The sequence below is a fragment of the Peromyscus leucopus genome, chromosome 5 (genome assembly GCF_004664715.2).
Source record: "Peromyscus leucopus breed LL Stock chromosome 5, UCI_PerLeu_2.1, whole genome shotgun sequence".
Lineage (NCBI taxonomy): Eukaryota > Metazoa > Chordata > Mammalia > Rodentia > Cricetidae > Peromyscus > Peromyscus leucopus.
Genome location: NC_051067.1, coordinates 79,206,717 through 79,311,666, shown reverse-complemented (window position 1 = coordinate 79,311,666; position 104,950 = coordinate 79,206,717). Strand labels below are relative to the sequence as shown.

General features: G+C 44.6%; 1 protein-coding gene across 1 annotated transcript; it reads left to right on the top strand.

Annotated features, from left to right (window-relative positions):
* The first annotated feature begins 16,540 nt into the window (after window positions 1-16,540).
* LOC114708500 (nuclear receptor coactivator 5-like) lies at window positions 16,541-89,467 on the top strand. The gene is made up of 10 exons (XM_037206069.1): window positions 16,541-16,627; window positions 32,161-32,224; window positions 68,842-68,922; window positions 72,060-72,145; window positions 72,278-72,404; window positions 76,504-76,703; window positions 81,038-81,301; window positions 83,974-84,168; window positions 86,183-86,311; window positions 89,157-89,467. The coding sequence occupies exons 2-10, from the start codon at window positions 32,169-32,171 to the stop codon at window positions 89,213-89,215; spliced, it is 1,197 nt and encodes a 398-aa protein (XP_037061964.1). The 5' UTR covers window positions 16,541-16,627; window positions 32,161-32,168; the 3' UTR covers window positions 89,216-89,467.
* The last annotated feature ends 15,483 nt before the right edge of the window (window positions 89,468-104,950 follow it).

The window sequence follows — 104,950 nt, the reverse complement described above, 5'->3', positions numbered from 1 at the left end:
TTATGACCAAGGTAGATAAGACTGCAGTCCTCACAGTGAAAGGTTGCAGGGAGCCGGAAGCATGCAAACAAGCAATTGATTTTGGATGGGAGTGCTTCTGCGGAAGAAAGAGCAGATACTAAGCTGATGGAAAGGAAGGGGCTTAGGGCATTTTGAGGACGTTTGAGCTGAGGGCTCCAAGATGACAGAAAAGATCAGGGCTGAGCAGGTCTGGAGCAGCACTGCCCTGTTTCCAAAATTATATATTGTGTATTTTACTCACCTCAAGCTTCCTCCGACGTCAGAGGCGGGAAGATGTCTGTGAGATGAGGCAGAGGCGGGCAGATCTACACAGGGAGCTCCAAGACAACCAAGGCTGCACAGTGAGACCAACCAACCAAGCAAACAAAAAGCCGCATCACTGGAAATGAGCAGGAAGTCCTGTTTCACAGGCTTTTGCTTCAGGGGTGTGTGTGTGTGTGTGTGTGTGTGTGTGTGTGTGTGTGTGTGTGTGTGTGTGTGTGTGTGTTTACCTGTGCGCATGCCTATAGTACGTTCTTTTTTTTTTTTTTTTTTTTTTTTTTTTTTGGTTTTTCCAGACAGGTTTTCTCTGTGTAGCTTTGCACCTTTCCTGGAACTCACTCTTTAGCCCAGGCTGGCCTCGAACTCACAGAGATCCACCTGCCTCTGCCTCCCAAGTGCTGGGATTAAAGGCGTGCGCCACCACCGCCAGGCGCCTATAGTACGTTCTTATCACAATGGACAGCATTCATACCTAACTGAGGGATCCAGTAAGAAAAAAGATTTAAAACTGTACGAGTTATCAAGGCAGCTGTTTAGAGGTCAATTCTACAAGTGAGAAAAGTAAAAATATGTTTGTGAAAATCTTGGGTTAATGACCATAGCCTGAATGTAAACTCTAGTTCCACCTACCCCCTTCTTCCTGTCTTTCTCCCCACCCCCATCCCCCACCCTGCCCCTGCCTTTGGAAGGAAGGGTTATTTTGGCTCACAATTTTCAAGTTTGTATTTTATTTTATGTGTATGGGTGTTTTGCCTGCATATATGTCGTGGGCCACTTGTGTGCCTGGTGCCAGCAGGGGCCAGAGAGGGCGTCAAATGGCCCGGGGCTGGAGCTACAGGGAGTTGTGAACCGCTGCGGTGTGGATGCTGGGAATCAAACCTGAGTTCTCTAGAAGGATATCCAGTGGCTTTAACCCGTATAAATAGCCATCACAGTTTTCGAAAGAGCATTTTCAAATCTATTTACATGATTATGTCTTTACGTCACATGTGTGTGGATGCCAAAGGAGCCCAAGAGGGCATCGGAGCCCCTGGACCTGAACTTACAGGAGTTATAAGCTGCTGCGTGGATGCTGGGATGAACTCGAATCCTCTGCCAAAGTTGTGAGTGCTCTTAGCACCTGAGCCGTCTCTCCAGCCTAATAGTTCAGAATGCCAGGGTAGCCATTAATCATGGCAAAGAAGGAAGGCATGGACTGGGGGCATGAGGCCGCCGTGGAATCGCATCTTGTAGTTAGCTGCAGAGATAAATGCTGGTGTCCTCAAACTTCTTAGACTTCTTCAATGTTCCAATTCTGTGTCTCCGAGTCTAATTGATCACACTTCGTTTTGATACACAGCAGTGCTTAGAGAATGGCGATTTGTGTTGGGTGACACTCTTCCTGGGGAAGCGAGAACAAGTGTCCACTCCACCCCAGATAAGGAGCTGACAAGAGGGGAAAGCAAGGATAACTCGAGAGTCCAACTCGGTGAACCAGCGAGCTCATTGGGCTTGCTTATAGGAGGAGTATGGTGAGGGTACTCACAGGAGCATGGTGAGGGTATTCACGGGAGTATGGTGAGGGTACTCACGGGAGTATGGTGAGGGTACTCACGAGATGTGAGTACTCACGGGAGTATGGTGAGGGTACTCACAGGAGTATGGTGAGGGTACTCACGGGAGTATGGTGAGGGTACTCACAGAAGTATGGTGAGGGTACTCACAGGAGCATGGTGAGGGTACTCACAGGAGTACAGGTGAGGGTACTCACAGAAGTACAGGTGAGGGTACTCACAGGAGTAAGGCGAGGGTACTCACAGGAGCATGGATGTCTGTGGTGGGTATGTACAGGAGGGTCGATGCACTCAGAGACCAGATCCTCCTATGTCGAGAGCCCGGTTGGTGTGGAGAAGCAGGCTCATGTCCCCTGAAAGACAGTGCACACTCTTCACCGCTGAGCCACGTCTCCATCACTGGTGAGTTGGAAAAACTAGATCCAACCATCTCTTGTCTCTGAAAACCCACAGTTGGTAAACACACCCACAAACAGAGCAGGAAAAGAGAAAGACAGTCCATCAAGCTGGTGTAGCTGTTCTTTCCTTCCTTCCTCCCTTCCTTCCTTATTTATTTATTTATTTATTATTTTATTTATTTATTTATTTATTTATTTATTTATTTTTTATTTTTTGAGACAGGGTTTCTCTGTGTAGTTTTGGAACTCCGCAGACAAGGCTGTCCTCGGACTCACAGAAATCCACCTGCCTCTGCCTTTTGAGTGCTGGGGTTAAAGGCATGTGCTGCCACCGCCCGGCTTTGTAGTTATTCTTTTTTCTTGTATCAAATTTTTAATGTTTCCTACTCATCTAATGTCATTCAATAAACTTAATCAAATATTTTGCTTATGACCGGCTCTTTTTTTTTTTTTTTTTAAGATTTATTTATTATGTATACAGCATGTATGACTGAAGGCCAGAAGAGGGCACCAGATCTCATTATAGATGGTTGTGATTCACCATGTGGTTGCTGAGAATTGAACTCAGGACCTCTGGAAGAACAGTCAATGCTCTTAACCTCTGAGCCATCTCTCCAGCCCCCGACCGGCTCATTTTTAATGGACAATTTTTTTCACATTGAGATGTTCTTCAGCTGTTCCTAAGGAGATGTAAGGTTTCAATCATGTTTATTTTCTTTCTCTTTCATCTTTTCCCCCCTTTTCTATTTTAATAAAAAGAAGAAAGGAAAAAAGTTATAAGAAAAACTATATACAAAAGTACAATAACTATATACCACATATGCAAGCAATAAATACCTAAACAAAATGTCTAGTCCATTTGTATTTGACAAATTCAGAGAAAATAATTCCATTATCTGTCCTATTTTGGTAAGTTCAAAATGTACCTGATTCACTTTCTATCCTAACTTATATTACTAACAGAACTATCTTGTAACGTCTTTCAAATTTATACACTTAAACCTCTTTAGTGAGTTTCTTTTCTGAAATTCTTAACAAAAAAAAACTATAACTATAACTATCTAATCTTCAACTATAACTAACTAATCTTCAACTCCTTCAGAGACCCAAGCAGGAAATAACATTACCTAATAGAAAAATAAAAACAGGAAATGCATGCAAGCAGCTTCCAGAAAAAAATGTGAGTTGAAAGAAACAGCCAGCTGCCATAGCTGTTCTTATATAGGATAAAGTAGACTTCAAGTCAAAATCAATCAGAAGAGATAGAGGGCGGCTGGATGGCTCTGTGGGTGAAGGCACTTGTCACCCAACTCTAGTGACCCGAGTTCTGTTCCTGGGACCTACATAAAGGTAGAGGAGAGAATTGAAATGACTCAGTTGTCCTCCACATTGTTTACACAGATCCATACAGACACACACACAAATATACATACAGATACACACACAGATACACACGTAGACACACATACATATAGACACAAAGACATAGACACACACACATACACACACAGACACACACTGACACACACATATACACACACAGACACACATACAAATATACACACAGATATACACACACAGATACACACATAGACACACATACATATAGACACAAAGACATAGACACACACACATACACACAGACACACACAGACACACTGACATACACATATACACACACAGACACACACACACAAATATACACATACAGACACACACAGATACAGGTACACACACATACACAGACACACACTAATAAGGTATACACACAGACACACACACAAATATACACATATAGACACACAGAGATACAGGTACACACAGACACACACATAGATACAGGTACACACAGATACACACATAGACACACTCACAGACACACACAGATATACACACAGACACACACAGAGGTACTGGTACACACATACACACACACACTTAGAAACAGAGAGACACACACAGATACACACACACACAAATACAGATACACACATACAAACATACACTAAGACAAACATGCACACACATACACACTGGAGCACGCACACATACACACAAAATAACACCAATACTAATACTAATAATTTCAAAGGGAAGTCATGGCCTGGTGAGATGACTTGGCAGGTAATGGAGATTGCAGCCAAGCCTGGGGACTTGAGTTGAACCCCTAGGCATCACGTGGTACACCGAAATAACTAACCCTCGTGCTTGTCTTCTGACTTACATACATGGTATAGCATTCGTTCACTCATACACATATCCAAAAAATGAATTAAAAAATTAAAGGGATTAGAGAGATAACTCAGGGGTTAAGAGCACTGGCTATTCTTGCAGAGGACCCAGGTTCAATTCCCAGCACCCACATGGTGGCTCACAACTGTCTGTAACTTGAGTTCCAAGAGTCTGATGCTCTCTTCTGTTTGCCAAGAGCACCAAGCATGCATGTGGTTTAAAACCTTATGACTGAAACAAACAAACAAACACCTGGAACATCTAGAGGTGGATAAATTCCTAGACACATTGATCTACAAAAATTAAGAGGATAGAAATAATTTAAATAGACATATAACATGCAAGGAGATTGAAGCAGTTATTAAAAGTCTCTCAACACAACCTGGTGGTGGTGCACGTCTTTAACCCTAGCACTTGAGAGGCAGAGGCAGGTGGATCTCTGTGAGTTCTAGGGCAGCTTGATCTACAAAGTGAGTTCTGGGACAGCCAGGACTGTTACACAGAGAAATCCTGTCTCAAAAAAAAAAAAAAAAGTCTCCCAACACCTAAAAGCCCATGAGCAGATGAGCTCACAGTCTATTGTACTGAACCTTTTAAGAAGAGCTAACACCAATGGTCTTCAGACTGTTTCGAAACACACCCAGAAACAGAAGGAACTCCACAAAATCCATCCTAAAGAACAAGCATTATCATAATACTCAGAATGCATACGGTCGTGACAAAAAAAGAATGCTGTGAACTGATTTCCTTGATGAACACAGACATAAAATTTTTAATAAGATCTTGGCAAATTCAAGAAATAGAATTGGTTCTACTCCAGTCATGCAAGGATAGTCTGACATACAAAAAAATCAGTAAGTGTAATTTGGCACATAAGTAGACTTCAGGACAGACAGCGCATGTTCAAGTCAGTCGTGATGGTGCAAACCTATGATCACAAACCAGTAGAGGCAGGAGAATCTGAAGTTTAACGATATCCTCAGCTACATAGCAATCGAGGCCACCTTGGGGTACATAAGATCCTGTCTCAAAGAAAAAAATACTGAAAGAAATCATAGGACCTTTTCAATTGATGCAGGGAAAGCTGTAACAAAGTTCAGATCCCTTCATGATAAAATCTGTGAAGAAACTAGGAATTGAAGGAACATATCAATTGTGTGACAGACCTTTCCTGGAGAGAGGCGACACACGTCCACTCACCCAGGAAAGGGAATGTCAGACCAAAGTAATGTTGGTACCAAAGTCCAACTCGGTAAGCAAGGGGCTTTTACTGGGATTCCTAACAGAAATGTGGGTGAGGGACCCTGATAGGAGTAGGGATGTCTCAGAAAAGCAGCGGCCACCCTGAGAACCCCAGCCCCCCAGTGTGGGTGACAGCTCACAAACCTGAAGACAACTCACAAACCCGAAGTACAGAGCTGTCTGTACAGCTTTTGGAGATGGCCGACAGCTCCAGAGAAGAAATACGAATTGCCAGTAAGTATTTGAAAATGTGTACAACATTCTTATCCATCAGGGAAATGCAAATTAAAACTAGTTTTGGCTGCACCGTGGTGGTGCACACCTTTAATTCTAAGCACTCGTGAGGCAGAGGCAGGTGGATCTTGAGTTTCAGGCCAGCCTGGTCTGCAGAGTGAGTTTCAGAACAGTCAGGGCTACACAGAAAAACCCTGTTTTGAAAAACAAACAGCAACAAAACCCCAACTAATTTGGAATTCAATTTCATTCCAGTCAGAATGGCTATCATTAAGAAAGCAATTGGCAACAAATGTTGGTAGGGTGTGGGGAAAGAAGATTCTGTATTTTTTACTTTTAATTTTATGTTTATGTGTGTGTCTCTGTGTTGATCTGTGCATTTGTGTCCTGGTGCCCCCAGAGGCCAGAGGTGTCCAATTCACTTAGAGCTGGAGTTCTGCGTAGGTGATTGTCAGCCACCTGACTTGGGTACTGGGAACCAAGCGGAGGTCCTCTACAAGAGCAGTACGTGCTGTTAACCACTGAACCATCCATCCCTCTGGCTCTGGATGAGGAATCCTTAATTATTGACTGTGGGAATGTAAACGGGCACAGCCACTACGGAAATGCATGTAAAAGTTTCTCCAAACCTTGTGTCGGAGCTTCTGTATGACCCAGCTCTGCCAACTTTGAGTTTATACCTGAAGGGCTCTGAGTAAACACACCATGGAGATACATGTGCATCCATATTTATTGTTATATTGTTCATAACACCCAGGAAGTAGAATCAGCCCAGAAATCTATCAAAAGATTATTAGGTAAAGAAAATGTGGTACATAATGGAATTTTGTTTTTGTTTTTTGTTTTTGTTGCTTTGTTTTTGGGGCTTTTTTGTTTTTGATTTTCGAGACAGGGTCTCTCTGTGTAACTTTGCACCTTTCCTGGAACTCACTCTGTAGCCCAGGCTGGCCTCGAACTCACAGAGATCCACTTGCTTCTGCCTCCCAAGTGTTGGGATTAAAGACATGTGCCACCACTGCCTGGCTCACATAATGGAATTTAATGTAGGTATAGAGAAATTGAAAACATGATGTTTATGTTTTGGAAAATGGATGCAACTGGAAATCATTATGTTAACCAAAATAAGATAGACCCAGAAAGACTAACTCTGCATGCTTTCCTTACATATAGGGCCTAGATTTAAAACTGTATGTCGGGGGGCTGGAGAGATGGCTCAGCAGTTAAGAGCACTAACTGCTCTTCCAGAGGACTGGGATTCAATTCCCAGCACCCACATGACAGCTCACAACTGTAACTCCAGTTCCAAGGGATCTGACACCTTCACACCAATGCACATAAAATAATTTTTAAAAATAAAAATAAAACATTTGCCGGGCGTTGGTGGCACACGCCTTTAATCCCAGCACTCGGGAGGCAGAGGCAGGCGGATCTCTGTGAGTTCGAGCCAGCCTGGCTACAAGTGAGCCCAGGAAAGGCGCAAAGCTAACAAGAAACCCTGTCTTGAAAAACCAAAAAAAAAAAAATAAAATAAAACATTTACACACACACACACACACACACACACACACACACACACACACACACACCAACTATGACAGGGTTGGGGATTTAGCTCAGTGATAGAGCTTTTGCCTAGCAAGCACAAGGCCTAGGTTCAGTCCTCAGCTCTGGGGAAAAAACAAAACAAAACAAAAAAACTATACTGGGCAGTGGTGGTGCACAGCTTTAATCCCAACACTCAGGAGGCAGAGGCCAGCCTGGTCTACAGAGAGAGATCCAGGACAGGCACCAAAAACAACATAAAGAAACCCTGTCTCCAAAAAACAAACAAAACAAAACAAAACAAACAAACAAAAACTGTATGTGTGTTGTGTATGTGTGCTCTGTGTGTGTGTGTGTGTGTGTGTGTGTCCGTGTGTCCTGAAACTAGAAAGGCAATCATGAGAGTAAAGAGATGTTTTTTAAAAGGGTCTGTTTAGTTTTATTTTGTGTGTATGAGTGTTGTGCCTGCATGTATGTGTGTGCGCACCATGTGTACTGGTGTCTTCAAGGACAAAAAGAGATCAGACTCCCTGGAACTGGCATTAGAGATGGTTGTGAGCCACCACGAGGGGCCTGGGAACTGAACCTAGGTCCTCTGTAAAGTGCAGCAAGTGCTCTTAACCATTACTCATCCCTCCAGCCCAGAAAGAAGGGTTCCTAAGGAAAGGGGTGAGGAAGAGAGGGTGATGTGATAAGGAAGCAGAGGAAGGCAGGAAGAGGGTGCAGGGGAGAGGAAAGATGAGGAACACAGGTTAGGAACATATATGTGTGAAGATGCCATAATACATCCCAGTACATTGTAATATTCACCTACTTTTTGTTTTGTTTTGTTTTGTTTTTCCGAGACAGGCTTTCTCTGTGTAGCTTTGGAGCCTGTCCTGGAACTCGCTCTGCAGACCAGGCTGGCCTCAAACTCACAGAGATCTGCCTGGCTCTGCCTCCCAAGTGTTAATTTTTTTTTAAGATGAAAAAAAAAAAAAAGGCTTTAAATATTATTGAGAGAGCCAGGCAGTGATAGTACACACCTTTAATCCCAGCACTAGGGAGGCAGAGGCAGGTGAATCTCTGTGAGTTTGAGCCCAGCCTGGTCTGCAGAGTGAGTTCCAGGAAAGCCAGGGCTGTTACACAGAGAAACCCTGTCTCAAAAACAAAACAAAACAAAACAAAACAAAAAACCCAAACAACAATAAAAAAAACAATAATTGAGAGAAAGACAGCTTCTTAGAATGATAGCCAAGGGCAGTGGTGGCACACGCCTTTAATCCCAGCACTCGGGAGGCAGAGGCAGGCGGATCTCTGTGAGTTCGAGGCCAGCCTGGGCTACCAAGTGAGCTCCAGGAAAGGCGCAAAACTACGCAGAGAAACCCTGTCTTGAAAAACCAAAAAGAAAAAAAAAAGAACGATAGCCAATAAAATCATGAAAGGCTGTTGTCTCATACCGGAGTGGGGCAATTGCCTTGGATAGTTCTAGCACATTCCATGTCCTTTAAGCCTCACAATGATAAGTATGTGGGCCATTTCAGAAACGAATTTGTAGATTCATGAGTTCATCACCCCCACTTCCTCTTACCCTCTTTCCTTCCTTCCCTCCCCCCGTGTACATCAGGTCAGTTGGTTCTCCCTTCAACACATCAAAAGTCCAGTCGCTTCTCACCTCCTCCACCGCTGCCACTGTGGCCCCTGGCATTGTAGACTCCATTGCTAGAAGGACCTCTTCCTGGTTTCCTGCGTCCCTGCTTTTTTCTTTTTCCTTTATGTGTATGAGTGCTTGCCTGCTGCGTGGATGTCTGGGCACTGTGTGTGTGTGTGTGTGTGTGTGTGTGTGCGTGCGTGCGCGTGCGCGTGCGCGCGCGCGTGCCTGGTGCCCTGGGAAGCCAGAAGAGGGCACTGTGTGTGTGTGTGCCTGGTGCCCCGGGAAGCCAGAAGAGGGCAATGTGTGTGTGTGTGCCTGGTGCCCCGGGAAGCCAGAAGAGGGCAATGTGTGTGTGTGTGTGTGTGTGTGTGTGTGCCTGGTGCCCTGGGAAGCCAGAAGAAGGCACTGTGTGTGTGTGCCTGGTGCCCCGGGAAGCCAGAAGAGGTCAGTGTGTGTGTGTGTGTGTGTGTGTGTGTGTGTGTGTGTGTGTGTGTGCCTGGTGCCCTGGGAAGCCAGAAGAAGGCACTGTGTGTATGTGCCTGGTGCCCCGGGAAGCCAGAAGAGGGCCTTGGATTCCCTCGGAATGACATTAAGGAAGGTTGTGAGCCACCATGAGGGTGCTAGTAGCAGAACCCGGGGCCACCATAAAAAAGAACTAGTGCTCTTTACTGCTCTATCACCTATCCAACCCCTTGCCTCTTCTAACAGCAGTTTGCAGGACTCTCCTAAAGTGACTGCGACATTGTTCTTCATTCTGTTTTCCTTGGTAGCTCTGCAGTAATGCTGATGAACTGCTTGCAGAAGCACTAGTGTGGGCCTACTTACTGGGAAGCTAACCAGTGGCTACATCCTTGAAGAAAATGGACTCTCCTTCCTCCAGCAACCATTAATGGCCGATAGCCCCTCAGCTAGTGAGTCTCAAGAGCTCCACCCTCATCTGCATGGGAAGGTTGACAGACTTGCAATAGGGCAGGTCACAATAGCCACTAGGAATTCATGAGTGTAATGCTATGCCATGTCCAGAAAACAGTTTCATATCCTCTAGCTCTTACATTCTTTCTGCCTCCTGTAGATGGAAGTTTCCTGTCCCAAATAAACACACTGTGGTTTATAATAATTACAAATGCTCTGCCCATAGCTCAGGCTTGTTACTAACTAACTCTTTCAACTTAAATTAACCCATATTTCTTATCTATGCTTTGCCGCAGGGCTCATGGCTTGTTACCTCATTTTCTACACATCCTGCTTTTTCTGCATCTTCTGGCATCTCCCCTGACTCTGTCCTTCTTCTTCCCAACATTCTGAGTTTGGCTTTCCTTCCTAACTTTATCCTGTACAGCTATTGGCCAGTCAGCTTGTTTATTAGAGCAATCATAGTTACATATATTCACACAGTGTAAAGGGATATTCCACAGCCTCCTCTTCTGTGAGGTCCACTGAGCCTTGGCATTTGGGTAAATGTCTCCTTTAGTTCTAAGCACTCACCATTCACTTCTCAGAATTCAGACCAGTGAGCCTCTGAATTAATCACTGCCTGATGCCAATAGAAGCTTCTCTGATCAGAGAGCAGCACTATTCTAGGGGGATCCTCTGGGATTTAACTTTTTTTTTTTTTTTTTTTTTTTTTTTTTTTTTTTTTGGTTTTTTGAGACAGGGTTTCTCGTTGTAGCTTTGTGCCTTTCCTGGAACTCACTTGGTAGCCCAGGCTGGCCTTGAACTCACAGAGATCCACCTGGTTCTGCCTCCCGAGTGCTGGGATTAAAGGCGTGTGCCACCACCGCCCGGCGGGATTTAACTTTTTTTTTTCTTAATTTTTGAGGCAGGGTTTCTCTGTGTAGCCCTGACTGTTCTGGAACTTACTCTGTAGAATAGGCTGGCCTTGAATTCAGAGATCCACCTGCCTCTGCCACCACAGTGCTGGGATCAAGGTGTGTGCCACTACTGCCTGGCTTAACATTTCTTTTTTACATTCATGATATGAAAAGGGTCTTTCTCTTATATGAGTTCTTGAATATGTATGAAGATGAATCTTTTCCCACACCATGAGCATTGATACAGTTTTATTCCATGGTGTGCTGTGAAGTGCTTATTAAGATCGGGGCTGGTGAGATGGCTTATTGGTTAAGAGCACTGGCTGGTTCAGTTCTCTTCCAGAGGTCCTGAGTTCAATTCCCAGCAACCACATGGGGTGACTCACAACCATCTGTAATGAGATCTGGTGCCCTCTTCTGGCCTGCAGGCATACATGCAGGCAGAACACTATATACATAATAAATAAATAAATTAAAAAAAAAAAAGCTTATTAAGATCTACAGGGGCGGTGGTGGTGCATACCTTTAATCCAGGAGGTAGAGGCAGGGGGATAGCTGTGAGTTTGAGATCAGCCTGGTCTGCAATGTGAGCTCCAGGACAGCTGGAGTCTACACAGAGAAACCCTGCCTTGAAAAAAACAAAACAACAACAACAACAAAAAAAAAAGATTATTAAGATCTGACCTCCATCTAGACCTCTTATCATGTTGCTGACATTTATAAGGTTTTCCTTCAGTGTGGATTCTTTGCTATTTAATAAGCTCTCCCAAATTCCTGGTACTTGAGAGGTTTTTCTCATCCATGGTTCCCTAGTGAAGGTATGTGGGTCTCAGTAGCTCTTCCTTCCATTGGGTGATGAAATGTGATTGGCCAACTTCCTGGGGCCATGTCGCTGTTTTGAATTCTCACTCTGAAATCCTAAGTCCAAACAGGATTCTCTTTCTCCTTTCTTTCTCTCTCTCTCTCCCTCCCTCCCTCCCTCCCTCCCTCCTTCCTTCCTTTCTTTCTTTTTTCAAGACAAAGTTTCTCTGTGTAGCAGCCCTGGCTGTTCTGGAACTTTCTATGCCTGGAACTCACAGAGATCCCTCTGCCTCTGCCTCCTAAGTGCTGGGATTAAAGGCACGCACCACCATGCCTGGCTCCAAACAGGATTCTTGAAATTGCCCTGGTCATTATTTTATCACAGTAACTAAAAGTAACTAGTAAATACCCAAGAGAAATGAAAGTATATGTTTTTGCAAATACTTATGAATGAATGTGTGTAGAAGGATTATTTAGCTGGGTGGTGGTGGCACATGCCTATAATCCCAGCACTCAGAAGGCAGAGCCAGGCAGATCTCTGTGAGTTCGAGGCCAGCCTGGTCTACAGAGGGAGATCCAGGACAGGCAACAAAACTACACAGAGAAACCCTGTCTTGAAAAACCAGAAAGAAAAAAAAAAAGAAAAAAGAAGGATTATTTATAAAGATTAAAACTCGGAAGCAACTCAGATGTCTACCAATGAATGAATGAACAAAACATGGCACCAACTCATTCGAAGTAGTCAGAAGGGAGTTCTGATGAATGTACTCAAGTGAGCCAGCCTTGAAAGGGTGTTAAATGAAAGAAGCCTAGACACAAAAGACAACATATTCGATATTTCCATTTACATACAGTAGCCAGAGTAGTTAAATCCATCAGGATGGAAAGTAAAACAGAAGCTCTCAGGAGGCTCAGGAAAGAGACAACAGGGAAGAGCAGATGACAAGTGCAAACTTTTCTCCCAGGACGACACAGGTTCAGGGATCATGTTAAGATGCTAGGTGAGTCGGGCGGTGGTGGTGCACGCCTTTAGTCCCAGCAGGCAGATCTCTGTGAGTTCGAGGCCAGCCTGGTCTACAGAGCGAGATCCAAGAAAGGCGCAAAGTTACACAGAGAAACCCTGTCTCGGAAAAAAAAAAAAGAAAAAAGAAAGAAAAAAAAGATGCTAGGTGAACAATGCTATAGATACTTAGAACCACTGACTTGTACACCTCTAAGGGGCTAATGTTGTGGTCTGGAAATTATATCTTAATATTCAGGAGTGGTGGGAAAATGCCATACATTTACCTCAACGTCTGCAGAAAAAAACATGTTAGACAAAAATCCAACATTTCATGATAAAAACCGAACAAACAAAAAGTACAGGGCCAGCAAGTTGGCTCAGTGAATAAAGTTACCAGCTTTGTAAGCCCGTGCTTCTGGTCACAATGTTTTATCACAGCAACAACAGACAGCTGACACCGAGGAACAGAATGGAAGGGGACGTCCTCAGCATGATCAAGGACATATATAAAACTCCAGTGACCCTCGTATCTGATGGTGGAAGACTGGATGCTTTCCTCTAAGAGGGAAAGAGGTTCCACCCTTTTTTTTTTTTTTTCTGTTTTTCATAGACAGTTAAGTGGGGGAAGGGAATAGTTAAAACAATAGCTTAGCCGCTGTGGCGCACGCCTTTATCAGCACTGGGGCGAGCAGGCGGATCTTGTGAGTTCGAGGCAGCCTGGACTACCAAGTGAGTCCAGGAAGGCACAAAGCTACACAGAGCAATAGCTCTATTGCTTTGTGTGTGTGTGTGTGTGTGTGTGTGTGTGTGTGTGTGTGTGTGTGCTTTTTCCAAGACAGGATTTTTCTGTGTTCCCTTGGCTGTCCTGGAACTTGCTCTGTAGACCAGGCTGGCCTTGAGCTCACAGAGATCCACCTGCCCCTGCTTCCCAAGTGCTGGGATTAAATGTGTGTGTCACTACTGTCCAGTTAGTTAAGTTTCCACTCTTTTTTTTTTTTGTTTGTTTGTTTGTTTGTGTTTTCAAGACTGGTTTTTCTGTGTCTTTGTGCTTCCTGGACTGCCTGGTAGTCCAGGCTGGCCTCGAACTCACAGAGATCCACTGCTCTGCTCCTGAGTGCTGGGATTAAAGGCGTGTGCCACCACTGCCCGGCTAAGTTTCCACTCTTAACCACTTATGTTTACAAGTGTTTTTCTGCATGCATTCTTGTTTTGCATGCCTGGTGCCAAGGGAGGTCAGAAGAGGTCATTACAGACAACTGTGAGCCCCTTGGAGGTGCTGGGACTAGAACAGCTCAGTGTTTAAGCAGCCAGTGGTTTAACTCTGTGTAGCTTTGCCTTTCCTGACTCACTTGTAGCCAGCTCCTCGAACTCACAGAGATCCGCCTGCCTCCTCCGAGTGCTGGATTAAAGCTGTCCACCACCGCCCACAGCATTTAAGATTTATTATGTACACAGTATCCTGTCTGTGCATGTATGACTGCACACCAGAAGAGTGCACCAGATCTCATAAGATGGTTGCGAGCCACCATGTGGTTGCTGGGAATTGAACTCAGGACCTCCGGAAGAGCAGCCAGTGCTCTTAACCTCTGAGCCATCTCTCCTGCCCTCCAGGCCCCATTCTTAGCACTCTTGGTCAACATTGTGCTGGGGGGTCCAGCTGGGGCCATTAGACCAGAAAAAAATAATCAGAGGATTAGGTCAGAAAGCAAAATGTAGCTGACTTGATCCTGTATATAAAATCATAAGAAACACATCAACAAATAGAATGAGCATATAATTTAACAGGATCACAGAATACAAGATCAATAAGAATCATTGTATATCTTCTTCTTTGTTTTGTTTTTTGGAAACTATGTAACTCTGGCTGGCCTGAAGCTAGCAGTATAGACCAGGCTGGCCTCAAACTCATAGAGATCCACCTGTCTCTGCCTCCTGAATGCTGAAATTAAAAGTGTGGGCCACCATTCCTAGCTTATAAATTTGTTTTCTCTTTTAAAGTTTACTTCAATTTTATGTGTATTGGTGTTTTGCCTACATGTATGTCTGTGTGAGGGTGACAGATCCCCTGGAACTGGAGTTACAGACAGTTATGAGCTGCCATGTGGGTGCTGGGAATTGAACCTGGGTCCTCTGGAAGAGCAACCAGTGCTCTTAACTTAAAAACAAAACAAAACAGGGGCTGGAGAGATGGCTCAGAGGTTAAGAGCACTGGCTGATGTTCCAGAGGACTGGGGTTCAATTCCCAGCAACCACATGGCAGCTCACAACTGTCTGTAATTTCTGTTCTAGGAGATCTGACACCCTCACACAGACATATATGTGGACAAACATCAATGTACATAAAATAAATAAATGATTAAAAATAAATAAATAACCAAAAAAACAAAAACAGCCAGGCAGTGGTGGCGCACGCCTTTAATCAGAACACTCGGGAGGCAGAGCCAGGTGAATCTCCGTGAGTTGGAGTCCAGCCTGGTCTACAGAGTGAGATCCAGGACAGGCTCCAAAGCTGCACAGAGAAACCCTGTTTGAAACAAACAAACAAACCAAAACAACAACATCAAAAACCAAACAACAACAACAAAAGACCTTTTTAAAGTTAAAAAAAAATGAGCTGAGTGAGTTGGCTTGTGCCTGTAAACACAGTACATGGAGTCTGAGACAGGAGAATCACAGGTATGAGGCCAGCCTGGGCCAGGTAGTGTCAAAACTACAGCTCTCATCTTAAAGGGAATAAGAGATAGTTTATTCTGGAGCCATTTTGAGTGGCCATGTGGAAGCAGTTTCACGAGGTTATCCTAGTCTTACAGAACACAGAAAGTCATGAATCAAGGCAAGTTTAAAATACATTGCTGGGATAGCCGTGCAGTGGTGGCGCACGCTTTAATGCCAGCAGTTGGGAGGCAGAGGCAGGTGGATTTCTGTGAGTTTAAGGCCAGCCTGGACCACAGGGCTAGTTCTAGGACAGCCAAGGTTGAAAAGGTCCATCAGAAGGGCAGGTAGGGTAAATTTTTCTGTAGGCTCAAGATGCTATCTAATCACATTCTTAGTTTTTGGATTGGTGGAACCTTGTTGCCTGCTTAGTTAATAGGTTCTAAAAGTTTTTTTTTTCCATTGTCACAAGATGTTAGTTCTGACACAGAGGTGGGCAAGGAATGGTTGTCTTGAGGTCCAGAACTTTGCCGAAGATAAGGTTTTAACCTCTGGACCTGTGACATTCCAATCTCTCCACACACTGAAACCAACGAGCAGCTACAGATTCCTTTCGGTTTTCATTCACAGGCGAAACTTTTGTTCCGAAGTTTTTTGTTCACAGTGATGAGACCTCTCTTTGTAGTCCTGTCTGTCCTGGCGCCGCTGCAGGCCTTCAATCCCAGCACTTGGGAGGCAGAGGTAGGCGGATCTCTCTGAGTTCGAGTCCAGTCTGCACTACAAAGCAAGTTCCAGGACAGCTAGGACTGTTACATAAAGAAACTGTGTCTCGAAAAACAAAACCAAAAAACAAAACAAATTAAAGCCTAGGATAGTAAGCTCACTCTCTATTTTTGTTATGTATATCTGCCACAATAAAAATGCACAGGGATATGGCATAATAAATATTCAATGACTCTCCCAATTTCCGAAAATTTAAGTTAAGCCTGAGCCTCTGGGGGGAGGGGTAGGTGTGCAACTTGCTGGGACTTAGTTCACAGTCCTCCCGGACCTCCCTTCTCAAAGGCAGGTGCAACCCCCTGGGGAGGAAGACTGGGGGAGGGGCAGGAAAAAAAATCCCCATGGCCGGAAGTTCCTGGTCAGGTGAGTGTGGCTGGCCAAGGCTGAGACTGCTTGCGTCCCATTCACAGTTGGTGGCTCTCCCAGCCAGACACTTCGTCCCTTACTAGTCGGCGGCGATCCAGGTGGGTGGCTGACCTTTCTCCGTTCTCCCTACAGAGTGGGAAGGGAAGGGAAGGGAAGGGAAGGGAAGCAAGCTGCTCAGGTGTTTGACCGGGAACTGGGAGGGGAGGGATGACGTGAGCCAAGTGTCCAGCCCAGAACCATAGTGCTGTTTCAATAGTAGCTGTTACTGTTATTATCGTGTGTGTATGAGTGTGTGTGTGTGTGTGTGTGTGTGTGTGTGTGTGCACTCTAGGGATTACTCACTGTAGGTAAATACTTTACCACTGAGCTACAAGCTCCACCCTAACTTTTGTTAACAGTTGTTTTGTACAAATGGTATTTATTTATATATTTAAAAATATTTGCAGCATGCCCCAGGAGGCTAGAAGAGGGGGTGGGATCTGGAATTTGAGTTACAGACGGCTGTGTGTTGCCATGTGGGGTGCTAGGAATCGCACTTGGGTCCTCTGGAAGAGCATCCCTCCAGCCTCATCATTTAAGTTCACACATTCATAGTCCTAAGCGACTTTTGGCCGGGCTGTGAACATTCCTGTGAGAATTGTTTTACCTGCCATCACTAATTCTAAAATTCACCGGTATTGATAGCCGGCACCCACTTCACCGCTGCGTGCCTGTAAAACCATCACTGATATGACAGGGTTGTTTTGGTAGAGCTGGTGGCACAAGCGTAGTACCACTGATCTGCATCAATCCTGTCGTTGGATTTTCTTTTACCCTTTTGGGGGCCCCGCCACCCAGCTCCCAAATAGATCACACACGGAGGCTTACTTTTAATTATAAATGTCCCGTCTTAGTTTGGCTTGTTTCTTGCCAGCTTTCCTTAACTTATCCCATCTACCTTTTGCCTCTGGGCTTTTCCTGTTCTCTTACTTCTGTAAATCTTACTTACTCCATGACTTGCTGTATAGCCGGGTGCCTGGCCCCTGATATCCTCCTCCTTCTCTGGCTAGTTCTTTGATCTCTCCTCCCAGGTTTCTCTCTCATATATTCTCTCTGCCTGGCAGCCCTGCCTATCCTTTCTCCTGCCTCGCTATTGGCCAGTTCTTTATTAGACCATCAGGTGTTTTAGACAGGCACAGTAATACAGCTTTACAGAGCAACATAAACAAAAGTAACACATCTTAAAATAATATTCCCCAACACATCCCTTGCCTTCATTACAGATGCATGCACTGTGTTGATTGACATTTGGTTTGTTGGTTTTTCTCTTCTAACTGATTTCTTTCTTGAACCTATGCTGCCTGAACAGGTTTCCCGGAGTGCACATACCAGGGTTTCTCCTGGGTAGTGGCTAAAGGCAGTGGGTATTTTACCTCTCTACTCTGGGCAATAAGTGTGTTTTGTGTTGTGATGAAGTAAAGATAAATGTATCCATCCTGACTTGTGATGCTTCACATTTTTCTACTCTATCCTTTTCTTTTTCTTTTTTTTTTAATATTTTTTAAGATTTATTTTTATTTTCTGTGTATTGATGCTTTGCCTGCAGTGCTCACAGAGACAGAAGAGGGTGTTATATCCCCCAGAACTGGAGTTGTAGAGGTTGTGAATATCATCGTGTGGGTGCTCAGAACTGAAATCCTCAGGTAGAAACTGCTAGTACTTTTAACCACTAAGTCAGTGGTTCTCAGCCTGTGGGTTGTGACCCATTTGGGGGTCTGACCCTTTCACTGGGGTCACCCAACACTACTGGAAAACACAAGAGATTTACATTCTGATTGTTGTGAAGTAGTAACAAAAGTAATTTTCTGGTTGGGAGTCACCACAACATGAGCAACCGTATTGAAGAGTCACGGCATTAGGGAGGTTGAGAACCCCTGCGCTAAGGCATCTCTTTGGCCACTTCCCGTTCCTTTTTAAAGAAAGATGCTGATGCAGATTACAAAATTACTTCATTGCCACCAAATCCATAATGTAAAGAAATCCTACAGTTTAGTTGGGGTGGCTACCCAGTAACCCGTGGTTTAGTACATGTTTAGATCATCTCAAGAGCGCATTTACTGTCTGTTTTTACTTGGCGGTGTGACTCTTTAATTCTTGCAGTTCACATGGGGATGAAATAATACCTCCGTAAATGCCATCTTCAAGGCTAAGGAAGAGAGCACTTCCCTAGGCACAAGGCCCTGAGGTTGAGCTCCAGCGCGGCCCAGACAAAAGTCACCTCCAGAGATGTATCTGCCCCGTCTTCTGCCGTTTCACTTCTGAATATTCCTGTGCGTTAATCTTGGCTCTATTCAGTGAAGGACAAACAGACATTCTTCACTTTAATTTAGACTATTGTGTGACTTCCTCCAGGGAGACAGGGACAAACGTTTGCTTGACACTCTGGGTGGGTGCAGGAATAGGTTCACTTTCTCCATCAGTTAAAGGGTTAAAAGGCAGGAAAGAAGCCTTGGAAAAATCAGGGTTCTTAGTCTCTCTCATTAATAAGAATTTAAGAAGGGGCTCAAATGGAAGTTTGAGGACAATTTATTAGATTCAAACAAAACAACTCCAAAAAGACCCAGGGCAGGTAAGCTATCAATCTTGCAGCTGTTCAGAGAAGACTGGAGAGGAGATTAAACTGGCATGGAGGTCAGCCACATGGCAGTGAAGGGGCTCTAGAGAAAGATTAGGAAAGCCCAAAAAAACATCTGTGAGTTTAAAAGCAGGGTTGTCAGGCTTGCAGGGTAAGAGCCTTTACCAGCTAAGCCATTGACTGGCTCTGCTTACATATTTTTGGTGGATATACTAATGCACATCTGTGTACGTAGAGACTTTATTTTTTTCTTTCTTTTTATTTTATTATTATTACCTTTTTGTTGTTGTTTGTTTGGTTTCTCTGTGTAACAGTCCTGTCTGTCCTGGAACTCACTTTGTAGGCCAGGCTGGCCTTGAACTCATAGAGATCCACCTGCCTCAGCCTCCTGAGTGCTGGGATTAAAGGCGTGCGCCACCACTGCCTGACTTTATCATTATTACTTTTGAGGCAGGGTGCCATGTATCCCAGGCTGACCTCATAATTGCTATGTAGCGGTGTGTGGATCTGAGCTCTTGATTCTCCAGGCCTCTCCTCGGAAGTGCCGGGACTACAGATGTGTGCCAGCTCACCCAGATTATGTACTACAGAGGTCTGAACTCAGAGCTTGTGTGTGCCAGGCAGCACTCTACCAGTTAAACTACATCTGCAGTCCTCTCCTCTTTGGTTTGTGAGACAGCACTCCAAGCTGGCCTGGACCTCACTGTAGCCCAATCTGCTTTGAACTTCTGCTCCTCCTCCTCCTCCTCCTCCTCCTCCTCCTCCTCCTCCTCCCCCTCCTTCTCCTGAGTGCTGGGATTATAGATGTGTATCACCGTTGCTGGCTTTTCTTTCTTTCCTTCTTCTTCTTTTTTTTTTTTTTTTAAAGAACCGTGAATGAAATCATATTTTACTACTGGAGTGTTGCCGCTTTCTTCATTTTTAATAAGGCATGACTATCTTTCCACTTGTGCTCAAGTGGATATTTAATGAGTCCCCAAGTGATAGGCATTAACTTACTAAAATAGTTCACTGTTACAAAAAAGGATGAAAATGAATCGCTTTTTTCTGGGTTCTCCAAAGAATACAATTGTGTGTGTGTGTGTGTGTGTGTGTGTGTGTGTGTGTGTGTGTGTGTAAAAAGAAACTGCTTAAATGATTGTGGAGGCTTGTGTGTTTAGAATCATCAGGGTAGCCCTCAGGCTGCAGACCCATGGAGAAGCCAATCTTGTTGCAGTTTACATCTGAAGGCCTTCTAGAAGCTTCCTTTTGGCTTGGAGAGGGCAGTTGGTCTTGTTTTTGTCAGTCCTTCAACTGACTAAATGAGGTCCATCTATATTATAGCAGACTGTCTACTTTATTCAAAATCTGATTTTTTAAAAAACTTTATTTATTTATATTTTATGTATGAGTGCTTTCTTTGCAGGTAAACCTGCACACCAGAAGAGGGTGCCCGATCTCATTACAGATGGTTGTGAGCCACCATGCGGGTGCTGGGAATTGAACTCAGGACCTCTGGAAAAGCAGCCAGTGTTCTTAACTCCTGAGCCATCTCTCCAGCCCCTCAAAATCTGATTTAATCATTAACGTTTACTCAAAAACACCTTCTTAGAATGGTCTAGACTAGTGTTTGATGAACTAATCCTTGGCATGGCTGAGTTGACATGTAAAATAGTTTTCCCTCAGAATTCTGCATGGGGCACCTACCCTGTCATTCCTGCTTCTATTTTCCATGGTCCTTTCTCACTCTGGTCATACTCCCTGTTTTCTGCTCACTAACTATACTGGGAAGATGGAGAGAGCTGAGTGTGGTGGTACACATTTATAATCTCCAAACTGAAGAGACAAATAAGGGGGCTGGAGAGATGGCTCAGTGGTTAAGAGCACAGACTGTTTTTCCAGAGGTCCTGAGTTCAACTCCCAGCAACAACATGGTGGCTCACAACCACTTCTATGGGATCTGATGCCCTCTTCTGCAGATAGGACATTCATACATAAAATAAGTAAATCTTTAAAAAAAAAAAAAAAACAGAGACAGATAGATAAGGAGCCAAGGACAGCCCATATTAATGACTCCACCAGAGTCCAACTTGGCAAGCCAATGGGTGTATTGGGGTTAGTTACTGGAGTGTCAACGAAGGGTAACTTATTAATTTGTTGGTACATAGCTTGCCTAGGATGTGCAAGAACTTGGACTTAATCCTTAGCACTGCGGGTAGGGATGGACATAATAAATAATTGTTTTTGTGTAACTGTTTTCTTACACTTATGGGTTTTATTGTTTTCTGGATATGATATTAATAGATGCTTACAATGGTTCACTCAGTAACCAGTCTTCAGACATAAACTGATCACTGATTCATCAATATCACAAAGACAAAAGCAAAACAAAACAAAGCACACACACACACACACACACACACACACACACACACAAACAAAACAAAACAACACTCCAGCACCCCCCCAGGAGACACCAGCCAGCAGAATGTCCTTCACTGCCTTGCTGTTCACCTGTTCGTAGGCTACACTATTCCACAGTGAACATCCTCACAGAGATAAACAACATCAGAAAACTTGGATAGGTGTGTATGCGTATTTGTGACCTTTATCGGTGGTCATGTGTGTTGCAACCATGGGTGATGGGATTTTGGATTTTAGTGTCATTGTATTTTGAGACAGGGTGTCACTTGGTAGCCTTAGCTGGCTTGGAATCACTGTGCAGACCAGACTGGCCTTGAACTCACAGAGAGCTGGCCTGCCCCTGCCTTTTGAGTCTAGAATAAAGGTGTGCATCATCGTTATCCCCACCCCCACCCCCACCCCCACCCCACCCCCACCCCGCCCCGGAGCTGAGGACTGAACCCAGGGCCTTGTCCTTGCTAGGCAAGCGCTCTACCACTGAGTTAAATCCCCAGCCCCTATCGTCATCTCTTGTAATAGAACTGAAGCTTTTGGGTGCAGAAATTCTGTCTGTTCTGCCATACACTCAACATTTTGAACAGCAGTGTGTAGTACACAAATACTGAATCAGAGAGGTGATCTTGTTGCCAAAAAAAAAAAAATCCAACAACAAAAGGAAAAGAAAAAAGAAAGACGAAACTGGAGGGAGGAAGGTATTGTAGAGGAGGGACTGAGAAAAAAGAAAAAAGGAAAGGTAAAGAGGGCGGGGAAAAATCAGTGGTAGAGCCAGTTCCAGGCCCCAGTTTCTGGGAGGTGGAGTAGAGGAAAAGTGTTCTGCTATGCACCTCCGCCGCGGCAGGGGGCGCTGTGTGACTCAGCGAGCTTTGTGGGCGTGACACGAGGGGCGTGGCCACAGCCAAGCGAGGCAGGAGTAGAGAGGTTGAGGCAAGGTTCCGCAGCTCCAGGTGAGTGTCGCCTACTGCGCCTTACAATGAGTTCTCCCCGGCCCCGACGTGACACTCCTCTGCTGGGGTGCTGGGGAGGCAGAATCTGGGCCTCGGAGGCTGAGCCGCCTGGCTCCTGCAGGCCTCAGTTTCCCCTGCGGTGAGTGGGGGATGGGCTGGCTGCTTGGGGCGGCTCCTGGTTCCCGCCTGGCGGCCGGGCCTTGCCCTGGAGGCCCGGTTCCTCTTCCAGTGCAGCCTGGCGGCTGGACCAAACCTGGGCGTGAATCTAGAAGGTCAACTGTGGGACCTTGGGCAAGTCACGTCCCCTCTGTGCCTCGGGGCTGAAACAGGCTGGATGGGGCCGAGGGGATGGCGCAGCGGGTCAAGGCGCCTGACGATGGTCGAAGGTTGTCCTCTGACTTCCACACCACTGCTGTGGCACGTGAGCACACCTCTGCCCCAATAAGTAAATGTAAAAAAAGAAAGAAAGAAAGAAAGAAAGATTGCTTTGAAATAGGCAGCGTGCACCCTGCCTGATATTCTGATGGTTTTTAAGAGACCGGTATAGGTTCAGAGCACACCAAACCACTGTTTCTTCGTGTTACCGTCCTGTAGTTGTGCTCCTGTGATGATGTGATTATCATTTGGACTGCCTGAGGTTTGTATTTGTTTGTTTTTGTCGTGTTGGGATGGAATCCGGGAGCTTCTGCGATATAGGGTGTACCACTGAGCCACACTCTCAGTTTAATATTCTGTGAATTCCGTCCCGGTAAAGGAGGGCGGGCGGGGTAGAAATCGCTTTCCTCACATCTTTTAGCCCGGCGTTGATTGAGTGGGGAAGTCTGAGGCTTAGTTTTGGCCTGCTTGGGGGTCAGCGGTTGATTGTGAGGTTTCTGCTCTGTCTGAAAGAAGCATTTTACTAATTAGAATGTTTGATGAGCATGGTGGTGGAGGCCTTTAATCATACAGGGGCAGGCAGATCTTCCGTGTTCAAAGCCAGCTTGGTTTACATTGGGAGTTCCAGGACAGCCAGGGCTACGGCGTGAGACCTTAGTGCCTGGGAGGGTCTTTGACTCTAGAATGTGCCTTGCAGCAGCAGCCCTTCCTTCTTCGGCGCCCCCCTCCCGCGCTTAGCTGTTTTTGATCTGTAGTCTGGCTCTGACAGTGGAAGCGAAGGCTTTTTGCTGAGTCAGCACCTTCTGCCCAGGCTTCCCGGGCAGCCGGCAGTTCAGTGCTGATTTCAACGCTGCCCTCTGTTGAGAATGTGCAGAAGTCTGCTGCTTCTAAGAGAGGTCTCATTTTGCCAGTTCTGGGGACAGTGAACTGGCTGGTGGGGTGACCCTGTTTCCAGATTTTTTTTTTTAGAAAGACATTTCTTTTTTTCACATATATAACCGGACAGCTACAGTATTTTTCCTTTTTAACTTATAAAGAACTGTAGAGAAGATCGTTACTATTTTGTCTATTCAATTTTTTTTTCTTTCGGTTTTTCGAGACAGGTTTCTCTGTGTAGTTTTGGTGCCTGTCCGGATCTTGCTCTGTAGACCAGGCTGGCCTCAAACTCACAGAGATCTGCCTGGCTCTGCCTCCCAAGTGCTGGGATTAAAGGTGTGCGCCACCATCGCCCAGCGAAAGTTTTTTTCCCCCCACATTTATTTATTTGGTATGTATATGTGTGGGCTCATGAGTGTGTAGATGTCAGAGGTTTTCTCCTTTCATCATAGGTGTTCTGTGGTTGAATGGGAAGTCATGGAACTCAACTTGAGGCCTGGTAACATACGCATTAACTCTCTGAGCCATTTAAATGGCCCAAATCTTGTTTTGTGAATATGTTTTTTTTAACTGTTTTCGGACTTAGCTTAGTAGTTGATGGAAATTGACTGGCAAAAAACAAAAACAACCTAGCTGGCTGCCTTGGGTCCCTTGTCTAACTTGTAAGTCTAATTTCATTATTAAGTTATCTTGTAGTTGGCTTTTAGTATAGTGTTTTTTGAAGTTCAGTCATCTGATAGCATGTTGCCAGACTTAGTTCCTTTTTGTTGCAATTTGGTTTTCCTTTTTTTTTTTCTTTCTTCTTGTGTTTTTTGAAATGGGATCACCTTGTACTGGTTCTGAACTTTGGGTCTCAAGTAAGTCTCACACTGTAGCCGCTGGGATTTCGGATGTGCGCTGTCATGCCCTATCTTTCTATGTATGTATGTATTTCAGTGCGTTCACAAGTTCATGGGCATCTAAATTGTTTAGTTTCTAGCTATCACGACTAACGCTGCTATGAACATTCTTGGACCTGTGTTTCATTTCTCTTTTAAAAGTAAGAGTGGAATTGTTAGGTCATACAGTAAAGTTATGTTTGCCTTTTTGAGGACATGCCACATCACTTTCTGAAGCTTTAATACCATCGTATATTCCTGCCAGTAATCAATCTGTGAGGATCCTGAATGCTTTGCGTTCTCATCAGTTCTTTTGGGGCTGGATGAAGCAGCCAGGGCCTTGTGCCTTCTTAGGACGTTGACCTGCACTGCCCACCCTCGGATCTGTCTTCTTCATTACAGCCGTCTGTAATGAAGAAGGAGTGAAGTGGTATGCTCTTGTTGGGTTTTGGTTTGTTTCTCTTATGGATTGTTGTTCCTAGTTAGCATTAACGTCTCATTTGAAATGGTCTTTATCGTGTTGTTCTTGGGACATATCCAGTTGATGTGGGCGGGCCCAGCCTTTTGTGGGCAGCTCCATTCTCTGGGCAGGTGTTCTAGGCTGTGGAGAGCTGGCTGAGTGTGAGTCTGTGAGTGAGCCAGCAAGTGGTGGTCTGCACGGTTCCTGCTTTTGAAGTTCCTGTCCTGACTTCCCTCGGTGATGGAGTGTATGACCTGGAAGTGTGAGCCAAATACACCCTTTCCTCCATGAGGAGCTTTTGGTCAGCAACAGAAGGAAACTACGACAACTGTTTTTTTATTGTGGTAAGAACACTTAGGGTTTGCCGTCTTAGCCATTCCCTCCTTCTAAGCTCTCCGAACCCCGTCACCATTTCCAGCTGCATATCTCAGTGTCAAGTATATTCACATTGTCATGAAACAGAATAACTGTAAGGCTTTTTTATCTTGCCAAAGTGAAATTTATTACCTATTAACCAACTCCCCGTTTTTCCTCCGTTAGCTTCTGCCAGGCACCATTCTGCTCTCTTTTCATGATTTAATCAAGGTATTTCGTACACGTGGAACACAGTAATGTTTATAGCTCTTTGTCCTTCGGATGTCTTTATGGCTTGTCCATGTTGCAGTATGTGTCAGACTTTCTTCCTTAAGGCTGAGTAATACACTTGGGTTTTCTTTTTTTCTTTTTTCTTTTTTCTTTTTTTTTTTTAAGATTTATTTATTATGTATACAATATGCCTGTATGCCAGAAGAGGGCACCAGATCTCATTACAGATGGTTGTGAGCCACCATGTGGTTGCTGGGAATTGAACTCAGGACCTCTAGAAGAACAGCCAGTGGTCTTAACATCTGAGCCATCTCTCCAGCCCTCTTGGGTTTTCTTTTGCTGTACTGTAGAAAGTGTTCAGCCACTGAGGCCGCTGAGACATACACTGAGTGAGCTTTGTCTTTTTATTCTTTTATTTTTATTTTTTTAAGTTTTTAAAACTTTGTTTTTCTCCCCTTTCTTAAAATTGAAAATATCCAGGTGGTGGTGGCACACGTCTTTTTAATCCCAGCCCTCAGGAGGCAAAGGCAGGAGTTCGAGGCCAGCTTGGTTTATAGACTGAGTTCTAGGATAGCAAGGGCTACAAAGAGAAACCCTGTCTTGAAAAAACAAAAACAAACAAACTGAAAATAAATTTCTTTCATGCAGTATATTGTATTGTCTCCCTTCCCCCAACTCCTCCTAGATCCTCCCCACCTCCCTGCCCCCCCAAATCTACACCCTTTCCTTCTCTCATTAGAAAACAGGCATCTAAATAATAATAATAATAATAATAATAATAATAATAATAGATAAAATAAAAGCCAACAAAACAGAATAGGACAAAAACAAAACAAGCAAACAAAAAAAGGAAAAGTGCCAAAGAAAAGCACAAGAAAGACAGACAGACAGACAGACATTGCACACAGAGAAATGCCATAAAAACACAACATTGGAAATCATAATATATAAGCAGAAGACCTGTAAGATAAAACAAACTAAAAGCCCAGACAAAGCATTTTGTGACAGAAAACCTCTTAAAACATTGAGCTCATTTTGTGTTGGCCATCTACTGTTGGGCATGGGGCCCAACCAGTGAGACCCCGTTGGAGTAATCTAATTTTTCCTTTGCAGGTGGTTCTCAGTTGGAGATAGCTTCTGCATTAGGAATGGGGGCTTGTGTCCACTTCTGCTCACAGCACTGGGACTCCATCTGGCTTAGACCTGTGCTGTGGCTAAGAATACTTGCTGCTCTTGCAAAGGACCCAAGTTTAGTTTCCAGCAGCCAAATCCAGAGGCTCACAGCCACCTGTGACTCCTGCCCTAGGGTCATCTGGTGCTTCTGGCCTCTGTGGGTACCCACATCCATGTGTGTATACCCACACAGACTTAGACACAAATACATAATTCAAAATAATAACATCATTAAAGGGCTTTTTAAAAATTTTTCTATCTTTATATTTTTATTGTATGAATGTTTTGCCTGCATGTATGTCTGTTTGCCCACCATGTGTATGCCTGGTCCCTGTAGAGGCCAGAAGAGGGTAACAGATCCCATGGAACAGGAGTTTATAGGCTGTTGTGAGCTACTGTATGGGTGCTGGGAATCAAGCCTGGGTACTCTGCAAGAGCAGCCAGTACTCTTAACTGCTGAGCCACCTCTCCAGCTACCCCCCCATTAAAAGATTTTAACATGAGACCTGTGGTCTTGCTCATTTGCTCAGGCTGTTTTTGAATTTGTAATCCCTTTACCTCCTGAATAGCTGGTGACTATAGTCTTTTGAATTTGTATGTCACATCCTGACTGTCCAGCAGTATGTGGTCTTGGTTATGGTGTGCATGCTATGATCAAGTATGTCCACGATCATAACATTTTAAGGCATTTTAAGGATCTGCTTTCAGTTCTTTCGGATGCATACCAAGATGTGGAATTATTTGGATCATAATGGTGATTCTGTTAATTTTTTTCTACCATGGCCTTGCCATTTTATATTCCTAACTTTTTTTTTTTAATAGTAGGCATCCTTATGCAGGAAAGAAATGGCCTCTTTTGGTTTTGCTTTACATTGATCTTTCCAGTCACAACCGGTCCTGAGCTGCCATGTGCTTTGTGTCACATGTACATGTTGAAAGAGTGTCTGTGAAATCCTTTTTGTTTTTTGGAGATAGGATTACTCTCTAGCTGAGGCTGACATGGAATACTGCCCGGGCTAGCCTCAAACTTGGGAGGGTCCTCCTGTCTCAAATTACAGGTATACACACCACTACAGATCTTTGCTTGTTATTTAAAGCATTATTTGCATTGTCTTTTATTACTGAATTTGTAGGCGCTCTTTATGTTTACTGTATTTATGTGGATTCTTTGTCAAAAATAAAATTCTCAGGTATTTCCATAATAATATCTTTTGAAACATAAAAGTAAAAAAATGTAGTTAATATGTCCCACTTACCAACTTTTCTTTTTACACTGCTGGGGATCGAAAGCAAGGGCCTTGCAGCGTGCTGGGCAGGCTGTCAGTGAGCTCCATGGTTTTTGAGACCATGTGTGAGCCTGTGTAGCTCAGGCTGGTCTTGAACACCCAGGCTTCCTGCCACGGTCCCCTGAAGGCTGGAATTACGATGTAAGCCACCACACCTGATTCCCTTCAGTATTTGTTGTTGTTGTTGAGACTCTTGGCTCCCGCCTTTCCCATTTTCTTCAGTCTTGCCCTGAAGTTTTATTCCCAGGTAACGTGGGCAGTGAGCGGCGGGAGAGGCGTTTCTTTGTTCAGTAGGCGTGGCGACTGCAGAGAGATGGGGGGGGCACCATCAGCCCGCTCAGAGCCCGTTAGGTTGTGACAGTGTGGGAGGCACACTGATGGAGGCAGAGGGCCTGAACGGATGTCTTCACAGCCCGTGAACTCCACGGCTGTCCCTATTTTAGGTCCTTTTACCAATTTGGAGGTTGTTGCTGAAAGTTCAGCTCAGGGGTCCCTTTGCTAGGAAGCAGTCCCTGATCTTCCTTGTTTACCCTAAAGATGCTTGCGTGTGGTACTTTGTTTTTGCCGGGTCCAGTGCGGCAGAAGAGGAGTGAGTGCACACAGCGCGATGCAGACTCTCTGGGTTTCTCCTGTATGGAAAAGAGAACAGCTCTGTTCTACAGCTTGGTGTCTTTTATTTAAGGACAGAGTGAGCTGCTGAGCATGTCAGGTCTTGTCTTGAGCTTTAAAGGTCAGAAAGGCTCAGTGCTGCTTTCCCAAAAAAGTGCCTAAAGGCGTTCGTTTTCCTCCTGGTTGTCAGATTGCCCTGCAATATTCCACAGAGACAGTGAAAGCCGAGGGAGGACTAACCAGGTCACAGGTTAGGCTTGCCTGCCCTTGATGAAAGCTTTACAGGCTGCCTGTGTAGCAACGTATTTTACTACATTACTACTGTAGGGTAAAAGGGCCAGCCAAAGAAATACACCCTAGCCCTGAAACCAGAGCCAAAGAAACACACTTAACACCTGACCAAGTCAGTAAAAAAAAAAAAAATACAAAAACAAAACAAAACAAAACAAAATACAACCAGTCCCTGAACAGGAAAACCAACCAATCCTGGAGTACAAAACCAACTAATCCCTGAGTACGAAATCTAGCCAATCTCTGAGCTTCTTGAAATTCAGGGATTGAAATCCAATCAATTCCCACGCTGAAAATCTTCACCCTGAAAAAATTCCACCCCCAAGAAGCCCCGTATAAGCCCTGTGCCGGGACAGTTTGCAGCTGCCTTTTTCCACCCTGGCAGAGGCAGCCTCCCTCCTGAACTCCTCCCTCCCTTGAATGAGGTTTTGGTGAGACCTTTCAGCAGAGCGGAGAAGTAACATCTTTCAGGGAGCGGAACAAAGCCCCTGCGGAAACCCTCTCCTAGCAGAGCAGAGCTGTTTGTTACATTGTGGAAACATTCCCTGGGGTCAGGGCTGTAAGCTGCTGCGCTTATGGTGACTTTGTGGTACTCCTTGGCTCCTGACTCCCAGGATCCCTTTCCATCCAAGCTGCAGTTGCTTACAACTACTACTGCCTTAAACTACATTTGTTATTAGTTCAGTGAATATTTGTCAGGTGCTCCATGTGACACTGCATGCTTTTGAAGTATTTTATTTTTCTTTTATGCATTTGAGTGTTTTTACCTGCATGTATGTGCGTGCACCACATTCATGCAGTGCCTGAAGAGGTCAGAAGGTGTCCCCAGGTTTGGTTCCTAGCACCCACATGGCAGCTCACAGCTGTCTGTAATTCCAGTTTCAGGGACACCGTTCTGTCTTCCACAGACATTACATGTGTGTAGTACATTTTCATACATGCAGTCAAATTCTCATACACATAAAACTAAAAATAAATAAATTTCCAGGACCCCAGCCAGTGGTGTTGTACTGCCCACATTCCGAGTGGCTCTAACCACCTGTTTAATCTAATCTAGAAACTCCCTTACAGACATGCACAGTGATTTGTTTCCATGGTGATTCTGAGTTTCATCAAGCTGGCAGTCAAGAGTGACCATCATAGCACTTGTGCAAGGCATCGTTTGCCCACCTGCTAAGGGCTCCGTGTCCTAATACTGTTACCGTGAGGGAGCATAAGACTTTTGTAGGAACACAATACATGGACCTTTTCTGATGTAATTGATAAGATGACAAGGCTATGGAACAGTTAGGTCCCTCTCACGTTGCTGCTGGAAATGTAAAGTGGAGCTGCCTCTATGGAAAAAAGCCTGGTGTTTTCTCAAAAACTTAAACATGTAGTTATTTTTGAAAATTACTAATATGCCGGCGGCGGTGGTGGCTCACGCCTTTAATCCCAGCACTTGGGAGGCAGAACCAGGTGGATCTCTGTGAGTTCGAGGCCAGCCTGGTCTCCAAAGCGAGTTCCAGGAAAGGCGCAAAGCTACACAGAGAAAACCTGTCTCGAAAAACCAAAAAAAAAAAAATAAAATTACTAATGTGTATGTATCTGTACGTGTATGCCACATGTGTGCAGGTGCCCACAGAGGCCTGAAGAGGAGATCAGATTCTAACCTGAAGTTAGAGGCAGTTGGTGCTTTCCTACGTGGGTGTGAGGGAATAGAACTCGGGTCCTCTGGGAGGACTGGGAAGCCATCTCTCTAGCCCCATCATACAGTTATTTATAACTGTGTTACTCTAAGAGTAATCTACTTGCCGGGCAGTGGTGGCCCACGCCTTTAATCCCAGCATTCGGGAGGCAGAGGCAAGTGGATCTCTGTGAGTTCGAGGCCAGCCTGGTCTACAGAGTGAGTTCCAGGACAGCCAGGGCTACACAGAGAAACCCTGTCTTTTTTTTTTTTTTTTTTTTTTTTTTTTTTTTTTTTTTTTTTAAGAAGAAATAAAAAAAGGTTCATATAAATCATGTAAACAAGAATTCTTAAAGGCCTTATTCATAATAGTCAAAAAGTGTAAACAACCAAGCACCTGTCACCATCTGAACAGTGAAATCTTCCTCAGCCATAGGAAGAAGAAGGTACTGTATTCTGTAATGCAGATGTCTTGAAAGTGCTGAGTAGAAGAAGCCAGACATAAGAGAAGAGGATGTGCTCTTGGATTCCATTATGTGAAATGTCCAAAATAGACAACTCCTCAAGACAGACTAGTTTTAGTCATTGGGGACTGAGAAGAGGGAAAAGTATAGCTGGCCATTGCATTTCTTTTTATGGTGGTCACACAACTGTGAACGTCTGAAAGAGACCTCCATAAAGTTCACCTTTCGCCCATTCCGAGGATTGAACTCGGGCTTTCTCTCATGTTGGGCAAACACTCTACCATAGGTAACACCAAGGAGCTCTCAGTCTCCCAAGTGCCGGGCTTACAGTTGTGTGTGTCTTGAGTATCAGTCTCTAGCATGAAAAGGAATAAACCAAGGTAACATGAAGTATATTTTAATAGAAAGGGTTCCTTAGTGTTTCTTCTTATTACCAAGCTTTATTGTTTCTACCTTTTAGTCTTAGACATTTCATCATCTCTTAGGAGGCTTATTAGTAAATCAGTTGATTAAGGGGAAAAAATCCTTGCTGGCCCTAAATAACAGGTGTTTTATGGTGCTTTGGTGACATGGCTTTTCTCTGTCACCTTTGTCCAGCAGCATGTGGCACTGAGGGAGAAGACTCAGCAAAGGGGAGCCGAAATCAGTGAAATAAAGTCCAGGTTTTCTTAAGTCTTTTGGGGTGTTGAGCACTAAACCTGGACCTTGTGATGCTAGGCAAGTGTTCCACCAGTGAGCTGCACCTCCAGTTTTAAAAATTATCCATTGCCACTGTGGTTGTTAGCTTATACTTCCTCTGTCCTGTTCTGCAATCTCATTTTGGCATTTTTCTTTTCTCTTGCACAGAAATGGAATTCATAAAGTGTCTCTGGGCTGTAATTGTTAGTTCTTTGTTGTGTGTGTTTGGAATTGACAATTGCAGGGTGGGAGTGTGGGTTGGAAACGAGCATTGCTGCTGGTATTGTGAAAATTGATCTTCTGATTTAATTGTTGAAATATTTTTTCAGGACTTAAGATGTTTTCATTGATCAGGCGCCATGTAGGACATAGAAGATCTTCAGTAGCTAAAAGGTAAAGCAAAATATTTTTTGAATGTGTCTTATGTTTTTAATGCACTCTGGGGTAAAAATATCAAAATTGGATGAAGACAGAAGTGCAGGTATCAAGATTTAACTTTGACAATTATTTCTCATTTCACTTGAATTTTTAGTCCATGTAATTAGAAAAATGACATCCTTTTCATTTTCTGGCTGCATAAGCAATGCACAGTTTGTTTTGTTTTTAAATAAACAATTTTGGAAATATTGCATACTCACAAGAAGCTGAAAGATACACTTTGTAAATATATCCACAACCCTGTGTTGTGCGGTATGAAGCAAGCTCCAGTCCCGTGTAGTCTATCCCTGGGCATTCACCAAGGTTAGGCTCTGTGGACTCTTCACGCTCCTTTTCATATAGAAACTGTAAATTCTGTTTCTGTGTTTGCAGGTAGTCGTTGTTTATGAATATTCATTAACTTTCCACCTTTAAATGTCAGAATAGCTGCTATCAAGTTTTTGTATTTTTTCTTCTCTACTTTTAGAGATTAGAAAAATTAATCATGTCTATATGTGTGTTTTTGTGCATGTGTGTGGATGCCTGTGGAGGCCAGAGGCAATGCATCCCCTGGAATCTGTTGGGAGCCACCTGACATGGGTGCTGAGAACAGAACTCAGGTCCTCTGGAAGAGCACGCTGTGCTTTTGGCCATCTCTCCAGCCCCTTCTCTGTTGTTTTAACAGTTTATCCACATATGTTAATTGCACAGGAAACAGGTGTCATCGTGATATTCCATACATCTGTGTAATAGACTTGGGTCACACTCACACCCTGTTACCCTGGGTTATCCTCTCTGTTCCATCCTCGAAATCCCTTATTCGTCTTTATTAGTCTCAATCTACCCCCCCCCCCATTTGACAGAGAAAACTTGTAAAAATGTCTTTCTGAGGCTGGTTTATCTAGTGTACTAGACGATCTCCAGTCTCATCTGCTTTCCTGAAATGACGTTCCCTTTTTCTTAGTGTGTGTGTGTTGGGGTGTGTAGTTGTGCATGCTTGCCTGAGTGTGTCATTCTCAGGAACCATCTGTCTTGTGTGTTGAGATAGAGTCTCTCACTGGCCTAAAGCTCACCAATTAGGCTAGGATAGCTAGCTGGCCAGCAAGCCCTACCTGACTTTATGTCTTCAGTGCTGTGTTTACAGGTAGGGACCACTATACACACGCATCTCCATCCACCTCCTATTAATCCTGTTGGTCGAACTTAGATCCTCACACCACGGCAAGCACTTCCCTACCAAGCTGTCTCCACGGCTGTGGTAGCTCACTGGACACACCTGGGAGGAAGGAGTCGGGTGGCCTGTGGGCATGTCTGTGGCTATTTTCTTGACTGCTAGATGACGAGGAGGTCTTGATCCACTGGGGGTGGTGCTACTCCTATGCAGATGGGCCTAGGCTGTATAAGGAAGCCAGCTGAGCCGGGCGGTGGTGGCGGCGGCAGCGGCGGCGGCGCATGCCTTTAATCCCAGCACTCATTAGGCAGAGCCAGGCAGATCTCTGTGAGTTCAAGGCCAGCCTGGTCTACAGAGCAAGATCCAGGACAGGCACCAAAACTACACAGAGAAACCATGTCTCGAAAAAAAGAGAAAAAGAAAACCAGCTGACTAGAAGCAGGAAAACGGAGTCAGTAAGCAGTGTTCTCTGTAGTCTTTGCCTTTGCTCTACCTCCAAGTTCCAGCTTGCTCTGGCTTCTCTTGGTGACACACTCTGATGTGGACATATAAATCAAATAAATCCTTCTCTCTCCCAAGTTGCTTTTAGTCAGTGTTTTATAACAGCAATTGGAAGTTAGGACACTAGCCCTCCATTTTTCTCTACTGCTGAGTAATAACCAGTATATATGTTGTGTGTGTGCGCGTGTGTCTGTATGTGTGTACACCACGTATTCTTTATCCATTCATTTGTTGATGGGTATCTTGGCTATTGTGAACAGTTTGAAGATAGATATGGGTATGCAGGGATGTCTGTGGTATGCTGACTTTGATCCCTTTGAATCCTGGGAGTGGGATAGCCGGATAGTATAGTATATAGTATAGTTCTTTTTAAGGAGCCTCTATATGATTTCCATGATTGCTGTGCGAGTTTATTAATAGAGCTATGAGGAGATTCAGTGCATTTGTCTTGGTGATAGCCATTCTGACTACGGTGAGATCTTGCTTCTGTCTCCTGAGTGCTGAGATTAAAGGCGTGTACCACCACACCTAGTTCAATATGGTTTAGCAATGCATTTCACTTTCCTGATGGCTGGCTGTAGATGTTGGTTGTAGACATTTTTCATGTGTTTATCTGCCTTAGGAAAGTGTGCGTGTTGGAGGGCAGAGGGCAGCTCTGTGGAGTCAGTCTCTCATCTTCAGGAAAGTTCCAAGGAGCAGATTCATGTTGCCAGGCTTTTGTGGAAAGGGCTCTTAGCTGCTTAACCATTGCTTGATGGCCCCTTTGTCCCTTTGAAATTGTCTGTACAGGCCATTTGCCTATTGTTTTTAAGACTTTAGTTTATGTATATGGATGTTTTGTTTGCATGGTTATCTGTACATCAGAAGAGGTCATCAGGTCCCATGAGACTACACTTGTAGATGGTTGTGAGCCGCCATGTGGGTGCTGGGAATTGAACTCATGGCCTCTGGAAGAGCAGCCAGTGCTTTTGAACACTGAGCCATTTGTCCAGCTCCCTTATTTGCCCATTTCTTGATTGGATTGTTTTCTTGGTATTTGTTTTTATTGTATTGCATGCGTGCGTGTGCATGTGTGTACATGATGTGCTACCACGTGTAGAGGTGAGGAGAAACCTGGGAGAGTTGATTTTCCTTCCACTGTGTAGTTTCAGGCTGGGAACGCAGCTCATCAGGCTTGGTGACAAGCGCCGTTCCTTGAGTCATCTCGCCAGCCTGGGTTTAGTGTTTGGGTTCCTTATATTTTCTGGCTACAGCTCTGGTGGGATGAAATAGCTGACAAACCTCTCACCGTAGGTTCTCCTGTTACTGTTAATGGCTTGCTTTGCTTTGCTGTTCAGGGCTTTTAATTTGATGTGTTCCGTTTGCCTGTGCCTGTGCGGAAGTCTTTCCCGATGTTTCCCTCTAGAAGTCTCAAAGTCCGGTCTTACATTAAGGCCTGTGATTCTAGGACAGGGCGAGAGGTAGGGATCTAGCCATCACTCTTCACCACGTGGACATCCAGTTTGCCAGCACCGTTTGCTCAGAAGGCTATCTTTTCTCCAAAGCATGATTTTGGAACTTTTGTAAAAAATCAAGTTCCTCAGACACATTTTCTCTCATGTAGAACCTAGATTCAAGTTCATATGTGTATGTATGTGTTTTACATATGCGTGTGAGTTTGTAGGTCATTAAATTAGGAAGCGGACTGAGAGTGGAGAGGAAGATGTACTGAGGGGGAGTCCAGGGAAAAACAGGATGATGTAACCTGGGAGCAGGACAGGAAACTGTTGGGGAGGAGGCTGTATGGGCACTTGCAAGAAGGCAGGGGTGAGGGAGAGGGAAAATTAGAACAAAATATAATGACACTTGAAAATGCCATCATGAGCTGGGCGATGGTGGCGCACGCCTTTAATCCCAGCACTCGGGAGGCAGAGCCAGGCGGATCTGTGTGAGTTCGAGGCCAGTCTGGGCTACCAAGTGAGCTCCAGGAAAGGCGCAAAGCTACGCAGAGAAACCCTGTCTCGAAAAACCAAAAAAAAAAAAAAAAAAAAAGAAAAGAAAATGCCATCATGAAATTAATTGCTTTGTAGCCTAACTTTAAATATTCATAAGGGCTGGGGACATGTTTCAGTGGGTCAAGTGCTTGTTTCCAAAACGTAAGGACCTGAGTTCAAATCCCTAGCATCCACATGAAAACAACTTTGTTGACTTACCTGGTGAAAGTCTTTGGTAGAATCTTTAGGAATCTTCTAAATAGAGGGTTGTCTTGTCTGCAAACTGGAAGTTTTGTATTTGTATTCCTTTTATTTTCTTCTCCTTTATTGAAAACATTATGGTTTCCCCTCCCTCTACTCTTCCCAGCTCCTCCTCCCCTCCCCTCCCATCCAGTTTCACTCTCCTCTGTCTCATTCGAAAACAGACTTCTAAGGGATAATAATATACTATAACAGAATAAAATATAGTAAGATAGAACAAAAACTATCACATTGGAATTGAACAAGACAGACAGACAGACAGAAGGAAAAGAGCCCAAGAAAAGGCACAAGAATCAGAGACCCACTCATTCACAGTCAGGAATCTCATAAAAACACTAAACTGGAAGCCATAATATATATGCAGAGGAGCTGGTGCAGACCCGTGCAGGCCCGAGCGTACTACTTCAGTTTTTGTGAGTTCATATGAGCTTTGCCGATGTTGATTTAGAGGGACTTGTTCTCCTCATGTCCTCCATCCTGTCTTCCTCTTTCTAGGGGTTCCCTGAACTCTGAGAGGAGGAAGTTGATGCAGACATCCCATTTAGGGCTGAGTATTCCACAGTCTCTCATTCTGTATAATGCCTGGCTGTGGGTCTCTGTGTTTGTTCCCATCTGCTGCAGGAGGAAGCTTCCCTGATGATGGCTGAGCAAGGCACTGATCTTTGAGTATAGCAGAATGTCACTAGGAGTCATTTTATTGCTAATTTTTTTTTTTCTTTTTAGACCCACAGTATTTGATTTTACCCTAGGTCCCTGGTCTATGTAGTTTGGTTCCTGATCACCCAAGCAATGTTGGGTATGGGTTCATCTTGTGGAGTGGTTCTTAAGTCAGATCGGATAGTGGTTGGCTACTCCCACAAGCTTTGTGCCACCATTGAAGTAGTGTGTCTTGCAGGCAGGACACCATTGTAGATCAAAGGGTTTGTGGCTGGCTTGGTATTTATGTTTTTCTTTTGGTAAAGTGCAGAGTACCTTCCTGTATCAAAGACACTAGAAAGTAGGCATTCGACTCCTTTGGCCAACAACTCAGTTAGATATAAATAACCCAGTCCCAGTACTGGAAGCTTCATTTGGTGACAAGGATGTCCAGTTGGGGCTCTGTCTCCCCCATTCTTTGGTGCTTTCATTTAGATCACCTTCATGTGTGCATATATTTTGGAAAGCCTCTGCTGTATTTGGTTTTTATACTACCCCTCAAATGGTCCTTAATTTTAGCTGTCTCTTCCGGTATTCCCTCCCACATCCTCCTCCTGATCCCCTTGATCTCCCATCCCAGCTCCTCCCTATCCATCCATATAATCATCTATTTCTATTTCCTAATGAGATCTATCTGTATTCCCTAGTCTCTATGTCTAATCTCTGTGATCCTACAGATTGTAGCCAGGTTATTTTTGACTTAACAGCTAATATCCACATGTAAGCGGATACATACCATATTTGTCTTTCTGGATCTGGGATACCTCACTCAGGATGATTTTTTTTTCTAGTTCTATCAATTTACTTGAGAATTTCATGATGTCATTTTTTTTTTAAACAACTTAAACTCCGTTTTGTAACTATACAGCACTTCCTTATCCATTCTTTTTTTTGTTTTGTTGGTTTGAGACAGGGTTTCTCTGCATAGTTTTGGTGCCTGTCCTAGATCTTACTCTGTAGACTAGGCTGGCCTTGAACTCAGAGATCCACCTGGCTCTGCTTCCTGAGTGCTGAGATGAAAGGCATGTACCACCACTGCCTGGCCCTCCATTCTTTGTTTTTGGCTCTTCTAGACAGGATTTCTCTATGTAGCCTTGGCTGTCCTGGAACTCACTCTGTAAACCAAGCTGGCCTTGAACTCAGAGATCTGCTTGCCTCTGCCTCCTGAGTGCTGGGATTAAAGGCATACACCACCGCCAGGTTCTTATTCATTTCTCTGAATAATGAGGGACATTTAGATTGTTTCTAATTTCTGGCTGTTATGAATAGAGTAGCAGTGAACATAGTTAGGTAAGTGTCTCTGTGTTAGGATGAAGCATCCTTTGGGTCTATGTCTGTGCTGGCTAATTTTATGTCAACTTGACACAAGCTGGACTTATCTGAGAGGAGGAAACCCCAATTGAGAAAATGCCTCCATAAGATGGAGCTGTGGCAAGCCTGTAGAGCATTTTCTTAATTAATGATTGATGAGGAAGGGCCCATCTCATTGTGGGTGGGGTCAGCCCTGGGCATGTGGTCCTGGGTTCCATAAGAAAGCAGGCAGAGCAAGTCATGGAGATCAAGCCAGTAAGCAGCACTTCTCAATGACCTCCGTATCAGCTCCTGCCTCCAGATTCCCACCCTGTTTGAGTTCCTGCCTTAATTTCCTTTAGTGATGGATTATGGATGTGGAAGCATAAGCCAAATAGACCCTTTCCTCCTTAAATTGCTTTTGGTCTTGGTGTTCCACCATAACAGTAGTAACCCAAGCTAAGACCCAAGGGTGGTATAGCTGGATCTTGAGGTAGATTGATTCCCATCTTCTTGAGCAACAGACTCTGATTTCCATAGTGGCCGTACAAGTTTGCACCCTCACCAGCAATGGAGGAGTGCTCCTGTTGCTCCACATCCTTGCCAGCACGAGCTGTCACTTGTGTGATTGATCTTAGCCATTTTTACTTGTGTAAGATTAAATCTCAAAAGTAGTTTTGATTTGTATTTCTCTAATAGCTAAGGATGGTGAACATTTTTCAAAGTGTTTCTCATGCATTTGATTTCCCTCTATTGAGAATTCTGTTTAGATCTACACCCCATTTTTAAGTTGGGTTATTTTTTTCTTGATATCTAGTTTGTTTGTTTAAAGTTCTTAATATGTTTTGGATAGTAGCTCTCTACTGGTCAGATGTGTAGTTGATAAAAATCTTTTCCCATAGGCTGCTGCTTTGTCTGAATGACAGTGTCCTTTGCCGTGCAGAAGCTTCTCAGTTACCAGAGGTCCCATTTATTAATTGTAGATCTTAGTGCCTGTACTAACTATATTCTGTTCAGAAAGTCGTCTCTGTGCCAGCAGGTACAAGGCTACTCCCACTTTCTCTTCTGTCAGGCTCAGTGCATCCTTTTTTTTTAGATTTATTTATTTATTTATTTATTTATTTATTATACATACCGTGTTCTATCTGCATGTGTCCTTGCAGGCCAGAAGAGGGCACCAGATCTCATTACAGATGGTTGTGAGCCACCATGTAGTTGCTGGGAATTGAACTCAGGACCTCTGGAAGAGCAGTCAGTGCTCTTCACCACTGAGCCATCTCTCCAGCCTAGTGCATCTGGTTTTATGTTGAGGTCTTTGATCCATCTGGAGTTGAGTTTTGTCCTGGGTGATAAAAGGATCTATTTGCATTCTTCTTCATCTGACATCCAGTTTGACCAGCACCTTTTGTTGAAGATACTGTGTTTTTTCCAGATACCTTTTATTATTCAGGATTATTTTAGTTATCCAGGGTTTTTCCATAGGAAGCTACAAATTTTTCTTACAAGATCTTTCAAGAATTGTGTTGTAATTTTGACAGAGGATTGCATTAAATTTGTAGATTACTTTTGATATGATGGCTGTTTTTTTTCTATATTAATTCTACCAATCCATGAGCATGAGGATTTCTATTTTCTTTTTAAGCTTTATTTATTTATGATGTGTGTGGTATTCTGCATATATACCTGCGTGCCAGAAGAGGGCACTAGATCTCATTGTAGGTGGTTGTGAGCTACCTTGTGGCTGCTGGGAATTGAACTCAGGACCTCTGGAAGAACATCCAGTGCTTTTAACCTCTCTCCAGCCATCTCTCCAGCCCTGATCTTTCTATTTTCTGAAATCATCTTCAATTAATTTCTTCAATGACTTGTCCCCCCCCCCAAGATAGGGTTTCTCTATGTAAAGGCCCTAGCTGTTCTGGAACTTGCTTTGTAGACCACGCTGGCCTCGAATTCAGATATCTGCCAGCCTCTGCGCGTGGCGCCCGGCTGAATTTTTTAATCATATAAGTTACCCCAAGATACTTTACATTATTTGAGGCTATCATGAAAGGTGGTGTTTCCCTTATTTCATTTTCAATCTGTTTGTCTTTTGTATATAAGAGGGCTGCTGGTTTTTGTTACTTAGTTCTGTATCCAGCTACTTTGCTGAAAGTGTTTAACAGCTATAGGAGTTTCTTGGTGAAATTTTTTTAGGGTCACTAAATATACTATCATATCATATCATCTACAGATAAATATATTTTAACCTCTTCCTTTCCAACTTGTATCCCCTTGATCTCCTTCAGTTGTCTTAGTGCTTTAGCTAAAACTTCAAGTACTATATTGAATAGAAATAGAGAAAGTGGACAACCTTGTCTTGTTCCTTATTTTAGTGGAATTGTTTTGGGTTTCTCTCTGTTTAATTTGATGTTGGCTATGGGCTTGCTGTAAATTGCCTTTATTATGGTTAGTATGTTTCTTGTATCCCTAATCTCTTCAGGACTTTTATCATGAAGGGGTATTGGATTTTTGTCAAAAGCCTTTCCTGCATCTAATGAGATGATCATGTGTTTTTGCTTTCAATTTGTTTATATAGTGGGCATTCATCAATTTTTGTATGATTAACCATCCCTGCATCTCTGGAATGAAGCCTACTTGATCATGGTGGATGATCTTTTTGATGTGTTCTTGGATTCTGTTTGCAAGTATTGTATTGAGAAATTTTACATCTATGTTTATAAGAAAAATTGGTCTGTAATTCTCTTTCTTTGTTGGGCCTTTATGTGGTTTGGTTATCAGGGTAACTGTGGCCTTGTAAAAAGAATTGGGCAGTGTTCCTTCTCTTTCTATTTTATGGAATAATTTGGAGAGTGTTGGCATTAACTCCTCCTCCAGTAGTTCATCTGGTAGAGCTGAGGACTGTAATTAACTCCCAGGCATTAACTCTTCTTTGAAAGTCTGATAGAGTTCTTCACTGAAACATTCCTTTCTGGTCCTGGGCTTTTATTTTGTTAGGATACTTTTAATGACTGCTTCTGTTTCACTAGGGATTGTAGATCTCTTTAAATTACTTATCTGATCTTGATTTAACTTTAGTGAGTAGTATGTATTGAGAAAATTATCCATTTCTTTTATTAGATTTTATGATTTGGTATAGTATTGGTTTGTAAAGTATGTCTTTTTGATTCTCTGGATTTCTTCAGTGTCTGTTGTTATGTCCCACTTTTCATTTCTAGTTTTGTTAATTTGGATATTTTCCTTCCACTTTTTAGGTAATTTGGATAAGCATTTGTCAGTCTTACTGGTTTTACCAAAGAACCAATTCCTTGTTTTACTAATTTTTTTTTTGTGTGTGTGATTTTGTTTTTTTGTTTGCTTCTGTTTTATTGATTGCAGTCCTGAGTGTGATTATTTCTTAACTTCTTCTCCTTTGGGTGTGATTTCTTCTTTGTGTTCTACAGCAGTGGTTCTCAACCTTCCGAAGGCTGCGACACTTTAACACAGTTCCTCATATTGTGCTGGCTCCCAACCATAAAATTACTTCGTTGCTACATCATAACTATAATTTTGCTACTTGTATGAATTGCAGTGTAAATATCTGATATGTGACCCCCGCCATGGGTCACGACCCACGGGTTGAGAACCACTTTTCTAGAGCGTTCAGGTATTGAGTTACTAGTATGAGATCTGTCTGTTTATTTTATTTTATTTATTTTTTTTTAAGATTTATTTATTTATTATGTATACAGTGTTCTGTCTGGATGTATGCCTGCAGGCCAGAAGAGGGCACCAGATCTCATCACAGATAGTTGTGAGCCACCATGTGGTTGCTGGGAATTGAACTCAGGACCTCTGGAAGAGCAGTCGGTGCTCTTAACCTCTGAGCCATCTCTCCAGCCCCCTTATTTTATTTTTTAATGTAGGCACTTAGTGCTATGAATTTGCCTGTTAGAACTGCCTTCCTTGAGTCCCATAAGTTTGGGGGATGTTATATATTCATTTTCATTCAGTATTGAGTTACTGAGTTTCCATGAGTTGTTTCAGTTGTTGATATCCAGCTTTGATGCGTGCTGGTCAGATGGGATGCAGGATATTATTTCAGTTTTCTTGTATCTGTTGAGACTTGCTTTATATCTGAGGATGTGGTCAGTTTTGGAGAAAGTTCCATGAGGTGCCCAGAAGGTCTGTTCTTTTGTGTTTGGGTGGAATGTTCTGTAAGTACCTGTTAGGTCCATTTGGTTATAATGTCAGTTAGCTCCAGCATTTCTCTATTTGTCTGGTCCTGACATTCCTGGGTTTGTGGTCCTGGGTTCTATAAGAAAACAGGCAGAACATGTCAGGAAGAACAAGCCAGTAAGCAGCACCCCTTCATGCCTGGGCATCAGCTCCTGCCTCCAGGTTCCTGTCCTGTTTAAGTTCCTGTCCTGACTTCCCTGGATGATAGACTGTGATGACCCTTTTTTTCCCAGCTTGCTTTTGGTCACAGTGTTTTATCACAAAAATAGTAACCCTAACTAGGGCAATAATTACATAATTTCTCCCTTTCCTTTCTTTCCCCTGTTTACTCCTTGCTCTCTTTCAAGTTCATGGCCGCCTTGTTCATTAGGTGTTATTACATGCATGTATGTGATATACATATGTATTCCTAAATATAACCTGCTCGGTCTGTATAATGTTTCTTGTATGCTCCTCCACCACCCCCGACCAGGTTTCTCTGTGTAGCCCTGGCTGCCCTGGAACTTGCTTTGTAGACCAGGCTGGCCTCGAACTCGTAGAAATCCACCTGCCTTTGTTTCCTCAGTGCTAGGATTAAAGATGTGCACCACCACTGCCTGGCTTTTGGTTTTGGTTTTGGTTTTTTTTGTGTATGTATGTTTTTAGGCTGACCATTTGGTATTGGATAACTAATTGGTGTGCTGTTCCCTGGGGAAGATGATTTCTCTTGCTCTTAGGATTTCGTAGGCCTTGTGGGCTTTCTTTTGTCCACTTTGGCATGACTATTGTCCTTGTTTAGCTCATGTTTAGGCAGTCATGTTGGTGAGACTTTATGGGTGTATCTTCTAACATTACTAGGAGACGCAGTCTCAAAGCAAACTCCTGATCTTCTGTCTCTTACAGTTTTTCTGCAATGTTATCTGAGCCTTGGGTGTGAGAGTTATTCTGTAGATGTATTCATTGGGACTGAGCTCCATAGCTCTGCATTTTGACTGGATGTATTTTCTATTGCAAAAAATTTCCTTGATGGAGGGTGAGGACTGCATTTGTCTGTGGGTATAAGGATAAATACTTAGCATAGTTAGGGACTATGATTGTTTGGTAGTGTGATGGTTATAGATCACCACCAAGATCCATGACTTCACTAGCCCTGGATAGCTGGCTAGGTTTCCAGTCCCAAGCATGATCTCCCTCTTGGTGAGCAGGTCTTAAGTCCAGTTAGAGAACTGTGGGTTACTACCAAAGTATGCATGCTTCTATTGCATCTTAGGTATGTCCTGCCATGCTGGCTCTTGTGGTCCATAGGTGTCATGGACATAGATGTCATAGTCCTAGCTGGCTAGGACTCGTGGTTGTTTCCCTCCTTTGGCTGGGAGCTTACATGGCCCCTGTGCCTGAGGTGCATGGTGTTTTCCGCAGTAGGGACTTAGCCATCCACCTCTGGGGGCAGTCAAGGTAATAGCAATAGCCTAGATATTTTGGGAGTCTCTTGAACAGCCCTGACCAACAACTCAAAAGAAGGATTCTTATGTCTGATATTGGGGTTTTTGTTAGGTGGTCCTTGGCTCTTGGAAGGAGTGTTATCAACCCAGATGAGAACATTTCATTTGAAGTGTATATGCGTTTTTATGTACAGACTTAGGTGTGTTATATTTACTATTGTATTTTTAAGAAATAGTTAATAGCTTGATTGCTTTTGACTTTTTCAGACATCCTTATTGTTACTTTGCCCCTCCCTTCTGCATTTATATCCTCCCAGTTAGAGGCTCCTCACTTCCCCATTGCCCTGATCAGATCACCAGTACCCTGCTGCTATCTCCTCGATTGCTCCCCAACCCCTACCTTGACGGTAGTCCCTTTTCACTTCCCTGGTTTCTACAGTTACTCCGGGTACTCACATGAAGAGTAAAGCTAGGAGCATCAGATGAGAGAGAACATGTCGCATTTGTCTTTCTGGTCTGAGTTCCCTCACTCAAATGATCTATGCTAGTTTCATCCGTTTACTCACAAAGTTCATGATTTCCTTCTTTCTGTTCCTTTTTTAAACTGCTGACTAGTATTCCATAGTGTACATGTTCCATGTTTTGTCATCGATCCATCCATCAGTTGAAGTGCTGTGGATATCGCTCTATATAAATAAAACACTGATGGCCAGTGACCAGACAGGAAGTATAGGTGGGACAAGGAGAGAAGAGAATTGGGGAAACAGGAAGAAGGAGGGGGAGACACTGCCAGCCACCGCCAGGACAAGCAGCATGTAAAGATGCCGGTAAGCCACGAGCTACGTGGCAAGGTATAGATTTATAGAAATGGGTTAATTTAAGATATAAGAACAGTTAGCAAGAAGCCTGCCACGGCCATACAGTTTATAAGTAATATAAGCGTCTGAGTGATTATTTTATACGTGGATTGTGGGACTGCGGGGCTTGGTGGAACTTGGAGAAAAGCCCTCCAGCAACATTGAAGGACCTTTTGGTGGTTTCCATTTCCTAGCTGTTGTTAATAGAGCTGCAGTTAACATGGCCGAACAGGTATCTATGGAGTAAGATGAGTTTGCTGAACATAGTAGTCTTACTATGTAGTTGACTCTTACTTTGTTTTAGGCCTTGAAATTCTCCTTCCTCCCCCCCCCCCTTTCTCCTCCTCCTTTGAAACACCTCTTTGATTCCTGTCAGTTTGGTAGTGTTTGCTTTGTGAAATTGGGCACATCAGTGTTTGGTACGTATCTATTCATAACTGTTAAATTTCTTGATGGATTGTTCCCTTTATTTCTGTGTGATGACTGCTACCCCTTCTACTTTTGACTTGAAGTCTCCTTCAGCAGCTGTGAGAATGGCTGTCCCTGACTGCTTTCAGCTTCCATTTCTTCGGACCATTGTTTTCTGTCCTTTCCTCTGCATTCTGTGTATCTTTGCCAGTGAGATGAGATTTCTTGTAGGCAACAGACACTTGGTTTTCTTCATAACCCGGTTGGCTAGTCTGTCTGTCTTTTTTTTTTTTTTTTTTTTTTTTTTTTTTGAGCTGAGGACCGAACCTAGGGCCTTGTGCTTGCTAGGCAAGTGCTCTACCACTGAGCTAAATCCCCTAGTCTGTCTTTTAAGTGGAGAAGTACGATTGTATTTAGTTATTATTGAAAAGTGCATAATAATTTTCCCTTTCTTTGTGTTAGAGGTTCACTCTTTACAGAGTTAATACTGTTGGATTTGTTCCTTTTCATTTTTTTCAAGACAGGCTGCCCTCAAACTCACTGCTCTCAAACTGCTGCTCTGCCTCCCAGTGCTAGGATTAAAGGCATGCACCACTGGCCCTTTCCTATACCTTATGTTTTTAGTCAGATTATTCTTTCCCAAACTCTCGTGATTATGTATAATTTTGTTCCTCTTCTTGTGTAGTATTCCTCGTTTAAGCCACTTTTCAGTGGTGATTTAGTGATCATAAATTAATTTATGCTTGTTATATATTTCTCTTGATTTTAAATGATGAGTTTGCTGGACATACTAGTTTTGGTTCACAGAAATACATTGAGCAGGTTCTTCTGCTTTTGGGATTTCTGTTGAGGAGTCTACAGGTAAGGCTTCTTCAAGTTTTCCTCTGTAAGAAGCTTTCAGTGTTCTGTTCTCATTTTGTACTCAGTCTTCTAGAGATTGTCATGGGAAGTTGTTTTGGTAATGCTATTTGGAATTCTGTCTCTGGTACTTGGATGTCCATTTATTTCTCTGGAGTTGAGAAATTTTTGTTACAATTTTATTGTGTTGATTTGTTCTTCCTCTGCCCCTCTGATTTTTGTTGTTTTTGAGACAGGGTTTTTCTGTAGCCCTGGCTGTCCTGGAACTTGCTCTGTAGACCATGTTGACCTTGAACTCTTGAGATCCTCCTGCCTCTGCCTCCTGAGTGCTGGGACTAAAGGCATGAGTGACCATGCCTGGTCCCTTCTGATGTTTTGGATCCTACACTATTTTCTGACTGTTCTGGAACACATTATGTGGTCCAGGTTAGTCTTGAACTTACAATAGTCTTCCTTCCTCTATTTGCTGTGTGCCGGGACTGTAAGCATGAAGCACCATGCCCATCTTCTCTTGGCTTTCTATACCTTCAGTCTACCTTGGTTCCCTTTTCTGCACCACAGGTTCTGGTTCATGGGTTTGATCTTAAGTCATTGTCCTAGAGATCTGAATGTTGTGGTCATAGTGTTCCATCCACTTATATTTCAATCTCAATTAGTAAGTAACTCCTTACCCTTCACCCCCTGAGACTCTTTCCACCAGTTCTCTTGGTGATTTATTTGATTTATGGAGCTTTTCATTTCTGAGATTTCTGAGTTTTTTGTTGTTGTTGTTACTGTTGTTTTTTTGAGACAGTGTTTCTCTGCATAGCTGTGTCTGTCCTGGAACTCCCTTTGTAGACCAGGCTGGCCTTGAACTCACAGGTCTCTGTTTGCTTCTGCTGCCTGAGTGCTGGGATTAAAGGTGTATGCCACCACTACCCAGTGAAATCTGTTTTTTTGTGTCCTTCAGAATCATTCAGTCCATCAATCAATCAACTAATCAGTCAATCCACCCTCCTCTATCCTCTCTGGCTGAAGTTTTCATCTGAGTTGATGATTCCTTATCCAGGTTTGAGTTCACTTGCTTCATCTGTTCAGTATATTCTTTCTGTTGCTGTGATAAACCACTCTGATCAAAAGCAACCTAGGGGAGGAAGGGATTTATTTCAGCTTACACGCTGCTGCCTGTCATTCAGGGAAGTCGGGCAGGAATTCAGCAAGAAACTTCAAGGGAAAACCATGGAGGAATGCTGCTTACTGACTTGCTCCCGTGGTCATGCTTAGCTGGCTTTCTCATACTGCCAAGGGCACCTGCTTGTCAATTAGCAAACCAAGACAAACTCCCAAAGACATGCCCACACACCAGTTTGGTCTAGGGAACTCTTCATTTGACTTCCTCTCAGATGATTACAGTGTGTCATTGACAGGTAAAGCTAACTGGGACAGAGATCATTAAAAAAAAAAAAAACATTTAATTTTAAATTGTGTGTGTGTGTGTGTGTGTGTGTGTGTGTGTGTGTGTGTGACTTCAGATGTCCTTAGAGTCAATCAGGAGAACCTCAGACTGGGCAGTTGGTGGTGCATTCTTTTAATCTCGGCACTCAGGTGGCAGAGGCAGGAGGATCTCTTCAGTTCGAGGACAACCTGGGCTACAAATCCAGTTACAGGACTGCCAGGGCTACACAGAAACTGTGTCTTGAAAAAAAAAAAAAAATAGGGGCTGGAAAGATGGCTCAGTGGTTAAGAACTCTTTAGCACTCTTCTAGAGGTCCTGAGTTCAATTCCAAGCAACCACATAGTGGCTTGCAACCATCTATGATGAGATCTGGTGCCCTCTCCTGATGTCATGCAGACAGAACATTCATATACATAAAATACGTAAATAAATCTCAAAGAAAGAAAAAAAAAAAACAAAAATAACTATCTAAAGAGCCTCATCCCTGGAGCTGCAATGACAAGCAGTTGTAAGCTGCCTAAGGTGAGTGTTGAGAACTCTGATCCTCTGCAGAGCAGCATATGCTCTTAACCACTGAGCCATCTCTCCACCCTCATGGATTTGTTTTTAAAGTTTTTTTTTCCCCATTTTATTTTTATATTATGTGTATGGGTGTTTTGCTTGCATGTGTTCTCTATATCATGTGTGTGCAGTACCCATGGAGGCCAGAAGAGAGCATCCGATCCTCTGGAACTGGAGTTACAGGCAGCTATGAACTGCCTTGTGGGTGCTGGAATTTGAACCTTGGTCTTTTGGAAGGGCACCCATGCTCTCAACTGCTGAGCCATGTCTCCAGTGCCTCTCTTTAAAAAATTATGCATTTTAGTGTGTGTGTGTGTGTGTGTGTGCGTGCGCGCGCGCGCGCGCGCGCACGTGCATGCATGTGCTTTTCTGCCTGAGTATATGTATTTGTACTACCTGTGTGCAGGAGCCCAAGGATGTCAGAAGAGGCATCAGATCTGGTACTGGAGTCATGGGTGTTATGAGCTGCCACGGAGGTGCTAGGAACTGAACCCAGGTCCTCTGCAATAGCAGCAAGTGCTCTTAATTGCTGAACCATCTCTCTAGCCCCAGTTCTCTTAATCTCCCACACACATACACAGGAGCATGTGCGTGCACATGCAACACACACACACACACACTCAAACACACTGGTTGTGTTTCTCTGGAGAACTCTTAGTACATAACTTACTTGTATACCCTACCATTGAAGACATTGTGCTGCTTCCTCTTAGCTGTTGTGAATGATGTCATCATGAACGTTGTGTTCAAGTATCTCAAGATCCTGTTTTGAGTGCTTTTGGATATATATCCAGAAGTGAGATTGCTAGATTATACAGTCGTTCTATTTAATTAATTTAGAAGAAAGGTTGAACAGGACTGGAGAATTGGTTAAGAGCACTTCATGTTCTTCCAGAGGGCCTGAATTTGGTTCCCAGCACCCACGTTGGGTGGCTCACATCTGCATGTAGCTACAACTCTAGGGGATCTACACCCTCATCCGACCTCTCCAGGCTGCAGACACTCAAACACATGTGGCATCCATTCATAAACACGCACAATTGATGGAGACATTTTCTCTCTTTCTCCGTCTCTCCCTCTCCCACCCCCCTACTATGTACCTTTGACTAGTCTGGAACTCACTCTGTAGACCAGGCTGGCCTTGAATTCACAGAGATACTCCTGCCTGCGCCTGTAAGTATTTATGCCACCACCTCTGGCTTAGAGGCGTTTTTAAAATTGAGGTTCCTCTTCCGAGGACTCTTGTGTTAAGCTAAGTAACACACCTGTGTAGTTTCAGTCCTTTCAGCACTTTAGAATGAGATAGGGTGAAAATATATAAATGAGATTTTTCTGAGTTGGACAGTGCTTGAAGTTTATAAATTGTCCCAAAATACAGTTTTGGAAATAAAAGCATTTCCATATCTCAAATGTCTGGCACTTGGGCCTTGACTTTGGCATTGAAGTAAACTACATGAAGTGACAGCTGTTGGGCAGGTTAGAGGTGTGCATTCCTTGTTTATGGATGTTGGCTTCAGTGCTGGCTGCTAAGACCTGGTCTTTGGACTCACTAGACAGCCCCTGTGTTCACACTGGTGCTGTTACTCAGCTTTCCTGGTGATCTTGAGGCTGACAGAACAGGCCGTGTTGGTTGGGATTAAAGGCATGTGCTGCCACTGCCTGGCTTGGAAATTATAAGGAGATCAACAAATGCAAATCCTTAAGTGTGTTGTCAATGAGAGGAGCATTTCCCCTTGAGTCTCTTCAAAGAAATGGAAATGTAGCCAGTGGAAAATCAGCAGAACTGTCTTCTAATTTATTTTGATTATTGCTAACATGCCACCATATTGACATTTGCATGGAGTGTATAGAAGAATGGGGGCCCTGTTAATTAGCACAACAACTTTCGGTGTTACAACAATCAAAATATAATCTCCACCTCTGGCAAATGTGAGTAGTCTAGGTTCTGGGAAGTCTATTTTTTCAAAAATGCCAGTGGTTTATAGTAAACAGAGCATTGGGCCGAGGGTCAGAAAACTGGAGTTGTGTTACTTGGCATTTATCTTATTATTTGTTGAATTAATGAATGGACCATTTTTGTTCCTCTCAGTATTTTCTTACCTGTAAAATGTAGATGACAACATCTACCTTCACAGATGTAGTAATCAGAGATGGAGTGGTGGATGTGAAAAGATTGTGCTTTTCTACCCAAATACTGTATTGGCCAAGGCCCTAATGTGAAACCTCTGTTTCTGGTTAAGTGCTAACCAAACACTCTTTCCAACTTGGATTTAGCTCTTCGGTTACTTGTTTTCAGGAGTGAAGGAAGGGCCCTCTAGGAAGCAGGTAGTGGTCTGGTTATTGAAGCATATGTCAAAAGTTGACAGGTTTGTTCTTTGTCTTGACAATCAGGTTGTGTGGGTTGGACATCTTTGGGTATCAAAAGTTGCGGTATTGTGGACTGTGGAGATGGCTTAGTGGGTGGGATCCCGTGCTGTGCCAGTGTGAGAACCTGAATTCAAATCTCCAGAACCCACATCAAAAGCCCGACATGGGTTATCTTCATGCTTGTAAGTCCATGCTGGGGGTGGGCATGGAAGGGTGTGGACAGGAGGATTGCAGCTCCAGGGTTAGTAGAGAGATGCTGTCTCAAAGGAATAAGATGGGGAGTGACACCCTGATATCGTCCTTCGGACATATCTAGCTGGACATCATGCTATCATAGTGCTATAGTTAGCTTATTGGTTCCCGGCATTGCTAAACAACCCCAAGGGACAATGTCGAGCAATGGCTGAGGGAGCTGAGGTCATGCAGATAGAACATTGTTATCAGGCTTGTGGGCAATCGAAACAATTTATATCATCTACAGACAGCTCCTGTAGGTGAAGCAAGAACTTTTGTAATGACTCACTCGTCATTCATTGAAGAGAGACATGGCTCCAGATTCCACAGATTTGCTTTCCCCACAATTGTAACATAGGTACACTGTATTGTTTCTCAGAAGCAAGTGCCAATTAGATGTGAAAATGTCATGTCTCCAAACAGCCACGTGGTTCCTGTCTCATTCCACCAACCCCTGAGAAGCCAGAGGTGCAGATCTGTAGAACAGCTAAGGCATTTGTTCCTTCCTCCCAGAAGGCTGTGTAGTTTCCCGGTCTGAGACTTAGGTATTTGTAATTTTTGTGGTTAAAGAAAAATTTACAGGGTCAGAGATTGTTCAGGACAAATCCCTGCTGTGTATTTCTCAAATACTTTTCCATGTTTGGGACTGAGATTTTCTCTGTTAGCATAATCTGAGAATGGTAGACGACGTGTGTCTGTGCACTTATATTTATGACTTCTAGTTAGTAACAGTGACTCCTGAAAGTGGAGTCTGTAAATCAAGCATGAGGCATCTGTTAGGTCAATATTAACTGACTTGAAGAGTGAGGCATTCAGTCCTGCTACAGTCTGATCCTCATTTCTTTTTGGGAATGCCCTCAGGACCCTGAAAGAATTAACTGTGAGTAGGCAACTCTAATGCCATCCAGGACCCGGGTGGCAAAGGACAGCAGTGCCTCATGTTCTCTCATTCTGGATATGGGAAGTCTGAAGTCAGGGTGGCAGAGGTTGGTGCCCAGGTTCTCTGAGGGGCCTCTTTCCTTTCCTAACTGTGGATTTACCTTCCTCCCCAGCCTGGCTCCCAGCTGCAGCTCTGTAGAATCTCCCTCCACTGTTACGATGTTCCCTTTCCACCCCTGTGTCCAGAATGCCTGGTGACATTAGTCATTGCATGGGTACTCAGTTGACTCTGGAATGACCTTGTCATAACTTGGTTACCTCTGCAAAGGTCCTATTTTCAATACATGTGTGCTTCCCTCCCCATGGTTTCTCTTTCTGCACTTCAAGTTACCCACAGTCTTCCATGAACTGAAAATATTAGATGTTTGTTTTAGAAATAAAACGATTGATGACTTTTCAGTTGTATCCCATTCTGAGTCAGGATAATACTCTGCTTTGTCTTGTCCAGGGCAAGAAACGTCTCACGTGTAGAGTAGCCACATTGTGTACACTGCCCGCCTTTTGGTTACTAAGTAGCCACTACAGGTACCAGACTTGTTATATTGGCATTACAGAGCTTATATTCAGGTATCCTTTATTTTACTTAATGTCTCAAAGCACAAGAGCAGTAAACCTGGCAGTTCAGGTGTGCCAAAGGGAAGAGGCAAAGTGCCTCCTTTGTGTGAGTGGATGAGAGTATACAAAGACGACATGCACAAAAATCTATTGCAGGGGATTGTTTTAATTGTTCCTTAAAAACTTTTCATCTCTTATAAGTTAAACTTAACAGGCATATTACGTGTGTGTGTGTGTGTGTGTGTGTGTGTGTGTGTGTGTGTGTGTGTGTCTGTGTGTGTGTGTAGACATACATAGATCCCTTTCTATCTTTAGTTTCAAGTATCCACTGGGGGTCTTGGAATGTGTCTCCCATAGCTTAATGAGACCACTGTAAGATCATCGTCCCAGATACCAGGTATGTGAAGTCACTATACCTCCTTTTTTTGTTTTGTTGTTACAAGACAAGGTCTTATTCTGTAGTGTAGGCTGGCCTGGGATGTGGTCCAGACTGGCCTCAAATTCAGTCATCCCGCCTCAGTGTTCCAAGTGCTGAGATTATAGGCATGATCCACTGTAAATGGTTCAGGGTATCTTTTTGGAGGACACAGTTCACCTTACAATAGAATCAATTGACTATTTAAAGTGGCATTTGGAAATTGTTTTATTTTATAGGAAGGGGGGAGGTCCTTATTACCAACTCAAGTCATACTGTGGTTGAGTGTGGCTCAGTAGTAGAGCCCTGGCTTAGCATTCACTAGACCCTGGGTTTGGTGCCTGGGACTGAAAAAATAAAAAAGATTCATGTGTCCTGTTCTAATGTCTGTAACTAAGATGGAACAGAGTAAAGTATTTCAAGAACCCCTACTTTTACTGCTAAAGAACAGTGAGGTGCGCCTTTAATCCCAGCACTCAGGAGACAAAGCCAGGTGGATCTCTGTGAGTTTGAAGCCAGCCTGGTCTACAGCATGAGATCCAGGATAGCACCAAAGCTACACAAAGAAACCCTGTCTAGAAAAAACCAAAACAACAACAACAACAACGACTAAACAGTGAGGTGGATAAGATTGCTCATGCTGTAAGCTCAGCATGTAGACGGCTAAGGCGAGAGGATCCTGAGTTTGAGTATAGCCAGCCTGGGCAACGTAGTGATACCCTGTCTCAAACAAGACAAACCAGAGTATTGTGACCATACTAACACTTTCGATATTGTTAATTTCTGATAAAAGTTTGAATGCACCCTTCCCCCACCCCTTTCACCATTTATTTTAGTTTTGTGGGGAAGATTTTAAGTCCCACTAAACATATCCCTTGGGTATGGTATATGTATGTATATATAGTTAAATCATGTTCTGGCCTAGTGTTGTAAATTGGGTTGCTTTTGTGCTGTTTTAAAGGCTGGACTTTGGAGGAGATGCAGCCTTGTTTTGAGGCGAGGGGGGGCTACTACTGTGAATGTTTACTCTTTGAGGAACGACACCTTCTTAGGTGTCCTGTAAATACTGACTCACAGCGTGCTGTACACTGTACACTGGGTGGCAAAAACCACATTTGGTAGTGCACCCTTCGTAGATTGTAGGTGCTCAGATCTGTAAGGAAGGAAGATTGGATCCCCAGTTCATCCAGGTGTCTCTAAAGCACACGCTGAAAGGTGCCCATCAATTGCCACGAATGGAAATGCCTGTTACATTTGCTGAGAAAGCGTGAAAGAGGAGTGAGCAAAATGTAGAACCGCCAGCCAGGTGTAGTATAGGTCACTCTTATTATCTCAACACTTGGGAAGCCAAGGCAGGAGGATTGCCATGAGTCTGAGGCCAGCCTGGTATGGAGTGTGAAACCCTGAGGGCCAGGGGAGTCAAAGTGAGGTAGAATTGTCAGTTGTCTAACACTGGGTGTTTGGCAGGAGTTGGTGGGCCAGGGGGAAAAGTACTCACATTTTCCCACTACACATAGCTTTGATGGAATTTCCTGGCACTTAATGTGGGTTTCTGGTGATTGGCCAGGGCCTAATAAGCTCCGACATGGCCTGAAAGAACTCATTCTTTTTTCTCCCTGTGCATTCCCTAGCTTTCTCCCAGTGAGGAGTGCCACACATTCCTCTGTTTGTCTAGATACGTGTATAAAATAGTGGCAAAATGCAATTAAATGTTCAAGTTGGTGACCAAATCAACCATAGTCTACAGAAGAGGCTATTGACGTAGCAGAGACTGCAGACCAAGACCAGTTCCCAGCTCTTGCTTCAGTTTGGGGCAGCTTCAAGTGTTGGGCTAGCAGTGGCTAGCTGAGTGGTCCCTAGGACTTGGCAACAGGAGATCAAAGATGTTCTGGTTCTTCTAACTAGCAGGTCACCTGACCCTCCTGGAGACCTGCTTTGTTTCTTTCCAGTGTGAGAAAGGAGGGCTGTCTGAGGCTTGGGGTTTTGGTGACTCATGTAGCATTCATGTGACATTGGGTCTTTGTACACCTGCAAGGGGCGGGGTCTGGCCCGGGTGTTGAGGGACAGCAGTGGACAGACAGAACTCCTGTCTGGGAGCTTTTCTTCCCACCAGGGGTGAGATGACACACAGGGCGTGAGTACTTCATGTGTGACCAGTACTCCTGAAGACTGTGAAGGTCACTACTGTAGCCAAGAGCCTCTGGCCACCTGATGGCTAATGCAGTATATCCCGAATGGGACCCTGGGACAGAAAGACTAAGTAAAAACCGAACAATGTGTCTGAAACCAGGACTTCAGGTGATGTGATGATGATGGTGACAGCGTGTCAGATGTTGGGGGAACTTGTCAGAAGAACAGAGAGCCTAGGTGAGTAGGAAGGTGAACCGTCCTCCGGGGCCAGGCACATTTGGGAAGGGCATGGCAGGCGGTACCTGGGAATGTGTGTTTAAGGCACAGAAGACAGGGGAACCGCAACTGAGATTGTTGAGAGAATAAGGTCAGGGTAAGGAAGTTAGGTCGGATAGGTTGAGGTGGGAACCTGTGAGGCCTGGTGAGGACTATGGCCTGACATGGCAGATACTGGCAAAGTGTGGGTCTGGTTACCTTTGTAACCCACACAGCCATTCTGCCACTGGCCTTTAATAATCTTCTGAAAAATCCCCACTAGAGGGCATTGCGAGGCTTAAACATGCGCTCAGAAACTTTGGGCCAGCTCCTAGCAACCTGTTTTCCTACAAAACTATCTAAAGAAGAGCCAACACTCTTCAGTAAGAGTGTTTCTTTTTCTATTTTTTCAGAATGTCCATGTTTTGCCTACATGTATGTCGGTGTACCACATGTATGCCTAGTGCCCACGGAGGCCAGAAGAGGGTGTTGGATCTCCTGGGACTGGAGTTTCAGAAGGTTGTAAGCCACCGTGTGGGTGGTGGGAATTGAACCTGGGACCTCTGGAAAAGCAACAAGTGCCCTCTCTTAACTGCTGAGCCATCTCTGAGGCCGTCACACATGAGTGTTTTGAATGCTGAGAACTGTTGTGTAAGGAACAGTAATGGTGGACATGGACAGCATTTAAGACACAGTGTTAGGAGTGTGTATTGCTCTGCCAGAGGACCCGAATTCAGTTCTTGGCCCTCACATCAGGTGGCTGACAACCACCTATAACTCCAGCACTAGGAGGAATCCAGTGCTGTTTTTTCTGGCCTCCAAGGGCAACTGTACTCATGTATACATACCTATGTGCACGTGCATGGGCGCGCGCACACATACACACATACACACACATAATTAAGAATAAAGTAACTGTAAGAAACCTCTTGTGTATATTAGCTCCCTTTCTGTTGCTATAATTGTGCTGACTAGTTTGTGTCAACTTGACATAAGTTAGAGTCGTGTGGAAAGAGAGAACCTTGAGAAAAATAGTCCCAGCAGAGTGGCCTCTGGGCAAGCCTGCGGGGCGTTTTCTTGATTAATGGTGGATGTGGGAGGGCCCAGCTCACCGAGCAATGCGCCTGACAATGCACCTGACGCTGCCATCCTGGACAATGCCATCCCTGGACAATGCATCCTTGGACAATGCCATCCCTGGACAATGCCATCCCTGGACGGGTGGTTCTGAAGTGTGTAGGAAAGCGGGCTGAGCAGCTAGGCCGTGACTGTCCAGGACTTTGCTTCATTCCCTTCCTGCCTTGACTTCCTTTCGTGATGGACTGAGCTGAAATGAGCCCTTTCCTCCCCAAGGTGCTTTGGTAATGGTGTTTTATCACAGCAGTAGAGACCCGAACTAAGGTAATAATGAAATTTCCTGAGGCAGGCTAACATGAAGAAGTTTATTGGGAGACTCACAGGCCTGGCTCCATCACCACTGTAATGCTCCCAAGGCCCTCCTGGTGGCTGGTTATGGTGGGAGTGCATGCTGAACAGAGAGAGCTATCACATCACCAAACAACAGAAACCAGAAGCACCTGGGAAAGGGCCTCTGCAGATGTCTGTGATGGATTCTCCTGTGTTAATTGAGGTGAGAGGACCCACCCGTTGTGGGCAGCCCCAACCCTGGCCTTGGGTCCTAGATGGAATAAAAAGGAGAAAGCTCCTGAGCGAGCATGCGTGCAGTGATTCATTGCTCTCTGCTCTTCGATTGTTGTGTGCTGTGACTGGGGCCTTCAAGTACCTGCTGCCTTGACTTTGCTAAAATGGTGGCCATAAGACACTCTCCCGAGAACGCAGGAGTCCTTTATAAGAGCTTCCTTGATCTCTTCCAAGAAGAGCTCTGCCAGTGACCTAGTGACCTCTCTCCCAAGGCTCCTCTCTTAGGCACTGCCACCCGAGGGTCTTCACTTCCAGCACAGGCTCTTGGAGGGTGCACTCAGATCATAAGCAGACTAGCACGGTTTCCCTCCCTGCTCCTTCTGCCCTCTCCGCCGTACTCTAGAACACAGGGTTGACGCAGGGCCGGGGGTGAACTTGTGGCTCCTTTGGTTTTTGTCTCTTCGGCAGAGCCACGTTACTTTGTCTGTTTCTAGAGGCTTGGGTAAAATTTCTCCAGAGAAATGTTAAAATTCAAATTGTTTCTAGTGAAATTTAAAATTATGATGGAACTTCTAAGAGTGGATCCTTAAAAATCTTTTTAATTTTAAAATTTATCCCCAGAGATTCCTACTGTGAGAATTTAATAGATTGGCTGTCTTAGAAGTTGAGGTAATTGAGATGCAACAGTAAAAAGTTAAAAATAATCACCTGGCCTTCCTGGAGGCCTTGGGAATGTGTGCGTATTTAACCTAAAAGTGTTGAGTGTCTTCATGAGGACTTCCCTCCTCAGTGACATCAGACCCTGAGTAACTTCTGATTAGCACAAAGCAGAAAACGTTGAAACCCATTACTGCTGTTTAAGGAACAAAAAATAAACGTAGAAGAGGCTGGGGTTTTCCCCCAATATTATTTTATAATATTATAATAATAAGCTGCACATTAAAATGTATAGCTTGATTTGGCCAGTGGATGTCAGACTATCTTTATAATTAACACCCAAGTCCTTGCACACAGGCAAGCGTTTCTAGTCCATTTCCCCACTACATATGTTGAAACTCTTTTTAAATGTATTCTCTCATATATTACATCCCAGCCACAGTTTCCCCTTCCTCCTCTCCACGAAGTCCCCACCACTACCACCTCCCTTCTCCCCCAGATCCACTCCTCCTGTTGCCCTTCAGAAAAGGGCAGGCCTCCCACGGATATCAACCAAACACGGCATATCAAGTTGCAATAAGACTAGGCACCTCCCCTCATATTAAGGCTGGGCAAGGCAACCCCGTAGGAGGAAAAGGGTCCCAAAAGCAGGGAAAAGAGTCAGAGACAGCCTCCGCAACCACTGTTAGGTATCTCACAAGACCACAAGGCTACACAACTATAACATGCATGCATATATGCAGAGAACGTAGGCCAGACCCATGCAGGCCCCCTGATTGTTGGTTCAGTCTCTGTGAGCCCAGGTTAGTTGATTCTGTGGGTTTTCTTGTGGTGTCCTTGACCCCTCTGGGTCTTAACGATCCTTCCTCTCTCCCACAGGATTCCCGGAGCTCTGCTTAATGTTTGGCTGTGGGTCTCTGCATCTGCTCCCATCAGTTGCTGGATGAAGCTTCTATGATAACAGTTATGCTAGGCTCTGGTCTAGAAGTGTATCAGAGTATCATTAGGGATCATTTCCTTAACTTTTTTTTTTTTTTTTTTTTTTTTGCCAGTCATGTTTGGTTCTATCCTAGGTCTCTGAGCTATCCAGGCTCTGGGTCCTGGCCCTCCAGGCAGTGTCAGGGGTGGACTCCCTCTTGTGGCATGGGTCTCAGGCTGGATGAGTGATTGGTTGGCTATCTCCACAAATTCTATGCCACCTTTACCCCAGCACATCTTGCAGGCAGGACAAATTGTAGGTTGAAGGTTTTGTATCTGGGTTGTTGTTCCAATCCCTCCCCTGGGAGCCTTGCTTGGCTACAGAAGATGGCCAGTTCAGCTTCATATCCTTCATTACTAGGAGCCTTTGCTAGGGTTATCCTCGTAGATTTCTGGGAATTTACATTGCACTAGGTTTCCTCCTTGCCCCTGAAATGCCCCCAATTCCAATCTTCTCTCCCAGTACTCTCTCCCTCTATCTCCCACACCTCATCCTCCTGTTCCCATCCCCACTTGCCGCCCCCAGTCCACCCAAGAAATTTACTCTATTTCCCCTTACCGGGGAGCTCCATGTGCCCCCCATCCCTTTGAGCCCTTTGAGGCCTCCTTGTTACTTAACCTCTTGGGGTATATAGCATGATTATCTTTTACTTTACAGGTAATACTCTTTCTTTCTTTCTTTCTTTCTTTCTTTCTTTCTTTCTTTCTTTCTTTCTTTCTTTCTTTCTTTCTTTCTTTCTTTCTTTCTTTCTCTCTCTCTCTCTCTCTCTCTCTCTCTCTCTCTCCTTCCTTCCTTCCTTTCTTCCTTCCTTTCTTCTCTCTCTTTCTCTCCCTCCCCCTCCTTCCTTCCTTCTTATTATTTGTTGTTGTTATATTTATTTATTTGTTTGTTTGTTTTGGGATAGAGTTTCTCTGTGTAGCTTTTGGAGCCTATCCTGGAACTCGCTCTGTAGACCAAGCAGGCCTTGAACTCACAGAGATCCGCCTGCCTCTGCTTCCCAAGTGCTAGGATTAAAGGCATGTGCCACTACCACCCAGCAATATCCACTTATAAGTGAGTACATACCATGTTTGCCTTTCTGGATCTGGATTAACTTACTCAGGATGATTTTTTTTTCTAGTTCCATCCTTTTGCCTGAAATTTTCATGATGTTATTTTTTTTAAACAGCTGAGTAATAATCCATTGTGCAAATCTACCACATTTTCTTTATCTATTCTTCGTTTGAGGGACATCTAGGTTATTTCCAGTTTCTAGCTATTATGAATATAGCTGCTATGATTATAGTTGTGCCAGTAAGTGTCCTTGTGGTAGGATGGATTGTCCTTTGGGTATATATGCCCAGGAGTGGTATACCTGGGTCTTGAGGTAGATCAATTCCTAATTTTCTGAGAAACTGCCATATTGGTTTCCATAGTGACTGTACAAGTTTGCACTCTGACCAGCAATGACGGAGTGTTCCCCTTGCTCCACATCCTCTCCAGCATGAGCTGTCACTTATGTTTTTGATCTTAGCCATTCTGACAGATGTAAGATGGAATCTCAGAGTTGTTTTGATTTGCATTTTCCTGATGGCTAAGGATGATGAATATTTCTTTAAGTGCTTCTTGGCCATTTGAGATTCCTCTGTTTAGAGCTGTACTCCATTTTTTTAGTTGGATTATTTGGTTTGTTGGTGTCTAGTTTTTTAAGTTCTTTATATATTTTGGATACTAGCCCTCTGTCAGATGGGGAGTTGGTGAAAATCTTTTCCATTTGTAGGCTGCCATTTTGTTCTATTGACAGTGACCTTTGCCTTACAGAAGCTTTTCAGTTTCAAGAGGTCCCATTTATCAATTGTTAATCTTAGAGCCTGTGATTTTGGTGTTCTGTTTAGGAAGTTGTCTTCTGTGACAATGCGTTTAAGGCTATGCCCTACTTTCTCTTCTATCAGGTTCATTGTATATAGATTTATGTTGAGGTCTTTGATCCACTTGGACTTGAGTTTTGTGCAGGGTGATAGATATGGATCTGTTTGCATTCTTCTACATGTTGACATCCAGTTAGACCAGCACCATTTATTTAAGATGCTTTCCTTTTTCCATTGTATAATTTTGGCTTGTCAAAAATCAGTGTTACATAGGTGGATTTATGTTTGGGTCTTTGATTTGATTCCACTGATCCACCTGTCTTTTATGCCAGTACCATGTGGGTCTTATTACTATAGCTCTGTAGTAGAGCTTGAAATCAGGGATGGTGATACCTCTGAAAGTCCTTTTATTGTACAGGATTGTTTTAGTTGTCCTGTTTTGTCTTTCCATATGAAGTTGAGTATTGTTCTTTCAAGGTCTGTAAAGAATTGTGTTGGGAGCCGGGTAGTGGTGGCACATGCCTTTAATCCCAGCACTCAGAGGCAGAGCTAAGCTGATCTCTGTGAGTTTGATACCAGCCTGATATACAGAGTGAGATCCAGGACAGGCACCAAAACTACACAGAGAAACCCTGTTTCGAAAAGAAAACGAAGAATTGTATTGGAATTTTGATAGGGATTTCGTTGAATCTGTAGATTGCTTTTGGTAAGATGACCATTTTTACTATGTTAATCCTACTGATCCTTGAGCATAGGAGATCTTTTTATCTTCTGATATCTTCGTCATTTTCTTCAAAGACTTGAAGTCGTTGTCATACAGGTCTTCACTTGCTTGGTTAGAGTTACCCCAAGACATTTTATATTTTTTGTGGCTATTGTGAAGGATGTTGTTGCCCTGATTTCCTTCTCAGCCCATTTGCCATTTGTATATAGGAGGGCTACTAAGTCTTTTGAGTTAATCTTGTATCCAGCCACTTCACTAAAGGTGTTTATCAACTGTAGGAGTTCCCTGGTAGAATTTTGGGGGTTGTTTATGTATACTATCATATCATCTTGGAATAGCAGTACTTTGACTTTTTCCTTTCCAATTTGTGTCCCCTTGATTTCCTTTGATTGTCTTATTGCTCTGACTAGAACTTCAAGTACTATATTGAATAGATAAAGAGAGAGTGGACAGCCTTGTCTTGTTCCTGGTTTTAGGGGAATTGCTTTGAGTTTCTCTCTATTTAATTTGGTGTTGGCTGTGGGCTTGCTGTAAATTGCCTTTATGTTTAGGTATGCCCTTTGAATCCCTGATCTCTTCAAGACCTTTATCATGAAGGAGTATCATGAAGGGGTGTTAGATTTTGTCAGTCTTTTTCAGTATCTAATGAGATGATCATGTGGGTTTTCTTTTCTTTCAGTTGTTTATATGGTAGATTGCATTGACAGATTTTCATATGTTGAACCATTCCTGCATCTCTGGGATGAAGCCCACTTGATCATGGTAGATGATCTTTTGATGTGTTCGTGGATTCTGTTTGGGAGTATTTTATTGAGTGTATTTTTTGCACCAATATTCATGAGGGAAATTGGTCTGTAATTCTCTGTATTGAATTTTTGTGTGGTTTGGGTATCTGGGCGACTGTGGCCTCATGAAAGGATTTTGACAATGATCCTTCTGTTTCTATTTATGGAATGATTTGAGGAGTATTGGTATTAGCTCTTCTTTCAAAGTCTGGTAGAATTCTGCATAAAACCATCTATCAATGGGCTTTTTTTTTTTTTTTTTTTTTTTTTTTTTGGTTGGGAGATGTCTAATGACTGCTTCTATTTCCTTAGGGGTTATAGGTCTATTTAAATTGTTTATCTGATCTCGATTGTACATTTCTATTAGATTTTCCAATTTTGTAAAGTACAGATTTTGTAATAAGACCTAATAATTTTTTTGGATTTCCTTGGTGCCTGTTGTTATGTACCTTTTTTTGGTTTCTAATTTTGTTAATTTGGATATTCTCTCTGTGTCTTTTAGTTAGTTTGGATAAGGGTTTATCTATCTTGTTGATTTTCTCAAAGAACCAACTCTTTGTTACATTGATTCTTTATATTGTTCTCTTTGTTTCTACTTTATTGATTTCAACCCTGAATTTGATTATTTCCTTCCATCTACCTCTCCTTGGGTGTGCTTGCTTCTTTTTGTTTTAGAGTTTTCAGGTGTGCTGGTAAATTGTTAGTATGAGATCTCTCCAAATTCTTTATGTAGGTACTTAGTGCTATGAACTTTCCTCTTAACACTACTTTTATTGTGTTCTATAAGTTTGGGTATGTTGTGCATTTATTTTCATTAAATTCTAGGAAGTCTTTAATTTCTTTATTTCTTCCTTGATCCTGTAGTCATTCAATAAAGAGTTGCTCAGTTTCCATGAGTTTGTAGGCTTTCTGTTGTTGTTGAAATTCAGCTTTAATCAGTGGTGGTCTGCTAGGATACAGGGGTTATTTCAGTTTTTTTTATATCTGTTGAGACTTGCTTTGGGACTGAGTATGTGGTCAGTTTTGGAGAAGATATGGTGCTGAGAAGAAGATATATTCTTTAGTGTTTGGGTGCAATGTTCTGTAGATATCTGTTAGATCCATTTGAGTTATAACATCTGTTATTTCTCTGTTTAGTTTCTGTCTGGATGACCTGTCCATTGGTGAGAGTGGGGCATTGAAGTCTCCCACTATTAATATGTGAGGGTCGATGTGATTTAAGCTTTAGTAATGTGTCATTTACAAATGTGGATGCCTTTGTGTTTGGGGCATAGAAGTTAAGAATTGAGATGTCATCTTTTTGCTGAATGTTTTTCTTTGATGGGTATAAAGTGTCTTTTTTTTTTTTTTTATCTCTTTTGATTAATTTTGGTTGGAAGTCTATTTTGTTAGGTATTAGAGTAGCTACACCAGCTTGCTTCTTGGGTCCATTTGCTTGGGAAATCTTTTTCCAACCCTTTACTACAAGGTATGTCTATCTTTGATGTTGAGGTATGTTTCTTGTATGCAACAGAAGGATGGATCCTGTTTGTGCATCTATTCTGTTAGCCTGTCTTTTTATTTGGGAATTGAGTTAATTGATGTTAAGAGATAGTAATGACCAATGATTGTTAACTCCTGTTATTTTGTTGCTGGTGGTGGTGGTGGTGGTGGTGGTGGTAGTAGTAGTTGTGTGTGTGTATGTGTGTGTGTGTGTGTGTGTGTGTGTGTGTGTATGTATGTGTGTGCGCGCACGTGCTTCTTTTGGTTTTGCTGGCATGAGATTATTTCCTGTGTTTTTATGGATGTATTTAACCTTCTTGGGTTGGAGTTTTCCTTCTAGTACCTTCTTTAAGTCTGGATTTGTGGATAGAAGAAAATTTTTCTAACCTTAGGAAATTGTGGTGCAAATATACTCAATAAAATACTCCCAAACAGAATCCAAGAACACATCAAAAGATCATGTAGGTTTCATCCCAAATAGTTTAAATTAGACTTTGTCATGGAATATCTTGTTTTCTCCATTTATGGTGATTGACAGTTTTGCTGGGTATAGTAGTCTGGGCTGGCATCATTGGTCTCTCAGAGTCTTCAAGACATCTGTCCAGGCCCTTCTGGCTTTTAGAATCTCCATTGAGAAATGGGATGTAATTCTAATAGGTCTGAACTTATATGTTACTTAGCCTTTTCTTGCAGCTTTTAATATTCTTTGTTTGTTCTGTACATTAAGTGTTTTGATTATTATGTGGTGGGGGACTTAGTTTTCTGGTTCAATCTATTTGGTGTTCTGCATCCTTCTTAAGGTTAGGAAAATTTTCTTCTGTGGTTTTGTTAAGAATATTTTCTGGGCCTTTGAGCTGGGATTCTTCTCCTTCTATTCTAATTATTCTTAGGTTTGATCTTTTTATAATGTCCCAGATTTCCTGGATGTTTTGTGTCAGGAACTTTTTAGATTTAATATTTTTGTTGACCACTGTATTTATTTCTTTTATTCTATCTTCTATGCCTCAGATTCTTTCTTCTATCTCTTGTATTCTGTTGGTTATGCTGTGTCTTTAGTTCCTGCTCACTTACCTAGATTTTCCATCTCCAGAATTCCCTCAGTCTGTGTTTTCTTTATTGCTTCTATTTACATTTTCAGGTGTTGAACACTTTTATTAATTTCCTTCACCTGTTTGTTTTGTTTGTTTTCTTATTGGCTTTCTTTAAGAGATTTTTTTGTTTCCTCCCATTGTTTGTGGGTGTTTTTATTTATTTAATTTCTTATTCATTTCTTCTTTAAGGACCTCTATCATTTTCATAAGATTGGTTTTAAAGTCATCTTCTTGTGCTTCAGCTGTGTTGGAATATTCAGGGGTTCTGTAGGTAGGATAGCTGGGCTCTGGTGGTGCCATATTGCCCTGGCTGTTGTTGATTTTGTTCTTACACTGGTGTCTAGGCATCTGAATTTGGGATTAATATAGGTCTAGGTGGCGATTTCTGAGTTTGTCTGTATTGGATGATGTTTTGTTCCTTGGTTTCTGTTTCCTCTTTGGTCTTCTAGTCTTTGTGGTCTGTATTTCTCTCATCTGGCATGACCTCTGGTCCAGCAGGGAGTCTCCATCAGAGTTGGGGGCTGGACTTCTGGAAGATAGCATGGCCTATGGTCCGGGGGTGGGGTGGGGGCCGGGTGTCCTCTATCCTTGTAACTGGTGTGGCCTGCGACTTGAGCAGCAGATATCTGAGGTGGGGCCATGTGTTGAAACTCTTTTTTAAAAACAAACAAACAAAAACCTATTTATTTTTATCTTATTTGCGTTGGTGTTTTGCCTGTAAGTATGAGGATGCCAGACCCCCTGGAACAGGAGTTACAGACAGTTGTGAGCTGCCATGTGGGTGCTGGGAATTGAACCTGGGTCCTCTGGAAGAGCAGTCAGTGCTCTTAACTACTAAGTCATCTCACCAGCCCCCTATGTTGAAACTCTTAATCCCCAGTGCTTACTATATTGAGACAGAGCATGTAGTAGGTAATTAAGATTGAGTGATGCCAGAGGTGATCCTGTTGGATTGGTTGGTTGTCTTGTAAGAAGAAACAGATTTCTGAAAGGCAGTTGTCTCTAAGCCAGGGAGAGACTGCAGTGGACCATCCTGACCTTGGGCTTCCCACCAGAACTCAGGGGGAAAAAAAAAAAAAACAACTGTGTCTTTTAAGCCACATGGTTTCTGGTGCTTTGTTGCAGCAGCTCAATGAGGGAATGACTATGTGGCAGTTTGTTGGTTGGTTTCCAGTCGCTTTTCATACAAAGCCTTTGCAAATGGTAGAGTACGTGATAGTCTGTACAGATATGTCTTCTGTGGTTTGAGTGTGTGTCCCCAAAAGCTTGATTCTCGATGTGGTGGTGTTGGGAGGTAGCTGCTTGAGAGGTCATGACTAGTGGGAGGCCATTAGTCTTTGAGGACACTGCCTCCAGAAGAGCTCTGTACTGTAGCAGGGAGTCTCTCTGGGTTCTCTTTGACCCTGTGATCTCTTGCTCCCACTTTTTACTACAGGAGCCCTAGATGGAACTAGCTGTTTGGATTTGAAGCCTTTGTAACTATGAAGTAAATACTTTTCTTTATAGTTACACAGCCACAGCTGTTTATTCTAGTAAGAAAAGAAGCATTTTTATTGTGTAAGTATCTAGGAGTGGACTGGCTAGTTTATATGATGAGTATATGTTTTACTTATTTGTGTGTGCGTGTGGTGTGTGTGTGTGTGTGTGTGTGTGTGTGTGTGTGTGTATACACACGTGTATGGAGACCAGATGTCAATGTTGGGTGTCACTCTGTACTTTATTTTTTGAGGCAGAGTGTTTTTCTTAATACAGAACTGGCTAAGTCAGCTGGGTTAGATGGCCACACACCCTAGGGACCCTGATGTCTCTGCCCCCTCAGCACTGAGATAACGGATGCATGCTGCCCTACTCAGCTGTGGTACTTTGTTTTTGTTCTTTGTTTTTTTTAGGGCGGGGGGAGAGGTATTTATTTGTTTATCAAGACTTATTTTAAGTTTAATTTTATGTTTATATCTCTGTGTGGGTATGTGCACACGTGAGTTCAGGTGTCCATGGAGTCCAGAAGAGGGTGTTGGGTCTTCCTGTTTTTCCAACACCTGATGTAGGTGCTGGAAATGCAACTCCACAAGAGCAGTATGTGCTGTTAACCACTGAGCCGTCTCTCCAGCTGTTTCCCCCCCACACCTGTCTTCTAAACAGCAGTGCTAGGGATTGAACTGGGCCCCCATGGCTGTTCAGCAAGCATTCTACTGATGGAAGCATTTCTCTAACTCCCGTTACACTTTTTAAGGAACTGTCAAACTACCTTCTGAGGAGATTCTTCTCTTTGCCGACCTGCAGTGAGAGTTCTATTTCTTCCCCACTCATCCAGACAGTCTTGAGTTGCTCTTACACCAAAGGCTCCTATCGGTCGGTATATCTTGGCTAGGAGAAGTCAGGCAAGCACAATGTGCTCTGGAGCCTCCCTCATCTCTCAGGCTCTTAGATTAGGATCATTATGATGATGATGATGATGATGATGATGATGATGTTAGTTTACTTTTCGTAAAAATGACAGTGTTTTCACCCCTCTTCCTTGGCCTTTCATAGCTTTCCTTTTCCTTTACACAAAACAAAATAAAAAACCAAAAACAGCTTGCTGACTTGGAGCACTGGGCTGAGAGGTATTAAAAGAAGTTGGGGTGGGGGTGCTAGCAACATGTCTCAATGGGTAGAAGCATTTGCTGTGCAAGCCTGATGACCCGAATTTAACCCCAGAACCCAGGTGAGAACAGCTGGATGTGGTGGCCTGCATCTGTAATCTTAGCATTCCTGTGGCAATAATAGGAGGTGGAGATGAGAGCATTGGCCAAAAGCTTGAAGGCCAGCTAACATGGAGTACACAGAGCAGCAGAAACATCAAGAACCAACTTCAGAGAGTTAGCCTCTGACCTCCACACGTGTGGTAGCACAGATGCACCTGCACTCATGCATATCTCACACATACACATAAACGGTACATTTTTCAGAACTGTTAAAAGAGTCTGGGTTTTAGAGTCTGACCCACGGAAATTGAAGCGAGGCTTTGTAGCTGTGTGAAGTCCTGCGAGATGAGCCGGACTCTCCTCATCTTTTTTGACGGTGTGTGGGGAAACCGAAGCTTCCAGCTTGTATGGTGGTTACAAGGATTCAATATAATGCATCAAAACATCTTTGTTTATTGAACATCTGGGAAGATTGTTGATTTATGAAAACAGATTTATTAGTTCTATTTATCATTGCACAGTGTTTGACCTATTGCCCACCATTTGGCTGAGAGGAGCTGAGTTCTGATGGGTATCACCAGATACACTGCATTGCCTGGTCAGGGTGACCATGCGATGTTTAATAATATCCAGGTCATGATTTGATCATTTGTGCATGTGGGGATATGGCATATATGTATAGGTACTCCCACTAAGGCAGTTCATGCCAGAGTGGGTTCCTTCAGGCACCCTGTTCAGGGAAGCTTCTGGTCTGCTCACTGGCTACTCAGTCTGTTTTTAAAAGATCAGAGCACATCCTGTCTCCACTAGGGTTGCTTTTGGGCATCTGGGACCGTGGCCTGTGAACACCTCCCGAGTTTCTCAGCAGCATTTGACAACGGGTGGCAAGGATGCTATCTTTTTGGCCTGCAGAATCCTGTGTCCAGCTGGCTGAAGTGTGCTAAGAGAGTATGGAGCCTTTCCTCCAATGCAGAAGTGGGGAGTTAGTATTTGATAGTAGTGCCAGCCTGCTCCACTGATGTCAGTGCTGAGTTTGAAAGGTTGCCCTCAGCATGGGCAGGTAGACTGAGCTGGAGCTGCAGGGAAGTGGGAAGGGGGGTGGTATTGGTGGGTAAAGGATTTGTTTTGCCAGGTGGGGGTGTCTTAAGGCTTTCTCTGCTCTGCCCGACCGCTGGGTTTCCAATACCCTGCAGTGCTGCTCCTTAGAGCCGGCTGGCTTTTTTGGCATCATTTGGTTTAGTTGCTAGGAAGCCGTATAAGGCAAATGCAACTTCCTTTTGACTTGCTCACATTGAACCATCTGCTTATTCCTTTTCGTGGCCTTCAAACTTGGCTAGGATCATTGAGAAGAGGGTCGAGTGGAGCATCTGCGCTCATCCTTTTTGGAAATGGAATGCTTTCTACTAACTCTTTAACCCTCTCAGCCCAAAGTTGTAACATCTCGTCAAAACCCTTGGTTCTGTTAGCTAGCAACTTGCAGCAAGCAAGCGTTGTCTTCTAAGGATGGCCATGCTTTTTGTCCTGGATTTCAATCAGTATTAATAACACAGCTCTTAAATGAGGCAGATGGTGGCTGTGTGTGTGTCAAAGTGTATTTGGAGTGTGAATGTAGCAGTGGCTTTAGTGGAGGGTGTTTACACTGGAGTTGATGTGCACAACCAGGCGCTCCATTATGAAGTAAGTGCCCGGTATGATCCAGGTGGCAGTGAATCCTTAGAAATCTGATGGTGTTGGTGGGACAGCCATCAAAAAAAAGCTTAAAACAAAACCAGTGCTTCTTGCTTTTATAATTGATGGCTGCAGATACTTCTAGCATTGCATGGTGACTTTGGGATTTATGCACTTGGGCAGCTCAGACTTAAGCTGAAGCCCCTTCTCTGGGTGAGTTGTCGTGTCTTTTCTGTGTCAGAGCTACACATTCAGTTGCCAGCTTTGCAGAAGCAGTTGAACAAACACACAAGCAAAAATAGAAACAGGTATTAAGGAATAGAGTAGAGCTTCTGACAAAGAGATTCTTGAAAAAAGCCATTGTTCAAATTTTTGAAATCCAGTTTTACTGAAGACTTAATCACCTTTGAGTGTACCAAAACTGTGGAAACTAATGTATGAACTATGGGAAATAATTTCTTCTTGAGTATAATTTGTCTTTGTTGTTTTTTAGCAGTAAGCCATCTAAACCTTTTCTGCCAACTTCTCATTCTCCCCAAGAGGGCTACTTAAAGGAGTGTGAAGACAGGCTAAGGTGAGATTTTATTGTTGTGGCTCAATTTGCTAAAAGCTTAGGTAGTAATGCAAATGTGTTCTTACTGTGCAGATCTAGATGTTTGCTGAAATTGGTGCTATTAATATTTGCTTTTGGGAAGTCCCTTGGGTCAAGTTGATCATATTAACCACTCTACTTTAACTTTTACCTTTCCATAGTCATTTGGACTCTTAACTGAAGTATACCCATGGCCAGAAGGACCTCAGCCACCAGGTCTTTGTCTGTGGCATTTTTCAGCCATCTCTGGGTGACTTCCTTGCTTTGTTCATTCTCTGTAGCAGGCCTGTGACTCTCTTCTCTATGTGCTTTTCTGCTGCTGTCCAATTGCTGTTACATGCTCAAAAAAGATCATTTATTTCACTGCAAGACAAATTAGTACTTCAGAGGCAAATGTAAATATCAGTTGTTTTTAAAAATGGGGTTGGAAAGTTGGCTCAGCCAGCAGTTAAGAACACTGGCAACTCTTCCAGAAGGGACCCAGGTTTGATTTCTAGTACCTACATGATGGCTCACTCCTGTCTCTAACTCTAGTCCCAAGTCTCTGCTGGCCTCTATGGGCATCATACATGCATACTGTACACAGATATACATGAAGGCAAAAAACCTGTACATATAAGAAAAATAGTTGGTGTTTTTTTAAACCGAGGAGCAGATCGACATATAAAAGCATATGATATTAAAGTGAAAACTTCTGTCTAGACTATACCAGGTTTGGGGGTTTGCTTATGTGAAGCAGGGTCTCTCTACATAGTCCCAGCTGTCCTTGAACTCACTACACAGACCAGGCTGGCCTCAAACTCACAGAGATCCACCTGCTGGGATTAAAGGTGTGCGCCACCTTGCCTGGCCTTAAACAGCATTTTGCTTTGTTTCCTAGGTTGGTCTTTAAGTCTTAGGCTCAAGTGATCCTCCTATGTGAGCCTCAAGTAACTGAAGCTAGGGCAAGGTGCCACGTCCTCTTGTTTTCTTTAGTGATTTTAGTGCCTCATATGGTTATTGTTCTGAAGCATGCACATTTCACTCTCAAGGCTCTTCTCTCTCCTTTTCTTGTTTTTTGTATTCAGCAGGGGAGTGCCTCTAAGCAGGTGAATCAGCGTAGCATTTCAAGCTGCTCACCTTGGATCTTACTATGTAGTTTTGGTAAAAGCAGTTTTCCTTGAACTGTATTTGAATTGATTTTTATGTGTATGAACTTTGACAAGGCCTCCCTTCTGCCTCCATTAGAGATGAGTTTTGTGACATATTAAATTAATAATTCAAAATTGAAAAATGCTTCCTCAAGTTCAGAAGCACTAGGAAATACAGAATTCAGAAGTGACTGTTAATGGGGTTAGTTTCTCACAGGTACCGTTTCCTGAAAGAGAGAGACCTAGAATGCCTTCGCTGTTGGATTACCTTCTAAAGGAGAGGGTTTCTGGCCCTGGTCTGGAAGGAACCTAGAGGCAGAAGTGGATAATAACGGTCAGCTTCCCGTGAGGGCTCACTTGGCCTCAGCTACCATTCCCTGGGCTTTGCCGCAGCAGCGCTTGGAGCCCCAGCAGGCTGTGAATAGTTTCTGTTTTAGAAGGGAGGAATTGAGCTGGTTGTGGGGGTGCACACCTCTAGCCCCAGTCTGTAGGGCATGAAGGGAGACCAGTTCAGGCCATCCTTAGCTACAGATTAAGTTAGAGGCCCATGTAAGACCCTACCTCAAAACAAACTGAACAGCCAGCCAAATAGAAGTGAGGAATCTGAGACAGATGAGGATAAACTCTTGCCTGCTAGTAAGTGAAGCTGAGAGGGCCTGGCCAGTTCTACTCATCTTCTACTATTTGCCCTGGACGGCCCGGATGCCAGCTTCTGGGATATTTGCAGTCTCCTCTACTTCCTTGCTTGGGGAGGCAAGGGAACTTACTTTCTACTTTATTATTAGAAAGTATATGGGGCCATGGATGTAACTCTGGCAGAGTACTTATCTGGAATGTGTGGGGCCCTGGGTTTGACACTACCTCCCCCAAGAAGAAGGAAGGAAGGGAGAGAAGAAGGAAAAAGAAAAGGAGAGGGAGAAAGGGAATATAAAGATTGAGGGAAAGCCAGCAAGAACAAATGTAGCCAGGTTTAAAGAAAGCTGATAACTTTGGGATAGCTGGACTCAGTGGCCTGTGTCCGTCAGAGACGGCTGGCAGACAGAGCCGCAGCAGGGGAGGTGAGGGAACCCCGCGGGGGTGCACGATCCTCCAGGAAGTAGGGAGAGTCTGGGACGCAGGCAAGCATTTCAGTTTGTCTACTGTGGGAACAGTTGAGAAGAAGCTAACCCAGAACCAAAGAGGAGGAGCGGAGGGATTGGTGCTTGGTGGCAGTGTACTGAGCAGTCAGTGTGACAGAGTGCAGCCAGTGACGCCCGCCATGTGCGCCCCGCCATGTGCGCCAGGCCTCTTGTGGGAAGGCAGCTAATTGCTGCCTGCTGAGACTTCTCTCCCTGGCAGGACGTTCCTTGTGGACAAAAACATTGCTATCTAGATACTGGGGAGCTGCAATAAAAGTGCCTGATTTAGGGTACAGAGCCATCGAATTCCCCCTTTCCTCTGTTAAATCACAGCAAATGGGACACTTTGGATGGTTAATAGATTACCCAGCATCTGTGCACTATTTTGCACACTTTTAACAAGGGAACATAACTTGCTCGAGGGAGCCGAGGAGTACTTAAGAGTGTGGGAGCAAAGCTCAAGGAGTTGAGTTTGCCTGCATCTAACAAAGACCCTTAGAAGTGTAGACGGGAACACCTTTTTTCCCACCTGGACATTCTTATAAAAATATTTCCCGTCCTTTAGACCGAGCGCTGGAAGCATAAGTCAGTCTGTTTGTCTTGTAATTTGCATCTTATTTAATAAGGATAGTGACTCTGTTGCACTTTTTATTGTAGCAGTTGAGAAGAAATGGATGAGAAATGGCAGAAACTCTTAGACTCACATAATACTCTAAAATGAGAACAGATTCTTGGCTAACATTTCTAAACAGCCACTGTCTTAGGTGACTGTAGCTTGCATTGGGTGATCTGGATTGGGTTTTTATGTTGTGGGGGCATGTTCAGAGGGAAAACATCTGCACAATTTGAGAAAATATTTTCATGCTTCCAGCAGTACTGAAGAATTATGGGGGAATGTGTTTGATTATTCAAAAAGGAATGAAGATAACCATGAGCAATGCCAGTACTTTCAGCTAGGTAAGAATTCTGTCAAGACTGTCTACAGTGTGCTGACTGTTGTCGGGGCACTGTTTTACTTTGGAAGGCCGCCCTCCACCCTCCTCCACGGTGATTTGGTCATGTGGAAGCCCTTCTACACCTGTTTTGCAGATCTTGCCAGTGGCAGGGATGCTCAGAGAGCGGCGCTTTTCCAGCATTTCTACCGACTGCTCCAGAAAGCATGGGATCGAGAGAAGCCTTCGGATTGCGTTATTGTCTCTATGGACACAAGTCAGAGGTGACTTTATTTCTTTTTAGCTTACCAAATGAGGGTGTGTGCACACTATGACTTAGGTGCAGTCTTGAGTACATAACTTACTGGGCGTCAACATTAGGGACATTCCTTTAAGATTGTCAAAATGTCATTGTTGGCCTAACTAAATTGGAATTAGGGGCATCATTTCCAGAGTCCTGTCTTACTCAGATTTTCTTTATTGCTTACATTCCCCCCCCCCTTTTAGGCTATGCCCATCTCATGCATCAGGACTTTTCTACGCTGTTTTAAAATTGCTTCTGTCCACTATCTTAATAACAGTGATTTCATGAGAGTGATTTCACTATCTTAATAACAGTGATTTTCATGTCCCTGGCTTATGTCTGTGTCTGCAGTGTTTGGCAGAGTCTGGCTGGTAGACAAATGGTTGGCTTGAGGGCTGAATACGTGTTGCGGTGTCGCTCACTACATGACACTAAGGATCACACAATGAACAGAGTTCTGCTATATGATACCAGACATATGTGAATGTAAAACATGGCTCTATTAAGGCAGTGTTAAGCTTTCTCACATTTCCCTTTTATTTTTTTGAGACAAGGTCTGGCTGTATAGCCCCACTGGTCTGGAACTTGCTATGAAGACCAGGTTATTCTCTGTCTCAGAGATCTGACTGCCTCTGCCTCCCGGGCTCTAGGATTAGTTAGGGTTACACATCAACAAATCCTGTTGTTGTGTCGACGTCATCTTCTCTTCCTCCTCCTCCTCTCTTTTTTTTTTTTAAATCTGCAATCTTATGGCTACTTAGAATTTTTATTCACTATTCAAAAGCAAAATTATAGCTCCATTTCATTTGTAGGGCGTTTGGGTTGGGAGACAGTATGCTAGAAGAAATGAGGTCAGTCACAGCGTGGGAGAGGGCTATTCCTTTTACAGTCGAATGATGGAATTCTTCTTAATTGAAAGATGCCCAGAAATGCCCTGGATTAATTTGATCCTGTAGTAATTTAAGCAGATTTTGAACCTAGAGGTGGAAAAGACTCAGCATGGATAGTAGGTTTGCTGCCTCAGCATTTAGCAATTTTGCCACAAGGCTGCTTTGGCCTGGTCACTGCATTAGTCTTTGACTAAATTAGCTTCCCCCTGCCTCCCCAAAGGCAAGGTCTCAGTGTGTAGCCAGGCCAGCTGTGAATTTGTGGCAACTCTCCTGCCTTAGTCTCCCAGGTACTAGTCACAGGTTTGAGCCACAATGCCTGGGTTAGATTAGCTTGTCTTTCCTTCTTCCCTCCCTCCCTCCCTCCCTCCCTCCTCCCTCCCTCCCTCCCTCCCTCCCTCCCTCCCTCCCTCCCTCTCTCCCTCCTTCTCTCCCTCCCTCCCTCCCTCTAAAATATTTGTTTATTATGTGTACAATGTTCTGCCTCTATGTATGCCTGCATGCCAGAAGAGGGCACCAGATCCCATTATAGCTGGTTGTGAGTCACCATATGGTTGCTGGGAATTGAACTCAGGACGCAGCCAGCACTCTTAACCTCTGAGCCATCTCTCCAGCGCGCACATGCACACACACACACACACGCACGCACGCACGCACGCACCGTCCCCCTTAACATGGTCCTTTTTTTTTTTTTTTTTTTTTTTTTTTTTTTTTTTTTTTGAGACAGGGTTTCTCTGCGTAGCTTTGCGCCTTTCCTGGAACTCACTTGGTAGCCAGGGCTGGCCTCGAACTCACAGAGATCCTCCTGCCTCTGCCTCCCGAGTGCTGGGATTAAAGGCGTGCGCCACCACTGCCCGGTTACATGGTCTTATATAGTTTACACTGACCTCAAATTTACACTGACCTCAAACTTGCTATCTAGGTTGAAGATGACCTTGAATTTGTGGTTTTCGTACCTCCATCTCTCAAGTGGGATTATAAACATGTGGCATAAACTCCCAGTTTACGTGGTGCTGGAGATTCAGGGCTCTGTGCTGCCAGGCCAGTTCTCTGCCACCTGAACTACTGTCCAGCCCTTAGATGAGCTTTCTTAGCATTAGTAGCAAGTGTCATATATCTGATTGGGTCATCTTGTATTTCATTTAGAACTGTGGCTGACTCCAGCTGCTTGTTGGACTAAACATGATCCTGATGCTCTGGCCATCTTCCCATCAGCAGAGTTGGGCGGCCGGCACTAATTGAGGGCAGTCTTGTAATGAAGACTGTCTGAGACTGCATTTCTTCTCCTCTCCATCTAGAGTGGCATTAGCAGCTACTCCTCACATGTTCCCTAGCTCCTGCCTGGTGTTCTCTGGCCTGGCAGTTAGATCCGGACACTAGAGTGGATGCAGTGCAGAATTTTGTCAGCCACAGTGTGTCTGCAGCTTCTGATGCCCTGTAAGCAAGGCATGCTGTTTGCGCTCTTGTCACGTTGGTGTCAGGAAGGTTTATAGTGTGGTACAGTAGTTGGTTGATTCATTCCTTTATACTGTAAAACACTAATTTCAGTCTATGTCATCTAATACAAATTATTTCTGTGATGACTATGAAATATGGGCTGTATGAACTATTTGTTGTTTTCTTCCTGAGTTTATTGTCTGAAATCATCCATACTTTGCTAAATTGCCAGAAACATGTTTTCCTGTCATCGCAATAACCTTTAGTTCTGTAAGATATGCGTTTGACTGACTTGTCACATGTAAGGCTCCATGCACAGGAACATAAGTGTAAGTCAGTAACAACTCTTGTTTGTGAGAGGTGCTGTCTGATAGTATAAAACATACACACACAGCTAGAAGAGCAGATGTAGGGCTGAAAGCAGAGCTCAGTTAGAAGAGCGATTCTTCCCCGAGTGCTCTTACAAGCCTGCTACTTGGCAATGAAGACAGGAGTATCAGAAATTTGAGATTGAAAGAGAGAGATGAAATGTACTAAGGGCTTGTCCCACCAGAAGCCAAATATTCATACAAGAAAGAGTGGGTTACCATAGTTTGGAGATAAGGTAAAGAGATTGCAGAGAATCATGTCACTTGTATTGAGCCTCTGAGCTGAGGACTAGAATGTGAATAATAAACAGAATGGCAGAGGGGGACAGAAGAAAAAAGGGGGAGAGTTGATCATCCAGGGATGATGGATTAGTTTGGCAAGAAAATGAGATGTTTGAAGCTTAGTATGTGGAGAGCCTGTTTAGATGGGTTGAAGTATAACACCTTTTATTTACTTACTTTTTTTTTTTCTAGTGCATGTCTTGCTAGGACTGAGAATGCTTGTTAAGGAGTTTAGGTTACAGAGCAGGGCTTTGCAGGTTTTTAAATAACTGCCAGGCAGGAATGACCACATCAACTCAGGGAGAGGCTTGGGGAGACTGACTGAGGGTGGAGGCTGAGGAAGCAGGGTATGAATCACTTGGGGTTTTGATCCAGGCTTGGTTAATGTGGTGAATGCTGGCTGACTCCAGTGCCCCTCGTCCTCTCCTACGAAAGAACCCTCCTGATGGAGATGATGTGGGGAGGGAGGGCCTCTTAGCAAACTGAGGTGAAGACTGCCTTGTTCTTTGGGGTAGTCTTCTCACCTGCTCTTTAAAACAATCTTAAGCTTCTTTTATGGTCTCTCAATTGACATGACATCATCAAAGAACACTTGAATGCTTCCATTTTTAAAAAGGCTACTCATGGTGCTTACTCAGCCCAGCACCCAGTGTACCGAACAAAAGCATATCCTCTACTGTCTTTGTATTGTTGTGTTTCGAGACAGGGTCTCACTATTTAGCCCTGGCTGTCCTTTGTAGACAAGGCTAGCCTTGAACTCACAGAGATCCTCCTACCGCTGCCTCCCAAGTGTTGGGATTAAAGGCATGCGCCACCATGCCTGGTGTGTTTTCTTTACTAAATTATACACATAGTCAATCTTATAAAGGATTTTACAGTTTCAGAAAAGATTGTACTTCACTAAATATAAATAAAATAAAACATTGTCTTACTCTTGCTTGCTTAACTGTGTAGTGGTGATATGGATTTTTTTCTTCTGTTAAACTGAAAAGTAACCAGTGTTTTCACTTATTTATCTCTCTCTCTCTCTCTCTCTCTCTCTCTCTCTCTCTCTCTCTCTCTCTCTCTCTCTCTGTGTGTGTGTGTGTCGTGTGTGTGTGTGAAGGGATTATGTGACAGCCATAGGCCGCCGCCTACGGGATCATGGTCTTGTAGTGGAAACAATTCACCTGGCCTCGGGATCGGCCCTCACTCGCGCACTGCAGGATGTTAAAGATGATGGTTCCCCCTTCTGTATTCTCGTGGAGCAGTCTAATGTGAAATACTCCTCTTGTACCGTAATCATGCTTCGTGAGTCCATCAAAAGTAAGTGTCGGTTCTAAAAGTATCTCTAGAGACAAACCCTGCTTTAAACGAGAGGAGCCTTTCTTTGTATGCTGGTCTACTTTGAAGGTTCGTGTTTGTAGCTGAACTGCTTTTAGTTGAGGAAGAAAGTCTTGTAGGTACCACAAAGTCTTTTTTCTGTGTATTGCTGAAAACTGAAACCCAGATCACCTTTACTGCATCTGTGTAAGGATCACACAGCCAGATGGGACAGGCTTCCACATTAGTTCCAGAACTTGAGAGGCAGAGGCAGAAGGATGGGTCACTTGAGCCCAGGAGTCTGGGCTATGTAGACCTTGTCTCAAATACAAAAGAGCCTAAAATATCCTGTCAGTGATGTTTATAACAGATTGCCATCTGTGGAGATTTTGGCCAAATCTTACCACTAGCTTTTATATTCTTGATGGCTAAATCTTACACTCTCCTTTTTCCAAGGATTCTCTTAAACTTTGTATTAATCTACTTCCTCTCACTGGGGGGGGGGGGGGAGATCAACTTAAATAGAGTTGTTGATCCCAATTTCTTCGTTTTCCATCTGAGTTCATATAGAGCCATGGTGCTGTCTGTCATGGTGGTGGTGTCAGAGGGAGCTGCTTACCTGATCATTAGGAAGTGAAAGATGAGCTAGAGGTCAGACCCAGTGTCCCATTCCACAGTACACTCTAGTGGCCTGACTTGACTCCTGCTACACCCTGCTTCTCAACACAATGGCTGGAGACCAGACCTTTAACACTCGGGCCTTTCGGGGGGGGAAGACGGCATTGACCCAAGCTCTTTTTTATCTTTTTAAAGTATGCTTTTTCTATGCTTTCTCAGCCATTTCTTTGTTCTAGCATTCATGAGAGTACATGAAAATTAATACCCTCCCCTTTTTTTTGTTTGATTTTGAGACAAGATCTCACTGTGTAGTCTTGGGTAGAATGGAACTCACTCTGTAGACCAGGCTGGACTTAAATTCAGAGATCCACCTGCTCTGCCTCCCAATTGCTGGAATTAAAGGAGTGCGCCACCACTGCCCAGTGAAAATGATCCCCGTTCTGCTCCTTGAATGTACAAGCTTTGACAGATGCCCACATCCAAACACAATCTTCAACCTCTCTACTGTGCTCAAGTTTGCTTTTCCTGTTCTTGTCTTGACCCCATTTTCTGCAGTTGGAGGCTGAAAGTGGCATTTTTCCTCCTGGAGGCAGGGGGCGAGCCTCATGGGAGGCTCCTCCATATCCTGCGTCTCTCTCACCCAGATCTACTGAGTCTTCCAGTCCTCTTTCAAAAGCCCCTGCACTATTCTGTTCCATCCAGACTCATGAAGTGTCTCTTGTATCCCAGACGCTGTGTCCCTGGCTTCATTTCTTCTCTGGTTAGCAGCAATTGAGCACGCTTTCCCTTCCGACTCTGGGTCCTGTTCCAGCAGCATCAGATTCTCTTGCTAAGTCAGAGGGTCTTTCCCTTGAACGGAGCCCACGGACACTAGTAGCCAGAATTAATTTATTCCCATAAGATCAAGAATTGGTACAGGAGTGAATATCGGGTTAATGTTCTAAATTCAGCTGTCATATTGGGTCTGAAGGGAGAAAAATGATAAGCTCTTGTTCTGTCATGGGAAGGCTGAGCTCTTTTATCAGGATCATGGCATCTCTCTTGCCTGCCTGCCAGCTTTTGTTCAGTTCTACAATTGAGAGTGAGAAATTATGGTTCTTCTGGACTCAGTAGTTAGAAGGCAAAAATCACAGTTACTTTACACATACGTTCTAAAATGTAAAAGAGCTCACTCTTTCAATAATTACAAATCTCAGTCTCCTGGGAAAAGTTTAATTTGAACCAGTTGTGAAAAGGACTAATTATGTTTCATTACTTAAGTGTTGACATCATGCAAGATCATTTAAGAAATTATCACAATAGGTAGAATATTTGTTGAGTATTAATTTTTTTTGTTTTGTTTTGTTTTTAGAGACAGGGTTTCTCTGTGTAGTTTTGGTACCTGTCCTGAATCTCGTTCTGTAGACCAGGCTGGCCTTGAACTTACAGAGATCCGCCTGGCTCTGCCTCCTGAGTGCTGGGATTAAAGGTGTGCGTCACCGCTGCCTGGCCTGATAATAATTTAAAAAAAAAAATACCATTACTTCAAAAAACATTCAATCTACTTTCAGTATGTTGTGAAACCAGGAGGTAATTTCTTTTTTTGTTTTTATTTATTTGTTTGTTTTTTGAGACAGGGTTTCTCTGTGTAGTTTTGGTGCCTGTTCTGGATCTCACTCTGTAGCCCAGGCTGGCCTCAAACTCACAGAGATCCGCCTGCCTCTGCCTCCCAAGTGCTGGGATTAAAGGCATGCACCACTGCCACCTGACTGGTAATTTCTTTTTTATGTTCAAAAGAGTGTTAATGTGGACATGGTTTATTTGTCATCCCTGACAAATTTTCTCTGATGAGCCGTGTCTGTTTAGTAAACCAGTCACAACTGTTCTCTTTCAGGATCCTTTATAGCAAGTGCGTGGCTTCTGTGCCAAGACAGTGTTTAAAATAACCACACTGTAAAGTCTAAAGCCTGAAGCCTATTATGTAATACAGTCATACTCTTTCCTAAACATAACCTTAATAAACATAGTGTAAGATTTAGCCGAATACAGTCATGGCCCTTGCAGCTCTGAAGAACCCTGGGCTTGGAATTTGTTCAGAACATGGTGATACATGGCAGGCCAGGCAGGGTAGGGAGTCCATCCAAGAGTCAGCTGTCATGAAGTCAGCTTTCCAGACAGGACTAAGAGAGACTGGGAGGGAGGGAGGGAGGGAGGGAGGGAGGGAGGGAGGGAGGGAGGGAGGAGGAGGGAGGGAGGGAGGAAAAGAAGCCCTTTAAGGATGCAGCGAAGACTAGCAGCTCCTTACTGTCTGTAACCCCTCTGACTCTCATGGCTGCCCTTTCCAGCTCCCGCCCATCTCCTCTGAGTGTCCTTCCTCTTAGTGCTGCATCCTGATGTTGTGGGGAACAGAGCACCCTCACCTTTCAGCTTTTCATTCTTTGCTCCATCGTTGTCTTCCATTAGTGTCTGTCACTGTAAAGTGATAGGTTTCATAGTGACATCGTTCAGGTATGTCATGTGCTTTGACCACATTCTCTCTCCATGTTTTCTCCTGTCCATGCCCCTTGTTTCTGGGTTTTGTTTGGTTGCTAAGTACACTAGGATGACGTTGAACTTACCTTTGCCTCTCAAGTGCTGAGGTTACAGATGTGGCATCACATTTGGCTTTTGTTTCTATTTTTTGATGTGACAATTTGGTCTTTTAAAAACTGGGTTTCTTTTCCTGAAGCATTTCTGGGCCTGGGAAATGGCTCAGTGGGCGGAAGTGCTTGCTGGGTGCCATCGACCCGAGCTCGATGCCTAGAACCCAGACAGAAGGTCAGACGCTGTGACCCGCATCTGCGATCCCAGCGCTTCTTATGGCAAGATGGGAGGTAAAGAGAGCATTACCCAGAAGTTCCTGGGCCGGCTAGCCTGGCGTAGACAGTGTACAGTGGTAGAAGTGGATCCTGCCTCAGAACACAGTAGAAGGGGGAAACGGCTTCTGCAGAGTTGTCCTGACCTCCACGTGTGCTCCCGAACACTCTTGCTCTCTTTCTAACTCATTTTTGCACACATATATATGCACTAAGAAAATAATTCAAATTAATTTTATTGACACTTATCCCATGTATTCCTACAGCTGTTGCTTGTTATAATTTATGTATCTACTTAAACTTTTTTTTTTGAGGTGGAGCCTGGTCTCTATGTCGGTGGTTCTTACAACCTGTGGGTCATGACCCCTTTATAGGGCCGAATGACCCTTTCACAGGGGTTGCTGAAAACAGATATTTATATTATGATTCACAACAGTAGCAAAATTGCAGTTATGGGGTAACAGTGAAAATAATTTTATGGTTGGGGGGGGTCACCACAACATGCGGTGTCACAGCATTAGGAAGGTTGAGAACCACTGCTCTATGTAACTTTGACTATCCTGGAACTCACTATGTAGACCAGGCTGGCCTCTTATAGAGGTCCTATATATGTCAAGTGCTGGAATTAGAAGGATGTACTGCCATGCCCAGCCTTTCTATAATATTTAAATAAGAAATAATATCTACTTTGAAATCGAATAGAGTACCTGCTGTGGAGGGCTCTAGTCAGTTCTATTCATCTGCATCAAAGACCAAGACAGTTTATACAACTTGCAGTTGGATTATCCATTTTCTGATTGTCTTTTCTTGTTACTTTATTTTATAATGATTTCTTTAAAATATAGAGAGAGACCCGTATGATAAAACACCTTGTTCTTGTCTCAGTACATCGGCATATGCCCCTGGAGGATGCGCTGCTTCTGGTGGTTAAAGAATTGAAGAGGTTTTTCTCTGGACAAAGCACCGGGATTTCTCAGAGGGCTACTGAGCTGGTGGATGACTTCCTGGGCCGCGAGTACCTGACCAGCTACTCTGTTCCATCCGACATCTGTCATCTTCTTTTCCTGTTGAGTGAGGGGAAGCATTTGTACAGTGATGAGCTGGGCGTGCTCCTGGACTACCTGACAGTCAGGAAGGAGCAGCTGCAAGGTGCGTGACGGTGTCCCTTCCCTTCTGAGGTCTAGACTCTAGGTACAACATCCTTTTCCTATAAACCCAGGTGTGGGAGAAAGCTACGTATACCATTCAAAGAGAGAACAGTCTGTATGTGGGATACCAAAGGAACTGGTCTGCATGGGTTTCACACAGGAAACATGCATACGTTTCTAAGCTTTGTGGACTGAAATGCTTCTTTTGAGTTAAAGTTTCTTTTGAATCAGATGTTTAAAAATATAGTTAAGGTAATTTTTTTAACATTTATTATTTTATGTATGAGCAGGAGTGGATGAGAAGACAGGTTGTGGGAATTGGTTTTTCTACCATGTGGATCCCAGTGATTGACTTCCAGTTGTCAGGCTTGGTGGCAAACATCTTTACTGGCTGAGCTGTGGCTGGCCCTAAAATACATTTTTTGACTTATTCTTTGATAATGCCGTGCATGTGCATAATGAACTCTGGTCATGTACACCTCATTACCCTCCCTTCCCCCTTCTCGGTCCCGTTGAACTCACCTTTCTCACAGCAAGTCCCCTCCTGCTTTCAGGGCTGGTTTTGTGCCCCGCTGAGTCTAATTAGGGTTGCTTGCATAAGCTGAGTGTGGGGTTATTTACTGGCGCACGAGCAGCTCACTAGCGGCCACACTGCTGAAAGACAAGGACGCCCTGTCTCCCCAGCAGCCATTAACTGCCCTTAGCTCCTCAGGGAGGTGTGCGGCCTCATGAGCCCCTCCTTGATCCATGATAGACCGTCGACAGGACCAGTCTTGTTGGGGTAACTACATCTGTCTACTGTGCATCTGTGAGTACAGCAGCCACATCGAGTTCAGAAGACAGTACTTCACAGCACTAGTTCCCTTCCTCTGGCTCTTACCTTCTTTCTGCCCCCTCCATGATTCTCCCCAAGCCTGAGGGGTGGGGGAGGATTGATCGAGATGTCCCGTTTAGGACTGAGCACTCGGTCACTTATTCTCAGCACCTTCACCAGTTTTGAGTGGTTGCATTAACTAAAGTTTCTCTGCAGGACCAAGAGCAGCACTAACTATAAGTATAAACATAAATATTTAGAAGGCAGTTTGACAACATATCCATTTAGCAAAACAACAGGAGATTTTCCCTAAGGTCCATGACCTCCAGCCAGCACTGTGCATTTTTGACTAAGTTTACAGTATCAGTCATGACTTCCCTCCTGTAGATCAGGTCTCAAATCCAATCATCAAGCGATTGGTTACCCCCATAACTTTGAAGCCACTATGATAGCATCAGTGAGCACATCTTGGCTGGCTGGTCAGTATGACAGTATGCAGGATTCATAGTGGGTAAGACTGTTGGTTTTATCCCATCGGCCTCTAGCTCTGTGGAAGCTAGCCCTCAAGGGGAAAGCTTCCCGCTCTGTACTATCCTGATTTCTTTACATCCCGCAACACACCACACAGTGCATGTCTGCAGCAGTACAACCTTACTGTCTAGTTCTGCTAGGCAGCCAAGAGGAGTGGTAATGACCTGCATTCCTTTGGAAGCCTCTGGAAACTCCCTAACCTGTAGCACACAGGGAGGTATCTTACACCTAGCATTGGGACTTCTGTTTAATAACTGGCAGCTTTAGGGAGCAGCAGCATCACCCAGCCATTCAGACTTCTGAAAAGTAATTTCTTTGTTATATGCATGTGCATGATGTGTGTGACTTCCAGCACACGTGTGGAAGTCAGAGAACAAGTCTGTGGAGTTGGTTCTCTCCTTCCGTGTTTCCGTGGGCTCGGATTAACTGGGGCTTCTACAGCAAGTGTTTATCCGCTGAGCCATCTTGACAGCCCCTCTTTTTCTTTAAGTCACTTTGCAGTGGAAGAGGCTGCCAGGCGCTGTTTCATACCTGCTTAGTTTTGGTTGCTCCTTCCCCCACCTCCATCCCCAGTGGTTCCCTTTCTCCGTTCATATCATATGGTGAACCAACTTTGTAGTCTGTGGAATGACCTCTGTCTTCACATGGACACGTAATTTCCTTCCTCCCGGCTCTGGGCTTCATTTTTTGTTAACACTGACATGCTTACAGCACTGATAACTGATAACTGTTGTAAGCATAAAGATGTGTATGGTTCCTAATGTTGGGGAGTTTAAAGAACATTTCATTTATGATCTTGCTTCTTCAAGTAGTGACTTTCTAGCTGAGCGTGATAGCGCACTCATTTAATACTGGCATTCAGGAGGTAGAGGCAGGCAGACCTCTGAGTTCAAAACCAACCTGGTCTACAGAGCGAGTTCCAGAACAGCCAGGGTGACACAGAGAAACCCTGTCTCAAAAAACCCAATAAATAAGTAGTAACTTTCTTATTAGCTTGTTTTGAGTGAAGTGTGTGAGACAAAAATAATAACCACTTGTCCCTTCAAGGGACAAGTAACTGCTGTGCTGTACACCTGGGATGCATTAAAGCTTTAATGACTTGTTATCTGACGAGAGAGAAAGTGTTTAGTTTTCTATAGTTACTGTACTTACTTTCTTGGGGCGGGTGGAATCTAGAAGGCTCAAACATGACAGTCCTGGTTCTAAATCAGTACAAGGAGAGAAGAAGGCTTTCTTGAATAAGCAGAAGTGAACTTGGTTGACTGGCTGGAAAGGCTCACTGGCCTGGACTGCAGGCTTCTGCTAACCAAACTCTTTCTACTTTCTAGGATGCGAGGCTCTGGACCCGTCAGCCAAGAGCAGCATGCCTGCCTCCTTTCAGGGCAAGATCACCCCCATCGTGAGCAAGCCGCCTCCTCTGCTGCCGGTTTCTGGCCCCCGGCCCTTACTTGATGTTGTCCCTCCCCGCTCAATCAAGCCCCTGGTTGGAGACAGGCAGGAAGCTGGCCCGGTCCCAGCACCAGGTCAGTGCTTGTCTGGGCTCCAGAGCAGGGCTCCTCCAGCAGCGTCTCTCCTGTCGGGGTCAGATGATGTGCTTTGGATTTCCTCCTGACTGCGTCACAAACCTGAAAAAATCCTTCTACTGAGCCTGTGGCCATATCAACAGATGTTTAAACTGGGTTCTCATAACCCCTACCCTAAATTCAAATGTTTTTGAGGCTTTTATTTCTAAGTGATGGCAGTCTTCTAAAGTGAAGTTTCACTACCGTAGCTTCCCTTTTTTTTTTTAGTTTTATCACTTTGACTTGTATGTATTTTGTCTGTCATGTATGTATGTGCACCATGGGCATGCCTGGTGCCCACTGAGGTTTTAGAAGGCATCAGATCCCCTAAAACTGGAGTTAGCGACATTTGTGAAACCATGTGTGTGCTGCAAGCCAACTCTGGGTCTATGGGTGAGAGCAACAAGTCCTCTTCCACTGAGCCATCTCTCCAGCCTCCCTGTCCCTTTTTCTGTGTGAGGATCTGCCTCAGGTTAGTTTCAAACTGGAGACGTGAAAGCTCTCATGACTGACCTCAATCCTGACTGGATCCTGTTGCTCAGAAGGGTTCCCCAGACCCATCTCTTCCCTCTGAGGGAGGCCTGGCTGAAGTCTAACCACATACGTTCAGACGTCAAGTCAGGCTTGGCTGGCCTTCAGCACCAACCTCTGGGTGCCTCTGAGGAGCCTCTGTGCATCGGCTGAGCCTCTTCTGTCCTGAAAGCAGGATATCTATCCCTGTTTCGGCCTGAGGAGAGTTTGTCTCCCACAGAGCAGTCCTGGGTCCTCAGCTTCCTAACCCCGTGACCACCTTTCCTGTACTTCCCTGGTACCTGAATTAGCTCTGGGGAGGAGTGGTTGCTGAGAGCACCTTTTCAGTTTACCACATTAAAAAAGAACTTGCCAGTGAGATCTTGATTTAAAAAATTGGGTGTTTTACCTGTGTGTATATCTATATATCATGTGGATGCCTGGTGCCCAGGGGGGGTCTAGAAGAGGTGTCAGATCTTCCGGGAGACAGTTTACAGATGACTCTGAGCCACCTGGTGGGTACTGGGACCTGAACCTGGGTCCTCTGGAAGAACAACTAGTGCTCTTAACCACTGAACCATCCTCTATCACCCCCCCCCCCAATGACTTTTCACCTGGTCTTTCAAGTTCAATTTATGGTCAGGAATACCCCCCTGCTCCCAGTGCTGGGGTGGAATCCAGGGTCTCACAAGGCTAATTAAACAAGTCCTCTGTCCCTCAGCTGCATCCATAGCTCTGAGGACGTCTTGTACAGAAAAGTCAGCTTTGCTTTTTTTCTTTTTTGGTTTTTTTAAGACAGGGTTTCTCTGTGTATCCCTGGTTGTCCTGAAACTCACTCTGTAGACCAGGCTGTCTTCGAACTCAAGAGATCAATCTGCCTCTGCCTCCCGAGTGCTGGGATTAAAGGCATGAACCACAACCATGTGGCAGAATCAATAAATCTTGGGGGGCAGAAATGCTTTGTGAGAAGGGGAGGGCGAGAGTACCAGAGAATTAAACTGGTATTAGACCAGGATTTTCAAACTTCCTTTTGAAGATTTAGTTGGTAAATATTTAGGATTTGGGGACAAGAAGCAAAACTCAGGTTATTGTGTGTATATTTGAATAGTGATTTAAAATATTAAAACTGCTGGGCCAAGTGGCACAAGGGAAGCCTAACGACATAACCAGATCTTGTCTCAGAAAACACAAAAACGAAACAAGTCACACAGAATAAGAGTCAGGGGAGACACCCTTAGCCTGGAGGCCATCCCTAGACAGCAGACCTGATTGGATCCTGGTCTCTAGCTTGCCTAGCCCTAGACTGGACCACTAAGGAACTGTCTCAGTCTGAGAAGGTGGAGCCTGGTGTGAGTTCGCTCAGATTGCTCCTCGCTTAGGTTCTTTCAAAAGATTAAGGGAAGTCGCTCAGGGAGAGTGGCTGGACGTTTCTTCCTGTTTATGCTTTGGCTTTCGTTCTCTGCAGGACTGGTCAACCCCAAAGGTCTGTTTCCCCCTCCCTTGCTTCAGACAGGCCCATCTAAGAGACGTGCTCCCTCAGGAAGCTGCCGTGCCGGGCCTGTCAAAAGACCAAGCCTTTTGGCTCCATTGCCGGGTGAGTAGCACTTGAGCTGTGAGTGGGTTCTCACTGGTGCTGCCCAGTAGACCTCTCCGTGGTGATGGACAGAGTCTGTGGCTACACTACGAACACAGCATCATTTACTTCACGTGACTATTGTATGTGTGCATGTGGCTACTGTGGCTGAATACATGACTTTTTTATCTGTGTTTTGAAACGGTCTGTCTGACACAGCCCTGGCTGTCCAGGAAGATCCACCTGCCTTGCCTCCCAAGTTCTGGGATTGAAGGTGTGTGCCACCAGTGGATCTGGCATGAGTATACACATTTTTAATTCCATCTGATTTTACTTGTTTATATGACCATCGTCCGTACTGATGAGACCAGAGTAAGCAGCCCAGCTTTGGGCATCGGTGAGGGCATCCGAGAGCTGTGTTGTGTTTTTACCAAGCATAGACCTGATTCTTAGTCTTTTGTATTCTCCCGCTTTTTTATGTTTTATTTTGTTTTGCTTTGCTTTGTTTTTTGTTTTTCGAGACAGGGTTTCTCAGTGTAGTAGTGGTTGTCCTGGAACTTACTCTGTAGACCAGGCTGCCCTCGAACTCAGAGATCCGCCTGCCTCTGCCTCCCAAGTGCTGGGATTAAAGGCATGCACCACCACCACCACCACCACCCGCCTTTCTCCCTCTTTTTAAAGTTGCACGTATACATAGGAAATGTTTCTTTCATAAAGGGAGATCATTGGCAATAGCTATAAAACGGAGGTATCCATGGGGAAAATATGCACGTGACAGTGTTATGATGGTGTTACTAATTCCTGTTAGATGCTCTTGTCTTCCTCAGTCGTTAGGCTTACAGCTTGCTTGCTTCTGGCTAAAATGGGGTTACTAAAAACCAAAGAGGTGCTAGTAACACACCAACACTACTCTCCTTTGCTTTATTCAGACAGACCAGGAGAGGTAGGCAAAAGGAATGTCTTCTCATAATGTTGACAGTCAACTGTGGGTCTTGAATCTCTAAAAGCCTCTGTAGGATTCTGTGGGACTCAAAGGAATAGGAGGCTCCCCTTCTGGGAGGGGGACAGGCCTGCTCTACCATACCACGGTGTTGCTGTGGTTGTGACAGACACGTTATAAGATGGTGGAAGGTGTGGAACTAGCCTTGGCTGTGACTCCACCTCCTGAGCACCCAGATAATATGACTGTTTTGGACATGTCTGTTTGGCAGGCTGGAGTGGCAGGAGTTCCTTGGGGGAAGTTTAAAGAACTTGAATTGCCTCTAAGATGGGCTTCCATGGCTTCTGAAGGCTCTTTTAGTCCCCAGACAACAACACTGATGACTGGGGGAAAGGTTTTTAAAATGCGAAGGCAGCTGGGGTTAGAGCCCAGGTGTCATAGTGCTTCCTTAGATTGGGTGGAGCCCCAGATCCAGTCCCCAGCACAGTAAGCCAGGAATGGCGGCAGATCAGGAGCTAAGGTCCTCTTCAGCTCTATAATGAGTTCAGGACCAACCTGGGCTATGAGACTATGTCTCAGAACACACACACACACAGTCCTGGGAGATAGCTCAGTGTGTAAAACTCACTACACAAATGTGACAGATCCAAGGTTGATTCCTGGGGTGCACATAAAAAGCTGGATGCAGCAGTGCCCATCTTTCATCCAGCTCCTAAGTTGTCCACACACACACACACACACACACACACACTAAACAAATTAAAGTATAAAAATATATACAACCCCTTATCCCCATTAAAAAGGGCAGCAGAGCCAGGCGGCAGTGGCTCAGGCCTTTAATCTCAGTACTTGGAGAGCAGAGCCAGGTGGATCTCTGTGAGTTCAAGGCCAGCCTGGTCTACAGAGCGAAATCCAGGACAGGCACCAAAACTAGACAGAGAAACCCTGTCTCCAAAAACAAAAGGGTAGCAGGAAGCGTGTGGTACAAAGTAGACCAGTAACTATTAGGGTACATCAACCCCCCCATTGGGTACCAAACATGGATATGCCATTTAGGTTTTGTTTTGTTTTGTTTAATTTAAAATATTTTTTCTGTTTAAATTGTATTTTATGTGTTTGAGTGTTTTGCCTCCATGTATGTATATGCACCACATGTGTGCCTGGTGCTTGAGGAAGTCAGAAGAGGGCATTGGACCCCCTGGAACTGTAGTTACAGATGGCTGGTAGAGATTGGACCTGGGTTCTCTGCAAGAGCAGCAAGTGCTCTTAACGGCTGGGCCATCTCTCCAGCTCTGCTCAGTTCTTGAACATTTCTGTGGCCTTGGTATTATGGTTACCTCCACTTTCTGGATGAGCTGCTCAAGGCATAGAGAGTATTAGCTTGCCCAAAGTCAGACTCAAGTGCCTGGTGGAGCCAAGACTACACACTGGTCAGGTTCTTCATCACTTCATGGTCCCAGTGATACTGATTCAAGAGAAACCATGGGTTTTGCCTGTTCAGTTATGTCCTCTCATCCGCAGACTACCTTAGACAGAGGCCCATAGGCTCTCCTGTCAGCCATCTGTCCTTAGCCACCACAGTTGTGAGCGCTGTAAAAAGTCAAAGGGAGGGGTGAGCATGGTTAGCATGGACCTGGGCGCACCCAGGAGGTAGTCAGGCGTTTGGGAGCCTGGCGGGAAGGGGCATCCTGATCTTTTAGGGAGGAACCTATAGGTCATATATGTTACTCTCTGGAGATAGGGATTGGGAAGCTGCTCCTTACCCTTCAGTAAGATGACGGTTATCACCAAAATTTAGTGGGCTAATAAGGACACTTCAGTCTTTTGAAGAATTGCACAGATAAGTTTGGTCCTGATGTGGCTGGGCCTTGGGTCAAGTTGGCTACTAGGATGGGAAATGATACTGCTTTATGCCTCCTTTTGCAGTTCTTTTAAAGTCAGTGCCACCCAAGTTGGCACTCCAACCCACGTCCTTACGGAATTAAGGCATGTGCTGAGGAGTCTGAAGAACAAGGTGACTGGTTGTGGCCCAGATGGCAGCTTTACATCTTCCGAGAATCAAGGCCCCCGCCTGGCTGCAGCACTGCTGTTCAAGCCCTGAACACAACTGTGGCTTTCTTCGACATATAGTCCCGTGGAGACTTTCTCGTGTATGCAGTGTTTTTATGTCAAACAAGATAGTTGTACAAGGTCATTGTTACATTGAACCCTAAAGTTACTCAGTTATGTTAAAATACAATAAATGTCTGATTTTTACATAATGTTTGCCTTCATGTTAAAAACTGTTTATTTGGTGTAATTTTAGGTCTACAGGAAATTTGCAAAGATGATATGAAGAGTTTCTTCATGCAGCTTCTCCGGTAGCATCTTACATAACCATGCTGCACTGGTCAAACCTAGTGCCTTAATGCGTCAGTGTAACGTTAACTATATATTACAATTTCATTTGGGTTTCACTAATTTTCTCACTCATGTCATTTTTCTGTTCCAGAGTCCTAACCTGGTTAGCACAATACATCTATGGTCTTTTTCATTTTAATATGTTCCTTCCTCTTATGGGAACCATTTTTATTATGAAGATATTTGCATAAGAAGTCCTGTAGCTGGAGAGATGATGGCTCATTGGTTAAGAGCACCTGTTGCTCTTTCAGAGGACCTGGGTTTGGTTCCCAGCACTCACATGGTGGCTCCAGTTCCAGGAGAGCTGACATCCTCTTCTGATCTCTGTGGGCATCAGGCATGCACATGGTGCATACATACACGTAATACACTAACACACAAAATTAAATCTAAAAATTTTTTGAAAATGAAAAAGTATTGTAAACATTTCTATACCCTTTTGCTCTGCTATGAAGGTAAATTGTATAGTTCATCACACCACCTGTAAATATCTTCACATGCATCTCCCAAGAATAGGGGTATTTTCCTACATAATTGTGATACCATCATCCTAGTTGAAAAATTAATAACTAAGCCTGGAATGTTGGGTGTTCCAGAGGCTAGGGCAAAAGGTTTTCAAGTTCATGAAAGTACATGGTTAAGACCCATCTCAAAATCTCCCACACCATGAATAATAAAAATACTATTCCAGAATATTTACTTACCTAGTTTAAGTATTTGAATTTCCACAATTGTCCCAAGGATGCTTTTAGAAATCGGTCTCGCCATTTTTTTTTGGTGTGTGTGTGTGTGTGTGTGTGTGTGTGTGTGTGTGTTTGTGTGTGTCATACTGGTTTTGAATTCCCGTCAATGGTTTTGTAGAGTATGTTGACTGTGACTCTGTCTGCTTGCATGGGCATGGTACCGTTTACCTATCTGGGTGCTCTGTAGTTCCTGTGTCTATAGAGTTTGGTCTAATAGTGTGATGGTTTTCATGCCACAAGTTTTTGACTACAATATTTTGAGGATAGTATCAGAAGGCCACTTAGCTGGAGTTCATCAATGTGTGGCCACGTGGGCTGAGTGGTGACTTCCTATTAGAGATAAAATTCCCCTGGCATCATACAAAGAACCCCCACTGACTTGTGTCTAATGATGGTTTCCATGAGGATAGTGCGTGAACTTTCCCTCTGTTTTAAGTGGGTTGTCGTATCTTAGTGAGTTTGGTTGCTCATGTAACTCTATTCGAGATAAGCTGTTGCTTTGAAATGCCCCTTGTGTCTGTTTTCATGCTTTATCTGAGTATCATCATGCTGGGTGTATGCGGTGGAGACTGACTGCTTTGGCTAACTGGATGTTTGTGAGGACCTGTGTTTTGTGCACCTGTGCTTGCTCTGGGCTCTTTGTTGTTGACCCACAGGCCATCATGTGGATGGGTGTGGCACATCTCTTTGCTCGTTTTCATCATCATGGATTTTGGGTTGTCTTCATATATGTGTTTTTAATTGTGTGTGAATGTTTTGCTTCCATGTGTGTTGGTACATGCCTGTTGCCCACAGAAGCCAGAAAAGGGCAGTGGGCTGACTTCCTGAGACTACAGTTACAGGCAGTTAGGAGCCGTGATGTGGGTGTTGGGAATCAAACGCAGGTCCTCAGAAGAACAGCCAGTGCTCTTTAACCTGCAGAGCCAGCTCTCTTGTCCCTGTCTCCATAACCTTGTTCATGACGGCATGAATGTATGTTTTCTCTTTTCTTGGTTAAATACATGGGAATGGGATTGCTGGATCACAAGGAGATCTACTAACGTGGGTGGACCATTTTACATGGTCCCATTAGTGCCTAAGCTCAGGTTGCTCTCTGCCTTGACCTGCTCAACATGTCCATGTTTGATTTTAGCCTTTTGAGTGGCTATGAATGTTGGTCATTGACTTGACTTTTAAAATTACCTTTTTATTATTATTATTATTATTATTATTATTATTATTATTATTATTACTTTTGTTTTTTTGAGACAAGGTTTTTCTGTGTAGCCCTGGCTGTCCTGGAACGCACTCTGTAGACCAGGCTGGCCTAGAACTCAGAGATCCACCTGCCTCTGCCTCCTCAGTGCTTCAATTAAAGGTGTGTGCCACCATGCCCAGCTATTGTTATTAATACTTTTTCACAGTGCTGATGATCAAAGCCACGGCCTTGGACATGCTAAGCATGTACTTTCCTTCTAAGCTATACCCCTGTCCCTCTTTGAACATGCAATTCTCTAAGGAGGAATGGTGTTGAACACACATTTCATTGTATGTTAGGGAAAACAAACCAGGTTGGAGCACTCTGGCCTTCTGAACCCTCCCTAGAACAAAAACCCATACAACTGTCTGTGGACATTCAGAAGTACTGGCAAATACTGTTAACTACAGGGAAAACATTACTTGTTTTCTAAATAATTAAATAGAATAAAATCACATAGTAGCTTGTTAAGATTTTTGAAGACATTTTGTATTTTTTTTTTTTTAAGAAAAGCATAAATTTTTCTGATGTTAAGATCATTCCCCCCCCCCACCTTTTTTGTTTGTTTGGTTGGTTGGTTGGTTAATTGGTTTTCGTTTTTTTTGAACAGCACTGGCTGTTCTTCTGAGGACCTGAGGTTTTTCTCTATGTAGCTTTGGAGCCTTTCCTGGAACTCACTCTGTAGCCCAGGCTGGTCTCGAACTCAGGGATCCACCTGCCCCTGCCTCCCAAGTGCTGGGACTAAAGGAGTGTGTCACCACCGCCCGGCATCATTTCCTCTTTTTAAAAATCTTATATTTAAAAACAAAAAAACCAGCATTTTAGGGTCTGGAGAGCTGACTCAGAGTTAAGAGTGTGCACCATAGAGCTCCACAGCCTATGGTCTGGTGCCTGTTGGCCTTGGCATCTGCAGTAAGCACAGTGTGTCTTCATAACTGCCTGGGTAGCCAAGAGGCCTTGTGGAAGGCATAGTGGCCAGGCAGGAGGGTTCTCTCGGAGGCCCTCTTAGAGCATTTGGCCTCCCTCCAGAGCAGCCGTGTCTCGGTCCTCCTCAATGTGAGTGCTGTTTGGATCATCATCTTTAAAAACAAGTGTTTTTCATTGTTTGGTTTTTAAACAGGGTTTCTCTACACAGCCCTGGCTGTCCTGGAACTCAACGATGTAGACCAGGCTATACTCAAACTCAGAGGTCTGCCTGCCTCTGCCTCCCAAAGGTGCCACCACACCTAGCCACAGTTGTATTTGTCTATTTGTGTATGGCAAGGGGTGGGCAGCATGGGTGCACCTGTGGAGTCGGAGGACGACTTAAAGACGTCATTCTTTCCTGCCGCCAGCCATGTGGGTTCCAAGTATCAATCTGAGTCCTTAGGCTTGGTGGCAAGTGCTTTTTCCTGCTGAGTCATACCTGCCCCTTTATGATTTTTATTTTCTTTTTTAGATAGGGTTTCATGTAGCCCAGGGTGGCCAAGGACAGCTTTGAACTTGCACCCTTCTGCCACCACCTCTGGAATGCTGGGATTACAGTTACAGCACCACATCCAGCGTCTTCCAAGTTGGGGGTAGAAATCAAGGTGTGGTGTGTGCTCATCTCAAACCCAGAGATGCACCTGCCTCTGCCTCCCGAGTGCGGGGATCCAAGGCGTGCACCACCACCGCCCGGCCCTAATTGCTTTTCTTATTGCTGAGACCAGAGATAAGTTGATAGAAACAAAATAAGGGTGTGGACTTGGGCACAAGGAGGGTTCAGAGGGCTCAGTCCCATGGTCACTTGGCTCTGTCTCTGGCCCCTTGTAAGGCAGAGCATTGCCGCTGGGGTGTGTAGCGGAGGCAGCTGGAAAGGCTGAACTCTTTGGTTTTTTTTTTGGGGGTGGGTGGTGGGGGGTGGGCAGAATTTCTCGGTGTTGCCCTGGCTGTCCTGAAACTCTCTGTAGACCAGGCTGGCCTCAAACTGAGAGATCCACCTCCTCTGCCTCCTGAGTGCTGGGATTTAAGGTGTATTCTACCACGTCCAGCTTTGACTGAACTGTCTTTAACAACCTGTGCCGTCTTTCTGGTAACTGACCTGTTGTAACTACAGTGCCTCCTTTGCTTGGCTCTGATGCCCAGAACATAGTAAACTGATAGATAGGATTTCTTTGTCTTTTTGTTCTTTCTCTCTCTCTCTCTCTCTCTCTCTCTCTCTCTCTCTCTCTCTCTCTCTCTCTCTCTTTCTCTCTCTCTCGTTTCATGTGCATTGGTGTTTTGCCTGCATGTATGTCTGGGTGAGTGTGTCAGATCCCCTGAAACTGACACTGGAGTTACAGACAGTTGTGAGCTGCCACGTGGGTGCTGGGAATTGGACCCGGGTCCTCTAGAAGAACAGCCAGTGCTCTTAACCTCTGAGCCATCTCTCCAGCCCCTTTGTTCTTCTTTTAAGCAGTTTTTATTTCAAGGACGGCTTTCGGGCATCAGTCTTCCCCTCCCACCTGTGAGTTCCGGTATTGAGTTCAGATTGTCGGCCTTGGCGGTGGCTCTTCTGCCTGCTGAGCCATCTCACTGGCTCTTCGTTGTCTAATTTCAAAGACAGGGTCTTTCTGTATAGTAGTAGTTGATTTCCACTGTCAACTTGATTGGATTTAGAATCACCATGGAAACACACCTCTGGGTGTGCTATTCAGGGTGTTTCCAGAAAGGTTTAACTGAGGAGAGAAAACCCAACACGAATGTGGACGGCACCATCCCCTGGGCTGGGATCCTGGTCTGAATTAAAGAGAAAAGGCCAGCTGCATGCCGGCATGCTGCTCTGCTGTCTGCCGATGCGGCCTTGCCTTCCCCGAGCCGATGGACACACGGTCGGTCGCACAGGGCAGCGAGGGGAGCGAGCGAGTGCCCTGGGCTGATTACCGCCCTTCACTGCCTCTCCTCCCGAGTGCTGCCGTGCGGACCTGTGGCGCCACACCAAGTGGGACTGTTAGTTTAGCTGTTGACCTGGGGTTTTCTTTATTTTCTCTGTGCTCGTGTGCACGTGTCTGGGCACAGCTTTGAGAAAGAGTGGTGTGGGGGCAGTTGTGAGCAGGTCCTCCGGAGCCCCTGGTAGGATTGCGTTGACCTCTCTAGCCTCAGATCCCTTTTGTCCACGTGACTCCCAGACGGTGGCCCTCCTGCCTCCTGTACCTCTGGTGTATTCGTTTTCAGCCTCATACTCCAAGCTCTGAGAGCTTCTGAAACTGGCCCCCGAGTTCCTGCGTTTATTCCAGTGCCATCAAGACTGTCTGTCTGAAGCCGAGCGTTGGTGGCGCACGCCTTTAATCCCAGCACTCGGGAGGCAGAGGCAGGCGGATCTCTGTGAGTTCGAGGCCAGCCTGGGCTACCAAGTGAGTTCCAGGAAAGGCACAAAGCTACACAGAGAAACCCTGACTCGGAAAAAAAAAGAAAGAAAGAGAGAGAGAGAGAGAGAGAGAGAGAGAGAGAGAGAGAGAGAGAGAGAGAGAGAAGAGAGAGAGAGAGAGAGAAAGAAAGAAAGAAAGAAAGAAAGAAAGAAAGAAAGAAAGAAAACAAACTGAAATCTAGACTGTCTTTTCGGTCTCACTATAGCAAACTCTTGCACTTTTCCTGAACTGCTGTTTGGTCAGGATGTGCCAGGAGCCGCCCATGGACGCTGTACACTAGCGTTCTCATCCTGTGGGCTGTGGCCATTGGATAACACATATCTCTGATGATCTTAAGAACTAAGTAGCAAAATTACAGTTATGAAGTATCAGCAAAATAATGTTATGGTTGGGGTCGGCACAACATGAGGAGCCGTATTAAAGGGTCGCAGCACTAGAAGGTTGAGGACCACTGACGTACACGCTGAGCTTCCCTGGTTTCACTAACCCGTGCATGCTGTTCTCAGGCCCACTTGGGATCCTGACCTTTGGATGACTGGTTACACTTACCCACAGTGTTTTTCACAGCCAATCCACTCTACGGCCACCAAACACTCTCCTCCACTGCCAAAGGGAGCCGCCCTGCTCCCACCCCAGGCCTCTGTGGGCAGCTTAGTGTGATGCTCCTGTTCTCTGGGGCCGCTGGGCAAACGAATTGGCTTGAACTTCAACCCTTCTTGGCTCTCCTGTGCTTGTTTGTGTATGATAAACTTTCTGAAGGCGTCTGGAAAGTAAATGTTTGAATTGTGCATCGTTATTTGATCAACCTTTAGTGCTTGTCTGCACCGCTGGGCTGGAGGGGCTGTCTTTCTGACTGGGCTGGAAAGACAGAAGCTGTGCTCTTGGACAGCGCAGAGCGGCCCTGCCTTCTCACGTTTTCCTTGCACTCTTGGAAGATGGGCTGTGAAGGGAGAGATCACTGTAGCGAGGCTTGGATCTCGTTTTCCTGCTGGTGGAGTCCTGTGTGCTAGTGGTCTCCTGAGAACTCTAGTGAGTGGCAAAGACCCCTCGGGGACTCTGCCATCTCATAGCTGAGGACTGGGGTGAACAGCCGCTTAGAGAAGGAACAGCTTCTGTTCCGGGAGTAATAGACAGGCAGAAAACCTGGCCTTGCAGAAATAGCACAGCGGCAGAGGCGTGCCTGGAGAGGGCGCTCAAGCCTCTCCTGTCTCCTTCCTGGGTCCCACGTGACTTTGTTTCTCAAATGCAGCTTGCCGCCTCTTTCACTCATTGAAAGAGTGTGAACGTCAGTGTGTCACTGTCGTCACTTTACCTGTGCGAACACCACTGTATAACCAGTCTCGGGTGAACGTTCAGTGTGACGCCAAAGCCTGTAATCACCCTGTGTTTATGTCCTTATCATATATTTTTGTTTGTCTCTCTTATAATTTCCTAAGGATGGGTTCAGAGAAATAGAACTCTCTTTTCTTTTTAAAGTTTTTGGGTGTTTTGCCTGTATGTATGTGTGTGTGAGGGTGTTGGATCCTGGAGTTACAGACACTTATGAGCTGTCACCTGGGTGCTGGAAATTGAACCCTGGTTCTCTGGAAGAGCAGTCAGTGCTCTTAACCGCTGAGTCATCTCTCCAGCCCCGAAATAGAACTCTTGAATCAAAAGTCTAGAAAGTAAGGAAAGATTAATCAGTGCTGTAGATACAGACATAAAACTCAATCTACAGCTCCCTGGTGCGACACAGTGTTAATAGCTGGGTGGAGCCATAGATGGGGTCCCATGTGCATGCCAGGACCAGCATTCTGAGCCATCTTGCCTATTCCACCACTTACTAGTTATATGACCTTGACAGGTTACTTTACTATTAGCCTCAGTGTCCTCATCTACAAAATGGGATGAGACAAGTATTCATCTCATAAATTTACAATAAAAAGCAAAAGGAATTTCTATATGTGAAGCGCTTAGAGTAGCCCAAGGCCCATAACAAGTGCCATACAAGTGTTTACTTAACAGTAAATACTTCTCCACCTAACTGCCTCTGCTTATCCATGAATAAGGGCCCAATTGTTTTTAATGGGTGTGTTGTATTCTCTTGTAAGAATGTCTCCCTGGGGTCTGTAGACACTTAATGGTTGCAGTATGGCCAGCCGCTGATTAGTTTTTCATGCTCCTCTAAGCAACCCCAATCAAAGTCATTGGGTCACATACACACACACAAAAGACATGAAGAGTTCAGGAAAAGTCGGGGAAGGGTCGAGATGGGAGGGACGGGTTAGATGAGAAGGGAGCAGATCAGTGGGAGGGAGAGGAGGTAGCCCATGAATATGATCAAAATACATGTATGGAAATGTCCCAATGAAAACCCATCATTATGCATAGTTAATATGTGCTAATAAAAGCACTTTTAATTTCAAGATGAGCCTTGGAGACAGGCAATGGTGGCACTCGTGTTTAATCCAGCACTTGGAAAGCAGAGGCAGGTGGATCTCTGAGTTCAAAGCCAGCCTGGTCTACAGAGCGAGTTACACAGAGAAGCCTTGTCTTGAAAAACCAAAAACAGAAAAAAGGGGGGAAGATGAGCTTGACCTGAAGATGTGGCTAAGTGGTGGTGGAACAGGTATAGCATGTCCAAGGTCCTGGGTCCAATCCCTAGCACCCCCACCCCCATAAAAAGAGGGGAGGCTGGATCCACCCAAACCCCCCACTGGTCGTTAAACCTAGAACCTCCAGGCAAGGTTTCTACCACTCAGCTGCTTCCCTGAACTTGGGATTTGTTTTGTTTGTTTTGTTGTTTGTTTTTATTTGTTTTTTTTTTAATTTGTTTGTTTGGTTGGTTGGTTTTGGGTTTTTCAAGAGGTGGGGGGGGAGTTTCTTTGTGTAGCCCTGGCTCTCCTAGACTCCCTCTGTAGGCCAGACTGACCTCAAACTTACAGAGATTTGACTGCCTCTGCCTCCGAGTGTTGGATTGAAGATGTGTGCCACCACCGCCAGGTTTGTTGGTTTGTTTGATTTAAGAAAACACTTCTTTCTATTTTACGTGTATGGTTGTTTTGCCTGTATTTGTCTGTGCACCATGTAAGTACAATGCTTGCAGAAGCCAAAAGAAGGCATCAAATCCCCTGGAACTAGAATTACAGATGGTTGTGAGCTGCCATGTGTGTACTGGGATTTGAACCTAGGTCCTCTGAGAAAGCAGCCAGTGCTCTTAACTACGTAGCCATCTCTCCTGCCTGTAGCTAGAGTTTTCCTGCCTTGCCCACAGTCAGGACAAATCTTTGTCACCCGCTAGTCCCACAGCCACTCAGACCCAATCAAGTAAACACAGAGACTTATATTGCTTACAAACTGTATGGCCGTGGCAGGCTTCTTGTTAACTGTTCTTATAGCTTAAATTAATCCATTTCCACAAATCTATACCCTGCCACGCGCTCGTGGCTTGCCAGCATCTTCACATGCTGCTTGTCCTGGCGGCAGCTGGCAGTGGCTCCTTCTGCCTTCCTGTTCTTTTATTTCTCCTCTGTGTTAGTCCCGCCTATACTTCCTGCCTAGCCACGGCCAATCAGTGTTTTATTTATTGACCAATCAGAGCAACTTGACATACAGACCATCCCACAGCACAGCCAAGTGCAGACCATCTCAGACACCTGCACTCAGGCCGTGGTCCTAATCATCCTCTATGCGACCTGCTGGGTAAAGCCACGAGGAACCCGAGAACGGGCTCCCATAGACATATAGAAATTATATTGTTCTGTTTTGAAATCAGACTTCTGCCTCTTGCTAGTCATCTTCTGTGATAAGTTCCCAGAGCTGCTGGACTTAGTGAGTTCTCTTTTCTCTTCCTTCCCTCCTCCTCCCTCCCCTCCCTCCCTCCCCCCCCCCCCCCCCCCCCCCCCCCTCCCTCCTCTCCTCCTCCTCTCTCTCTCCTCCTCTCTCTCCCTCTCTCCTCCTCCTCTCTTCTTCTCTCTCTCTCTCTCTCTCTCTCTCTTCTCTCTCTCTCTCTCTCTCTCTCTCTCTCTCTCCCTCTCCCTCTCCCCCCCCTTCTTCCCCCTCCCCAATCTCATCCATGGGTCTTTCTAAGTTGCAGGGTCTGGTCTTGTACTTATTCATTCTCCAGAGTTTCTGGGATCAGAGGTCTGGACCACTGTGCCCACTTACTGGTCCACTTTGAGCAGTTGTTAAAGTACATGTCCTAACTCCAGAAACCAGGGTTTCTGGGCTTGTTTGAAGGTTTCTGGGAACCCTGTCCAGGGTTCCTCATCTCTGTAGAACCCGGGCTCCTCTCTGGAGATGAGAAGACAGCATAAGATGTTGAAAGAAGCCAGAGTAAGGGGAAGAAGCTGGCTAGTACGTGTCACCTCTGGTGGAAGTGTCCCATTCCATCACCAAGAGGGGGCCTGTGCTGGCCCTGGTACAGATAGGCCTCAGCACGAGATGGTGTGATGTCATGTTGAAGACAAGCACTATGTGGGTACTTAAGAGCATGTTTTATTGAATCTTCATGACTACTCTCTGGAGTTGACTCATGGGATAATCTCAGAGAGGGATGTCCCTTGAACAAGGTCACCCAAATTACAGAGAACTCTGCCTTGTTTGGTCTATATAGCAGCAAACCTCACTTTTTGGCCTTCATACAGTTAGCAGGGGGACTCTGGCCCAGAGTATGGAAACCATTCTGTGTGGCCTGGGCAGGTCCTGCTTTTTCTCCCAAACAGTGAAGAAGGATATGGAACATCTCCAGACCCAGGGCATGCTAGAGTCCTGTGATGTGCCAGGTGTGATGGCCACGCCTTTAATCTTAGAAGCAGGTGGATCTCTGTGAGTTTAAGGCTAGTCTGATTCACATAGCAAGTTCTAGGCCTGCCAGGGCTGTTTAGTGAGACCCAGTCTCACCCAACTCTTCTCCCTGAAGAAGAAAAAAAAAAAAATGGCAATGATGTCAGGAGACACATGTCACCTTCTAAAGCTTTGACCAAAGAGTCTAATAAAGAGATTAATTATAAAAGTTTGTTTTGGGGGTGTGGGGGGTACTGGATATTGAACCTAGGACCCTCAGTGTGCTAGGCAAGCACTCTAACACTGAGCTATATCCCCAGCCCCAATTATAAAGACATGAGAGTCCAGAAAGGAGGTGGGACCCTTAGAGACTAAGATCAGCACAAAGTTGTCCTTGTCACTAGGCCTGGAGGAGAAAGGGAGGGGAGAGCCCATCAGCAAGTGCTGGAGGTAGGAGGTGGAGCTGGGAGAATTGTATCCTCCATGAGTCCCTGTACACCTGCCCCTCCCATTGAGTCCCTGTACACCTGCCCCTCCCATTGAGTCCCTGTACACCTGCCCCTCCCATTGAGTCCCTGTACACCTGCCCCCCATTGAGTCCTGTACACCTGCCCCTCCCACTGAGTCCCTGTACACCTGCCCCTCCCATGGAGTCCCTGTACACCTGCCCCTCCTGTGTGCCAGTGAGCTGGGCCTACTCCTGGGCACAGGACATATAGCACAAGGATTTTGTGGGCTGTGGCCTGTCCTAAGGGGGGGACCATAACACAGTTTGACTTAGGCCTGCTGAAGGGCATCTGGCCCTGAGGGGACTGAGTACCAGGCCCCCCACCTCTAGAGACCTCTTTCAAAGCAGGGAGAAGAGCAGCAGCAAAGGGCTTTTGCGCCTTTTTCACTTTTCCTCCCAATTCTTTCACTTTGCGCAGTTTTGATGTGTCTGAGTCCCAAGTCAGCGTGCTTTCAGTTACCAGTTCCTTAAAGAATTGGTTTTGAGGAGGGCTGGAGGGCTCAGGAGGTGCTTGTCACCATGCCAATCTGTGGGACCCACACGGTGGAAGAAGAGAACAGAATCCTGGAAATGTCCCCTGACCTGCACATGTACAATAAATAAGTGTGGAAATGAAAGGCTTTATCTTAACTTCTCGATTCTAGGGAGGAAAGGGTTCTGAGTCACTCCCAAATGTCAAGTAAGAGGAGTTGGGGGAGGAGCCTGTGTTTGGGGATCTCAATTGGTGGCTCTTGACAGTGACTTGGTAAGTGGCTCCTGGGAGCTGTCACTTGCTGCTGGCCACATTGCTCCCCACTTTCCTCTCTTGGCTGCACAGGCTCCGCCTCCTTCTAAGGGAGGGTTGACGCAGGCCTGCCAGCGCCAAGTTCAAAACACGGCTGTGTCTGTGGACTGTACTGTTGGGCAGTCTCACAAGTGACGGGGGGCTTGAACTGTGGGTACATGTGTCAGGGGCAGTCTCACAAAGTGACGGGGGCTTGAACTGTGGGTACACGTGTCAGGGGCAGTCTCACAAAGTGACGGAGGGCTTGAACTGTGGGTACATGTGTCAGGGGCAGTCTCACAAGTGAGGGGGCTTGAACTGTGGGTACACGTGTCAGGGGCAGTCTCACAAAGTGACGGAGGGCTTGAACTGTGGGTACACGTGTCAGGGGCAGTCTCACAAAGTGACGGAGGGCTTGAACTGTGGGTACACGTGTCAGGGCAGTCTCACAAAGTGACGAGGGCTTGAACTGTGGGTACACGTGTCAGGGACAGTCTCACAAAGTGACAGAGGGCTTGAACTGTGGGTACACGTGTCAGGGCAGTCTCACAAAGTGACGGAGGGCTTGAACTGTGGGTACATGTGTCAGGGGCAGTCTCACAAAGTGACGGGGGCTTGAACTGTGGGTACACGTGTCAGGGACAGTCTCACAAAGTGACAGAGGGCTTGAACTGTGGGTACACGTGTCAGGGGCAGTCTCACAAAGTGACGGAGGGCTTGAACTGTGGGTACACGTGTCAGGGGCAGTCTCACAAAGTGACAGAGGGCTTGAACTGTGGGTACACGTGTCAGGGGACAGTCTCACAAAGTGACAGAGGGCTTGAACTGTGGGTACATGTGTCAGGGGCAGTCTCACAAAGTGACGGAGGGCTTGAACTGTGGGTACACGTGTCAGGGACAGTCTCACAAAGTGACAGAGGGCTTGAACTGTGGGTACATGTGTCAGGGACAGTCTCACAAAGTGACGGAGGGCTTGAACTGTGGGTACACGTGTCAGGGACAGTCTCACAAAGTGACAGAGGGCTTGAACTGTGGGTACACGTGTCAGGGACAGTCTCACAAAGTGACGGAGGGCTTGAACTGTGGGTACACGTGTCAGGGACAGTCTCACCAAGTGACGGGGGGGCGTGAACTGTGGGTACACGTGTCAGGGACAGTCTCACAAAGTGACGGAGGGCTTGAACTGTGGGTACATGTGTCAGGCAGGTTTGTTACGGGCCTGAAGGGTCAAAAACCAACGAAACCTGACTGAAGAAAGCATGGGAATCTGTCAGTTCGTGTGACGAAGATGGCTGAGGAGCTCCTGGCCGTGGGCACAGAGGGCCTGGGCAGTTGTCTGCTTTCTTCCTGCTGTATGCTACCCAGACACTCTCAGCTTCCCTCCAGATCTAGGGAGCCCAGGGGCCAGGAAGAGAAGGTTAGCTTCTCAGAAGGTTCACATTGAACTCAGCCCGGTGCCTCGTGCCGATAGTGCAGCCGAGGCAAGAGATTTGTAAGTTTGAGGGCAGCTTGAGTAACTTAGGGAGACCCTGTCTTCGAACATCCCAAAAGATGTCAGAGTGAAGTTCAGTGCTAGAACATTTGTCCGGTGTTGCACACTCGGCCTACAAGAGAGGTGCTGGTTCCGATTGGGCCCCAGGATCACTCCTCACCCAATCACAGAGGGACAGAGTGAGCTAACTGGTCAGGCTACAGTCTCATGTCCTGTTGAGGGAACGGGGAATGATGGTCCTTCCCGTATACCCAAAACTAGAGCGCGAGTGTTTGCGCCTGGAGGTTACTCTAGCAGGGGTGTTCCTGCTCCGAGAAAGGTATAGACGGACAAGATGCTGGAGCACAGAGCTCCTCACTGTGTCGTAGGAAAACGTGAAAGAGCAAACAACAGCTTCAAATTGTGGCTTACTCCTACTGTGGAATATTAGGCAGTATTAAAACATACATTAGGAGCTGGAGAGATGGCTCAGCCATTAAAGGCTAGGCTCACAACCAAAAAATATAAAACATGCATTAGAATTAAGTTTATGGAGAAAATGTAATGATAGGATTTATGCTAGACTATGTTGAAAATAGGTTACAAATACATAAGCTATATGATTTCAGCCATGTGAAGTATATTTATGCTTCAAAAAATGCTGAAAGTATTCCAAAATGTTCATTCTAATTATGGCAATATGGGTAAATTTCTTCTGTAATTGTTTTCTTTTACATTTTAAAGTACTCTAATTATATATGTACCTAAGAAACAAGCATTAGTTTTACAAATCTGAGCTGTAAAGTGACTTCCACTTCTACAGTCTGTGGCTTTTCTGTGTCGTAGCCAGTGAGGAGGAGGGGCGGCTGAGAGGAGGGCGGCTGAGAGGAGGGAGCCCAGAGGAGGGCGGCCGAGAGGAGGGGCGGCCAGGTGCGCGGTTTTAAGCCTTGAAGGAAGCTGCCGGCAGGTCTTGGCCCCACAGGAGCAGATGGTGGGAGATGTGGTTGTGGTGGGTAGATTTGTAGTGCCATTGATGAACCAAGGCTCAGTCAGAGGACCTGGTTCATTCAGTCAGTCCAGAGGACCTCATCATTCATTCAGTCCAGAGGACCTCATCATTCATTCAGTCAAGAGGACCTCATTCATTCAGTCCAGAGGACCTTGTTCATTCAGTCAGTCCAGAGGACCTTCATTCTACAGCTCTTCCCCAGTGTGTCTTGAGATGGAAGAACCGAGACATACCCATGCTTCCCAGAAGCCCATATCTTCCATGTACCCTACACCTGGCTTGTGAGCAGCCATTGGCAAAGGAGCCCTTGAAAGGTAGCTTGGACACCAGGTGGACAGGCAACCGATGGTGGAAAACAGTGTTTCCCCTGTGTGAGCAGAGACAGAGAGAGTGCTAACCAATGGTCCTACCGCCTCTCAGGCTGACTGGGGTGCTGCCCTTACCTGGTTCTGGGTGGAAATGAGTGTTTGGTGGACATCTAGATAGTGTGTTGGGGATGTGGGCCCCCCAAGGAAAGAGCTAAGAAGCGGCTCCGGGAGTTAGGACAGATGGAGAGCAAAGAGGCCGGCAGATGGGAGGGAGGTTGTCCTTGATCTGGGCATGGAAGCTGTAGTCAGGATGGGCACACAGGTCACAGGAGGAGGTCAGGAAACAAAGGTAGCTGGCTCTGCCATGCCATAGGGTTGGTCAGCATACAGGTTTCTTTTCTTTTTTAATTATTTTTATTTTATATGAATTGGTGTTTTACCTTCATATATGTGTGAGGGTGTCCGATCCTCTGGAATTGGACTCACAGACAGTTATGAGCAGCTATGTGAGTGCTGGGAATCAAACCCCCGTCCTCTGGAAGAACAGTCAGTGCTCTTAACCCCTGAGACATCTCTCCAGCCCCCAGATTTCATTTTCTTTCTTCCTTTCTTTCTTCCTTTCTTCCTTTTTTTTTTTTTTTTTTTCTTTTTTTCCTTCCTTCCTTCCTTCCTTCCTTCCTTTTTTCTTTTCTTTTCTCTTCTTTTTTCTGGAGCTGAGGACTGAACCCAGGGCCTTAGCAAGCACTCTACCACTGAGCTAAATCCACAACCCCAGGTTTCATTTTCTAATGAAGAGTCAAGACTGCCTCCCCTCCCCCCTCTCGTTTTTTGTTTGTTTTGTTGTTTTTTTTTGTTTTGTTTTGTTTGTTTTTTGAGACAGGGTTTCTCTGTGTACTATTCCTGGCTGTCCTGGAACTTGCCTTGTAGACCAGGCTGGCCTCAAAACTCATTGAGATCTGCCTGCCTCTGCCTCCCAAGTGCTGGGACTAAAGGCATGTGCCGCCACCGCCCGGCTTTCCCCTCTTTTTTGAGACAGAGTCTTGTAGCCCAGGGTGGCCTAGAACTCACTATAAAGCTGAAACTTGGGATCTCTTGCCTCCACCCCCTAAGTACTGGAATTATAGACAAGCACCACTACACCTGCTTTAT

Coding starts and splice junctions, on each gene's coding strand:
- LOC114708500 (XM_037206069.1), top strand. CDS start 32,169: ATGTTTTCATTGATCAGGCGCCATGTAGGACATAGAAGATCTTCAGTA. Junction 32,225..68,841: donor AGATCTTCAGTAGCTAAAAG/GTAAAGCAAAAT, acceptor GTTGTTTTTTAG/CAGTAAGCCATCTAAACCTT. Junction 72,146..72,277: donor ATGCCAGTACTTTCAGCTAG/GTAAGAATTCTG, acceptor CCTGTTTTGCAG/ATCTTGCCAGTGGCAGGGAT.